Source organism: Vidua macroura, chromosome Z (genome assembly GCF_024509145.1).
Source record: "Vidua macroura isolate BioBank_ID:100142 chromosome Z, ASM2450914v1, whole genome shotgun sequence".
Taxonomy (NCBI): domain Eukaryota; kingdom Metazoa; phylum Chordata; class Aves; order Passeriformes; family Viduidae; genus Vidua; species Vidua macroura.
In genome coordinates, this window is record NC_071611.1 from 50,427,248 (window position 1) to 50,571,426 (window position 144,179).

Sequence of the window (144,179 nt, forward strand, 5' to 3'; positions counted from 1 at the left end):
ATACAGATGTTACTGTTCTGATAGAAGAAAAAAAGATAAGAGATTTCAATCTGTTGTCTGTGAGCCCTGAGTACATACACAATGATTTACAGTCAAACAGACTACCAAATACCTTTTCTAGTAAGGACACATTTTTCAATCCAGCAGTTACTTCCATAAATGATTCTGCACACTGTAACTGGTAGAAAAATATAAACTTTTTCTGGTAGAGTAACATTGCAATACAAGATCAAAATCTAGGAAATTTGTCAACAAAAAAAACCGGTAATATGATTTAAAATACAGTTATCAAATGAAAATGACCTGCAAGTAATTTTCTCAATGGTTATTTTCCTATCATTTTCTGTTTCTTTTTTTCCTCTCCTAAGTGAATAGGTTGGTATTGAGGTCATTTTAATATTTTGAGTAAGTATAGCAGGAAAGTAGGTGTTTGAAGCTAAAAGAGGAAGTAAGACACTTAGCACAACTGTTACCAAACTTTGAGCTCACAGTTTTTTGCCCGTAAGAGGCACTTGCCACTGTGAACATTTTAAACTCAATATATGAGAACAAGCTACATTGAACTGGGAACATGTTCTTGCTCGTTGTATCAAAATTTTACATCTATAAGGGCACAGTTAAAACATACAGCTACTGGGAGTATTCATGTCTGGGCATTACTGAGACAGAAATGATGCTGTGTACTTAGAAGCATGCTGGGTATTTCTTTCCATTTATTTATCCAGCAATTTTTAACCAATTTATGCTTTAGTCTTCAAAACATTTTGCAGTGAAGGAATCCATTTCATGCTGGATTCAGGGACATCATGTTTTGCTGTGTTGAATGTACCACCAGCAGGATTTGAGTTAAGAAGTTACCTGTTTAGGACAGACTATCAAGGCCCCTAAAAGGAGGTATGTAGTGCATCTGTGTAGATGCTTTGTTCATGTAGGGACACAGAGGTAATTAAAATATTTCTTAAGTTGTATATTCTTTAGATCATCCACAGCATTTTAGCTCAGGTTAGAAAGAATAGCTGGCAAAGGTGTAGTTTCTTTTGTAAAAACTTTAATTTAAGCTTGAATTTAAAAGCTTTGGTTTAAACCCTGTCTTTAGCATTGGTGTCTCTTCCATTTTCCTTTCAAATTTTGTTCTTATTTTTTTCCCTCAGTATTTTTTTTTAATTTAGAATTGAGGCAGGTTTTTTTTTTTTTTTTTTTAATGGACCTGTTAATTCAAGGAGGTAGTATATTTTAGTAGCTTTTCTCACATTGCTCTTTTCTGCTTTCACATGTAGCAGAATGATTGCAGTTTTCTTACCTGACTTATTTTTAAAAATTTTAGTATTTTCCACCTCTAGCTGTTTTTCCCATTGGTAACAGAAAAAGGAATGTGTAAGTTCTCTCAGTTCTGACTTCTCAAAACTTCTTTAGTCAAAGACAATTAGAACTATACATGTAATTCTTTCTTTATCGGTCTTTTAACCCAATTTTGCACAACAGTCTGCTACATTACCTTCAATAGACCTAGCATTATTTTGAAGAGTGCTATTAAAAATATTACTGGTTCTTGTAATACCTAACAATATAGTGCATTTCACCCATTTTACGCAGAAGTAAAATAGTTTTGTTCTTTTGTCTTCTTCTGTAACAACTCTTCTAGTAATAAGTCTTTTAAAGCTGGGATAAAAGGAAAGGCTTTACTTCTTTCCAGACAGATTTCTAGGGAAACAGAGATGTTTGCCTACAGCTTTGATTTTATTGATCCAGTGTTTCTCACTTGGGACCAAGCTGCTAGCTAAAAAATAATTTGTTCACTTCTATGATTCACCCATATTTCTTCATTTCCTACCAAGCATTACCCCAGTCATGCTGGATGTAACCACACTTTAAAAATATCTTCTATGCCACTGCATGGTGGGTCTAAGAGAACTTTCTCTAGGAGAATGATAATGCTGAAGTACAGGAATCCTATGAATGCTGGAAAAGTCTACATTACTACTGAACAGGGCCTGCCAAAGCCATGATGTGATAAATTATTATCAGTGTGCTGAGAAATTATTATCAGTATGAGAAAATTACTGTTTTTTTGTAGAATCCAGGAAGTATGAAGAAGTTATGAACATTTCTTCCTATATACCAGTGCCAAGAAGGCACTCCTGGGTTAAGATATTTGATTATCTTGTATTTTAATATATTAAGATACTCAAATTCATAAAAGTTTCTACCTGAAATTCTAGTATAACATTTAAACTGCAAACACTATCAACATAGTGCATGTGTGCCTATGCCTTGACATATATGTGTGTAGAATTCCGTCTGTGCTGCTACAGATAGACTTTTATTGTTCACTGTGAGATTCAGAATACTGCAGACACATTAGACTAGTCAGTCTGCATTAGAATAGTCAGATGTAAAATTTAAAGAAGAAAGAAGAAACAAACTGTTAGGAACAGTTTCCAGGTGTTCCCCAGAGACGCGGGCAGGGCTTTCCTAGTTCCCATGGCAACACTAAAAGAAAACTACTAACTCTAGCTAAGTACCGATATTGAAATGCTAATTAGCTAATTGCTCTGTTTGTTTTCTCTAAACTACCTGGGGACAACCGGCCTCCCACCCCTCCACGCTGCCACTCTGAGACTAACATGCAAATAGAAACCCCTTAGGATCATGGGAGTATTTTTAGGAGGGAAAAAAGAATATAAATCAAAAACTGAACACAGTAGAGTCTAGGCAAATGCCCTAGCTGAGGAAAAGGAAAACACATCCCCTGATTGACTTTTAACTGTCGCCATCACCTAAGAAGGAACAGACTATATTAGGCTCTGAGAAGCAGGGTGATAGAGAGACAGAGAGCCCTGGTGCTGCCACCACGGAAGGAGCGGGGACAGCTGTTGTTCTGGACTTCAGCAACAGGCTCTGCACGCCACGCCTCCTCATCCTGGGGCCACCGGTGTGCCACAAGGAAAGGAGAAAGGATGACTGCTGCTCGGGACTCCAGTGACAGACTCTGCACGTCTCCTTCCTTTCGGCTGCCTGGGAAAGCTACGACCGAGGGGGCGAGCTCTGTGTCGAGCCCCCTGCCCAGCTGATCTTTTTAATAAAGAGCTGAACATTAATAAAGGCATTAGCCCTGTTCATTTCAAAACCTTTTTTTTCCCGAAGAGCTGTGAACTTCAGAAAGAAATTGTCCTTCACTCTCTGTATTTTATTATGTTCGCGTAGGATTTTTCTTGTTTCATCTTTTATGGAGTCTCCCAAGAAAGCTTGGAACTTCACAGCTGTGACATTGATGTATAAATCTCACCCCTTTTGGTGCTATGATTCTTACCATTCTCATGTGTTCTATTTAGATCAACGTGTTCAGGGACTGATAATTTCTATTACTCAGAGATAACTGACTTTTAATGTCTTCAATTCCAACTGTGCTGTGCTGTGGTAAATTAAAGGGAATCCAAACCGAGACAAATATATTTGGTCTATGGATGGTTCAGTGCTAGATTAAGATGAAAATCTATATGTGAATGGTCTTACACAAAAAATTTTCAAGGGTCGGTGTTGTAGGTTGGGTTGATTTAGTTAGGAGTTTTATTAATGTTAGTTAGGTTTCTTCCTTGTACTCCCCTATTGTTCCCCTCACAGTGGTTTGCTCCAAGTTGTTTACCACAAAAGTTCCTGCCACTCAGATCCACGGTTACCTGTCAATCTTCTCACCTCTCCCTGTTTTCTCCTTATTTGGTTCTGTCAGTCAGGGGTTGTCACTCCCTGTTGAGTGTCAATCTTGTAACCACCCCCAGTTTCTTCATGAAAGTTCTGTATCAATCACCCCACCTTAGCTTTCTATTCGTCCCAGGACACTGTACCCACCTCTGTTATGTTACCATTGGTTGTTATAATCTACGTCATTCCTCTATCGTTTGTCCCCATTGGGTGAGCCAGTTTTCCACCCCTGTCCGCCCACCCCTTAGTTAATCTGTTGTTGTTCTTTGTTCTCCGGTTTTTACACTGCATGGCTCTGAGAGCATTTTGTTCCACACATGGGGGAATAAAAGTTCTTAGGGCTCGCAAACAAAGTGTCCTTCTCTTGTCCTTCATCTCCTCTCAGTGTGTGAAGCTGCCAAAGCTGTGTTATCCAAGCTGCAGCGCTCAGCACTACCAGGGAGGCAGACGCCATTACCCTGGAGTGCCCACACACACGTGGTGGCCACCCGGCCTTACACAGGCAGTGCTAGCCAGCGCTTCTTGACTGCTTGAGGTCATGGCAGATAGCCGCCGCAGTCAGGTAGCAGGTTTGGGTCTGATATTCTTGCAGTCTGCCACCGGATAAATAGTGCTGACACATACATAGGATATTATGGGTGAATCTGTGGGTATGTAGTCTTCCAAAGATGTTGAAGAAATTCATAGCATCAGTATTGTGATTCTCTTACAGTATCAGTAAAAGCCCACTGTTAAGGAGAGCTGTTTTACAGAAAATTAGATTACTATCCTAAGGCAGTGCTGGAAATGAGTAGTATTAGGACTTCTGATAAATTTTTGGCGTTGTTGGATCTATTATCCAACATTCTTTCTTGCTGTCATAAGATTACAGTTACATTGCACATTGTAGGATTGGCTGTGTATGTTACTAACTGTTGACATGTCACTGCAGTAATTGACTCAGTTCCTCAGTGCTAGACCTTTAGGATTTATTAATATGTTTACAGATAGACAATATATATTGTTAAATGTAAACACATAGTTTTTGAAAATGTTTGAGAAAATCAGACACTGCTGCAAGTACATTGAATTTTTTGGAAAGTAGGGTTTTCATAATGTTTTCTTGAATGCACCTCAGACATATATAGTTAAGCATGCTGCTTTCAAAATAGAATACAATACATTTGTAGAGGTTGCTGTGACCACTTAACTGTTCTGTATTCTAAATACATTCTAAATTATTTATTTAGAATCCAGCATGTTTATGAATTTATTATTTCGAGTAAGAAATTGATAGATAGTCCATGTAAAAGATGGAAACACCTTGGGCTTTGACTCCTATTATGTCACTTTTTAATATGGCAACATGCTGAGAAATACAAGGCAATAAAGCTTGTTATTTACAAGGCTATGTCAAGCTTCTCCTTTGATAAACACTTTTATGAAGATTGTGGGTATCATTTATTCAGTCAATTATTAAAGCAGTGTCCTCTTTCTGGCAGATGAATCAGCTTCATGTTTTTGGCCATCTGTAGTGCATTCGCTCAATTTGCAGCATCACTTAGAGAGGAATGCTTTTCAACTTAGTGCAAATCAGCAAATCAGACCCATAACAAACATTATATGGAAGGTACAACCAAGAAAATATTTCTCCACAATTAAGATACCTTTAAAAAAAATTAACCTGGTATAAAAGTATTAACTACTTTTAAATATGCAGAGGTGTAAAAACAGTGGTCAAGCCTGCTTCCTGACACTCTCTTGGTTCAAGGTTGGGTAGAATTGTGCCTTTTAATCATGTAATCTATTGAAAGCAAGCAACTAGATTTTTTAAACAAATCCAATTGATAATATGCAATTAGATTTCAACAACTCGTGTTTTTTATTTAATAATGAAAAATCCCCATTCTGAATATTCAATTATATATTCAGAATATTGAACATCTTAAAAACTGACTTAACTGGGATTTTTACCTATCTTTTTATGCTCAGCATCCATTACATAAAAATATTTTAACTTAAACTGACAAGGCATGGCGTGGGCCATTTTTGCTCTTGCTCCACAGTGATTTTGTGGTCAGAGTGAAACTCAGTTTCAAGTGTTTTGGCATCACAGTGCATCCTACATATAATTCTTTTTCTCAGAAAAATGTTCAGAAGCTGATTTGGAGATGATCTATACTTTGATAAACAAAGAGAGACAGAGAAAAATACGTGCAACTTGCCAGAGGTCTGGCAAAACAAAGGGACACATCCAGAATAGATTTCTTCAGACTAAGGGGGAGCTACAAGCCTTGCCGTTTGGAGTTTATGGCTTTCTGCCACTCTGTTATGTTCTGCATAAAAAGATGGTGAAAAACTAATTTGCAATAAGTCCTTTGATGTGTAACTCCTACTGGTGTACTTAAATGAGGGTTAACTGACCTTAAGACTTGAAGAGAAGGTCCAACTTGCATCTGAACTCAGATCCTTAAAACGCTATACAGAAACATTTTAAATATTATTTTTTTCTGAAGAAGTATTTAAGATTTTCCCCATTGGGTTCTCCATTAGTTGCTAAGTTCACTAGGTATTCTATTGTGGTTGTTTTCCTATCAGAAGAGATAATCAGTGTGTTGGTAATATGAATGTGAGTCTCCTTATCTCCTTACGTGAGAAGCCTTATCTTCAGTCACTTATACTTTGTGGTGCTCACTTTTATAAAATCACCATTTTAACTTTTAAAAGTAGTAGTCCTTATGTTTCTTGTGTTGATGACTTATAAAAATGAAAGATTAGTTTGCGTACAGGTATGAGTTCTTCATTGCAAATTCTTCATTGCAAGACATAACTTTGTGCTGGAGATGCTTAAAATTTTTGTTTTGTGTGTTATTTTAACATAATATCAATTTTGGTAGAGGAACGTTGAGAGCTTTTCAAAAGTGAATATTGAAGTCAGCTATTCTAATTGTATTTTTCAGATGACTTAAACTTTCTTGCAAGAAAGAAATGTACTGTGAATTATGAATTGGTGGGAAATCTGTACTGTTAAGATGAGCTATAACTGATGTTTATTTTGAACTACTTCTCTTTTTCCATTAAGAACTCCTGGTGATATCACATGTTGCTATAGTTCCGTATCTATTGTCATCCAAAAGCAAAACATAGTAGAGGTATAGTTTACTTGTAACTTTTCGTTTGGTTTCCAGCTGGGGTTTCAAAACATCACAGAAGATTCAGTTGTGGAAACATAACTTAAGATATCTTGGAAATCCCAGTCTGTATCAAATTGTTTTACATTTTTGTTCTTCTGTACCTGTAGTTAAAGCTTAGCTGTTGCAGAGGACTCGAAGATGAATTTTTTCCCCAAGTTTTCATTGAAAATGCATCTGGTCAGTTCCTTATCTAACTGGAAGTTGATGTCTTGCAACAATTTTCCCTCTTAATATATTTTTGACTCTTAACTAGTGAATTCAGTGTATGTGTATATATCCCAAAGGATTTCACTCACCCCTAACAATGAGAAAATTTGTATTGTTTATTGTTCATTTATGTATATTTCCTCTAATTGTGGGACATGAAGATTCTTTGTGTGCCTTTTCTTATTTTTAGCTACATTATGATGATCATTGTATTGGACATAGTGTGGCTTGTTTAACTCAGTTTGCCCAAGCAATATATGAGAAAGAGAATATATCACTAATTATTCCAACCCTGTGAACACGGACATGAATTTTATGTAACATATTAAGTGTTTAGATAATAATAGGGGAAAATACTGATCTCTAATACAGCCATGATAAATTTAGCATATCTTTTGAATAAATTTGATCAGGTTGATGAGAGAGAGAGAGTAATGCTCCTGGAGACATTTAAATCCTTTTTAAAAGGGAGATCAAAAGTACATTCAGTTTCTTTATGCAACGAAAATGGAGCGGGGAAGAGACTGAATGAGCTTGGTGACCAGATACTGAAGTTTTCTAAGCTGCAACAGGAAACATTGTGATGCTGTGAACAAACTTACTAGTCCATTCCTTCAGAACACAAAATTATTGCATTTACCACTTGAAAGAAAGAATCCAGAATACTTGCATCTTGTCTCCTTTTCTTCTGCTCCCTTGTCTTCTCCTGCACTGTCCATACATACAATGAAGTATTTGCAATATAATTCAACTCATCCTGATTTGTTTCCTGGAATACGTAGCACCTGGTCAAAGGAAAATTCCAATTGTAGCTTCTTAGCATTTGATAATTTGTGACCAGGGAATTGCGTCATTGCCTTGTTTTTTCTCAGATTTTTTCAGATTTTCAAGAAAAGTCATTGCCCCAGTCCGGGGCAGCTCGGGAGCCCGGCTAAGGCGCTGCTTCTCAGCCAGACCAGGGACCGCGTGGCCTGGGCACTGTGGCGTTCAGCGCACCAGTGAGGGCTGGCCGCACTCTGTAGCCAGCGCCAGGACGAGGCAAACAGGTGAAGGAAGGCGCACCTTGTCCTGCGGGTTGGCTGGAGAAGGTTTATTGTTGCTTGGTGCTGCGATGGAGAACAGTGTCTGCCCCAGCATCCACGTGGACAAAATGGCAGCAAACAAAGGGGCACATGGGGTTGTATAGGGGGCAGGCTGACGGGGGTGGAAGACCCCCTCGCCCAATGGGGACAAGCAACGGGGGAGTGATGTAGACCACGGCAACCAATGGGGACACAACAGGGGTGTGTATAGGGTTCTGGGACGAATGGAAATGCAGGGACAGGGTAACAGACACAGAACTCTCAGGAGTGGACGGGGGGGTGCTTACAGGACTGGCATGGTGATGCTCCAATGCTAAGTGACCCGGAGCAGACCACCACGGGGGGAACGTGGGGGTACACAGGGGTATGCAGAACCAGCTGACTAACATATATCAAAACCCCTAATCTGAACCCAAACCCGGGATGCAACAGGGAATGACCTGGGCATGGAGGGCCAGAAGGTTGACCTGCAGAAGGGGTTGAACTGACTGGACACAAGAATGACAGGACAGACTCTGTATAGAAGTGTTTTTTCTTGCAAATGAGGCATGTTGCAGTGTTGTCTTTTAACAATTGGTCATGGACATGAGTGCTCAGAGGCCACCTTTGGACAGCAGAGCTTAGCTGGGGAATGGATCCAATGCCAGGTATACGTAAGGAATTTGCTTCTGCAGATTCTGTGTTAAACTGGAACTCTACTCAGTCATTGCAGTATGGCTTTTCTGTTTAAGTGCAAATGTGTGCTGATTTCCTAGCAGTGGAATTGAAGTTCTATATTTTTCCCTTTTATTTGTGTTTCACCAAATATGGTTTTTTTTTACCTGCGGAAAGTACACAGTGGAATTCAAGGTAGCTACAAGCATACATAAGAAGTTGTAATAAAACATGGAGATGTTAAGAGACAGTCTAAGTATTTGTTTTCAGGGTTTAGCCCATAACAATTTGCAATATTGGATAGGTATTTTTGTTTGCTTTTTCTATTTTCTGATGGTCAGGTTATTAGATAACTGGCAAAGATTTAAGAGCAGGATTTTTTCCTTGTAGCTGTCCTTTTGGAAGCTGTAGTTTCTTATTAGTGGTCACAGGTTCTGAATTTTTCTCAGAGGCAGTATGAGAAGAAAGATTGATAAACTGGTTTAATATACTTTCAGCTAATGATTTTCTAGGGCCAAGAAATAGACAGAATAGATTTTTAAAGGTTTAGGGACAGTGTTTTGTGGGTCTTGAAGTAACAAGTTTTTTTTTTTTTTTTTTTTTTTTTTTTTTTTTGTTTTTTTTTTTTTTTGTTTTTGTTTTGTTTTGTTTTGTTGTTTTTGTTTTCTTTTTTTCTGGATAAAAACCTAATGATGACATTTTCATGTAGTGATGGGTCCAAGCATGCTTTATTTCCAGCTCTTGATTATACAAAATCACTTAATGTGGGAACATGATAAGCAAATTTGATGACATCTTATGGTTCATTATTTTCTATTGCTCACTATTGTCTTCTGTTAATGGTTTTCCTACTGTCTTTGCATTCTGAATGAGGTGACATGGAAAGATAACCAGTGTTTTTGAAGCAATTATGAAGTTTATATTGAAGTTTTTGTGCCTGTTAAAAGGATCTGTTCCGTAGAGAAAGGAATTATCATTCCTACAGTACAAAGAGTTTGGAAATTAGTTATTCATAGTGTTGGTTCAACTTGCAGAAGCTGCATATCTGGAAACAGCATAAAAATATATTGCCAAGAATTTGTAAGAGCAGAAATAGCTTAGTCTGTTCACAGAAAATTCAAATTATTAATGACTTAATATTAAAAGCAAGATCTTATGTGTAATGGCAGAAAAAGCATTACAAAAAATCAGAATTATCTTGAGGAAATAAACATTTAGATGATAAGAAGGTGTGTTCATTGTTTGTAACAATCTAATTTATAGTGATAATTTCACTGCATTTTTTCTGGATCTGTCAGTTCAACATTTTATTGTGGGTTTGAGTATTTATTTGGTTTTTGTTTGTGGGGTTTTGATTTTTGTCGTTTTTTTTGGTTTATTTTTGCTTTTGTGTTTTGTTTTGTTATTTTGTTTGTTTGTTTGGTTTTGCTCTTGTGGAGCTATAATGTATTATTAACTCTATTTTACATTTGGGAAAACTGATCTGAGAAATTGCCTTGTGAATTTGGCTGTTTGTATACATGAAGACTTCTGCACAGCTGTAGACCATGTGATTTCTCATGCAGTAGCAAAGGCATAACCATGGTGAAGCCTGCTAAAGGAAGCAGGGAGCCACAACCCTCTTTTTGTTTCTGTCTTTTTGTTGAGTGATAACAGTACTTTTTGTTGAGTGATAACAGTTTGAAAATGGCCTCTTTAGGGTAAAAATGATTCCCAAGTTTCTCAAGTTGTGGGAATTTCACCTTCAATGGCTGCAGCTCCATCAGCATGACCCTTATTTCAAGAAGTGTTCCATAATGTCATTATGCTTTATTTCTGAAGCTTTTAATTAGGATCTAAGGTAATGATTACCAGAAAATCTTAAAAGACATCATGTTGTCTTTCCATCATAGGAAAAAAACAAAACAAACAAACAAATAAACAAAAAAACCAAAAAAAAACCCAAAAAACCAAACAAATTATGGATAGCTAAAAGGCATAAGAAGAGGGGAGAAGTAATGAAAACAATTGTTATATATGGTATTTCTGTTTTGGAGAACAAGCAATACAATGCAGACAGTTTTTCACTTCTTCATTATTTATTCAACTACAAAGTCACTGCTCCTGTCTAATTTCTGTTGGGCAAAATGCCAGTCTCAGAAAGGCAAGCCCTTAAATTGCATTGGCTCCTTCCTTAATCAGTGTGTTTAGCTATCATGCCTCCAAAACTTGGAAGCAGGTGTACAGTTTAGTAAGTACCCTCCATGTCTTTCATCATTCTTTTTTCTTTTCAATTAGTGAAAGGAAAACTTGAGTCAATGTTGTTGTGAACACTGACCTGCTATTTGTAAAATACAGTAGGGTTAGAAGCAGATATTATGTGCTTGGTAGGTAAAGTGGACATTGCAGTCTCCATACTGACTGATTATGACTGATTAGGCAGTTGCTAAGATAAAATTCAGATAGACTCATGTACCAGTGCAAAATACATGGAAATTGAATAGGATGATGATCTGGCCCATAGACCAGTCTTGAAAGTGAACCAAAATTATTTTAGTGAAGACACAAACAAACAAACAAACAACTTCCTAGTATATAGAAAGAAAATAAATATAACAGATTTTTATTAGCATCTGTTTCATTAAACATGGAATTGCATTTAATAAAGCCATCAATTTTATTTTTTAAATACTACTCTAAGGATTTCTATGTGTCTCACTGTCGTGGTTTTTCTTAAAAAGTTGGTAGTCAAACCAATCAGTGGTCAGGGTTAGATATTGGCATTTGGAGTGACCACTGAAGGCATGGACACGCCTATGAGAACACAAGCAAGAACTCCCAGGGGAACTCTCTCTTTGGTTTTGGTCAGAGTGCAGTGCAGACCTCCCCTGCCTGGCCACAGGCTGGGTGGGGGAGGGTGAGGCATTAGCTTTTGTTCTTCCTGGCTGCACGCAGCTCTTGGGAGCCCGGCTGTGGCGTAGCTTCCATGTGCTGTGGGGGTTTTCTGCTGCGGGTTCTCGGACATGGCTCCGTGTCTCGGGCGTGTGGGCTGGCCAGCCTCTGTTACCATGTGCTAGGGATCCGGTAAAGAGGTAAGGAATTTGTCCATTTACTCCGTGCTTGGCAGGAACTGTTTATTGGTCACGTGGCGCGGTTTGATGGAAAGATGCAGCCACTCCCGGCACTCACATGGGAGAAAATGGCGCCTGGGTGCCGGCGGGGTAGGATTTTATGGAGGGGTGGGGCAAGAGGATCCACAGCCTGCCGTCCAATAGGGGCGGCTGCTGTGGCGGTGACGCCAGCAACAGCGACCAACCAGAGAACCCCGCAGGGGTGGGTACCGAGCCTCGGGCTGAGTGGGATCATGTGGATTGGGGTGGCAGGCACGGGGTTTCCCGGGGCCAGACGGGGGAGGAAATGACACGGGGGATGCGCATTATTACAGAACTTGACTTATTTTAACATAAATTAAAACCCCTAATCTAAACCCGAACTCCAGGGTGCAACAGGAGGGGAAGTCATGCGGCCAGGGTAGGCTGAGGTAGGCCGGAGCCCCAGAGGGAGAAGGGGGTGGGGGATGAAGGGAAGGAAACCAGGGTAGCACTCCCCCCACAGGACCGAAGGATGGAAGAACACTGAGATGTCCCAGGCAGCCGCCCCCCTCCCCCACCCCCCCCCAGAGGAAGAGAGCCTGTAGGCACCTGGAAATCGCTGCAGAGAAGACAGAGGTGCGGGGTGGGGGGAGACAAGTGGGAGTGTGGGAGTTTGGCAGCCTGCTGTGAGATCTCAGCCATCCTGGTCCTGGGAGCCTGAGACTTTTAACCCTTTCCTGGGAAAGGAAAGCTTTGCAAAACACTATTCCTCTTCAATACGGAAGAGAAAGGAGACAGTCTGGGACTGAGATGTCAGAAGAAGATGGGGAAAAGAATTCTAGGTGGGAGGAGATGATGGAGTGGCTTTTGGCTGGACTTTTTTTGTATAGCCATAGACTGAACCAATCTCTCTTGCAACAGAGACTGCATTTTTAGGGGGTTGCAATAGTTGGAGCCAAGAAAGTGCGAAAGTGGCAGTGAACTGCTTCAGCAGCTGCAGGAGCAGGAGTGGAGAATAAGATCTCTGTTCCTGAGACCCTCGGCCCCAGGGGAGGGAAATATGGTGGGGACTGTTGTCCCAAAACAAGAAACTGAACTGTTATTCTTTTGGTTCTTGGCAAAGCATCCTTAAAGGAGCCCTATGGGCAGTCTGTCCATGCACAGTGGTGACAGCACTGTGACATGGAAAGGAGGGTGTCACACTGGCAGATTTTCTCCAGGCGGTTGCCATATGTGACATGGAAACACAGAAGGGTGGTAACTGTGTTTCCTGGGGGGTCTATGACACAGGAGAGGCTCCTCTCTCCCTTGATGGACTGAGTATTGATTAACTGAAGGGTGGGAACCTGATTGAGGGTCTGAGTTGTGTCTCACTGTGGTTTTGTTGGAATTGGCGGGAGGGGAGGAGGAATATTTTGGAAGGTTTTCATCCTAGATTTAGTGTGTGTGTTTTTTATAGTAATAGTAGTATAATAAAGATTTTTTCACTTTGTTATTAAGCTTGAGCCTCCTCTGCTCTGTTCCTGATCACATCTCACAGCGTTTATTTAAGAAGGTGTATTTTCATGGGGGCGCTGGCATTGCAGCAGCGTCAAACTGTGAGACATACATATATTTTGTTTCCTTAACATATTTTTATTTCTTTTGTATTACACCCTCATATCTGTGCCTAATATTTATTTCAATGGTACTAAAGCTTTTCTTGTTTTTAGTTGGTATTTCTGATCAGTTCTTTAATTGCTTCCTAGTGTGCTTTTTGTTCAGCAGTTACTGTATGTACAAAATTACATGGGAAAAAAAATTGGCAATAGTTAAGTCTGAGTATGTTGCTAATAGCAGATCTAACTTAGTAATGTTATAGATGAGTAATGCGATGGTTGACTCCCACAATTAAAAGGCAAATATTATGTATATGTTAAGAGAAATTTTGTAGATGTATAGTTATGTTTCCCCTCCCCCTTGCATTGATATCACGGGCTGGCCTGGGTAGTTGGGGCATTTGGGAGGTTTGGCTCATTACTATGGCAGCACCTGAACTCCAATCAAGATGTAAAAAAGTGATCTCCACCACTGGACAGCGAAGACAGAGTCAATTGTCAAGACTTTGGGAAAGGCTAAAGATTTAAAGGGTGGAACATCCATTGTGTGGATGAGCACATGGTAATAGAATCCTTTGCTCCCAGCACTGTATAATATTCTCTATTCAGTCTTCTGTTGTATTTTTGGATAAAATTTTAATAATCTTTCTAAATTTTTTGAAAGTGAGTATTATTTCTCCCAGTAATGACCTGGAGGGTTTGGGGTTTTTTTTTCTAAACAGTTGCAAGCACAAACAACTTGTGCAGAGCTTCTGATACTCTGATTTTGATTAACAAATATTTTACACGTGTCATTGAATACCAGAAAACTTGTATCAACACTTAACAGCAGAATTGTTTATTTTGAGGCCCATGTGAAAGACACTAACAGATGAGGTATTTAAAAATGAAGAAAGCAAGTGAGCAAAGGCAAGCACAGTGGGACTGGAATTTGAAGGCAAAATCTTATTGAAGAGCCCCAGTTTCAGGTTTAATTCAGACCTACATCAGAATAGATAAAGGTGAATGTGAATATTAAATAACAATCTTCATTGAAATAATTATATCTTTCAATGAAGTATTTGCTAAATTGTGGTTTTGAAGTGGATTGATGTCACTGTCGAGCAGGACGGGAACAGAGAACTCCAGATCAGAAGGCAAAGAAAATGAGCTCTGATTTATTTCAAATATACCGCTCTATATATAGAGGACATCGAGAAGACTAATTTCATTGGTCTTAGAGTAAAAACATGTCACACCATTGGTGTGCAGTGAATGACGCATAGTGGCAGAGCATATCTATAAACAATGTGAATAACAAGATAGATTAGAGAATCATTTACATTCTTTCCTAACTGTTTCCCAGGCTCTTGCCTGGTTAGAAAACCTTTCTCTTTCTCTCTGACTGAGCTGAGAATATCCACAGATTATGACACCCTAGATGGATAAAATAGATTTTACTTTTTCAGTCTGTTTTTTCTGTCTGTTAATAAACAAGGCATAGAAAACACACTTTCTAGAGTAATGTGATTCTCATAAATATTTTAAGATTGTTATAACCTGAGGTAAAAAACACACAGGATTTTTTTTTTTTTGGTTCTTCCCAACTGTTATGTTGATCCAAGCAGACTATTTCAACCTTTCTTCCTATATCTCATTTTATTTAACTATTTTTCCCCCCAGGTGACAAGCACGCCACATGCCAGATATACATCAACATAAATGAGTGGACTAATGGAATAGTGCTCACAAGGGCAGGTGTATTATGTATAGGGACTCTGTACTATAGTTTTGTTTTGTTTTTGTTTTGTTTTGGGTTTTTTTTGCTTTTTTTTTTTTTTTTTTTGGTTTTTGTTTTGTTTTGTTTTGTTTTTTGTTTTTTGGAGTTTTTTTTGTAATGAAAATTGGTTATTTATTTCCATGCTGTTACAATGGAAAGAAAGAAACTGGATCTAAATGTCAGTGTACTGTACTGTGAAGCAATTAACTGAGTTATATGTTCCTTTCATTCAGGATAATTTTCTATTAATTTTACTACCTCATAGACACAGTGCAATATAAACTGGAGCTCATGAGCACATCAGCCTGGAGTAATAGAAAATAAACACCCTCATAATAATAAACAGAAATCTGGATGGAGCAGGTGGATCAAGAGACAATAAAATTGTGAATGTGTAAGAGGGACTGACACTGAAATGTGAATTTATTTATGTACTGCATTCATGTTTTCTCTGTGAAAATTCCTGAATTTTACAGTCCCATGCTCTCAAAACTATTTAGATTTTACTCTAGTTATTGGAAAGTTTTGCTGTTGCCTTTGATTGGGCAGGTAGTAAATTCTCTTTTTATAGTTGTTTTTTCTTTTTGCCTCAGATCTCTCTCCCTCCAGGGAATACAGTTTATGCTCCAGGATAGCTGACTATCTTCTACTGCAGTGTTCTATCCGCCTGCCTAAAGTTAAATTCTGGCCTTGAATAGGATCACTATTCCCATAAAATTACACTGCAGTTAGGTAAGAAGTATAAATAACAGTCATATAATTACCAAATTTAATGAGGCAGGGTGTTTTTTTTGGTGGTTTTTTTGGGTCATTTTTGGGTGGGGTTTTTTTTGTTTTTTTTTTTTTTTTTTTTTTTTTTTTGTGGTTTTTTTTTTGGTATCTATAACTGAAAACAAGCAGGAAGATTTTGAGTCTCCAGTCAAAACAAAACAACTCTCTTGTTCCCTTCATGGCCACTGACAGCATCCTGTACTTGTCATGCTGTGAATTAGGTCTGTAGACTTAGATCAATATTCTCAGTATTTTTAAAGACCTTGAATATTACCAAAAATTCAGTAAAATAAAAAAACTCCTTAACATCAACATAGCATTAAGAAGCAGACATTCACTATTTAGCTGGATGCACAGGGGGATAGCTCCTCCCAAAGATGTGCATCCTGAGTACAGGAAAGTTTCTGTTTATATACTGAATTTTGCATACATATTCTTTGATTGTCCCAGACTAAATATACATATGATAATCATTTCCCCAAAATCATTAACATATTTCCTTTCCCCTTTACAGAAGCATTCTTGTGGTCTGGGGGGGTCTCTCTGGTCATCCCTGGTAGCACACAGAATCACTAGGCTGGAAGAGACCTTGAATATCATTGAGTCCAACCCAGCCTTGATACCTCAAGTAAACCATGGCACTGAGTGCCACATCCAGTCTTTTTTTTAAACACATCCAGGGATGGTAACTCCATCACCTCCCTGGACAAACCATTCCAGGACTTTATCACCCTTTCTGTAAGGGTGATATCACTTTTTCCTAATATCCAGCCTATATTTCCCTTGTCACAGCTTAAGGCTGTGTCCTCTGATTCTGTCAGTTGCTGCCTGGAGAAAGACACCAGTCCCATCTGACTACAACCACCTTCCAGGAAGTTGTACAGAGTAATAAGGTCACCCCTGAGCCTCCTTTTCTCCAGGGTAAACAAGCCCAGCTCCCTCAGCCATTCTTCATAGGGCGCATGTTCCAAGCCCCACACTGTAGGCACATAGTTTGTGTTAATTGGGAGTGGGGCTGCAACTGAGCATCACCCCTAATGGGCTACAGCTGTGCAGGACAGGTGAACAATATTGAAGGAAATGAGAGAGTGTGCTGAGGGGTACTGACCAGTCACAAAAGGGTACACAGGGCACACTGGTGCAATGCATGTAAGATGAAGGGTATAAAAGGTTGTACTGACGAACAGTAAAGGGCAAATGCTTGAAGCCTTCTTTGATGTCAGTTGTACCCCCAACAGTGACACCTCACCAGCCTTGTTGCCCTCCTCTGGACATGCCCAATGTCCTTCCTAAACTGAGGGGCCAGAACTGGACAGAGCACTCAAGGTGTGCTGAGTATGGGGGAAGATAACCTCCCTGCTCCTGCTGGCCACACTATTCCTGATACAGGCCAGGATTGTGGCAATTGGCCTTCTTGGCCACCAGGGCACACTGCTGGCTCATGTTCAGTCAGTTGTCAACCAAAACCCCCAGGTCCCTTTCTGCCTGGGCACTGTCCAGCCACTCTGTCCCCAGACTGTAGAGCTGCAGGGGGTTATTGTGGCCAAAATGCAGGACTCAGCATGTGGACTTAATAAATGTCATCTTGTTAGATTCTGCCAATCCATCCAACTGTTCCAAGTCTCTCTGCAGAGCCCTCCAACCTTCCAAGAGATCGACACACGCTCCCAGCTGAGTGTCCGCAAACTTACTAATGAAAGACTCAATCCCCTCATCCATGTCGTCAATAAAAATATTGAACAGAACTGGCCCCAGCACAGACCCCTGAGGGACAGCATTGGTAAGCAGCCACAGCTGGATGCAGCACTGTTCACCACCACTCTCTGGGCCTGGCTGTCCAGCCAGTTCCTAACCCAGCAAAGAGTGCTCCTGTCCAAGCCGTGGGCTGCCAGCTTTTCCAGGAGTCTGCTGTGGGAGACAGTGTCAAAGGCCTTGCTGAAGTCTAAGCAGACAATATCCACATTCTTTCCTGCATCCACCAGGTAGGTCACCTGGTCATAAAAGGAGATCAGGTTGGTCAAACACGACCTAGCCCTCCTAAACCCAGACTGCTAGGTCTGATACCCTGGCCATCCTGTAAGTGCTGCATGATGACACTCAATATAAACTGTTCCATAACCTGACTGGGTACTGAGTTAAGGCTAACTGGCCTATAGTTACCAGAATCCTCCTTCCTACCCTTTTTGTGAATGGGGGTCATACTGGCCAGCTTCCAGTCATCCGGAACCTCACCAGTGAGCCAGGACTCTTGGTAAATGATGGAGAGCAGCTTCAAAGCTTCATCTGCCAGCTCCCTCATCACCCTGGGATGGATCCCATCTGGGCCCATAGATTTATGAACATCCAGCAGCTCAGCAGTTCTCTGACAGTCTCCTCCTGGATAACAAGGGGACTGTTCTGCTTCCTGGCACTATCTACCAGCCCAGGAGGATAGCTGTCCTGAGGAGAAACCCTCTTCCCACTAAGGACCAAGGCAAAGAAGGCATTAATCACTTCCACCCTGTCCTCATCTGCAGTTACTAATTTCCCTCCCATCCAGCAGAGAAAAGGTTGGTCCTAGCCTTCCTTTTGCCATTAATATATTTGTAAAAACATTTTCTATTATCCTTTACAAAAGTTGCCAAATTAAGTTCGAACTGACCTTTGGCCTCCCTAATTTTTTTCCTACATGCCTCCAGCAATGCCCATAAATACTTTCTGAGAAACCTGACTGTCCTTCCAAAGATGATGCATCCCCTTTTTATTCCTACGTTCTTTCAAAACCTTGTTGCTCATCCAGGCTGGGCCTTTGCCTCGCTGACTCATCTTTTGGCACTCAGGGACAGTCTGTTCCTGTGCCCTCAAAATCTCTGTTTTGAAGTACACCCACCTTTCCTGGACTCCTTTGTTTTTAAGGGCTGCTTCCCAAGGAACTTTTTGAATAAGTCTCCTAAACAGGCCAAAGTCTAATGTAAAAGTCATATTGATTTTCCTCCTGATACCACCAAATATTGAGAACTCTACAATTTCATTATCACTATGCCCCAGGTGGCCTCCAACCACCACATCTCCCACCAGCCCATCTCTATTTACAAACAACAAGTCTAGTCGATTAGTTGTGGACCCCAATGTCCCAGGTGACCAGGCCAAGTTGGCAGGACTGAGTTGAGGCTGATGAACTTTCAGTTCTCCCTCTTACACAATGGGATTTTGGAACTTTCCAGAGGCCAGTAGTTTTGGAGAACAAACATTGTGTTAGTTTACCTGTGCAGGCCATTTATCATCTGATAACATGAAGATGTGTATATTTGATTTGCCTTTTATTTCTAGAAGCACTGAAAGTGATCTAACTACTCTGCAACAAGACAGAAAAGCAAAATTCCCCAAGCAAATGGCATGGTAGCTAGTGGGAAGTGTCTCTCATTCTTGCCTTTTATGCTTACCTTTTATTTATTTGTCTTTATATCACAGAATCCCAGAATCAGCTAGGTTGGAGAAGATCCTTAAGGTCATTGAGTTCAACCTATGACCTAACATCGACTTGTCAGTCAGACCATGGCACTGAGGGCCATGTACAGTCTTTTCTTAAACACCCCTGGGAACAGGGAATCCAGCACCTCCCTGTGCAGTCCATGCCAGTACTCAATCACTCTTTCTGTGAATAAATTCTTCCTAATGTCCAACCTAAACCTCCCATGGTGTAGCTTATGACTGTGGCCTCTTTTCCTGTTACTGGTTGCCTGGGAGAAGAGACCAAACCCCACCTGGCTACACCTTCCTTTTAGGGAGTTGTAGAGAATGAAAAGGGAACTCCCCTGAAACTTCTTTTCTCAGGCTAAACAACTCCATCTCTCTCAGCTGCCCCCCACAGGACTTGTGCTTCAGACCCCTCACCAGCCTTGTTACCCTACTCTGAGTTCGTTCCAGCATCTCAGTGTTATTCCTGAATTGCAGGCCCAGAACTGGACACAGAACTCAAGGTGTGGCCTCATCAGTGGAAAGTACCACAAAGGAAAACCCAAAATTCTGCTGATGGTACCAGTCCTTAAGCCACTTATTGATAATATGGGTTTTCCTGTTCATTTTATCATTTGTCCCTGCACTGAAAGCATTGAGCAGAACACTGTCTGTGCTCTTGTCCTATCAATAATCAACCCAGAGCCTTGAAGCCCATTTTAATTACCCTTCTTATCAACCTGGTCACTGCCAGCCTTGACAACCAGTAGTGGGTAATAATCAGAGGGATGAATTAGTTCAGTGAGTCTCCAGGTAATATTCTACTCAGGCCTCATGGAGGCGGCAGAATTCCCTGGAATGGGTCTGGTTGAAATTGAGGGCCCTCAGCTCCCCTCAGAAGGGAGTCACATACTACAACTACCCTTCCTTTCCTTTTAATACCCAAGGTTGTGATCTGTCTGACAGATGGAGTGCAACTGGGAGACCCTCTAGACAGATTGTCTTCTCTAGTGTCGTCTGCCAGACCCTCTAGATCCAGTGCCTTGTATGTATTTTTTAAGAGCATCTGGACAGGTGATGGGGTCAGGAAGGGATTCCTTAACCTCTCTGAGCAGAGACCTCTTTCCATTGCCCCCCATCTATTAGATTTCCTCCTTCTGCCTTATGGTAAAATGGATGGGGGTCTTCTGACTCCTGCTGAACTTCTCTCAGGGTATGAAGGGTTGTCCTAGGTGACTTTATGATGATTGTCTCCCTACTTGTCTGTTCTGTTTATGCTGGATATAAGTTCTGCACTAAGATTTACTGTTATCTACAGTAAGAGCTAACACACTGCAGGCTGTCTAGAAGTCAGAGGAATTTATATTATTTTTAACATAAACCTTGTCATTTTCAGATGAGGTGAACACACTGCTGGCTTAATTAAATACAGACAATAATATCTGGTAGACAGGGTAGGAGGCAAAGGAGTATAAGGGACAGTGAAAGAAAAATAGACTTTAAGACTGGTTCCGAGAGCTAAGGTGGGGAGAAGAAGTGCAGAGTTTGTTTTTAGAAACAGCACTCACTCTCCCACTTTTTTTTTTTTTTCTCTCAGACTGTGTTGTCTGCAGCACAGACTGTGGGAGAGAGCTCTCCTTTGCTTTTAGTTAGTTTTTTCTTAGGTAGCTGATGCAGAGAAGTTCCCTGGAGTGTTACTTTTATTTTTCTTGGAACTGTTCTAACCTGCTGTGAACTGAAGACCCAGAAAAACACCGGGAGCTCACACCTGTGGCCCACCCAGGCCCAGGATGCAGCATTTCCAGCACAGGAGGAACTGATAACAGACTGAGCGAGTCAAGCTACACCCTATGAAAAGGACTCTCTCTCTGAATTTGCCATCTCTTCAGAATAGCAAGAGGTTTTATTTTTTAATTTTTTTTTTTTGTTTGCTTGTGAATACTTTGCTTGTTAAATAAACAATTTCCTCCCAAATGTGCCCTAAATCAGGACAAGGGTGTTATCTCTGCCAGTCTATTTCTCTTTCACTCTCCTTTATCTCCTTTGTTTCCTACCCTCTCTACCAGATATTATTGTCCATATTTAATTAAACCAGCATTGTGTCCAATTCATCTGAAAATGACAAGGTTTATGTTAAAAATAATATAAATTCCTCTGACTTCTAGACAACCTGCAGAGTGTGAGCTCTTACTGTAGATGATTCAGTACAATACCAGCTATAGTAAGTAACTCAATTCCGTCTAACCTCAAGAAACTACTTTATGTGTGTCCTTAGATGAAAATTGATCCAATTTTGAGGACTCTGGTCTGTGGTGCTGCAGGCTGTCTGTGTTTGTGGAGACAGACAACCCAGCTGGTTTTGTACTATGCTTTTGGTGTTACAACTGTACAAACAGATTCTACAAATGCAACTATGGTGTTGTTAACATTGTACATATCCATCAAATAATAGGTTAAAGATCACAACTAAGTGAAGAAGTCTTCACAAGAGAAATCTGAAAGCCTTAAACCATGTATGGGACCCTTGGAGTAAAAATTCACTCATGACTTCACTCAATTTTCTCAAGAATCAAATATTTTAAGGACATTACAAACACAAGGATGTATCATTTTTAATCATATACCAAGATGTGACCTCTAAAACCTAACTAAGACAGGAAATGTTTCCTTTAATAATTTTAAATTAATTTGGTAAATTGTACTTTCAGAAACACTTATATATCTCACTAAACACAAAATGACTTCTGCAGCTCTGGGATGTGTTACACCACCGGTATTCTGTACATGGCACTCCAAAATGTATTATTTTTAAGCAGAAACAGGGGAATACCTGGTGCTATCTATACCCTAAATCACTAGACATTATTAGAAGGATTTTAGATATTTAAAACATAAGGATTTAAGGATTTATCTATTTATGCATGTGTCTCAAATTTGGGTTAAAATAGATTGTTTCCACTATTGGTTGGTTTTCCCACGGTTATGTAGTTGAAATATTTCCTGTTTATAGAGTTAAGTTGTAAGTTTGTAGCTTCCAAGTAATAAGCCTGAGGCATGCCAATTTGAAAACTTGTATTGTTAGTAATCCCGCCTGACAGCTCCTGGGAGTGAATGTTACAACTTCAATGATATAAGGAATACACCACTAGCTGGGAGAAGCTGGGCTTGTCGAGTTGGGTCAAATCATGTGTGTCATCATGGTGTGTTATCACCCTGTCTGCAAGGCACCTGCAGAAGGATGACAAAGAACACTTTATATTTTTTAAACAGAAAAGGGGGAACTGTGACAGCTATAGTTGGTCCATAGCTGAACAGGTAATTTAGCATAACAGACACCAACTCAACCAGCCTAGCTCATTAGAGAACTGAAGCAACTGAGCCCCAAGCATGTTGAGGGTAGGTTGGTTTCAAACTTAAACAGGAGACCTCAATCAATCCCTTTGAACCAAGAATGCACCTGAATAATTGGCCAGTGAGCTAGGTGGTGTAGGTGTAGAAGAAAGGATTACAAGTGAACTCACCCCTGATAGGTCACAGTTATTCTAATTACCACAGAAGAAGAACAGCCTTGCCCTTAATGGGTCACAGCTGGGACTAATAAAGGTAAGTGTGATAAAAAGGGTGGGTTGGCCCATTAGGGAGAGCCATGAGGTAGAGGACCTAGAGGAAAAATACCTTGAGGAGGTAGAGGAGCCCTGAGGAAGAAGAAATGATCCAGAGAGATGCAAAGAAGAATGAAACAAGGAAGAGAGTTGCTGCTGCAAAAGATCTGCTGTGAGGTCATTCTGGGCCTGATAAAGCTAGAGCCTGCTGTTGGTGCCTGCAATCATAGTTGAGCTAGGTAAATTCCTGCGGTCAGAAGCAGCAATGAAATACTTGCAGTCATATTCCAGCAGGAAATAGCCAGCAGTCAGAGACTGTCAGAGAAGCCAACAGTAGGAGCTTGCTGTAGTCAGAGTCAGAATGGCTAAGCTTTAAAGAAGAATAAACCGAGACCCTTTTCACATTGAGAGTCTTGGCTCATTTCTACCCCCAACAAGAGGTCTGCTGCAATAGGTGGAGCTAAGGCTTCTATCCAATCATATATGTAAGTGTGGGAAATTTGAAGCCTCTATAACAGAAGCTGCCCAAAAATAAACTTAGGCTGTTGCTGCATGATCTTGGTGTGGTTTTGTTGCATCCCTGTTTCCGTCATCAGTGCCAGTTATATTGATACAGTAGAGATCTGCATCTATGATGTATGAAGAAAGGCACTGCTGCTTGAAGAGCCTGACATGACCTGAAAGTCCTGTAGAGAGGGGAGGAAATCATGTCAGTCTTCTTCCCAGTGCCACTTCATGAACTGTCACCAAGATGCCAGAAGCCTGGCTGTGGGAACAGCATACGGATGGCTGAAGATTTTTGTTGCACATCCCCCAGACTGATGCACTTGCCATCTTTTACAAATCTCTGTTAAAAAATTACTATTTGATCAAATTGCCATATCTGACCATTGTTGTTTTCCATAGACTATTGTGATTTGTGCTGTGTATTTTTTGTTGGTTTGGTTTATTTTTTTGAACTATAAAGAGATATCCTATTGTCTGAAATACTCATCTTACACATGATTTTGAATGGAGAGTCTTCAGTTACAATCAGAACCAAATCTCTGAGAAGTCTAAAAGTTTTTACAAGTTTTAGCTTTGATTAAATTTAACTTCACTGAAGATTTTTATCTGCAATTTAAACCTGATAACTGCTATTTTTTATCCTTAAAATTTGCCTTTGAACACAGACTTAAAGTTATCAAAGACATTATTATACTATGGCACTGTTTCTCTGGTCACAGAGATCTTGTGCTAAAACCTTTGCCAAAAGTTTATGGTTGATACTACTGCTGAAGCAATTTTTATCCTTTTCTAAACTTTCTATCACTGTGACCTCTTAAGTCTTGCATTCTTTAGTTAGTAGAGCTGTATTGTAGTTGCATTATATGTGAGAAAGAAATTGTAGTAAATTTAGATGTCTGCTATTTCTGTTTATTATCTTTGCCTTAAAAATGTGGAGAGTTTTCCATCTTCTTGATCTACAGGTTGTCCATGCAGCACCAGCAGTAAGTTGTGCTGGAATCAAACAACATTGTGTGTGTCAGACAGTCTTTGATGTTTTAGAGCTGTCTTCCCTCTGCCTTAAACTGTCACCCGTCTCTCTTAACGCTTATACTGAGAAGCTAATCCTGTTCATTCCTTAATTTGCATGTGGGCATCAGTTGAAGCCAAACCTCAGAGTTGCCTGGGTAGACCCATAATCCTTTCTGTGTCATGATAAATTGCCTCTGGAGAAGTTGATATAGAGAGCAGCAGTCCTACTCTACTGTTTCAGTAAGATGATGACATGACAGTCATTTCTGCAGTTGGACCATCAGGATACCAGTTGCTAATGGCTACTAAGTTTGCATTTTTTTGGTATGGACTAAGTTCATCTGACTCAGAAAGAACAACATAGACAGCTAGTGCTTCCTATGATGTGCACTGAGGAACTGAAGTGAAGGTTGATGGACAACTGAAAATTCAAAAGCAGTTCCATTCATAGTCTTCAAATTAGGAGGGGTTGTTCTTTCTTTTAAAATATTTCTATTTAATATTCTGAGCTATTTCTACTCATTTTTTGCTTTTTACTTGCTTTTTCATTCTAGTCAATTTTTGATTCTATATAGTTTGCAGAGTTAATTAAAAATGGTATTTTCTTTCTCAGGATTGATCTTTTATTTTATGCCCATCAATATTTTTTTTCTTTGAGTAAACAATTCTAGTTACTTTCAGTTTTGTAAATGAAGCCCTAAAGAAGATACTGAATTTTATATTCCTTTTAGACAAAGGAACAGATTAGAAATATAATTCCACGTGGCGTTGGAAAGTGTTACATTTTTGTGTAAAAAAACTTCTGGATGTTTTTGTCCCATTACATCATTTAATGCAGTTGTTTCTGATACTTTGGCATTTGTGATGCAAAGCTTGCGTCTTCTAAGACAATATTGTCATTGTTTAACCCCACCTGACAATTCAGTACTATGCAGCTGCTCACTCCTTACCCCCCACAGTGGAATGGGAAGGAGAATTAGAAAAAAAGTAAAATTGTGAGTTAAGAGGAATTTAGTAATTGAGGTACCGTTAAAAAAACTCCAAACAACCCATTAAACCCCTAAATAATGAAGAGGGAGATAACAAAAAAAGACAGGAATAAAGTCTAAGAAAGACAAGTGGTACAAAATACAATTGATCACCACCTGCTGACCAAGCAACAATCAGTCCCTCCTGGCCAGCTGTCCCTACTTTATATACTGGGCATGATGTCCTATGGTGTGTAATATCCCTTTGGCCAGTTGAGGTCCCATGTCCTGGCTGTGCTCCCTACCAACTTCATATGCATCTGTGTACTGGCAGAGCAGGAGACACCAGACAGTCCTTGATTCAGTGTAAGCACTGCTCAGCCACAGTCAAACCATAAGTGTGTCATCAACATTATTCTCACACTGAATCCAAAACATGGCACCATACCTACTACTAAGAAAAAAGTGAATTCCATCCCTGCCAAAACCAGGACTGGTGCATTTCATCAGCTGTTTCTTTATTAGTGTTTTTTTTTTGTTTGTTTTTGTTTTGTTTTTTTTGGTTTGGTTTGGTTTGGTTTTTTGGGGTTTTTTTGGTTTTTTTTGGTTGTTTTTTAACTCAGGATGGCCTCAAAACATTAAATTTTGAAGGAAATATTTTTCATCTTTAATCAAGGTTGCTAATGGTTTAGAAGATCAGATATGATTTTCTAACTTTGTGGGCTCTTCTGTGAATCAGACAACAGTGAACAAAATTAGATATGGTATGTTAAATATGGACAACATGGATTATTAGAAAAAAAGAAACTTATTAAAATGCGTGGGCATGTGTGCTGTTACATCATAAGATGAATATGTTTTCATCATCCAATCCCATCCACACTGCCAGGTCTTGTTTGTGTCCTTAAAAACATGCTTCATCTTATGAGAAAAACAGACCTTCTCTAATAGCCAACACTGTTTCCCTGAGCTGTTCTCTACAGTTAAATCCATTATTGGTCACTTACTGAGTGACACTGTAATAGGCCATGATCTATGAAGGAAAACCATTCTCATAGTCTTAGTTACTGCTTCAACTCACTTTACAGTTGATGTAGAAAAAATGCTTCTACAAGAGTAATATGACCTACTGTGAACATCAAGTAGGATGAAACATGACTTAAAAGTGCCATTTACTTTCTGCAGGCTACAAGAGTCTTGACACATGGTTGATGTGCAGACTTTTTTTACTCAGATGACCTTTTGAATGAGTAGTCTGAGAGATGCTGGTAGGCAGTGGCTTCCATGAGTGAGAGGTTTATGTTGAGGACTGTCCATCTATCTTATTTACCAAGCAGAGTTTTGAATTTAACTTAATTAATAAGTGATCTTCACCAGCAAGTCCTGACAATGCAAATATATCTCTACCATGAGCAGGAACACCATCATAATTTTGTCAAATTTACCCATGTACATCTTTGCCCTATCCAACTTGAAACAGAACAGATAATTTCTTACATACATATTTTTTGATTTAGGTTGTTATGTGAAGTTGAGGATGGAATTAGAATATTTCGGCATTTATGGGATATAAATGAAAATTTATCTGAGGAATAAGTAAAATTATTTCTAAAGTTGGTAAGAGGAAAAATGCCTCTTTTTTGTGTATATCAATTACATTTTGGCTAAAAGTCAATTCAATAGCAATTATAGGTAAAGTAATGAAGTTACGTTAGGTAAATTCAGAATCTTGTGTGAAACTGTCCCTTACATTATTGTAGCCTTAATATATAAAATTACATTTTACTGTGTATGTTGTTCATTGCATGTAAAGCTTTTTTTAAGTGATTAATGCCTTATACAAATTTGCAAAATAGAGTACTGAATATGGGGAAGACTTAGTTAAAATAATTTTCTTTTTAATGTTTTTTTTTCTCAGAATTTTTAATGATTTTTCTCATTTTTGTTTGTCATTTAGTTATGAACAAAATTAATATTCTGAATTCTGGAAGAGAAACAGTTAGGTAACTCACATTTGTGGTTTTCCAGTTTTTTTTTCCTCATCAGTTTTAAGTCACGGGAATTGGATCATGAATTGCAATGCAATGATATTTTGTGGGGGTCACCAGAGGAAGTAAATTTCAGAGAAAACTTCTTTAAGGTCTATTTAAGGCAATCATTATTTATCTTACTAGTCTGATCCTGAATGTAAGTAAATGAATTATTTCTATGTTTTTCATGGAATTCTGAATTGAAAAATCTTAAAATCATTGGGATTTTTTGTTTGTTTGTTTGTTTGTTTTTTTGTTGTTGTTGTGTTTTTTTTTTTTTTTTTTTTTTTTTTTTTTTTTTTTGTTTTGTTTTTTTGTTTTTTTGTTTTTTTTTTTTGGAGATACCTCTTTTCCAGAGACTTCAAGGATTTAAATTAAATGCAAGGTTTATAGCTATGAAGATGGTCAGAATGAGTCTGGGGATCAGACCCCAATCACATGGATGATCTCTGCTCTGGTCTGTTCCTATCCTTTGCAGCAGTCACAGAATTTTTTACCTCCACAGATGCAGGTCTTGTACTTCAAGACAATGCACTGGTTCAGTTGACTTCTGTAAGGTACAGCTTCAGCTTCAATCATCACTGCTGGCTAGCACTGTGAAGGGTGAGAAAAAAACCTCTTAAAAATACATAAATAGTAAAAGGAGGATCAGAGAGATAATATTTTTACTTCATTAAGTCAGTCAGTTCGCAAATCAGGATGTAGACAAGGTAAAGACATCTAATATTTTCTTCACCTTTGTATTTGACACTCATGATGGGGCCTGGGACCCCAGAAGCCCTGTGCTGGAAGACTGGGGAGGATGACAAACTCACAGCCAATCCAGAACATGCTTGAGACTTGGTGCTTTATTTGGATGTGCACTAGACCCCTGGAGCCCAAAGGGATCATCCCAGACTACTGAAAGAGATGGCAGATGCCACCATGGGGCCTGTTTCCATTATTTTTCAACAGTCTGGTAGTCTGGAGAGATCCCTGTAGATGGTAAATTAACATGTGTTGTCCCAGTTTTCAAGAAGGACAAGAAAGAATCCCCTGTTAATTACAGGCCTATTAGTCCCACTTCACTATCTGATAAAATTATGGAGAAGGTTGCTCTGGAAATTAATGAAAAGTACTTGAGAGACAGCTCTGTCATTGGTCATACCCATGATGAGTTCACAAGCGGAAAATCCTCCTTAAGTATCTTGATTTCCTTTTTTGACAAGGACAGCCATCTAGCTGACCAAAATAAGTTAGTAGATGTGGAGTTTTTGTGAATTTCAGGAGATTTTTGATACTGTCTTTCACAGTAATCTTCTGGACAAAATGTCCAGCAAACAGCTAGACTATAATACATTGGGTGACTACAGCCCTGTCAGTCTATCCTTGGCTCCTGGAAAAATTTTGATCATGCTGGGTACTACTGAGAGAACAATATAAGAATCAGGCACAGTCAACTCACGTTCACTAGCCATAAGTTCTGTTTAACAATTCTGACATCCTTCTACATCAAGGTCACCTGCCACATGGATGAGGATGGTGGTTGTAGTTTTTGTAACTTTTGGTAAGGCTTTTGATGCTACCTCTCAGAGTATCCTTCTGGACAAACTGTCCAACCACAAAATGACAAGGTCTGCCATTAGCTGGATGAATAACTGATTGAAAGAAAGTGTTGGAATGAATGAGACCATCAGTGATTGCTGGCCTGTCATCAGTAGTGTTCTCCAGGGCTTAATCCTAGGACCTGTTATGTTCAATATTTTCATCAATGATCAGGATGCAGGAGCTGAACACCCCAGTGGCAATGATGACACCAGTCTAGACTCTCTTGAGGTATGAGAGGCCTAGCAGAGGGACGGGGATAGATTGGAGCATTGGCAATCATCAGTGGCATGAAATTTAATAAATAAAAATGCCAGATTCTGCACCTGGGATGGGACAACCAATTCTGGTTGTGTGTATATGCTAGAGAATAAGATGATGGAGAGCAGCACCACAGGAAGGAACCTGGGGTCCTGGTCTATGGCAAGTTGAACATGAGTCAGTAGTGCCCTGGCAGCCAGGAGGGCCACCTGTGTCCTGGGGTGCATCAGACACAGAATCACCAGCTGAGCAAGGGAGGGGATTGTCCCTCTCTGCTCTGCCCTGGGGCCTCACCTCGAGTGTTGGGGGCAGTTTTAGGTGCTGCAATTCAAGAAAGATATTGAGCTGTTAGAGAGTGTTCAAAGGAGGGCAGTGAAGATGGTGAAGGGCCTTGATGGTGAATCCATCACTTGGTCTATTCAGCCTGGAGAAGAAGAGACTGAGGGGAGACCTCATTGCAGTCATGATGGGTGCATCAGTGGTGATCTGTGACAGGACCTGAAGGGATGGCATGAAGATGAGTTGGGGAGTTTTAGGCTGAATATCAAAAAGAAGTTTTTCACCCAGGGCTAGGTGGCACTGTAACAGTTTGGACAATGCTCTCAGGCTTATGATGTGATTCTTGGGATATACTGCATAGAAGAAGGAGTTGGAGTTGATAATCCTGATGGGTTCCTTCCCACACAGCATATTCTGTGATTATGTGGTTCTGTACTTAGGACAGAGTAAGTTGGACACAAGTATGATGTGGGAAAGGGGTGGCTGGAGATCAGCCCTGTAGAACAGGATCTTTTGTTGTTGGTCAATGGCAGGCTCATTGTGAGCCAGCAGTGTGTCCAGGCAGCCAAGAGGGCAAAGTGCATCCTGGGGGGCATCATACAGCACCAGATAGTTAAAAGAGGAGATGATTCTGTTGTATTCAGCATTGCTGCCACCTCACTTTCTGAGCTGAGTGCAGTGCTGGGCTCTACTATCTAAGAAGGATGATGTGAATGCAATAAAATGCATCCAAAGGGATGTGACAAAGCTGTGGAAAGGGTTGGAATGTATGCCCTGTGTGCCCTCTTATTCAAAAGTGCCAACTGTGTCCTGAAGTACATCAAATGCCACAAAGCAATGGCACATGAGAAAACTGAATGAAGATGCTTCAGAAGTAGTTCAGATTTGACAGGTAGGAAAGGGTTATTTACTGAAACGGTTCGTCACTGGAGAGAGGTTCCCTGGGAAGTGGTCAGGGCACCAGTGCTGTCAGATTTCAAGGTCCACTAGATGATTATCATAATCTTGTGATTTAGTTTTAGGTAGTCTGGCTGGAGCAGGGATTTGGACTTGATAGTCCTTGTGGGTGGGGTCCTTCAACTTGAGAGGTTCTATGATTGTATAGTTACATGTGATGCTGAACCACCAAAGGGGAGGAATATATTTTCCTTATTTTTATTCAATTCCTAAGTCCAAATTTCCTTTTCAAGAAATGCCAAATGAAGTGTTTCTCGGGGATAGCAGGCAAAGCTGAAGAAAATGCTATTGAAGACAGCATTTGCCTCTTCTTCATGCAAGAAAGATTTACTCCATCAGGAACTCAGCCAGCACAAAATCTTATAAATCACCTGTAGCCTAGTTGAAGAATAGTGATATTGGTTTGCCATGGTTGTTTGCCATTATACTCAGGGCATTATGTTTTTGAAATATTATAATTCAAAAGTCATAGTTATGTTTTTAAACCCAAACTAGAGAAGTTTGCTGATTGTGAAATGATGGAACTTGGAATTCAAAGTACTAGTTTACCAAGAAAGAACTAGCAATAAATTGGACAAAAAAGAAGGCAAGAAAAGGATTTTGTACAGGAGGTATTACCTCACTGCTCTGATTTGGCATTGGACAATGTTGTAAGAGGCCGTCTGAAGCCCCCTCATTCTCCATTCTGCCTTCCGATTGCCACGAGAAAGAATCCCTTCCCCCACTGCATCTCCGGCCTAGAACAGGACACAGTGCAGGTGGAACCACTGAACCGTCATGCTAGCGTTCTGAACAAGGCCTGACAAGAACTTGGCAAGGACTTGGCAAGGACTTGGCAAAGACCTGGACCCAGCACGGGACAGCCTGACGCGCGGCCTGCTTCTAATCTCCGTTCTTAAGCCGAGTGAACTTTTGGGGGTGACTCCCATGGTCCTTCACTGAAGACCCCTCATCTGCCTCATTACCACTGTGACAAATAAAGAATGAGAACCCTCCTCCCAAGGACTGAGACCCCTACTATAGGGAGGAGGGGAAATTGGTGGTCTGACCACTAATGACATGACCTGTTTCCCTTCAGTAATTCAAATGGACTTATTCTTCATTGGATTCGTCTTGCTTTGGTGGTTTCTGTGGACTCACCTGTTCCCTCATGGCGATTACAATGGACTCTCATTGTTACACTTGTTCCCCCCTCTTTCCTCTGTGGACTATAACTGGACCCCTGAGTTGACCAGAACTTCGAAGACTTCCCCAACATGACAGACGGATCCCCATCGTCCAGACCAGTGAGGATCTCGCCTGTGTTGGTAGCTATTCCCATCCCCCTCTTTTCTCTCTCTCTCTATCCTTTTATCTCCTTTCTGATCTCCCACTATTGCATTTACTGTTTTGGCCCCTAATAAAGGTGCATTTGTTGTGATTAACTGATAGTCCCTTGTTGTTTGCTTTTTTGCACTTTTGGGATCGGTGAAAAGCACCACCACGACACCCCGCAACAAGCGGATCGTGACAAATGTGTTCTCAGACATCACCCTTAGTTAAGGGGGGAAAATAGTTTCAAAATGTCCATGACTTAGGGTACTACGAGAGGGGGGAAAATGGGCAGAGAAATATTGTCATACATTACTAATTATACCAGTAAGTGACATTGCATTCAGAAAAATATCAAACCAAGTTAAACATTGAGATTTGATAAACATTTTTATATTCACTTTTTTCTTGCATTTACCAGCTACTGGCAGAGAAAAGCAAACCTCAGACAGTGGTTTTGCTATTCACCTAAACCAAAAACAAATTAAACTGAAGGATGCAGCATGGTTGGATTCATTTGAGTGACAAGCAGCTTTGTTGTAAATATAAAATGATGCAATGAAGATGAACATTCTATTAAAAGAGAGCATTGACTATAGAGAACTACAGCATTTACATGTTGTTTTCTGACTTATATTTTCTGCTGCTTCTAGTTGGCAAAATGCCCTCTGGAGGTCCTGCTGTGAGTCAAGAAGCTCTAGAAGTAGTAGTTTCTAGAGCTTTATAATAGGTTCTATAGTAGCTGGAAATGGGGATAAGCATCATTAGTTTAAATACTTTATTTAATCCAGTACTCTCTGTAATATTTAATTCTTCTTTTATCCAGGTATAGCTCTGGAGAGCGTATAGGAGTTCAAGGTGGAGATTGTCCTCAGTTCTCCATCTGGGAGATGGATGGGGCAGGGGATTGACCCAAAACATCTTTGGGAGAAAAATGGGCTGCAGTTACATGGGGAGAACAAGGTTGGGTTGTGAGGCCATGGAGGAATTGGGTAGCTTGTTTTGAGACAAGCAGATTTCATCCAAGTGAGAGAGGGCATTAAGAAAGTCGAGGGAGGGATGTACCATGGGTTTATTTCTAGGCACACCAAAAGAAAATCTGTTAGAGAGAAACAATTCAGTTCTGTGGAGATGAGGTCAGCTTTTATTTTTGTTTGTTTTTGATTGTTGTGTGGTTTTAGTTTGTTTTGGTTTGGTTTTTTTCTTTGTTTTGTTTGGGGCTTTTTTTTTTGGTTGGGTTTGTTTTGTTATGTGTTTTTTGTTTGGTTTGAGGTTCAGTGTTTATTTGGTTGGCTGGTTTTTAAAATTTTTTTTGTTAACTACCAAAGCTGTGCAGCTTGATGATTTTTATTTTCCTGTTATGAAAACAGATGACATTCTTTTAGGACAGGTGCAGACGAGGGGCTGCGAAAGCTCACGTTCCAGGCAATTGAGAGTAGGGCTGGATACTTCATTACAACCTTACCACACTGCTCTGGTAATAGATGCCTAAATCCAGGACTCTTCCTCTGCAAATCATCTCTGGGTCTCAGCAGCTACAGTTTTGCATATCAAATAAATGGCTTGCTCTTCTCTATGTTGAATTATACCTACCTAAGAACACTATTACCTCCTGTGTTTCTCTTTGCATGGTATGACAAATTTTTCTCTTCAAATATGTAAATTTAGGAAGTTCACATGAAAATCACCAGTGGATACAGTCATCTCCAGTTCTGACTGAGCTCAGGACTGTCATCAGATGTCTGCACTGTGTTTTTTACCCCCCAGCCCACACTCCCACATCAACAATCAGTATGCTGAGCAACAGAAGGCTAAGTTCATCTGCTTCAAGCAGAGCTACTCCAGGGACGGCTTTGACAGTTTTCAAATCAAGCAATCCATCAGTTTAATTTTCTATTTTTCAAGAACCTTCCCTCACATATTGCATTGCTGTGTGAGGAGTTACAGCTAGTTTCTACAAATCATTCAGACGATTTACTTGGGAAAGTAGGGGAAGTTTGACAGCTGTGACAAAATACTTCTGCAGAAAAAAATGCATGGAGGCTCTAGGACATAGCTGAAATCATCCTTTCCAAATGATCAGTGCTTGTCAGCAACTTTAACCTCTTCTCCTAATCCTCTTCTTTTTGCAAGAATTTGAGAAGGAGAAAGCAAAATAAGAAGCCAAAAAGCTGACCTCTACAGTGGCAAAGCTTTATCTTTCTCTCGCCAAGTCAGTGAGTACAGAATGATCTGCATAACATAATGCAACTAAAAACCTCCTATCCAGAAGAATTCTTTCTGAGAATGGATCTGCATGTTTGCTAGACCTAGGTCACGGTCACTTTGGGAATTTTTATCTGAGTCAAATTCTCACTAACAATCTAAACGCTTCCCTGGGGTTATGAAACAAATTTTTAAAGCTAGCAAAACAACTAACCTCATCACAGTTTGATAGATGTGCCAGGTGTCTGATTGCTATAATTTCACATGTAACTCATTAAAGCGCAATTCACCAGAAACTTCTCTTGGGCAAATATTCAAGCAAGTCTCAGTAATCTTGAGAAATATTTATTGGGTAATGGTTTCTGTGCCTTGAAATGCATTTTTGGTAAAAAACAGTCAAAATGCTAACACTTTACTTAGACATAGTAAGAATCTGGTATTTCTCAAAAGAAAAAAAACTTCTTTTGTTTTGGCTTTGATCTTTTTTCCTATGGGTGTCTGAGCAATTTGCAGTTGAGACCATCCTGGAAAACTGGGTAAAAAAAGTCACAATGTAATAGGTTTTCTCCAATTATAATTTTTAAAATATTTCATAAGTTGACTTGTGTTTGAGAAAAATCTAGTGAAATCCTGTCAAGGATTCTGTAGGAATTCTGTAGGAAGCTATATCTCATTAAATACCCTGGGAATTTTCCTATTTTTTTGTCAGCTGCTAACTTGACACTCCTTCTTGGTTTATTGGATGAATGATAGAAACTGTGATCAGGGTGTCCTGTCTCCTTAATAGTGCATGTCCCTGAACATGAAGAGTTTAAAGAATTCATGGTTTTCTGATGGTTTGGGGTCTTTCTCAATATGTGGATGTATTTAATGCAAGGTTTTCTGTAATATTAGTATTAACTAATCCATTTGGTATGTGTATGAGACCTCATGATGGGCTTTGCTGCTGTCTGATGTGCATTCAGGTATTGATGCAAAAATGCTGTGACTAATTTAAATGGCAAGAGTAGAAATACAATCTTATCTAATCTTGGAGTTATATGAATTGCAACTGTAAAACCACAGTTAAAGTTGTCCTGATTTGGAGTTACAGACATCTATTTTGTACAGATTTGTTTTAAGAAGGGCATGTAAAAGGAAGATATTTGAATTGGTATTACACAGAAAAAGACCTTAATTAAACAAGGATAATTCTGCTTTTCACAGGTGTGTTACTGAAATGCTTTTTCATTATTGGAAAATTTGGAAAGCATACATATTTTCAGAAGAAAACAGAAAATAATCCAACACTTCTTCTTTTATGCCTTTTATCTCTTCTTTCAAACCAGGGCACTTCTGCCACAGGAAATCAGGCAATTTTTTGCTTATATATTTTTCTGCAAGATAAGCCCATGCTTACATATAAGTGCAAAAGGTGTTCCTACATATTTTGATGGAAGTACTGAGCACATCTGATATTTGTGTAGTTGATGCCCAAAGTGACAAGAAGGCACTTTCACCAGACAAATATTTTAAAAAATCCCGTTAAGACGTGTGTGTTGATAGCAATGTTCTCTTTGTTGAAGCAATGAGCATTACAAAGGGAGTAGGCTTTAGAAAGATGCAACCAAAGTGTTCAAGATTCATGTTTTCTAACTGAGTACAGAAACATAATTTTCTCAGTATCCTACCCATAGCTGATTGTCTTCTTTCTTCAGAGGAACATTATAACACTGTCTTACTGTTCCAATCTGACTCAGAGAAAACAGAAAATATCACTGAATTTTTTTTCCTGACCTGTCACAAGATCTACCCTGACAGATTCAAAAAAGAAGTCACAGACTAAACTGACTGCCACTGCAGAAGACAAGACTGCAGCTACAGAAGTCCATCAGAATTCTGTATTTTTTTCCCCCCTGCTCTTTTCTCCTACCTGTTTGCAACCACCCTGCTACTTTGCTGGTGATACACGCAGAATGACATGTCCCAGGCACTTCAAAAATCTTACCCAACTGCTTTAGCACCCAGATGAAAGACAATTATGATTCCACTTTTGCTAGCCATCAGAGGTACTTTCAGGGGAGGTCTGATGTGTCAGAAGTACAGGGAAAGGGTAGCTGTGGCCCACAACAAGAGGAGCCTCCCAGTGTGTATGGCCAGCAGGCAGCTCCTGGTTATATTCCCTCTTGCTGAAATAAAAGCCTTCTTACTACAGCTCTAGAAAATTCTACATATTTCATGCCATTCACTGCAACAGAGAAAAATCAGTAGGCTGCCACTGAGAGGTTTAAAGTGTTTTGTGTTCACTAATCTGAACCTTTTCATTACGTTTTTAATTCTGAGGTTGAGAAAGTCTGTCTGAGAAAATATGCTGCAACAATACCACTAATAGAATGAAAAGGGATCCATTTGAAAGAAAGTTGCATATAAAAGCAGTAGGAATATGGAGGCAAGTACATAGGGGCCTTGTTTGCTGAGCTGGTCCATACAGGAGGATGTTGTATTTTTGATGTTCGTCATAAAAGGTGTAATTTGTAAGTGTGAAGAAGCATTTTCTACATATCTCTTTGTGTGTCTTGTGAATGGGAGGCTGGCTTTTACATAGCTAAAAGTTTTACCCAGATTTTTCACCGTGCCTGAGGACTCAAATTCAGGTTTTGTTGTGAAATGTGTTCATAAAAGTTCAAGTACTTCCCTTTGTACTTTTCTTTGGATCAGCCTGTCTCCTCTTCAGGCCCCTTTCTGGGGAGTGTAGTTCAAGCATAGCATATCATGCACTTCCAAGGTGACTAAAAAAGGGGAAACTGCACAGTAATCCTGAAAGAGGCCTAGGCTGGGGATTTCTTTGGGATCCTATTGATATAGTTTAATGTTTCCAGAAGACTACCGATAATCTGGCAAAGAAATGTTAGGAATGATAGTACCTGTTGTCTTGCACACTAAAGACAGTATTGGTGAAGCAAAGCTTCACATTCTGCCTTTGCAGCATGACTCAAAAACCTCAAAATTTCCTCTGGGGAGAGACAGAAAAACAGTGTGATAAGTCCTAGGAAAAATTATGAAAAAGCTATGAATGGAAGAAAAAAGATGCTGAAGTGCAAGGTTCTTTTGTGCTTTTGCTTGGTTTTCTGCAGAGAACAGATAAATGTGTGGAAGGTAACAGGCAAAAACCACTCTGATGAAATGCATATCTGTTTTCTCAAGAGTCTGGAAGCAATAGTTGATTTACAGCATACAAATTGTTACTTACTTGTTTGTCTGAAGCTATAAAGAATTGTAGTCCAGCATCATGGACTATGAACACTTTTATCCACAACTTACTGTAATAACTATGCTCTGATGTGATATGAAAATGTTGGAGTGAGTTAGTTATAAAAAGTTACCTAAAAATAGTACTGTAAAAGCCTGAATTTGTGAATTAGCTTTCATGGCAAACTGGAAATTTTTCTCTCCTTGAAAAGTATGTCATTCCTATATTTTTCTCCCTCACAATTTAACCACCACTCTTCAGACATTAATTTCACTATTATTATAAGGAAGGCACTTGTTTGAAAATCCAACTGTTAGCCATCAGCCTGTAAGTACAAAGGACCGATCTATCCTAGCTATCTATCTAGATAGATAGCTATCTATCTAGATAGATAGCTATCATCTATCTTTAAGCTTAGCAGCTTTTCTGTGCTGTGTCTTTGAATTAGGAGCAGACCATTTCTTAAATGAGTTAGTCTTTTGAAAGACACGTCCTTGTCATTCTGGAAATCATTCTCACAATCTTAGTGAGTCTATTTCTTGGTTTCTTCTAGAAAGAATCAATGACTTGGGCCTGATATCTGGTCAAACATTTTGACTTCATTGTAGGATTAACATTTGGCATTTGGCACCATCACACATCCATTTTTTTTTAATTCTGTCCTTTCTACTCTAAAGGACATGAATATATTTATTGTACTTTTTTCATCCTGCAGCCTTGATTTTCTTAGTTCTCCTGAACCTTCCATGATCTTTAGACCTATTGTAGGCTTTTAACATATCCTTGTTCTGAAACCTGCCTTTCTCCCCTCTTCTCCAGAGTTATAATATTTTTTTTAAGCAACAGGCACTTCTTTATATTTACAGAAAACAGATGATTGGTCTCCTTCTTGCCACTTGAGCCATTTTACTACAATTTCAGTGATACAGCAATTACTGTGCATTATAGGAGTTGATTCTTGTTTCTTTTGTATATTTGTTTGTATATCTTTCCTAGCTGTGTGTATTAAAAATATCAACATAAATGTGAATGTCATATGCAAGAACTTAACTCACTTGAAATTTACAAATATATATTTCCTTTGAAGTTTCTTATAGTCTCTTAACATTAAAATATGAAGTGAAAGCTTAAAAAGAAAACTGAGATTAAGTCACTTCTAAAGTTTGTTACACAAGTAAACATTTCTTTAAAATGTATGCATATTTTAATTTTCCTTTTCTAGCACATTTGTAACTAATACTTCTTCATTCTTTATGATTTCCCAGTGTATGACAGAAATAATCAGTGCTGAACCATGTGTCAACATTTAATTGGAAGAAACATTTATTGTTTCATTTCTAAGAGTTCATAAACCCCAAGACTTATTTTATCAGCTTATGCAGGTTTGCTACATGAATGCATCTTCCAAAATACAAATATGTACATTTATTAAACCTTTATTCAGTTCCAAAGGGAGACTTATGTTGATAACTATTAATCTGAGATATGTGTGCAAATAATAAACAAACTTTTTTGTACTTTATCTTTTGTAGTGTTTCCTATCACCTTTGACACATTGTATTTCTCTAAATTTGTTTTATCCCTGCATTTAGTACTGTAATCACATGAAGAGTTGGCAAAAGTGCAACTAAACAAACTACAGATCTTGTCCTTCCTTAAGGAAAAGTTCTTAAAGTTTAATGGGAACATATTTCAGCTCCCCTTGAAGGCACAGTTGCAAGTATTTAGAAAATAACAAAGGTTTTGTTACTTGCTTTGCTTTGTAGATGACATTTCCTTAGAGGCTGAGAAACAAACATTCTTAACTAAAACGTTATTTTCATTTGTGAAATGTAATTTCCTTTTTATTTCTCTTCCTAACTGTAGTTTAAGTTAACATTTTTAGTTTCCTGGAGCATTTAATAATTCACTACTCTTGAAGAGCAGACAAAAGAAATTGAGTTTTCTCCATAGGTCTTGTCAGATTGACCTGTCCTTTCAAGATGAAACCAAAAGATATGCCTTTACAAGTAAAAGTTGGCTACTGAACTTCAAGAATTGCAGATGCTGTAGCAGTTGCTGTCACATGTGGCTTTCTTAAGTCAGTTGAACATTCTGCAGCCAGTGTGATCTACCTCTCATGCCTTTCATGTCAGTACCACGCCTTCTGTTTGTAAAAGATGCTTCTGCCCCTCAGCAGTTGATTTGAAGGCAATTTTTGGTTTTTGTTTGGAAGTACTAAGTGCACTGGTAAGCTCAGTGCTCTAATACTAATATGGTTGAGTGGTGCACTTTCTCCTCCCATTTTATTCAGTTTTGCATGCAAATGTAATTAAAAAAAAAGTGCTTTTTTGTCAAATTTAAATAATTCTTAGAACTGTGGAAGATAAATGATGACTATCCTTGGTGAAGACTGAATAGTTTCAGTAATCCTCATTAATTTGCATGATGGGACATTTTCTTCAAAAACAACCAAAATGACACATTTAAAACACTTATTTTTAATAGCTCTAGATCCAGATTCATCTTAGGATATATTAAGATGAGTGTTACAAATGTAATATGGAATTTTCTAATACTGGAAAATAAAGAACTGAATAAAACTTAGGTGTCACATCTGGAAATGTTAAGAGTGCTCTGCTGGCTTGCTTTTGAGGTAGGTGAGAAGGAATAAAGTTCTACCTCTGGGGCTCTTCTGCCTCAGGCATAATATGTATTATTCTCTCATATGTGAGGTGTAGACCCAGAAGCATATGTATTTACCTACCCCACCAACCTGTGACATTAGATTAATTAATTATAACCATTTTTACTCACTGATTCTCACAGAATAGCATACTGCAGTTGTTTTTCTGAAATACCAATTACATTTCTAAATGATTGAAGAGCTGTTAAGAACAATTACTCTTAATGTTACGTTTTGCAAATTCTTTATTAAGCCAAGCCTGGACACTAACTTGTAGGTTCACTTTAAAGGAACCTCTGTTTTACACTACAGCTGGAGGGAACATTATTTGATTTACAGTCCACATAGCCCTTTTTCTGCTCCAAGCTTAGTGTATTTTTATGCCTTCAGCTGTGTAATAGGGAAGAAGATTGCTATAAGGCTGAAACCTCAGGTCTGTTTCCATAAGGTCTTAGCAAGTGGCTGAATTTTAGTTTAGATTCTATCTGCCCTCAAGTTTGAAGCACTGAGATGATGATGGATCTTGTGTGTCTGTGAGCATGCCTCAGTGATTATGAAGCTGTCTGTATTTCACTACAGATAAATATAGATAGATTGCTTATTTTTCATTCTGCTCTTTTCAAATGTTCTTTTACATTGTCCTTTTGCTTTGTTAACTAAATACTCTGTAGGAACAAACAGGAACTATTTCCTAACAGTTTGTCCATGGTGCTGAATAGCACTGTGAGTAAAAAAAGTTAATCGCCATATCTAGCTAGATTCTCCTTAAGTAGACCTAGTAATCTCATTAAGACATTCTTCAGATATCTTCTTTAGGAATTAGAGGTGATAAGAATAATTGAATTTAACACTGAAGACTGTTCAAGGAAGTATTTAGTCCTGACATCTGGGTAGCTATTTTGCTCAAGTCTTCCAACTTCCTAATTTTCTCCTTTCAACTTACTACCTGAGTAAATCAAAGATAGAAGCTGTATCAAAACAGATTTAAAAAAAAAAAAAAATTCTAAGATTTGTGTAGTGTGGAAAAGTAGATTGTTCCTTGGACATCCTCTGTCCTTTGTTTATGTCCAAAGCATTGACCTGAGATTTTGGAGAAACTGATATATTAGTCCCAGATCTCTGCTATCACCATACAAATATACTGTGGCCTCTCCTTTCCTCCTCTATGAAACTATAATCCTACTTCAGACTTGGTATTAAAGCATTTTCATCTAATTTGCCCAATTTGATTATCTTCAAGGCATAAACAGTTTCCTACTCTGGTGGTAAAAGCATAGAAATACTCTCATATAACCGAGCTCCCTGGCCCTGCAATAAGAAAAAGGGTACGTATTGTATACTAAGCATCACATTTGACTTTTGCCTGCAGACACAGATATGGAAGGAAGACATAATTCTGACTAATTTTTGCAGTTTATGCAGAGCTGGAAGATCAAAAATTGAGAATAATGGCTCATCTTTAGTTGTTGGGGAGTAAGAATTTAAATGCATTGTAACATTAGCAAGGAGATGTCTAGAGAGGTTTCCAGCACAGCAGAGTGTGGGTGTATCATGCCCGTTGATTTCAAAGACATATGTGTTTGCATCTAGTGAAAATACCACACCATGCCTACCCACATATCTTCTAGCACTTTTGAAAATGTGACACTAAAATGCTCTTAAATATCAGTGAGGTGTCAGGGTACATTGCTGACAGTACCAGCTCTTCCCTAATACCATAGCTAAAGATTTGAGGCAACTCTTAAACATTGTTGTAAAACTTGTTCTCAGTGTAGTGGAGTCCTTGACAACTGGTTAAACAGGACTTTTGCATGATCTGTGGAAACATTTTGAGTACTTCTAAAAAATAGGACAACTATTTAGGAAGGTAATTGACATTCATAAATATATTTCTTCTGTGAGTTCATTCTTTTAAAACTGCTATTATAAAATTTATGACTATAAACAATAAGTCCATTTAAGGTGTACCTCCACATTCTTATGGAACAAGAGTGTTTAGCAATCAAGGTAGTAATTTAGTAATTATTAATTTAGAAAATCTAGTAATTTGGTAATAAAATTCTGCATCAAAATCACACAGAATAATTAAGAAAATTATTTTCGAGCCTGTAGGCAAGAGAAAATTATCCATCAGAATAAAGGATTATGCAAGCTGAAATTCAAGTACAGGAGAAAAGGAAGCATAATCCTTTAAGCAAAGGAAGCAGGAAGCACTGAAGCCGTAACTTTTGCAGTTAAACTATTCTCTTAGAATACCTGTTAATGAATGGATAGTTGTGAAATTTTTGGTTTACCATATGGATACAGAATAAATATAGTACAGGCAGATGGTAATAGTCTTGTAAACTGAAGTTAATTGATTACATGACATTCTGTAAAAAAAGACATTTATAGGCAACCTCTGGTACAATTCAATGAGTATTCTAGCCTGAGTAGATAATCTATAAAGCTAACAGGCATAAACTTTTCCTTTTTAAAAGATTTCATACAATAGCCAAGAATGCATTTTTCTAGTAAAAATTCATCACTGCAGTGCCAGATTCAAGGAGCTTGAGATTTCAAAGCAACTTATCAAAATTCTGTATATGAAGAGGATGATTCTTCACTGATCAGTCTGAACAATTTAAATTTTGGAGTGTGAAAAGCAGTCCTTCTAGTCCTTTTTCTGACTTGACTTTTTGTCAGTTAAGCTTCAGATAGAGTATAGCCCTCCTGTGCTATGCACTGTACCTTTGCAGTGGGACTAACTGTAATAAATACCTAGAATGAATAGCTGAATAGCTTTTCTCCCTAATTCAACATTGCAAGTGAAAATGTATAAAGAAGACAGTGAGATTGTTCTTTTAAAAAATGTAGGTTTTCCCATTAGAAGTTGGTTCTGTGATGCAGCAGAATGGTCTCAGCTGCAGCTATGCAGATTATTCTCTAGTGTGATATTGATAACATAAAAAATCAGACTTTTTAGTTTTTGAATAAAATTTCATAGATTTTGTGTAACTTGGCCTGTTTTTGCTTGGTCTTGAAAAGTCACCAAGGTATCTACACATATTTTTCTAGGAATGCAAAAGAAGAAGAAAGTCTCCTTGTTAATAAAATGGGAGCACCGAAACTTCAGGTGCAGATCCTGTAATTTCCTGAGTGGTTGAGAATGTCTTAGGATCATAGATAGAGGTGTTTAATATAACTTTTCTAGTGTGACTACTGTGCTATAGAGGACATAAATGCATGTCAGGTAGATATTTCAAAGTCTCTAGATTTTGGAAGATTAAAAATAGGTTTGGGAAGAAAAATCTGATCTGCATTCAGGTTTACCAAACTGTTACAATTGTTAGAACAGATTTGTTGTCAATGCTATATAAGACAAATACATTCTGCAGTCATGTCACACCCTTAATGGAGGTTATAGTAGGAGGGGAGGGAAAGAAAGTTCCGGGAAGGGAAGTTCTGGGAAGGGAAGGGAATGTAAAAGTGTATTTGTTTGCAAAACAAGATTCTGGCAGTAGGGGAGAGGGCTACAGAGATGGTTTCTGTGGGAAGCTGCTGGACGCTTCCCCTGTGTCTCACATAGTCAATGCCAGCAGGCTCCAAGATGGGCTCACTGCTGACCAAGACAAAATTCATCAGCAGCGTGGTAGCTACTCTAAGATAACATATTAGAGAAGGAAAAAAAATGCTGCTGAAAAGTAATGATACCCAGAGAAGAGAACAGTGAGAATATGTGGGAAGAACAGCTCTGCAGACACTAAGGCCAGTGAAGAAGGAGGGGGAGGAAGTGTTCCAGGCACCAGTGCTGAGATTCCTCTGGGGCCTGTGGTGCAGACCATGTGAGACAGAATGTGACCCTGCAGTCCATGGAGGTTCATGGTGAAGCAGAGATCCACCTGCAGCCCATAAAGGATCCCAGTGGATGCCTGAAAGAAGGCTTTGACCTCTGGGAAGCTGTTATGGTTTGACACTGGCGCAATGCCAGCGCCCCCATGAAAATACACTTTCCCAAAAAAATGCTGTGCTGTGAGATGTTATCAGGAACAGAGCAGAGCAGGCCCAAGCTTAATAACAAAGGAAAAAAAACTTTATTAAACTACTACTACTATAAAAGACACACACACCAAATCCAGGATGAAGACCCTCTAAAACACCCCTCCTCCTCCCAATTTCCAAAACAACCATTATGAAACATAATGGTTATCCCGGTAATATCTCCGGGATACCGCCTGGAGAAAATCTGCCAGTGTGACACTGTCTTTTCCATGTCACAGTGCTCTCACCACTGTGCATGGACAGACTGCCCACAGGGCTCCTTTTCAAGGATGCTTTGCCAAGGACCAAATTAAAACAACAGTTCAGTTTCTCATTTTCGGACCATAGTCCCCTCCTATTTCCCCCTGGGGCTGAGGGTCCAACAGCTTTTCCTTTTTGGGACAACAGTCCCCCCCCCACCCTATTTTCTTCCTCCCCTGGGGACAAGGGTCCAAGAACAGAGATCTTTTTCTTCTCTTCTTCTTCTCTTCTTCTTTTCTGAAGACAGAGGGCATCACCACACCCTCCTCAGCTTTCCTCTGTTCTTGCCATTCCTGTACTGGTAGTTGCTGAAGCAGGTCTCCTTGGGTCCCTGCATCCCTCTAAAATGCAGTCTCTATTGCAGGAGAATTTGGTTCAGTCTATGGCTAACAAGAAAAGTCCAGCCAAAAGCTACTCCATCATCTCCTCCCACCTAAAAATTTCTTCTTCTAACATCTCAGGTCCCAGACTGTCTCTCTTCCACTATAAATCGAGGAGAAGTAATATTTTACAAAGCCTTCATTTCCCAGGAAAGGGTTAAAAGTTCAGACTCCCTGGATAGCTGAACTCTCTGCCCAGAACTCTCGACTCCCATGCTGGGCGTCATCCCTCTCCTTTCTCCTTCTCCTCTGCCGGCAAATCTCCAGGTGCTGTCAGGCTCTCTGTCTCTTTCCCTCTGAGGGGGGAGGAACAAAGGCATCTCTGTTTCTCTCCACCCTTCCATCTGCAGGAACTGGCTCAGTTCCAGGCTTTCAGCCCCCTTGGCCTACCTCGACCAGGCCGCATGGCTTCCCCTCCCCCACCCAGCCCATGGCTGGGCAGGGGAGAGTCTGCACTCTCTGATGACTGGAACCAAAGAGACAGTTCCCCTGGGAGTTCTTGCTTTTAACCCCCTGTGTTCTCAGAGGTATGTCCATACTTTCAGTGGTCACTCCAGGTACCAATATTTAAACCTGACCACTAATTAGTTTGAGCCAACTTCCTGAAAAAAATTCACTTCCATGTCAAACCACGACAGAAGCCCACACTGGAGTGGATTTATTGGTAGGGCTTGTGACCCAAGGGGGACCCATGCTGCTGCAGCCTGTTCCTGAAGGACTGTACCCATAAAAAGGGACCCACACTGGAGCAGTTAATTAAGAACTGTAACACAAGGGAAGGACTCACACTGGGAAGTTCATGGGAGACTGTAGGGAGCAACCCCACACTGGAGCAGAGAAGGAAGCAACCTCCTTCATGAAGCAGTAGCAGCAAAAATAACTTGTGATGAGCTGACCATAATTCCCCATTCCTATCTCCCTGTCTGCTGGAGGGAGGAGGTAAGGAATCCTGAATAAAGTGAAGACTTCCCCTTCTGGGAAGAAGGAATGAGAATGACAAAGTTGTTTTTAAATTTGTTTTACTTCTCATTATCCTGCTTTGGTTTTGATTGGTAATAAATTAAACTAATTTCACTAAATTGAGTATATTTTGCCTTGGACAGTAACCAGTGAATAGTCTCTTAGTCTTTATCTCAACTCATGAATTTTTTTTGTTATATTTTCTCTCCCTTGTGTAGTTGGGAAGTATTAGCATGGCTTTGGTGGGCATGGGACATCCATCCATCCATCTATCCAGGGTTGAGTCACCAAAAATAGAATATTCAAATTGAATGGGGCCTGCAATAATTTTCCAGTCCAACCATCCAGCCACTTCAGAGTAATACAAAAATTAAAGCATGTTACTAAGAGCATTGTCCAAATATCTCTTGAACACCAACAGACACAGGGCTTCTACCACCTTGCTAGATAGTCTGTTCCAGTGTTGGATCACTCTTTCAGTAAGGTCTGTTCCAAACCATCCCTGGTGCAGCTTTGATCCATGTCTACCTGCCCTATCACTGGATCCCAGGGGAAAGAGCTCAGCACCTCCCTCTCCACTCCCCTTCCTCAGGAATCTGTAGAGAGCAATGAGCTCAGCCTCAGCCTCCTTTTCTATAAATGGGGCCAGTCCAGGATCCTCAGCCACTCCTTACAGGAGTATGCTAGCCAGCCTTTTCATCAGCTTTGTTGGCCTCCTCTGGACACAATCAAGGACCAGCACATCCTTCTCAAATGGAGTGGATCAGCACAGCTCAGGTCACACCAGTGCTGGATACAGCAGGATAATCTCTCTGACTGTGTGGCTGAGCTGTGTTTGATGTCCCCAGGATGAAGTTTGCCCTCTTGGCTGGCTGTGCACACTGCTGGCTCACAGTGAGCCTGCTGCTGACCAGCAACCCCAGATCCTCTCTGCAGGGCTGATCTCCAGCCACTCCTCTCCTAGTTTATACCTCTGTCCAGAGTTACCCCACCCCAATTACAGAATCCCACTCTTGGTCTTGCTAAATTTCATGCCACTGGTGACTGCTCAATGCTCCAATCTATATAGATACCCTTCAAGGTCTCTTGGGAGAGCCAGCACTTCCCAGTTTTTTGTCAACAGCCAGATTGCATGTTCAGCCCCTGCATGCAGATCACTTACGCAAATATGGAACAAACTGCCTCTAGAACAGAACAGTGAAACATCAGTTTATCATCAGCACTGTCTCATGATCTTGTGCACAGATGTGTTTTATTTTCATTTAGATCACTAGAAACACTTAATACAATGCTTACTTTGGCTTTTTGCATTTTCTAGAAGGACAGGTTATCAGATTGCATTAGAATGGCATAGGGAGATGATGCATTACTTCTAAAAGTAACTGTCTCATAGACAAATAAACTGTATTTGAATTAATTTAAAGGTGGGATAAGTTTATATGATCAGTGTGTATTGTCATGTAATTGCAGTACCACTTGCAAACCCCCAGTTGCTCTATTGCAGAAGTGGAGTTTCAATATCATGGACTCAGAAATGTTGCTTCCATCTGCAAGACGAAAAAGGAACACCCCCTCCCAAAAAAACAAGCAAACTAAAAAAAGCAACAGTGTTGTTACCAAGGATCTTTCCTAGTTCTGGAATTACATTAATGAGCAGAAAGTGATTAGAGTATTGGGTTGCTCTGGCCAGAGACTGCAGTGATGAAAAGTGTAAATTAAACACGAGGTAAAGAGAGTTCTAACCATCAATTAGAGTGTCCCCATCTTTTCTTCTTTATAAGTTATTGTTCTCTGTGTGTGTGTCTCATTTGGGAGTTAACTAATCAAACAGAATGTGAACTCTCTTTTGTTCTTCACTGTGCTCAGGACCAGGTTGCCCTGTTACTGTAAGAAACCTTCCCAACAGCTGTCTCTTTGAAGAAACAGATGATACAGAGGATGGCAGCACTGATGTTTTTGAGATTGCTGGGGCTGTTCTCTTGTAGAATACACAGAAGGGACCAGAAATTGTTTCTAACTGATGTTGAATTTTAATATAGTGACTGGACCTGGAATAGTAGGGAAGACAGTCATATGCAGTGCAGGCTGATCACTGCTGTATTTGCTGATGTCTCTGAATAATTTAGATAATCCTGAGACTGTCAAGTAATTTTTGAGAGGTTTCTGAGGTCTCTGCTTCAGTTTAAGAAGAAAATAAGATGCATCCTATATTAGAAAAATACACTAGCAAATAATATAATGGCATTTATATCAATAAGTACTTTTATTTATTATTTATTTACTCTAAAATTAAAAGGTAATATCTGTCTAGAGCTCTTGGAGTAATGACAAGCAATATGATCAATAAATCTTTGCAGGATTGAATTTACTTTTTTCAGCAGAAACACAGCTACCTTCTTCTCCTTTTGTCATGGCAGGAAACATTACACTGCTAAACTTACAGGCAGTTACCTCTACTACAATATTGGAGCTGTAAATAGAAGCTTACATTTTCTCTCCAGTGCTCTAATGCTTTTGAAATTCTGCTGTTTACTTCTTTGTGAAAATGTTTTTGTGGGGATGTTTTTTTATTAGGTATTGGAGACTTTTGTTTCCAAGGTTGTTAATAAACAAACAAGGAATAGAAGATTGAAAATACATTCAAAATATACCACAACAATCACAGTACATGTATGCCACTTCAGGTTTCAGAAATATTTCAACAATGAGAATTGTGCCAAAAAGGGAAAGAATGAAAGTTATATGCATTCATAGGAAATTATAATAATTTTGTATGAATTAAGGCTTAATTGTTTAGTTGAATATCTGCTATTTTCAAACCACTTCAAATTGTTAAATGAGAACAGTCTTTCTCCTCATTAGTCTTGTCTTGCTCTTTCCTCTGACACTGCCTGCCTAGATATCTCAAAACACATGTCAGGGTTGAAAAAGAAGCACAATCTCTGTTCTAAAGATAGTAAAAATGAAGCACAGAGAGATTACAGAGACAGATGTTACACTGTTGGTACAACTCTACTGACTTTGTGGAATAATTCCTAAAATCTGAGGAATTTCAAATGTGCATGCTTAAAGAACTTAAAATTTGGGGTTCCTAGGTTTTGGTTCTGAGTGCTAAAGATCTCTGAATAGATTGTGAACTGTTACATTCGAGAAGTCCTAAGTTTTCGCTGGGTTCAGGTTAAAGATATGCATATTGTCCCATGGAATGGTTGCAATTGCTAAATGTGAAGAGGTACTGGTCACTGTGCTTGCTTAGACCAGCTCTCACTTCTAGGTGACCCAGGAGGAAACTGAGACAGAAAGTGAAAGTGGATGTGTCAGGCTTATTTGTGGAAACTGCCCTCAGGATTTACAACACCTGACTCTCAGCCCGGAACTCTCCCCAAGCAAGCACTGGCCTGTGACTATGTAGATACTTCTGGCCCTTTTTTTGGTCCAAATCTTTCTTATGTGTGAGTCATCATGGGAGCAAGAGGAAAAACTGTGAAAATGCAGGATAGTTTTATTAAAGGATGAGGATTAAAACCTGTTGGGGCCCTGTTGCTCCTGTCCAAGATAGGGAAGAAAGTTGTCATAAAGCATTTTCTTACACAGAGGATGTCCCCATCTGCACAAGGAAACATTTTGAAGTAGATAATATTAATATTAACATTAATATTAACATTAATATTAACATTAATATTAATATTAATATTAACAGTAAAAAAACCACCACCAACAAAAATAAAACAACAACAACAAAAATAATAACAGTAGCAGTAGGGCTTTATTAAAAAAGAAAAAAGCTTTTGTCAGGTGAATTAAACATGTGAGCAGTAAAGATCTCTTGAGCAAAGGCAGGGATAGAAAAAAAAAGCCAAAATATTCAGAAAAGCTTCCTAACATGAAGCAGTGATACCACAGCAACAGGAATTTAAAATTTCTCTATGTGAAGTTGCCCCCTTTTTTACCTCATTCACTTTACAAAGTAGTAAAGACAGGGGCCGTTCTCAGGGCTGATAAGTGTTGATATCAAACTCAAAGAATCTCCTGAAAGGCTTTATAAACCTCTATGATTAACAGCTTTACATCCATACTGAAAAAATAAGAAACAATCCATTTAATGTTTTACTAACTCTTTAGCAATTTGACATCCTCTGAAAGATGCCATAACGTTCATAAAGTAATAATTTTCCCTAGATTAGACATGCATGATAAGGATTTATTAGCTATGCAGCTCAGTAGAAGTAAAGGGACTAGCCAACATTTTTTTGATTTAAAGTCTATGTAAGTACACAGGCTGGTATTTTTATTGAACATTGTATGCCCCTTCTAGACTAGATTTTTTGTGCAATATTTGCCTTAAAATAGGAAAACCTGCATTGAAAATGTTTATACACTAACCGAAAGAGAAACATAACACCACAGAGCTCACAGGAACTGCCCTTGGCAACTGTTTCACATCTTCTTCTGTCTACTGATCAACACTGTCGCTTACAGTTGAGCTTAAGAAAACGAACAACTACAAATAGTATGTCACAGCCTTTCTGCATAATTTTAACTAGGACCAGAAGAACAGTTGTGAAAGATATTAATAGAGAAATCCTCCCTTAGGTTAGCTCCTGAATCTTGAGGTAGGAGGTCTTTAGTGTAATCAACCGAGGGGATCCATGAAGAAAGAAACTATTTTCTTGACTTAATGGAGATACAAAATTTGTCATAAAAAAGGCAAGAGAATTTTACTGATTGCAGTGGACCTATATTTCTCATTAAATTTATAGCTGAAAGGGTAAGAACCCTTTCAGACATAAATTAGAAAACTAAAATTTGTTCAAATTGAGAAGGAAATTATACAGTGTGGCAAGCACATTTCTCTCTCTCTCAGGGTTTTTCATAGAGGTACACAGAGAGAAAGAAAGAGAAAACAATTTCTATTTCTGCTCCTTGTTTTTCCCATGTGGAATGTGCTTGGAGAATTGTTTAGCTGGGGTGATTGCTTGATTGGATTCTGGTGAGGATTGTTTGAGCCTGGTGGCCAATCAGATGTACCTGTGTGTGGACTCTGGCGAACAGGGCCACGAGTGTGGGTAGTTAGGTATGGTAGTTAGAGAAATTAGAATGTTGTTTTTAGTATCTTCCTTTATATAGTATATTAATGTATTATAGCATAGTTATAATAAAGAAATCATTCAGCCTTCTGAAATGGAGTCAGACATCATCATTCTTCCCATTGGGTTCACCTGCATTTTACAACAATACAGTCTGCTAGATTCTAGTTCAGATGCAGCAAGCCAGGTGATAGGGCAATTTTTTTTTCTTACAGTCTAATAATGTAATCTGTTAATTTAGTTGGGAAGTTCCTTACTAATTTCTCTATAGGAACCCCTCTGCTGATGAGCAATGGTGAGTTTCACCCTTTTATTCTTCCCCAAAGGATGAAACTCTGCTGACTGACATTCCCTGGTGAACAAGGCAGTGGTGTCATATGGCATTAATACATGCCATTCCTTCTGAGACATTTCAGGACCTGTGCATGCTCTTTTGACCTATTGCCCCTATTTGCTTCAGGTGGCTTGAAGGCAAGAATCATGGAGACAGCAAGACCATGACCTTGCCTTCTACAAATGAAAGCACATGTTACAGGGTAGTAAGAAATATTTTTCCTTGATTCAACCTGAGTCTGTAAATATGTGTCTTGTCATAGAATGTAGGTGGCAAAAGTGTATGATTTCCTTCCTTCTACTGAAAAACAATGCATAATGAAAGTAGTTTAGAAGACAGAGAGATTGGTGATTTCAGATTCTCTGGTTGTTGCTTAAAATATCATATTGCAGTGGAGATCAGTATAGAAATTTCTTCTTTGGGTACATGGGATAAAAGGAAAGACAAAAAATTAGCATAAAATCCCTTTCTTGCTGAGATTCAGGAACAGTTAACATTCAGAAAATTTCCATTTTGCTGTGGCTAGAAATAAAAGAGTTATTTTGCTGGAGCTGCAGTGCAATCTTCTGTTAGACCATACCTTTTAAATTAAAGGAAACCCTTTATCCTTTTATCTTTTGCTTCTGGATATTACTTGTAATTAACATTGCTATATAGTTTTAGAGACAAATTAGAACATTGTATTAGATGAGGCCACAAGTTTTACCTTAAAAGACTGTTCATTTCCTCTTATAAGCATACCATGGCTAAGATTTTTACATTAGGTATGGCATCAATTTGAAAAACTTGCAGAAAGTTGTAGCAGATGAGGGACCTTTTTTTCCCACAGAGGGCAGTGTTTATCATTTAGTGTGTGCATTGCTATGCAATATACCCTTACCACAGGAAAAGAGCAGAAAAGGACACTGCAAATAAGTCCTACCTTAGGGTTCTTTCTTTTTTTATTAGTACTGCTGGGAGCATAAATGCCTTTTTAATGAAGATTTAAAACAAAAAAGAAATAAATGTTTTCCATATCACAGATTTTGAGACAATGAAAGAGGAATTCCTTCCTACAGTAAAAGTATAACTTGCTGCTGGAAATATACAGAGATGTTTAAACACCCGCCACACCCAAATTATCATACAACATTCTTTCCTTTTACACACAGGTACACAGTGCCACCATTCTCATCAACGAAGAATTTAGTGAACATTACAGTGTTCCTTAATCAAATACATCAGGATATAAGTGCTTAGCTTGCCTTGTTTTATGCTTAAGTTCAGGTGGTTTTGGTCAAAGTAACATAGGTTTAGCCAATTGGGGCATCTTACAAAAAATGAGACTATTAAGTTAGCTGCAGGTGTGGAATTAGGTATTAGGATAACTTGTTGAATTCAAGGAGTGCAAGCAGCCTCATGGGGCTTCAAAGTCTCAAATCTCAAGTTGTGTTTTTAGGCAGTGTTATTACAATCTCAGCAGAAAAAGTCACATGGAGCAAAAGGATCTCCTTATCTTTCCTATCTCCCTTTTTAAACAAAATTGTTTTAAAATTAAATATTAGAGAATGTGTCTCTCAAATATTTGTTGTTGCCTGCTTGAGTGACATAACAAAATTCTTCTTAGCATCAGTAGAGTTACTTGATAACTATGACTACTTATAATGGGTATTCTGGGACTATCTTCTTCTCCTTACATCTTGAGATAATAAAAACCAAAAGAGATGACCTTCTTAGCTTGTCAGAAGTTGAAAAAGCATTGGATTTCAAAGACTTATTTGATACAAAGCTTTTACAATAAATAATCCCTAAAAAATATCATATTTAGTATTTAACGGTCATCAGTGCATTGCTAAATTCAGAAGTCCCATTCATGAAAAAAAGCACATCAAAAAACACTTTGAAAATTGAGAAGACAAAAGAGGAAACTATTCTGGTCAAATATCGGCACAGAAGCTGAAGTCTGCAAAATACACCCAGGCTGGAGCCTAAGGGTACCTATGGCCATAACATAAAACAAAATAGTGTTTGAACAATTAAAAACAAAACAAAACAAAACAAAAAAAACAAGCAAAACCCCAAAATCCCACCAAAACCAGAAAACCACCCCAAAACAAAACAACAGCAACAAAAAAATGCAAGTTGTTAAAATGAGTCCAGTCTAAGAAGCTGCTTCAGCAAACCAAGTTCATGATAATAAGGACCCTTTAGTGTATCCAAAGATCAGTAATAACATCAGCTATAAACAAAGGAAACAAAGGAAACTGTACAAGCTTCCAGCATTTCCACCAATATAATACCACCAATAAACTTTGATATCGACTTCAATTACCCCAATGAAATGGCCAATAAAAATCTTTTAAAAGGTGTTGCCAGTCAAAAACTTTCCAGATATTGCACCATTGAAAACTCCCCATGATAACCATCTGTAAAAGGTAATTCCATAGACAGCAACAGGAAAAAAAGATTAAACCACAACCAAAAAATAACCCAGAACACACCTCCAAAACCAGTTCATTTGTATTAATAGGAAAGTTTCATTTCTTGAAGAATAGAAATAAATAAAATTTGGTTTGGCAAAAAAAAAAAAAAAAAAACAACAACAAAAAAAACCAGCATGTTCATTCTGAGTCAAGAAATAAAAAAACACTGCCCAAATAAATGGAGTAGCTAGGAACAGTTTTTTTAGGAACTTGTAGCCCACCTTGTAAGGACCTAGCCTGTTGGATACAGAGGATAACCCATCTTTAGGAAGGCAGATATTAAACCAGTGAACACAAAACATAAAATGTATTAAAAAAAGATTTTGTTTGCAATAGTAAAACCAAACTGTCACCATAAAATGCATCTCAACATTGTGCACTAATACCTGTCTTAGAGTGTTAGGGGAAGGGTTTTTCTCTCTCCTTGGGGGCCTTAAAGGGCCAATTAGATTTTAATAATCAGTTTGAACCTACATTAGATTACTCCTAAGACACTTTGAGGTTCTTCTTTGTGAAGCCAGAGAAGACGTAGCAGTAATTCTCACCTCATCATCCTGAAACATTTATTCAGGGTATCAGTCCTCATTTCAGCAACTAGTGAACATAATTAAGCAGGTCTGTGCCAGAACAAACTCAAAACAGATCAGAGATTGGGTTTGAAGTGCAGTATGAATAATAGAGCTTTTCTTCTCCGGTGACTCTGAATTGGCACAGGCAGACAGCTGGGAGAACCACAAACCCCTGGCTAAACTTGTTTCTGTTACCTTGTTTCTGTTAACTTGTTTTTGTTACCTTGATAACTGGGGGATCCTGGAAGTAACAGTCAGGAAGGGGCACACAAGCAGAGATGCAGACATGGCTAAACTCGGTCTGTGCTAGAGAATCACCAGTCTGCTTTTCAGACAGGTTTATCAAGGGTTATTTCCAGCTGCAAGGTCACTTGAGCATATTTTCAATCCTCCTACCAGTTTTCTACTTATCCCCACATTATCTTTTTTTTTTTTTTTTTTTTTTTTTTTTTTTTTTTTTGCTTAAGCCATTTGCTGAATTCTATTCCAGCTTTAAGAGAACTTCATCCACTTCCCTAACACATTTTTCTGAAACTCTAAAAATTTTGATCCCATAATATTTCTGAGTACTGATTGTTGGTACAGCTACAAAGAGGAAAAATTCAAATCTATGAATTAAAGTTAGCCTGTGCCTGGCTAGCCCAGATTAATGATGATGCTCAAACATTTGTTCACCTTCTTGATTGCTGAGAGAAATCTTATTCCTTGCTTCAGATGTACTTCCTCCCCATGTACATCCAATTTAATTTCCAGCTGGTAATTTTCACTTTAATTCCTGATTTTTCAAGTTTGTACCAAAGAATTGCTGAAAAACTGAACTGCTCTTTCTCTGTCATCTTCAGTCAGCGAACTTCAGTTTTGGAAATTTAGCTGAGAGTCCCTTAGATGTTTCCTTATGAAGCACAAAGTACATGTTTCTCCGTCCTGTTCCCTGCTAGTGTGTGGCCCACTGCACAGTGCCATTGGATAACTCAGGACCTTGGGAAGTCTCCAGTCTGGCCACTGCCTGGAGAAAGCTCAGCCATGAGGTAAGACCTGGGCTTAGGACTCTATGCTGTGAGGGCTGGAAACCTTACCAGGAAGGAGTCAGCCCTGTTCCCACTGCCCTCATGGGGAAAAACTTCCCTTTATTTCCCATCTGGCTGACTTTGCTCAGCCTCTCCACACAGTTTCTCCCAGCTCCACTGGCATTGCTGGTGGGCAGAGCCTGAGTGCTCCTGTCTCAGTTGTGTTTGGGTCCTTTTGTCCCCTTCCTCACTCTGGCCCATCTGAGAAGGACATCAGGATTACATAGAGTATTACAATCTTGCTGGCAGTGACAAAGCTCTTTAGAACTTGATGGCCTTTACTAAAAGCAGAAGCCTGGATAACTCATTCTATACCTCTAATTTTCTGCATGTTCTAGTAGATAGTGTATGAATGAGAAGTACTCATTTTTTCCCTTAGTTGCCCTTTAATTTGCCTCTCCCCTTTTTCAAAGTATTTCTATGTCATAGTTTTCTGTGATTCTTTCAGCATTTCTCTTTTCTCTACTATTTGATTTTACCTTCTATTTTTTTATTTTACCTCTTTAGTGACAGCAGTTTGCTTTCACAAAATGACAATTAAAAACAATCTCCTTAGAGACTAGAGTAGAATATATTTTGTCATTCCCAGATTTTTCTTTATTCATGTTTGAAAACTACATAATTTAATTTTTAGTGCCACCTCTGAATGCCTGAAATTTTCTTCCAGTCAGAGAGCTGAAACATTTTCCTCATCTGAGATATATTCTTCTGTAAGTTGTATTTGACTGCTAATGAGAAATCAGACACTGTGAAATGATAAAAAATGTGGAAAAGAGAATGGCATACCTTATTAAATCCCTAATTTATTTTCCATTCTAGAGAATTTATCACCTACCTCTTTTATAGGCTTTGAATTGTTAGGGGAATAGTTGTTGAGTTACAGCATAAAATCTGGAGCAGGGATAAGAAGTTCAACACTTAAATCTTGTAAAGAGTCACCAGGAAGACATGAAAAAATACATGAAAATATGTATTTTCTGGGTCATGCAGAATACCTCATGAAACACTGTCTGTGTTTCTGTGCTGCTTTTGGCTGGGGTAGAGTTATTTTTCTTCACAGTGACTACTGTAGGGCTGTGTTTTGGATTTGTGCAGAACACAGGGCTGATAATGTAGAGATGTTTTTGTTATTGCTGATCAGGGCTTACACAGACCCAAGGCCTTTTCTGCTGTTTGTCCTGCCATGGTGGTAGGGATTTTGGGGGTGTATGGGAGCTAATGAGGAGACACAGCTAGGACAAGTGACTCCAGCTGACCAAAGGGATATTCCAGACCATGTGACACCACGCTCAGCACACAAAGTGGGAAACAGAAGAAGGAAGGGGTGCACATTTGGAGTGAGGATGTTTGTCTGCCCAGGTCGCCATTATAGCTGATAGGACCTTGCTCTCGTGGAGATGGCTGAACTCCTGCCTGCCCTTGGGAAACAGTGAATGAATTGCTTGTTTTGTTCTGCCTACACACCTGGCTTTTGCTTTTCCTATGAATTTTGTATCTCAACTCATGAGTTTTTTTACTTTTATCCTTCTGATTGTCTCCCCAGTTCCACTGGTAGGGGACTGAGTGAGCAGCTGCTGGGGCTTGGCTGCTGGCTGGGGTGAAATCCTGACAATTTCATATCAGTTATGAATCTATTCAGAGAAGTGCAGTTTGTATATTTCTTTGCCAGGACTCTAAGCCTCAGAAGCTCTAATTGCAATACCTGTATAGATTTCAAGCTGCAGTTGTAAACCCCTGTTCTCAGAAAAAAATATGGTAAAGTAATGAAGTATTTCTTATGCATAACAGTTCTCACTAATTTAAAAGAAAATTACCTGGTTTGCCACTCTTAAATAAATACACACATAATAAAGTGTTGCATTTATCCTATTTTTTTACAAATTACAATGTTCTTCTAGCTTTGATTTTCTGTAAGATGTCAGACCAAAAGGAAAATATGATAGAATGTTGAGTGACCTAGGGTTTCTAGTATTTCAGATGTTTTGGTTATTTGGGGTAGCAGAGTGAGAGACCCATTACTTTTGAAGGTAACAGCAAAGAAATTGACTAAATTTTGTAGGCCTCTTTATATAGCAACATAAAAGGCAATTTTAATTTTAGGTTTGGAACACAAGTTTCTGGATGTGTCTCTTGAACTTTTAAACTGAATTATCCCTCAAAAACAGGTTACAGCATCTCAATATCAGAATCAAAGATTGGCTTGGGCTGGAAATGGTCTTAAAGATTACTCAGTTCCAGCCCCTGGCCAGGCATGGGCAGGGCCACTTTGCACTAGCTCAGGTTGCTGAGAGCCACAGAGGTCTTGAACAGTTGCAGGGATGGGGCATCCACAACTTCTCTGTGTAACCTATGCCAGTGCCTAACCACTCATGCAGTGAAGAATTTCTTCCTTATAGCAGTCTAAAGGTACTGCTGTGTCAGTTTGAAGCCATTCCTTTTGTCCTATCACTACATACCCTTGTAAAAAAACTCTCTCCAGCTTTCTTATAGCCCACTTTATGTACTGGAAGGTGTAAAAAACAAACAAACAAACAAACCAAAACCCCAAAAAACTTCTTTTCTCCAGACTGAATAGTCTCAATTCTTTTATCTGATCTTCATAGGACAGCCTGTCTTCACAATTCTGTATGTTATTCTTCTGTAATGGGAGTAAATACAAACACTACAAATAACTAAACATGTAATTTATTCTACTTTGCAAGACATGGGTTGCAATTCCTACGTCACAGACATATTTGAAGCACAATTAACTGGTGTTTCTGGACTAATCTGGCCTGTAGCATGGTCTTTACTGTTATTTCAGTCGGGCGCTACAGCAAGCACTATGGGAGGAGAACAGTAGAATTTATACAGGGGAGGGGTTTGCCTTCAGTAATGGAGTGAAACCCTGAGCATCATGCCAGTGGGAGTGGGAAAGAGCTCACTCCATATATAAGCTTTGTAGAGAAAAGAGTGCAAAACTAAAATAAATGATCATGAAAGAGCTACCTGTTAATTGATCTTTTTAAAGAAGGTTAGTAAGTTTGGATTCTGGATTACTAAACTTGCATTACCTGTTTGGGCACTGCTCGGGGAAGCTAGGCACAGCACTTGTGCCTAGCACAGTGTGCTATTTCGTTAACAAATAAAATCTGCACCATCCCTTGATGCAAAAGCATCACAGCATCGTACTGAGATGTTTGCAGAGTAGAGAGTAATAAAAAATATGTTTCAAAGCCTCAGTAGGAACAATGCTATATTTCCTCAGATCATTAATTCCTTATCTGGTGTGTGTATGCCTTCTAACCAGCCTCTTTTGTTTACTTAACTTTCATCAGTTTTAGTTTCTGCGCTGCACTGCACTGCATTCTTGCAGTCTATTCATGCAGATTAAAATTGCTCTGTTTACTGAGTTCCAGGAAAAGCACATATATTTGTTGAGAAAGGGAAAAGAAAATTGCCATATAATTTTTACATTTAGAGCTTGGATTCTGAGAGAAATGTAATGAACACAAACTTCATGCTGCAGTTATCAAGGCAGCTGTATTCTCCTCTTGACAATCACAGTTCTGCAAAAGATTTTCTTCTTTCCTAGTGCTCTCTGTCATAAAAATAGGAAAGTTGTGATTGTCATAATTTACTCAGCATTTATTGCATCATTACAGAGTGTACGTTTCTCAAATAGCTGCCTCACCATGGGCTTCTCAGATGGCCATCAAACAAGCCATCAATTTGCCCATTTTAGTCCGACTTTTATGCTATCAGCATATGCCCACTATGAACTGCAAACTAATTTTGTGTGAATAGCTTAACAGCTGCTCACTAACAGTGACTTAGAGATTCTGATTGTGAACACTTAATCATACAGCTCCTGTATGGACTTCAATGAAACTGCTGCCTGATAAAGCAGTTAAACCTTTCCTCACATGCTAATATTTGTACTTATTAAAAATAACGTCTAGGTTTGGAGATGAGGGAATTTGAATTACATCAAAATAAGCCAAGTACCAAATTTGTGTACTGATTTGCCAATCTTCTGGATTGTATATTAGTACTGTAAATAGTTCTTTTTGTCATATGAAGTGTTAATTATGGATCCTTGGGTATTTAAGCAATAAGAAAGATGCATCTTACCATCCATTTTAAATGATAAAATTTCAAAATATTCTAAGTCTAATACCTATAGTCCTCAACAAAGGGATGGTTTTTATACCTAAACTTTTTTTTAAAATGTTCTCATTCTCTTTGTTCGTGGTAATGAATTAAAGGTTGCAGAATATCACAACTCATAGCCATTCTTAAAAAGGAGAAAGAAAAGGTTGCTGCTTATGTTAAGATATTATTGGTAACTTTTACATAGATTTAATGTTGAGCTGGTATTTTTGAGGTGATTTTAGAGTTACTGTCTTTCAAGACAAACCTCATTAAGTTCTTTAATAATTGTTAGCAAATAATCAGAATTATATAAAGGTTACATTAACAGTTAGTTTATGGTCTCCTGGCTCTTAATTACAACTAGTGAGATTATATCTTATGAGAAGACATAGTCTTGACATGTGAAGAGGCTTGTGTTGCTTCTGCCTTGCACCCTGAGTCAAGGCCCTGCTGACTGTATCACTTTCATTATTGCTGTGGCTAAAGATCAGCTGTCCAGAGAGGCCTCAGGATGTCAGCAATCACATCTATACTCCCACTGAAGGTGAGTATGCAACCACAAGAATTGGAACAAAGAACTGAAATACTCATAAAGACAAAACTATAGGTTTTGAGATTCATTTGAGCTGAGAACCACTAACTTCCAAATAATCTTCTGTTATGCAATTACAACAAGATTAGTTAGTCTTTTAACTTATTTCTGCTTACCCCAATGTTTCATTAATGGACTTTCCCCCTTTTTTTAGTGGGTAGCATGGTGTGATTTAGATACTGATATATAAGTTCTGAGTCTGGCATGACAACTGTCAAGGTCACATCATGGTCATCAGTGTTAGAGAATTTGGAGAAGAGAGACATTAATTTAATTTAAAGTGTGGCAAAGAATATACAGAATTTTACTAATGAATCATTTCTTAAGGTGTATAATGATAAATTGAACTTTTATTGTGATATAAACTTTAATTATTAAAAATCAATACAGAGATCTACAAGCCCAAGAAATGTGTCTTACTTTAGGTAAGAAAACAGAGGGGTGGAAAATGAAAAAAGTATGACAGTTTAACTTCACAGGATAAAAATGGCTTTTTCTAGAGACACTTATATGCTTTTGTATTGTTTGTATTGTATTGTATGGAGGGTAGACATTTTTCCAGTTTGAATGTGAATGACCACTATTGATGAAATGTAACTATGGAAAAACTTGCATGTTCTGATAACATCACATACTGATTTGCAAACAAAGTGTATCTTGACCATTAAACAAATCACTTCTCTCATGCTTTGTACAATGGCTGTGTTTTACTAACAACTGATTTACTGATTTAAGGGCTGATTTTCCATTTATGTATAATTGTTGCTGTAATTATAATGAATTATATCATGCACGAGGAGATATGTACTCAAACATTAACATTTAAATTAGGTTATCAGTATAATAATAAAATGAGGTTTTTTTTTTTAAAGAAAACCCCCACATTCTACCAAAAATCCCAAACACAAACAAATATACTCTGAAACTGATACATTATCTTTTTTCTCTCTCCATTTTCATTCTGTCACCACTTTTTCTCTCATTCTCTGGAATGCAACTGACATGGGTTTTAACATATCCTTCAAAGCCGTCTTGTTACCTTCTACTTTAATGTATAGCCATATGAAAAATCCTTGGTAAGCCATTTTTATGCCTTTAATTTTCCATCCTTTCTTCTACCTTTTGATAGAGTTGAATATTTCATTCAAGAATTGCTCATTTAATCAAATGTTAATATTTGAAAAATTATATATTCCCTGTAATGATGATTCTGTATAGCTGATGTTAAGCTATTTTGGGTCAAATTCTACCACCACTGCAAATCCAAATCATCTCTGTCAAGGTCATAATATGGTGTATTTTATTCTCTTCCTGATCTTCTCTTCCTGACTGGACCTTTTTCATGCTTTTGGAGGTGAGGTGTGCAGTTTACCTGGCCTCATTTGAAGGGTCTGTGTACCAGCCCTGACCACAAATCATGCCTAATAGGGCTTGGATATCTCTTTTGAAATGGAAATCTACTTTCAGGCTTGTGACATCCTTTCTAGAGCAAGTGTGGTGACAATAGACTAACAAAGACTTTCTATTCAGCAGGAAGAAAATCAAAGAGAATTTCTTCCAGCTTTTTGTTTTCTTAATTCTATAGTGGACTAAATCTTGTCCACTTCATTGTCTGAGAAGCTCAAGAAGATAAAACTCATTATTACTTATCTCCATTTTCAGGGCTGGTGCTTCTATCCTCTGCTCCGAGAACATATTTCTAAAGGTCTTTTTGTCCTCTGGACTCTCTCTCCCCCGGTTTCCTTTTTGTAAGTGTGGCACCTATTTGGTTAGGAGAGAGGCTAGACACTGCTTCCACTAACAGTCTGGAACACTTTTCTTTCCTTAAAAGACAAACCAGTAGATACAGGCCAGTGATGATATAGGTGAATGTGCGCTTAACACACAAGAAACCTCTCCTCTTTCCAGACAAGGTAGCAGTATCCTTACATTAGTCCAAGACATTCAGCTCCTTTCAGGACACTGTGCATAAACCTTGTTTAGGTCCATGTCCTGGGAGTAATTTTTGGTTAATTCCCAAGCTCATGCTCTGTTTTGCCTAGAACAGGGGTGGTCTAGTTCTCTGAGCATGCAAAAGGCTCATTGACTCTGTTTTGTCACAGTAAAAGAAAACAGGATTGTGGTAGAAACTACGGGCAGGGTTGGGCAACTGAATAACCTGCTTCCCATTTTATTACAATCTATAAGTGGCTGTGCAGCTGGATATCCTAAAGTAGGCACTAAAGTATTTGCTTAGGACTAGCCTTTCAGGTGAGTGACTATTCAGTTCTGTATGACTTGGCTAAGCATGTCTACCGGAGAAACATTAAACTATATTCAGGTTCGTCCAAGGAAACAATAGGTATCAGATCTGGGACTCCCAATGCTTGTTTCACAAAGCTGGTATTTGTATCTGTCTCTTTTAGCCCATTTTTCAAAATTGCCATGTGGCTGATGAAAAACAGGTGTTGATCCATCTCAGGGGACAGTATGCCTGAAGATATATAGATCACCAAAAAAGCCAATTTAAATTTCTGTGTTACACATATTATTAGAAGGAGAGAAGAAAAGCTGAAATTGCAAACTAGATCTAGTGTTTGCTACTAGATTGCAGATGCATGAGTCATGAATCAGATTAGATAAGCAGATGTCACTGCATTGGCAGAGAAAGCAATACCCCAGAAAGGGAAAAAAAAGCCTCAGTACTCTTTCATATTATACTGAATTTCTAAATGACACTTATAATCTCTTCAAGCTTATCCAGTGCTGCCAGTGAAGGTATAACACATCAAAGCTGCGTAAAACTTTAATTTATTCACCTGTGATATCAAATAAGGAGAGCATTGAAACTTATTGAATCATTAGCAGATGTGTTCTCAGGTAGTGTGATATGTATATATATATAAAAGTGCATGTACTTGCTCAAAATTTCACATTCAGATGCTTGCCCTCAGGGCCAAGCAATTTTAGGGGAATTTAAATAAGCATATATTTATATTTATATTTATATACTTATATTTATATAGTTATATTTATATAGTTATATTTATATTTGTTTATGTTTATTTTTACATTTATGCTTACGTTTATGCTTAACCTTATTAAAAAAGGACATGATATGGTATTATATGATTGATATGATATGATATCCGTATTATGAAGGATATGATACCTTGGATTTTCAAGACAGTTGAGAAATATGTGATTTAATTTCTAAATAAGCTTTAAATGGTCCAAGACAAGGAAGTAATTCACCCAAAACCTAGCACCCTTTTGGTATGCTTAGCAAGTGACCAATCATTAGTACAGTACAGAACCTCCAATACTCCTCAGACTAAAGGGTGTTTTTTGCATTAAAATAGTGACAAGTTTTTATAGATAGGAGATTTAATGAATTCCACGTAAAAGGAAAAATTAAGAGAGGCAGGCAACAATATGTGGATGGTCTTCGTTCTACTTAACTGTATGTTTTCCCTAATATTTGCCTAAGGCATCTCTTCTTTATGTTCTTCAGTTATTTCAGAGGTTTCTGTCTTTTTTTTTTTGTTGTGGTTGAGAAATAAGGCTATATGTGGAATTTTCCCACTGGAAAATTTCTGTTTCTTTTGGTAAGGCAAATATGTTGTTTTCTGCAAACTTTACATTGACATTTGAAGGTAGTATTTAATATTCTATGAAAAACAATTGGCAACAATTCATGCTGCAATATACATGTTTGGTCATTAAATTAATGGACTACTTTCAAGATTCCAGCTGATATCTGGGGTGTTGGACTCAGGATTTTTGTCTGTAGAAAATACTGTTCAGTGTAAATTATAACTGACTGGCATTGTATTATGATGGATAAGACTATACAGCAGGTTGAAAAGGTGAACTCCAGTGATTTCCAGCAGAAGAAATTCAGTGATGGTAATTTAGACCAGTTGGTGATTGGCTTTATAGTTTTAATGTATCTGTTCATATTTCCCATGTTCTCAGCTCAGGGTTTGTTTTATTAAGAGCCAGCTAAAATGGCTGCACACATTCTGCACACATGAGAGATTTTGTTATGTACCTACTATTGCAGAGAGTGGACTGAAAGGTACTAGGAGATGTCACAACGAGACTGGAATGTAGATCAGTACTTTTTACTTCTCTTTCCGTATTTTTACTGGAGTATGAAGACCTTCAGAAGTGAATGTAGGCTACTAGTTCCTTGAACAGCATTATTGATCAAACTATATCAAACAAGACATTGATGTTGTTTAAAAATAGGAAAATCGAGGCACAAAGAAGAGGTGACTGGAGGTCATCGGGGAAACAAAGACCAGAAAGGTATGCAGTTGGAATACAGTTTAATTTTATTTTAAAATTATTTAAAATAAAAATATTTTTTTATTTTAAACTAGACCAGTCCTTTGCTCTTAACCGTACAATCCACCCTTATTCACATGGTACATGAGTTCATTGAGAAAAGGTTTGGAAAAGGTCATTAAACTGAGTTGATAAAGCTTAGGAGGACTTGACATATAAAGTAACATTAAAATTACATTTTGTGGCACTACTTTAAGCTGCTTTTCAGGAATTTGCCACTGACCCAGAAGTTCAAGTATTTCAGCAATTTTTCTACATACTTCCAAGAAATTGCATGAGGCCATTTACCTTTGGTCCTGCCAAGTGTTACCAATCTCTCTTAGCAGGTATTAAAATGGTGTTGAGAGGAAGAGAAGCTGGCAGTGTGGGAGACAGAAATTACACTACCTGTGATAACAAAGCAGATTCTTAAAATTCCAAGAGAATTTCTCTATAGTTGATAATCTGGGTTTCAGAACACACACTTTTTTGTTCTGCCTGTTGATGATGAAGCAAGTTTTGTACCTGGGTAAGATAAACAGGATATTAAGGTACCATGGTTGGTTAGGCTTAGGTTATTGCCCATTTCCTTTGGATAAATAAATAAGAAGAAAGATATCTCTCTTTTGTGTAGGTGAATTTGTTTGTGCTTAAAAATATATATGAATGAAACTACCTTCCTCAAAACCAACTAGTAAAATAAATAGCCTCAAGAACTCCCCAGCTGCTGATGTTGCCAAAGGGAAAAGAAATTATATTCACTTTAGCTGAGCACAGGATTATGCTCTGAATAAATCACCTTTCAAACTATCTTTTTTTTTTTTCTGACATGACTGTCAGGAAAAACAGAGAAAAAATTTATAGAAAAAATTAACTTTATAGAAAAAATTAAGGGTAAATGCACTTACCCTTTGACTTACCCTTTGTGCATTACAGTGATTGAACTTCATTAAGAGAATTGTTTGCCAGCCCTATTTATCTTTCTTTTGACAGCTCTGGCATAAAAATTTAATTTATGTTCCAAATTAAAAAAAAAAATGTCTCTATAAAGACAGAGCAGTACATGCCCACTATGAAAAAAATGATTCTTATATATTGCTGTGCCACTCACAGTGTAACATCTCTGTATGAAAGCTGACTGTTCCTTTATAGCCTGAAGTTTTAACTGTTTCATTGATGGGCTGAAGAACAAAGCCTGGAGAGTTGGAAAAATGCACCAAGTGAAAGAGATGCCTGTCATTGAAAGTTTTTTCTTCAAGCAAGGATCCTTTTTTTGTTTTAACATGATATTTCTCTACATTTGCTAAATTATTTCCGAAGCAGATAGAACAAAGATCTTTTTCTGTCTAAACTTGGGGGTAAATGTATCCTTAATACAGGACAAGGGATGGTAGTGAATGTCATGAGTAGGTCACTCAGCTAGGTGTGTTAGGTACCTGAGTCCCAGAAGCAGTAACTAAATATCCATTTTTAAGGGCTTTTCTTGTACGTAATCACATTGGATTCATGCCATTTTGTCCTAAATAGCAGTGAAATCTCCATTAACATTTTCTATTTATTAATTTTTAAAAATTTATAATATGAAAATTCTGCAGTTCAAATCCTGTATAATCCTGAGTTCTGTTGTGTACAACACTTTATCCATACATACAGTTTTTCTGTCGATTTTCTTTTTAACATTTTAAGTAAAATCATACTTTTCATTCATAATGACTGTTCCTTGTAACATATAGGGATATGAACCTGAGGCACCAGAAGAATGAAAATTCAATAGCCCTGATAATGAGGACACTGTAGAAATGGTTTTACTTCAGAAACCTGGAGATATCCTTTCAGAATGTGAAGAGAGCCTACAAGAAAGGTGGAGGAAGACTATTTACAAGGACATGAAGTGATGGGACAAGAGGAAATGACTTTAAAGTAAAATATTAGATATTAGGAAAAAATGTTTACTGTGAAGGTGGTGAGGCACAGGAACAGGTTGACCAGAGAAGTTGTGGATGCCCCATCCCTGGAAGGCCAGTTTGGATGCAGCTCTGAGAAACCTAGTCAAGTGGAAGGTGGCCCTGCCCATGGTAGGGGAGTTGGAAAGAGATGATCTTTACAGTTCCTTCCAGCACTGGCCATTCTATGATTATGTGATCTTTCCTAGGTTGCAGTGAATTTGATACCTCTAAGGTTTGTGAGTGAATGTGTACTTCTGGACACAGCAAATGGGAAACTCAGCCACATTGTATTATAACCTGGATGTTCTTATTTAGTGAGACACCTCAATGCTAGAAATAAATGCTAAGTCATCTGAGCTGAGTTCTCTGAACATTTTCCTCTGTTGACCTTACTGTACTGCTAAAGAGATGAGGAAAGAGAAAATAAATGTTTTCAAAAATGAGAATCAGTGCAATACATGATTCCAGTTGGTTTCTTAATTGTCCTCAAGTGGCCAAGAGACATTTTCACAACTTGCTATTTTTAGTAATTAAAGAAATCAACAACATATTATTTTCACAAATAGCACCTATTTATAGATTTTATTTCTATTCTTCTTCCTTCATGTGCTGCTTAAGGTTTTTATGTGAGAGTAAACAAACATATTGTCCTATTTGTATAGAAAAAGAGAGGAATCAGAGAGGAATCTTTTGTGCCCAGAAGAGTTAATTACCTGACAGTTTCCCATCAATATATAGCAATCTTCACATGATAATTTTAATGGGTGTAATGCATGCAGGGTAATTCAAAACAAATTTTTGTCTGCTTCAGACAACGAATTTCCTCATCTGGTATAGTACTAGTGTTTATTGTCAATTTAGATTAAGTGAGAAGTCTTATAGTCTGAAAATTCCTAACTTTTTTAAAATTATCTTGTGCATATTTGATATCAACAGTCATCTGGTGGTTTGGGGTACTAGCTCTTTCATACAGGAAACTCATGATGAAGTTAAAACTCTAATAGTTCATCACAGTGAAAGGATTTCCTTTTTCTTCCTTTTTCTTCCTTTTTCTTCCTTTTTCTTCCTTTTTCTTCCTTTTTCTTCCTTTTTCTTCCTTTTTCTTCCTTTTTCTTCCTTTTTCTTCCTTTTTCTTCTGCTGCAGACTCATTATTGCAGAGCTGGGATATCCCTCAAATTTTGAGTTAAATTAGATTGGAACCATTAAAAAAATGAGAATTCATTCCAAGTTGTATGTGTATGTGTCTATGCTTTTATGTCTATGAGATAGGGAGAGGAATTGATGCAATGAAATAAGACTGTAAAAATACTTATTAAAATTCTTTATGTTTCCTTTGACAACCAATACAGCATTAAAACAGTAAGAAGGGAAAGATTCCCACAAGTATTCTTTTCTGAGTAATACACTGAAGACTTGAAGCATGCATATGTTTCTACCCATGTGTGGCTGATAGTAAAAGGGTTTTAAAATCATGGGGATTTGGGGAGTTAGAAGGAAAATTAAGCTTAGTAGGCCCTGGGAAGATACCCTGGGAAAGTATAGGCCTTGTACTTGCTAGAACTGCACCTGTGTAGCTAGTATATGATAAATGGTATAATTGTTAGATGCGATGATTGGATATAATTACTGTTTAATCATAAGAATAATAATGAGAAACTGTGGTCAGGGGCTTGAGAAAGATCACGAGAAACTCATGCTTGAATAAAGTCAATGTATACAATAGAACAATATAAGTTTAGTAATTAATATGTAAGTTATATAACGATAGAATATAAAATACATTCAGCTCGAAAGCCATGTCGGAGTCAGATTTGGGTCTGTACCCCTTAATTCCCAGAGCTCTGCAATAAAAGCACCTGCATATAATCATATCCTGTGATTATGTGTGTTCCTGAACGCTAACATGGCAGTAGGCTCCAGACATATCCAGATGTAGGAAATGTGGTATATTTTCAATACTAATGACACACATGTGAAGATTATGTGCAAAAACTTACAAATCTGCATTAATTCTGAAAGTGTTGAGCAGTTTTGTTTACAACTCTATTGTGTTTAGAATAACCTCTGGCTGATAACCAGAATAACCTTGCTGAAATCCCACTTAGAGTAGAAATTTTCAAGGGTCTAATAATATGGATGATTATATTCTCTCCACTTAGATTAATTTAAGATAAACATCAATCATGTCAGCTCATTCATCTAAGATCTTAACCACACAGTAAAATTAATTTTTTTCTAGGGACATGACTGACTTGATTTTCTCTGTAGGACCAGTTTGTTTCATGACCTTTTTTGTATGAGTCAGCTGTCAGTAGCCTTGGTTGCATTGCTGTTATCACAAAAGGTCCATTCCCCATTAAAAAAAGATATCCTAAATATATTCCTGATCTTATTTAAAAATGTGGTAAAATCATGCTATCTCCACACTAGAGCTGCTCTGCAAGGCAGTTGCAGCACTTTTAAAATGTGTCCTTTACTGTTGGTTTTTGTGCACTTCTTATGTCTCTAAGTTAAACCTATTCCAGAGGGGAATGTGCATTGTCACTGTGTCTGGTTTGTGGTGCTAATAACTTGTCTTCTACAGCTACAACAGTGGCCCAGCCTCTGGCAGGGTTTTCTATTCCTACACTTAGTGCTTATTACATTTGAATAAAAACCTGTTAAGCAATTTCATTGCTCTTTTACTTTGTATAAACAATACTATGTTGAATTAACACTTTGAAGTGTGTGGGAGGTATTCAAATACATACACACATCTGCTGTAAGGATTAATTGTATGGCTTTGTTTAAGTTAAATAATATTTTCAGTCCTCCTATATTTACTGTTTTCTTACATCTTACAAATTTATTTCATGTCTGTTCACTTCTCTTTTCTATATCTATCACATCTTGGATGTCTAAAAATATGCCTAGAAAAATTTATTGAATGAGGAGTTGAATTTCTTTCCCTTTCTTTCCTCTTTTGTCTGTATAGATTAGGAGTTTATTTTGATGAGGTTTTGGTTTTGGCCTCATTTCTTCTTTTCTGTAAGAAGTTACACTGAGTATAGTTTTTTCCCATTTTCTACTTCCTTCTGCTACCCAAATAACATTTAACCTGTAGATCAGCATCAAAACTAACAGAGCAGGAGATGTCTCAAAAATAATGGAGTTTTTATGTATTTTGTGAAAATAGTTACTCAGGAATTTCTGAAAAGCCATGTAAATAACAGCTAGGTGTGGAAAGCTGGGTGCAGCATGGGTTTTCGCTCTCCCCGGCTGCACGCGGCTCTTGGGAGCCTGGCTGTGGCGTAGCTTCCACGTGCTGCCGGGGTTTGCTGCCGCGGGTTCCCGGACACGGCTCCGTGTCTCGGGCGCATGGGCTGGCCAGCCTCTGTTACCGTGCGCTAGGGACCCGGCAAAGAGGTAAGGAATTTGTCCATTTACTCCGTGCTTGGCAGGAACGGTTTATTGGTCACACATGGCGCGGTTCGATGGAAAGACGCGATCGCTCCCGGCACTCGCATGGGAGAAAATGGCGCCTGGCTGCCGGTGGGATAGGGTTTTATGGAGGGGCGGGGTGAGAGGATCCACGGCCTGCCGCCCAATAGGGGCGGCTGCCGCGGCGGTGACGCCAGCAACAGTGACCAACCAGAGAACCCCGCAGGGGCAGGCACCGAGCCACAGGCTGAGCGGGATCGTGTGGCTCGGGGCAGCCAGCACGGGGTTTCCCGGGGCCGGACGGCAGGGTGGTTACAGGAGCGGCAGAGGGGTAAGAGCTGGCAGCGGGCAGCGTGGGGCCAGAAACCGCGGGGGGGAACAACATGGGGGAAACGTGGGATTACAGAACTTGACTTATTTTAACATAAATTAAAAATTCTAATCTAAACCCAAACTCCGGGATGCAACATCTCCCCGCTTAATTAAATATAAAAAGAAAGCAGTGGTGTTGATTCAGTCTCTCAAGCGGTGGCCTCTTCTCCCAGCTTCTTCTGGTGCTGCAACTGCGGTGACTGCTACGCAGGTGGAGAGGGCCTGGAGATGGTGCTGGGGCTGGTTCTTCTTAGGGTGTTTAGGGATAGGGAAACTGGGACAACTTTATTACAAACACAGGAACTGTGGGTATAACTGGGCTGAGGTAGCTGTAAGGGAAGCATTGGTTAGAGAGAGGTAGAATCTCTTCCTTCCTTGCGGCATCTGCGATTGGATGCAACCCCTAGGTTGGTGGGATCACAGGTTGCATCCACTGGCACCGTATCACTCTGACTCACTGACTGTTCTGCTGTGTAGGGTTTAACATGCCTCCTGGGGATCCAGCTGACTCCTGAAGGCGTAGACACGCAGGCGTATCCCCATCCCCAAGTCAAAAGTGGAAATGGACCCTGGATTTCTTTAGAGTCCGGATCCCTCACTAACACTGGAGGCCGCTCCTCTGGCTGGAGCTCCTGATGTTGTTTGAAATGTCTCAGGGCTGGCGGTTCTGGTCTGTCAAAGGAACAGTTTAGGAAATTGATGGTAAACAATGCTTTACAGAGCCTCTCGTGCGGTGACAGCACTCGCACATCCTTTCGCTGCTTTTTGAGGACTTGCTTTAGAGTCTGGTGGGTTCTCCCTATTATGGCCTGACCGGTGGGGGAGTGGGGAATCCCGGTCTTATGCTGAACCCCCCAATCTTGCAGGAAGTTGCGGAACACCTTGGAAGTATAGGCTGGACCATTGTCTGTTTTAATCGTGGTTGGGACCCCTAAGGTGGCAAAGGCCTGGACAAGATGTTTCCTGACGTCTGTGGCCCTTTCCCCTATGTGTGCTGAAGCAAAAACTGCCCCCGAGAAGGTGTCCACAGTTACATGGACATTCTTGAGCTTACCGAACTCAGGGACTTTGGTGACATCCATTTGCCACACCTCACAACTGCGGAGACCTCTGAGATTCACACCTGCTCCCAGTGTTGGTAAAGCTGCCTCCTGACAGTTGGGGCATGAGGCCACAATTTCCCTGGCTTGGTCACGCCGCAGATTAAACTGGCGTACCAGCCCCGGGGCATGCTGATGGAACTGCTGATGGCTCAGCTTGGCCTGCTCGACTATGCTTGGCTGGCCTCCTAGGTGTACAGGGGCTGCCAAGGCGTCTGCTCTGCGGTTTCCCTCGGTAATAAAGCCTGGGAGATCCGTGTGTGATCTCACATGTACCACATAAAAGGGATGCTCATGGTTAGAAACCAGGTGTACTAATTTTGAGAGCAACCCAAAGATGACCTGATTTGGCACCTCTTTTACAACTGCATGTTCAGCTCTAGACACTGCTCCAGCTACGTATGCCGAATCTGTTACCAAATTAAACGGTTGTTCAAACCTCTCAAAAGCTCTCACTACAGCATCCAACTCAGCCACCTGTGGGGAACCTTCTACTACCTTAATATCTGATACCCACACCTGAGTCTCTGGGTCCCTCCAAGTCACCACTGACTTGTGGGACTTCCCTGACCCGTCCGTGAATACTGTTAGTGCTCGGAGGGGTTTTTTGCTCTGTAATTCTTTGGGTAACAATTTAAATTCAGTATTGAACAAATAATGGCCAGGATGTCCGATCTTAATTTGGCCTGAGAAGCTGTCTAGAGCGAACTGTAAGTTCTCATTCTGCCTTAGCAGATGTTCAAAAGCTTCTTTGGTCATCTTCCCCGTGGATGTTTTGATGGGGAGATGGATACATGTAAAGTCACAGCCAGCTAGTACTTGCAGACGAGCCCTGGCCCGTATTATGAGCTGCGCCATCAGCTCCTGTGGCCTGGTGATACTCTTGGACTGCCTATGGCCAAGGAACACCCACTCTATTATTAAGAGGGGGTCCCGTTGACACTTGTCCCACTGAAATATCACACCATACAAATGGGGCAACTCACCCAAGACGATGAATCGGAAAGGCAGCCCAGGTTGGCAACGGTGGGCCTGCCTGCTCGTGATGGCTTTCTGGACCTTCTCGAGTGCTGCTCTGGCCTCTCGGGTCAGGACTCTCGGGGAACCTAAACCCTCATCCCCCTCCCTTTCTGCTAACAAATCAAAGAGGGGGGATAATTCCCCCGTAGTGAGTCCTAGCCATGGCCTGATCCAATTTAATGACCCGCACAGGCGCTGGAGATCATTCAGCGTCTTGGGGTTATCATTTATCTGTATCTGTTGGGGTCTGATCGTCCGGTTGTTAATTTCCAGGCCCAGGTACTTCCAGGGTGGCAGCAACTGTACCTTTTCTTTCTGTAACTCAAATCTGGCCACCAACAAGGCCCTAACAGTGTCCTCCAGTGCTACTTGCAGGATTTCGCTGTCAGGGGCACAAATCAGCACATCATCCATGTAATGATAGAAAATACAGGATGTCCACTTGGCACGCATTGGGGATAGAACCCTAGCGACATACCACTGGCATATAGTAGGGGAACATTTAAAACCCTGTGGTAGTGCCGTCCAGTGGTAGCGCTTCATTGGGGCTTCTCTGTTGATGGAAGGCACAGAGAATGCGAAACGGGGAGCATCATCCGGATGGAGTGGGATTTGGAAGAAACAATCTTTAATGTCAATTACAGCCAAATTGTAATTCTGGGGTAGCATAGATGGAGATGGCATACCCGGTTGGAGGGAGCCCATATCTTGCACTGCCTCATTAATTTTTCTCAAATCGTGGAGGAGTCGCCACTTGTCTCTCCCCGTTTTTTTTATTACAAACACAGGAGAGTTCCAGGGGCTGTTTGTTTCTACAAAGTGTCCTTTTTCTAACTCTTTGTTAACTAATTTGGTGAGCGCCTGCAGCTTTTGCTTACTCAGCGGCCACTGCTCCACCCAGATGGGCTTATCTGTGAGCCATGTTACTTTCTGTGTGGGGCGCTCTTCAGTGGCTGCACCAAAAAATGCTGGGGGACCGGAAATTCCAATTTGGCTCCCCACTGTGACATGGCATCCCTCCCCCATAATGTAAATTTGCAGTCGATCACGAACGGACGCACTGAGGCCAGCAGCCCATTCGGACCCTGAATTTGGACAATGTTTTTGGATTGTCTTGCCGGCTGTGGCCTGCCTAGTCCTAAGACTGGTGTGGCCACGCTTTGCAGCTCCCAGTGTGACGGCCACTTTTGTGGTGGGATGACTGTCACATCTGCCCCTGTGTCTAACATCCCCTGTAGGTGTACAGATCGCCCCTCGCATTTGAGTTTGCACCATATGAGGGGTTTTTCCTCTCCCAACTTCCCAGCATAAAACACAGAGAGCTCCAGGACATTGCACAGAGCACGAGGAATGGGAATTGCTTGTGCAATTACCTGGCCCTTAGGCAGGAAGGGGGGGGGTGGACACAGCGTGCTGCGAGACAGAAGAGCCTCGGATTGAGGGTGGAGATTACTGGAGGGACTTCTATCTCCAGTGGAGTGCTCTTTGTGTCCCCTACAACGAGGTACCTGCAATTTAAGAGATCTTCCTTTTTCCTGGTCTCACAGCGGCAGATGTGCGATAGAAGCTCTGCATCTGCTATGAAAAACTGCCAGTCCTGGGAACGGAAATGAACAGAGTTAGTGAGTCGGAGTCGATAAAGACTCCTGGTTGTCACTAGTTGAGAGGCAGCCACTTACTGATGGTACTAGATGGTGCATTGCGTCTCCTCTTGCAGCACCGCGACTTGCCTCATTTTTGTCTGAACGCGCGGCAAGTGCGCGTTCATGGGTCAGTTTTTTTTGACCGCGGGGTTCCCATTCCCCCTCCCCCCTCCCGCAACTCTGGGTAGCGCAGTCCCTAAAAGTGGGCATTGAGTCTGGAAGTGTCCCTCCTGATGGCAATGGTAACACCGGCGTGTGGATGGAAGTCGCTTCAGTGCTGGGTTCCTCGATGATCTGGCTGAGGGTTGGCGGTGGTAAGGCCGGCATTGACATGATGACTCTTTTGCACATGGCGTTGGCATTCATGTGCACCACTTCTAGGATCATTCCTTCCTGGCGTTCAGGTACTTCTATGCGTCTCTCCATGGCTGCCCGGACCCGATCTACAAAATCTAACATAGGCTCCCCCACGGCTTGCTTGACTGCCGTGTAGGGTATCCCGGGATCCCTGGCGGGCATGCCCAGGAACGCACGCTCTGCTGCATTCCTGGACATGTCCAACACTGCTGTGGGAATTCCCCGAGCTTGCAGTTGCCCCTCACTCCATTCTCCCTCGCCCACAAGATGGTCTAGGGTGATTTGCTCTTCCGCGAAATCCAGGCCATAAGGCCCCTCGTGGATTTCGGGAAGCAGGTCTGCCGCTAGCCTTTTCCACCTCCTCTCCCACAGGTCGTATTCAGAAGGGAGAAGCAGGCAGTTGAATAGACGCTTAAGGTCAGCCGGCACTACAGTTTTAGATGTTAAAGTGGCTTTTAGAATCCCTTTAAAAAAAGGACTCTTTCTGCCAAATTTTTGCAATGTCTTGCAGACCTCTTTGAGTGAATCGTAGGAGAGGGGTGTCCACGCAGGGTTTTCCCCTCCCCTTGTGTAGGGAACTGGAGTGTGGATCGACTGCTCAACTTCATGGACCGGGCTCCGTTGCACCCCCCCTCCTCCCCCCACCCCAGGTCTCCGAGGAGCAGGAGGACGCGGGGGCGGAGCGCGAGGGAGAGGACGGACAGGGCAGGGAGAATCCTCCTCTTCGGAAGGTGGGAAGGAGGCTACTGAGCCCTCCCGGGTGGGAGAGGGCAGGGCTGCTGATGCGGCAGGTAGAACATGCAAGGAGGGAACGCCTACGCTTACCCGAGGAGGGACAGGGGGAGGTGTGGTAACCTGATGCCTTGAGTGGGCAGTTCCCGCGCCCACCGGGAAGCAGGAGGGGGTGTGGTCATAGGGAACAAAGGGAAGAAAGGGATTGTGGGAAGGGGAAGCCTTGCCATGTGGCCGCCCTCCATCTTGGGAAGACAAAGAGATCGACCACGTGGCCTCGGCCTCCTCAGAGGGACAAAGAAAGGGGTTTAAAGAAACAGAACTGCGCGGGGTAGCGCTGAAACTGGGATTTTCAACTGGGAAAAAGGGATTGGAAGGAGGGTTTAGGGTCGTGGCCTCAGCGAATCGACCAATCTCGCTAAGGCGGGGACGCCGGGATGGCTTGGGGGAGCCAGGAGCATGGTCCACGTTTGTGGAGCTGCCCTGCGTCTCAGATCGACGGGGTGCCCCCCCTCGCTCACCTGGGTTAGGGGAAGAAGGGGTAGGAGAGGGGGATGGGGAAACAGATTCAGGGGGAGTAACAGATTTTCTGAATGGTTCTTTCCTTTCCCCAACCGAGTTTCACACGGGGTCTGATTTTACTACATCTGTGATCAACAAATAGAATTTAGGGAAGCAGTCATCTATGGAGGGATCCCTACCGATCCCCTCTGCTAGCCTTTTTCCCACTTGCTCCCAAAATTCTGTTTTGCGCGCGTCCTCGGTAGACAGACGGGGGAAAGCAAAGAACAACCACCGGACAAATTTCTTCACTAATTTTTTTGGGTAGGGGCCCTTCACCAAAAGGATTTCCTTAACTTGGGAATAAAATTCCTTTTGTTGGGCAGATAGCACGGTCCCCATGCTTCTTCCACCCAAACCACCTCACCCCTGGGGCAGTAAAAAAGAAAAAAAAAGAAAAAAAACACAGGCGACTCCAGCGACTGCCGTTCGTGCTGCGCGCCGCACGTCCCAACCTCGGGAACACGGCCAGCCCTCCCCGTATTAGCTGGACACATTTCCACGACTAATACTTACCAGACTGAAGTCTCTGCAAAGAAAAGCTGCCACCAGGGTCCGGGAGTCCCGGGAAGTGTCCTTTCTTCTGCCCTCTTGGCTGCGAAAGTTTGCACTTCCCGTCCCACGCAGGACACACTGTCTGGTCCCTCGTGGGCGACGGAGACTTCACTGACGTACTTTGGAGAGCCCCTGCTCTCGGTTTCCGTCCAGCACGGAGCTGTGGTCCGGCGCGGACCGCTGCCCGCTCTGGCTTGGCGGCGGCGCTCCCCCCTTGGCGGCAGCGCGGCCCCTGGCCGGCGGCGGCGGCTCCCGGCGCTGTTCCTGGAGCTCCGCGGTGAACCTCCGTCCACGCGATCAGCTCAGCGCTGGCCTCTGCCCCACCTTGGGCGCCAATTGCGGCGTGGGTTTTCGCTCTCCCCGGCTGCACGCGGCTCTTGGGAGCCTGGCTGTGGCGTAGCTTCCACGTGCTGCCGGGGTTTGCTGCCGCGGGTTCCTGGACATGGCTCCGTGTCTTGGGCGCGTGGGCTGGCCAGCCTCTGTTACTGTGCGCTAGGGACCTGGCAAAGAGGTAAGGAATTTGTCCATTTACTCCGTGCTTGGCAGGAACGGTTTATTGGTCACACATGGCGCGGTTCGATGGAAAGACGCGATCGCTCCCGGCACTCGCATGGGAGAAAATGGCGCCTGGCTGCCGGCGGGATAGGGTTTTATGGAGGGGCGGGGTGAGAGGATCCACGGCCTGTTGCCCAATAGGGGCGGCTGCCGCGGCGGTGACGCCAGCAACAGTGACCAACCAGAGAACCCCGCAGGGGCGGGCACCGAGCCTTGGGCTGAGCGGGATCGTGTGGCTTGGGGTGGCCAGCACGGGGTTTCCCGGGGCCGGACGGCAGGGTGGTTACAGGAGCGGCAGAGGGGTAAGAGCCGGCAGCGGGCAGCGTGGGGCCAGAAACCGCGGGGGGGAACAACACGGGGGAAATGCGGGATTACAGAACTTGACTTATTTTAACATAAATTAAAAATTCTAATCTAAACCCAAACTCCGGGATGCAACAGCTGGGAACAGCTGCAGTAGGGACTCAAGTCTTGTTGAACCCTGGAGGATGTGTCCTTTTGAATGTTTCAAGTTAAGATAAAAAAAAAAAAAAGAGTAGAATTCTGTTGCTTTAACCATCTATTTACAAAATGTACAATGCATTTGTGGAAAAGGACATGATTTATCCATGGTTGCAATAGAGGGCTGTGGTTAACTTTCAAGATGCTGAGTTTTGCCTTGTACCTAGTTTATGGCTGTCCTCCAGTTGGATAAATATAAACTGGAATGTCAACATTTGCTTTCATGCTGTGGCCTTTTTTCAGGTCTCACGGTCTTGTGTCACTGAGGGCCTAGGCCTAGTACTTTGGTTTGCATTCTATGAAAAATCCTGCTAGAGGAAAAAGGGCAAGAAAAATATTTTTGCAGCAGTTTATCTTTCTGAGAAGCATTTTAGGTTATTTAGAACTTTCCTTCAAGGTGAGCAGCCATTTGAGTTACTGTAGAATGATTAGGGGTTCAGGGATATTGAATTAATACAATTCAAATAAGAAGGGACGCCAAGGCATGGCTTTCCCCCAGTGCATTGGTATCCCTGCTGATTGAGTCTGGATTGTACTCAGAGTCATAGGAAGCCATATAATATGTACTGAATTGTAAGGAGCCCATTAGGATCATCCAAGTCCAACTCCTGGCCCTACACAGGACACCCCAAGAGTCATACCATGTGCCTGAGAACATTGTACAAACCCTTCTTGAACTCTGTCAGGCTGGTGCTGTGACCACTTCCCTGGGGAGCTTCTTCCGGTGCCCAATCACACACAGGGGCAAGAACTTTTTCCATATATCCAACCTAACTCATATATCCTCTCAACTCAGCTTGATGCTATTTCTTCAAGTCCTGTCATTGGTCAGCAGAGAGAGGAGATCAGTGCCTGCCTCTCCTCTTCCCCTCACAAGGAAGTTGTAACTGCAGTCAGGTCTCCCTGCAGTCTCCTCTTTTCCAGGCTGAACAGACCAAGTGACCTCAGCTGCTCTTCATAAGTCTGAGGAGTAGTCTGGTTCATTCAGTTACATTAATTGTTAAGATTAAGTCACTAATTGTTAAGATTTATGGGTCATGAGGAGACAGTATTTGTTGGGAGAGCACACATACTGTGTAAGGATTAGGAAGTCCATACAAATTAATTCAGAGACTATATATCAATGTGACTTACAAGTCACTTTCTTGTGGACTCAGCATTACTAGTGATTGAATAGTGGTTATTACATGATTTAGGGATGTGAGAGATAAATCCATTCAAATTAGGTGAATTGCCTAATTCTGTATGCTTGAAGAAATATCCTCTGCTTGTAGTAACAATGCCATTTAGATAACTTTAAAACCTGGTTTTAAGAAAAAAAAATATTTTACTTTATCATCTAAAATCTTCAAGCTGGTACAAGTGCATGTTTTTAAACTTACCAGCAAATTTTATCCTGGGCTGCATCAAAAGGCAGAAAGGAACAGAATGGGGAAAAGGACAAAACCAGGCTGGCTAGAGAGGGATGGTGGGCCAAAGCTTGAGGAAGCAAACATTACTGGGATCACTCAATCTGCTCCATGAGGTGTCAGCTACAATGAGTGATGCACAATACAATTGTTCTCCATTCACTGGCCAATGCTCAGCTGGTCTCTAAGGAGCAATCCACAGTTCCTGCCAATTTCCCCCAGTCTATATACATGGCCTAATGTGGAATCTCTCTTTGGCCTTTTCAGGTCAGCTGCTCCCCATCTTCTTGTGCCTACTTGTTGGCAGGGCATGGAACACTAAACAGTCCTTTATTTAGAGTAAGCACTGCTTGTCAACAACTAAAATATTGGTGTGTTATCAACATTCTCATACTGAATCCAAAACACAGGACTGTACCTGTTACTAGGAAGAAAATTAACTCTATCCTAACCAAAACTAGGACAAGTGGAAAGTAAAACAAGATTTTATTTTCCCAGTAAGGATAAGATTTTACTCTGTGGCATCAATTTCTAGATTGTCTTAATATATTGTCATTTTTATATTGTGAAAATAAAACCAGTGGATGCATTATGAGAGATTTGATCTGTCAAGAGTTTGTGGAAGAAGTGTTTAGAGAGTTCATGCTCCTAACAGGCACGGTTAAAGGTGGTCATGACTGTATATGTAGTAACATTAATTTCCCAAGTTTTCTATCCCATTTTTGGCACCTGGAAAGAAAGTATAAAATGGTCCTGCCCCTTCTTTTCAGTATTTTAATTTCATACAACAGTGCTTCTTTCCCCTGCCATCTGGAAATCTTTGTTTAATATGTTCATTTGTTCAGTGTCAAGCCTTGTCAGGATGGGGATCTCAGTCTCTTACAGTGGTAACAGCTAGGACTACCTATCATCATGCATTTATTCAGCTTTATTAATATGCTATGAGATTTTTGGGGGTTTTCCCCCGTTTAAATTCATCTGAGACTTATTTACTGGCATAGGTCAAAAATGCTGTTTCTAAAATAGCAAAGGCAGGTCCAGAAAACCAAAAAGACCTCCCAAGCTCCATCAAAACCCAGCCAAAACTAAAATAAACCTTTAATTTTTTTTTTTATTTGGGCAGTGCATGTAAGCCCCATTTTCTCATAAAACATTTATGTTTGACATTTTTCAAGGACTGCATTATATTTCTGTACTCACTGCCTTGTGTTTCAGAATACAAGAAGGAGACAGAATTTGTACATCATTTTTGGAGCTTGAAAAAAATGTCTATGGGTGAAAATATATCCAGGTGATACCACGGAAGTGCTAGAAGCAGCAGTTTCAGGGGACCTTGTGGGAGGTGCCCCTGGGGAAAACCACCCAGGAATGCCATGGGAAACCACACAGGTGTAATCCTAGGATTCCAGTCTTCCCCATGCAGTTGAAAGTCTGTCTATCATATGTTGTGCCCTCCTCAGTTTATGTCAATCACTAGTTGTTCTATCCCCTGGTTCTAGAAAGGTCCTTGTTGCCAGTTCCCTCATTGGTTCCCTGTGGCAAACCACTCCTTCCCTTTGCCCTCATGGGTTCTGTGTTTATCACTCCATCCCTGCTCCTCCCCTGAACCTTTCCCTCATTGGTCTGTTTGCACCCCAGCTCATCCTACCCTTTCCCTGTTATATACACTGGTCCCTCCCCTGATAGGGGCTCTCAGAGTTTGCTTTCCCCTCAAGTGGTTGTCTCCCTGCTCTTCTCCCACCTCCCTCATCCTTTGTCTTGACCTCAATAAACCCTTGTGGACTGCAGCAGCCTGTGTCCTCCTGTCTCTTGGTGGGGATCCAATTATGCTATCTTGGCACCTGTTGACTGGCCACTTGTGGGCTTCCCTGTGGAACCAGGTCCAGGACAGCCAACAGGACCTGGGTCAGGAGAAAATATTATGTTAACCTTTTGTATCTCTTCTGTAGCTGCTGAAACTCTTTAGGCATGTTACAAAAGAGGAGGGACTTGTTTGCTCTAATCTAATCAAGGACAAAAGACGCAGTAGGTGTGTACTTTCAGAGTTCAGATTATAAAGTTGTTTCTCATACCATAGTTAAATTCAGAGTGAGGTTTTCCTAATGGTTTTCTTGAGTTTCCTATCAAACAACAGACATTTGGCCTACAGATACGACTTTTCCAGGAAAATTAAGGAAATCACTCCTTAGCTGTGTTTGCTTCACAGATGGAGGAGCTGCACCACCCTGCAGCTGTAGGATGAGTTCAGATGCAGTGCTAGGAGCTCAGCAGTGAATTTGCAGACTGTTTTCTTCTGGGAAAGAAAATACTCTTGCCTCTCACAGGTGGAAGCATCTTCAGCAGATGTGAAGAGGTCAGAACACAATATCACAACCACTGCCACAGTCAGAAAACACTTTCAGGTGCATCTGTTGCATGCCGGGTTGGTTCAGTTAGGGATTTTAATAAATGTTAGTTAGTTAGTTAGTTAGTTAGTTAGTTAGTTAGTTAGTGGGTTCTATGTACCCCCATTTTCCCCTCACAATGGTTCGCTCCGGGTTGTCTGCCATAGGAGCCTTCCCATGTCAGTCTCGTAGCCACCCCCTGTTCATTCCTGAAGGTTCTGCGACAATCACCCCATCCTTGTATTCCTATTCGTCCCGGAACCCTGTACCCACCCCTGTTGTGTTCCCATAGGCTGCCGTGGTCCACCTCACTCCCCTGTTGCCTGTCCCCATTGGACAAGGGGGGCTTCCGCCCCTCTTTGCCCACCCCCTATAAAACCCCATGCCTCCTTTGTCCTGGTGCCATTTTGGCAACGAGCACACTAGGAGACGGCTACCCCAGCCATTGCGGTGGCCACGCAGGAAATAAACGTTCTCCAGCCATGCAGGCAAGCTGTACCTCCCTCGTCCCTTTGTCTCCTGTCAGGGTCCGGCTATGAAAAGTGGCAAACCCACGTGGAGGCTCAGCCTTAGAGCTCCGCACACGCGGCAGCCCCAGTCTCACCAAAGGGCAGCGCTAGCCAGGCTTACAAGCTGCCCAAGACCAGAGAGAAGAACGAAAGCCACATACATCCATGTACTCTTAAGGACCAAATATTAAATGATAGAAGTGGGTCTTGAACTGCACATCATAATTGGGATTACAGGACAGAGAAATGTAAATTAAATCCTTTGCTGTGACATCTGAATAGGTGTCCTATCCTATCCTTTGCGGTGACATCTGAATCATCTCATATGATTTAATGTTATTTCCAGTGAGATATTGCTGTACCAACGAGGAGTTAAACTGTGCTTGAATGATCAAAGCATGTTCACAGAAATGCTGATATTTTAATTTAGAAAATGGAAAAAAAATCAAGAAATTACTTTTTTCTTTTTTTTTTTAAAGTACCTATCCAAGAAAATCTCTTGGTATCTTTTTCCTTTGAGGAAGAATGAGGTTACTATTGGATTCACAATACTCATTTTGACATAAAAAGAGGAGCAAAAGAAGAATATTATTTCAATAAATGTCTTTCAAAACATCAGCCAAAATTTTCCTAAATTCTGTTACACTACTATAAAAGAAATAAGGATAAAGAAGAAAGCAGTAAATTTCAGTGACTTATGTAATGTTGCCTTTTTCCCAACCTGGAAATGAAACTCTAGATCATTTTAGTAAGGAGGTAATATAAGAATGGATCTTTATTTGAAGGCCTTCAGGGACAGTTATGGAAAGATGTCCAGAAAAGCCCACCCTCCCAAGGATGAGTGCATTTTTATAGATTTTTAGGAAATTTAGCATAATTGATAAAAAGCAAGACAAGTGGTGATGTAATTCCCACCCTCCCCCCCCCCCCCCCCCCCGTCCCAAGGTCAAACCTTTCTCTGGAGTCCCCCCCACACTGCACTAGCTGGGCTTTGTCAATGAAATGTGTCCCAAAGAGTTGTTGTAGGCCTTGATTCCCACGAGGAACCAACATAGCAGAGGGGCCATGTGGTGGTGTGTGGCTACGCAGAAGGAGCAGACAAGCTTTGTGAATCGGAAGTTGGAGTTCCATTTCAGGAATTTGAAGTTGGAGTTTCGATTCTGTATTTTTACGTGTATTCACCCATCCCCCTGAAGCTATTCCCATTGGATTTCACCTGCAATATATTCAGTTTAGACTCTGTTTCTATTGGATTTACCTTATCTCTTGTATTCCCTATAAAACCTGTAACCCAACTCCCGCGTGCCGTCACTTGTACGTGCGGCATTTGAGCAAATACAACCTACTTCGGACGACACACAAGTGTCCAATCTCTTGAGTCTCTTTTATCTCGGTCATGGTAGCGCTCTCAAAATAGCTCTGTCTGTATCAAACGAACCCCAGAGTTGGTTGTTGCTGTCTCCAACTGCTCCCGGAAGCACCTGGCCAGCGCCCCGGGAAAAAGGAGCTGGGTGGAAACAAAGAAGTCAGAGAGAAAGTAACAAGTGGCGCCACAATGTGTGGCCCTGATACGGCAGCTGTTTTTAAAGCGCAACAGATAGTGCTCTGCTCGGAGCTTCTCCAGACGCTGTTTTCCACCGCCGTCACCGCCGAAGACACAGCTGCCGATGCCGCCACCATTGAGCCGTCGGCGCCACAGTCAAACTGGAGGGGAGAAGTTCCCGGACCACGCCGGTCCTGGGGGTTCACGTCTCTCACGCCCGGTGCAGCAGCACTATCGTTGCTGAGAAACTGTTCCGGTTTCTTTCTGGTCCCGTTTTCAGCGGGGAGAAGACACAGCTTCCGCACACCCTGGAAGACGGCTTCAGACCGGGAACTGCTGCTGTTTTTTGTTTGTTGTTTTCTAAGAGTCGGCGGTTTGGTAAGTTCCAATTCTACCGCGGGAAGGGTGTGGCTAGGGAAATCTTACTTGGTGGAGGCACCCCCGTTCCCATGGAGGGAAAGGGCACGTGGTGCGCAGTGTGCAGGGTGCTGCCGTCGGTTTTTAGACCTTTTCGATTTTTTTTTTCCTTTGTTTTTTTTCCGGCAGCAGGCAGGTGAGGCTTGCTTGTGGGCAGAATGGGTGGGAAATTGTCCACACAACAGAAAGAGATTTATAACCAAGTAAAAGGAACTCTGAGAGAGTCAGGAGAAAGTTTTTCTAAGAGTTTTGTGAAAAAATTTACCAAGTGGATCATTTTAATTTTTCCAAACGTCTCAGCTCAGGATGTGAGGAAAAAGGGTTTTTGGAAGCGGGTTGGCACAGTTTTAACAGAAGGCACCAAGAAGGGGGATCCTTCAGTGAAGGAAGGCTTCATGAGGATCTTTTTGTTAGTTTATGACATTGTTAAAGAGGGCATGGACAGTCGGGAAATGTGGGAAACTGAAAAGAGCCCATCTGCTTTATTTCCCCCATCTCCCTGACCCCCACGGTCTGAAAATGCTGATTACTCTGCTGAAACCTCTGTTTCTAACCCCTTTCCTGATCCCTTTCACAGTTCTGGCTGTTTCCAAAAATGCTGTACTCCTTCTAACCCCATCCTTCAACCCCCACGGGATGAACTGCCACAAGATGGCGGCAGCCGCGTGGTGGGGGGCTTTGTCCCATCTCAAGATGCCCAGAGCAGCATGGCGGGGACTCCTCCTTCCCAGAATTCCTTTGTACCCCCCCCCCATGCTAGTCCCTGACCCGCCTTCCCTTTGTCCCAACCCCTCCTCCTCCTCTTCTCTTGTGGCAGACGAAACCCCTCCCAGGTGCTATTGCAGGCCTCCACCCACAGCACCGCCCCTCCAGGTGGTTCCTTCAGCTCCACCCCTCGAGGTTGCATCACCCGATCCCGCCCCGCTCCACACGGCATCACCAACCTCAGCCACTCTCACACCAGCCTCCACCCCCCGAGCAACTGAACCCTGCCCCCCTCCCCCTGTTTGCCATGCCCCGGCCTCTGGTTCCCATGGCAATGAGAAGGGCGGGGAAGCCAAGGCCGGGAATCAGATAGCAGGCAGAAATTCAAATTCCTTGTTCCTAGCCCCGGTGTTATACAATGCAAGAGGATAAAACCCCAGATGGGAATCCCTTTCATATGAATGCATAAAGGAACTCTGCAAAACAAAACGTGAATTTGGGCAAAAAAGCGAATTTTTTAGGAGCATGTTAAAAGCAATTTTCAGTTCTAACACCTTAGTTCCTGCTTATTTAAAGTGCTTGTTCTGTTGCTTGCTCCCTCCATCAGAATACAAAATGTGGGAAAGAACTCGGAAAAGGTTTGCAGGAGACCTTCTTCCAGGAATTTTGCAGAGTGCCAATTATGCCAAAGATATAGAGGATGACAAGATCACCCTCGAACATCTTGTGGGTGAAGGGCATTGGAACCAAGCCCAAAAACAAGCAGCAGGGATTTCCAAACCCATGTTAGACCTCACAAAAGACTCATCAGAGCGGGCATTTCTTAGTATGCCCTCAAAGGAACCTATAATACCTTATATTGCTCTCAAGCAATCTGTTTCAGAACCATTCATGGATTTTGTTGATGGAGTGAGAGACACGGTCGAGAAAAAGGTGGAAGGGCAAGAAGCAAGAGATGAAATCACGTTAGAAATTGTTACCACAAATGCAAATGAAGCCTGCCGGCGAGTCATCATGGCAGTTCCGGCATGCCCTCCTCCAACGCTGGATCAGCTCGTTGAGGAGTGCACAAGAAAAGCCACACTGATGGCAGAGGACTTGGTGAAAAGACCTCAGGAAAAAGTGGCTGCTCTGACATCAGTAACCCCAGAAACTCCAGCATCGAGATCTCCTCCTCCCAAACGCAGGTGTTATTACTGCAATGAGGAAGGCCATTTCATCAGCCAGTGCCCCTTTCGGGGGGCAACGCCTCCTCAGCGGGGAGGGAGGCAAGGGGAGAGTTTTCCAACCAGCAAAAAAACTAATTGGGGAGCGCGGATCCACCCCGTGTGATGATATAAATGGAGTGGGTCAAGGGGTTGTTGGAGACCCCACAGATGACGCAGTTGTGTCAAACAGGAAACGCCGCAAGGGAGGAAGAGAACCCTAATTCCTGTTTTTCCTTTATACTGGCAGAATTTTATATAGTTGGTTTACCCTGTTGTATGATTTCATTTTTCTTTCAGACTAGCAGGATGTCAATTTCCACGTTCCTGCTCCTCGTTTGGTTCCAGAAAATGACCTTCTACCTGTCCACAGGGGATGCATGGATCGTCCCTCAGCCACGGAAAAATGTGTGGGTCACCCTTGCCCAAGCCTTGAAACAAGAACACCTGTGTTTAGCTACTGCCTCAGCAGGAAATCCGATGTCCACGTGCTTGGTAGGGATTCCGAGTAGGGGGCAAGAATTTCCAAAGTCCTTGATCCATTTGCAAAAAGAGTTAAATGAAAACAATCCACCGAATATTTGGGCAGAGTTCTACAAGCACAAGGGAGTTGTAGAATGTGTTAAAATACCTGTTCATAATCCCCTGCTCCTGTGGCAAAGGTTTGTTCTAGACCTGCCCGCTGCTGATGGGGAGCCCCAGGAATTAGAACTACTGGGCTCCACAAAAGCTGAATTTTGCATTCAATTCAGTTTTTCACCAGTTAAAGAAATAAACCTATATGAGCAGGTCAGACAATACAAGATAGAATTCAGAGCGGGCCAATGGTGCACAGCTGTTGCTGTTTTAGAGATCCCTAGCACCATGGGTTTCTATCCCCGCCAGCTGGAAAAGGGAATGTTTTTCATCTGTGGGGATAGAGCATATCCAGGAATCCCTTCTCGTCTTGTTGGAGGTCCATGCACTCTGGGGCGTCTTTCCCTTGCTTCCCTCAACATGACACAAATTCCAATTGGGCAAGCAAAAAGTGAAACAAAAATTACTAAATGGAGTGCAAATCAATTTGATTAACATTTTGACGCCAAAATTTACCATTGGGCAAAATCAAAAAGGGTTGCTGTCTCTGTGTTCCTACCATGGGTAGCAGCAGCCAAAGCATTGAGTGAATTAGGCAATTTGGCATGCTGGGTGACGAAGCAGGCAAGTTTAACATCGGCAGCCTTGAGTGACCTCCTTGCAGACGAGGAAAGTACCAGAAGGGCTACCATGCAAAATCGGGCTGCTATCAATTTCCTGCTGTTGACACATGGGCATGGATGCAAAGAATTTGAGGGATTGTGTTGCTTTAATTTGTCATCAAAAGGCCAAAGTGTTCAATCATCCATCCGGGAAATGAGAAACCTCATTGGGAGCGTGAAACAGGAGAATGAGAACTGGTTTAAAGGGCATGTTTAAAGGCTGGGATGTTTCTGGGTGGGTGTTGTCCCTTTTTAAAGACATTTGTTATGTTGTACTTGTAATTTTTTTAGTTTTGCTAAAATTTTTTTAGTTTGGGATTCTTAAGCAAATCATTTCTAGCATTGCTTCCTCCAAGTTTGCAGCCTCTGCACCTGGAGTTGCTGCTGCCACCACAGGAGGAGAATGGTGGGAGAATGGCAAACAGGATGACACTGCAGTTTAATTACCGCAGTCTCTCCTTCCCCCAAAACTCCATTCATTTTATTAAACAAAAGAGAGGGAGATGTGGTGGTGTGTGGCTACGCAGAAGGAGCAGACAAGCTTTGTGAATTGGAAGTTGGAGTTCCATTTCAGGAATTTGAAGTTGGAGTTTCGATTCTGTATTTTTATGTGTATTCACCCATCCCCCTGAAGCTATTCCCATTGGATTTCACCTGCAATATATTCAGTTTAGACTCTGTTTCTATTGGATTTACCTTATCTCTATTGTATTCCCTATAAAACCTGTAACCCAACCCCAGCGTGCCGTCACTTGTACGTGCGGCGTTTGAGCAAATACAACCTACTTCGGATGACACACAAGTGTCCAATCTCTTGAGTCTCTTTATCTCGGTCATGGTAGCGCTCTCAAAACAGCTCTGTCTGTATCAAACGAACCCCAGAGTTGGTTGTTGCTGTCTCCGACTGCTCCTGGAAGTGCCTGGCCAGTGCCCTGGGAAAAAGGAGCTGGGTGGAAACAAAGAAGTCGGAGAGAAAGCAACAGGGCCCTGCACCTCCCAGGGCTTGGAGCTCTGGGGGTTCATTAGTCTTTCTGCCTAGGGAAGGGCTATGGAAAAGTACTGGGAAAACTAGCCACCAGTACAGTAGGCTACAGAGCTACAAATATACGTGTGGAGAATAAAGAGAATATATTAAAGTAAAAAGGCAAAAACCAAATGGCATTCGTAATAGACAAATTGTTTCATCAAACTCTGTTATAACTTTGCAATTTCCATATTGTGAAGGAGTAGCTCATGGAAGAGATGAGAAAGGATAGAAGCCGAATAGGCAAGATAAGTCAGGGATCAGAGAGCTGGACTGCTGCTCTTAAAGAAGGTTCTTATGAGAAGAATTACTCCCTTGTGGGAATCCTTAGAATCAGAGCATTTTGGGAAAGCTGCAAAAGGCAGGCCTTAGCGAGGGCAGAACTGTGATGAGAGCTAAAAAGTAGCCATAAGATTTGTCAGCATGTGATAAATGGATGTGATTCATGCTAACAAAATTGAAATTATATTAATATTTTGGGAAAATAATTTGAAAAGTATATGTGATTAGTGTTATGAAGCAGATAGGTTTTTTGTAGATGATACATGTGAGAAACAGGATGCAGGAAATTGGACGTGGCCTTGGGATGGACAAAGAAGGAAGACTCCCAAACCAAAACTGGCATCAAAACAAAGTTAAGACAAGTCCCAGAGCAGGACCAACCTTGAGAAGAATCATATTGGGATAATTCCAGACAGGGAGTCTAAAATAATGGTATTATCTATGAAATAAATACAATTTAATTGGAGCATAATGCTTACTTACATAACACAAAGCTTAATGCGCACACGCTACCTGCCAGGTTATCTGGAGAACAACCTGTCCAGAGGACAAGACTGTTGGCCTTCCTCCAAAAAGACCACTGAAGAGCCAAAAGACCCCTTAGCAACAGTGGGAGCATGCGCTGTACAGTAGAGTGATGTGGATTTCAAGAATCGAAAATAGGAGGAGATTTATGGGAAAATATTGATGAATATGTATTAGCATACAGTATATAAATTGTGTGTGGATCCTTTTGCCTTTTGTACGTGAGGCAGGGTGGGAAACCCTCCCTGTACCCTGGTTGATTGGTTTTGCTTATCTGAACCACTGCCAAAAAGCTCTTTGTAACCACGTCATTATATTTGATTGTATTATTATTTTATACTTTAGTTATAATTGCTGCTAAATTTTAATCTTGTAATTTATGAAATTGGACATATGGACCTCATTTATAACAAGCAGAAAAATTATATAAGAAGTAGAAAGTAAGGACAATAGAACAATGGTCTGTGTATTAATGCTTGGCTAGAATAACTCCCTGAGTTACAGAAAAGTATATCTAGTGAGATATTAGGAAGTTCCAAGCTTAATAATGGAGCTCTGTGCATTGTATCTTAAGGCCTACAAGCAGGTATTGTATTCAAAATAAGCAAGCATTATTTTAACCAAAGCTATCTGTGCTTATAGTGGTTGGATAGAACTACTGTCAATATGCTTTTGCTTTGTGTGATTGGTCAAAAAACTTTAAAAGTAAGTTGTAACATTAAGTTCTTGGTCAACTGCTGGAGATGTGAGCTGCTGGCATCTTCCCATTGTCATAACCATGTAATGGGACTGATGCTGGAAAAGAAACAGCTTGAGATGTGTTCCTCAGCAGTCCCATCCCTTTTGTCATTTGTACATTGTCCTCTGGCTGGGGATACTCCTGGAAATTTTATGAGGACCTCCAGATTTTTTCTTCCGTAGTGGCTGTTGTGAAAAGTTTGCTTCTGTTTTGCAGGTCAGAGTCTGTCTTGACAGATGTTCCCTCTCTGTGCCTTTTGCTAGGTCTGAAGGTCCTCCACTGTGCACCAGGCAATGATGTTCTGAATCTAAATCTGCCAAAACATCTTGCTGATCACTATCAATTAAATAGTTAAAGCAGTTGTAACATAAGAGCTTTTGTTAGAAATGTTATTGTGACTGACACAAAATACTTACATTTGGGATTTCCCAGTGAAATGTTTAGGTTTTTTTGTGTTTACCTAACAGATGAGGTCTATGCTCTTACTAGTCCTCCATGAGAAAAAGTTCCTCAAAGACAGCAGACAACTGGAGGGAATTATGTGAGTATCTAAGTTACTGCAACTATAAATTGGAGAGCAAAATCTAGATGGTTGGAAAGTGTCCTCAAAGTCTTAAACACTCTGCATCCTGAAAAAAGAGGGGAAAAAAAAAGTGAACTATGTCAGTTGTACATTTACAAGTATTTACACCTATTGACTCCTGCTCTTCTGCTCTTCTGTCCAACATTTCCTGGTGGGCCTGGCACTTAAACTGAACAGTTTTGTGAATAAACAGATGGCCTCATCCTCATGTGTCTCCAGCCTAATTGTGAGGCAAAAATATTGTGGTATTCTTGGGTAGATATTGTTAATGTATTTGTATTTTTTGAGTAGAAATGCAAATTATTTGCTACTTTATGCAAGTTGTTAATAAGGAGGAAAATAGTACACAGATAAAATAATTTATTCAATGAAAAAATAAATTTATATGAGCAAAAAACCCCTTGTCACTGGATTTATAAAAATGGTTAACCGCTGTAGAAGAGACTGCTGGTCAAAGAGAACCCTTTAGTATAAGGTCAGAGCTGTAAGCTTGCCTTTGAAGAGTCTGTACGGTAGGTATTCTTCCTCAAGAGACTGCAGTGCCAAGGAGACTCAGTAAATCAGATTCAAAGAACTTTTAGTTCTGAACTCTGAATAACTTGACCTTATGTCTTACGGAACTTAGTGGTGACTTACTAAAGCAGACTTGAAATAGCAAACAGCTGTACAAAGCATTTTTGACAATTGTCCTTCTGCAAAAGCCAATTCATCAGAAATTTCTGTATGGATTTTGTTTTGTGTTTTGGTTGTTTGTTTGTTTTGTACTGGGGAATTAAACTTTATTTCATTGTAAGAGTGAGCTGATAGGGAAGAGACCAGATGTAACTTTAAACATCCAGTGCCCATCAATTCACTTTTACAGTGGATGTTGTCAAAATGACTTCTTCAGAAGCTCCTTGGTGCTGAACTCCTCTGAAAATCTCATCCTGAGAGAGCATTTTTCCTGTCAGGACTGGAAACAAAACTTCTTGTTAACATATGTACTTTAAGTATTCAGTCTAACACTCACTCACTTTTCAGAAACTTCACTTTGCATCTGACTTTCCTGTAACCTCATTCACCATTCTTCAGTGCATGTTTGACATAATTCATAATTCATTGTGACAATTCTCTTAATTCTAATGCAGAATACTTCTTTAAAATGTACTTTTATGTGATGGTTATCGAGTTTGGGAATCATCATTAATTTACTGTAACTTAATTCATTAAGATGAATGATATATGCTTTTTTTTTTTTTGTAAATGACAGTGAAATATGTAGTCTTTTCCCAGGCATTAATATTTCTCTGGTGTCAGTATATCTTTTGATACCTATCACATTTATATTCCTATTTATTTTCCCTGGAAATCAATCGTACTGAATATGCTTGCTTTTAGTTCAGTACTCATTTGACTGGGTTGCACTAGAATCTCTTTCTTCAGATTTTTAAAGCTCTTTCAGAATCAAATTGTATTTGGAAATTATATATTCAGAGACACAAATAAATTTCATTGGATTCTGACAGACAGAGACAAATATAAATGTACAATAAAGAGCTGCAATGTTCATATTGAAAAATATTTCCAAGATTACAAATGGCATTATAATCAGTTTCTTTTCTATATCATGACCTTCATGTTGCAAGAAAGGTTTGTAATGTTTCCCTCATCCTACCCAAAACCAAGGAGTCTTGACTGTAGCTCTCTCATTTTACTTCTCAGCCCACACTATCATGTTTTATGCACTGGACTGGAGATAGTATTTTTCAGTCCAATTACTTGTACAGCAGCAGCAGTACAGTGAGATACTCAAGAGCTTGACATGAAGTAGATGAGCAATTCAATTTTCTGCCTTCATTTTACCCTGACTCTTCTTTTGTCTAGCAAAGACTTTCTCACAGTCTGTTTCTGTTGTGTTAACAGTAGCCACAGTAACTACTTTTCATTAATAACAGCATTAATTTGAGACCAGTATGTCAGCAAGGCTGAGTTTCCACTGCCAATCAACACCTGAGATAATAAAAATGTTGGCAAGGGAAATATGAGCAGAAGACATTCGTAGACAGGAAACTTTGTTTCACATTTACTTAGAAGGAAATTCAGCCTGCAATAATAATAGGATATTGCTGACCGAGGACTTCATCACTACAGGTAAAAGTCAGTGAAGGCACTCCTCATTTGAAGATTGTACCTATCCTAGGAGGGGAAAGGGAAGCAAAAGACTGAAAGGTTGAAATGAGAAAGTGGGGTAGGGAGAAAGACAATCTAGCGTCTCTTGCAATGGAGGAAGGAAGGGCAGACATTGTGGCTTTCTGCAGGAAAGGATATAAGGACTTTCCCTCTTCTCTAGCCTTAAATGACACTAAATATGTGCTCATAACTTTCAGGGATATGAGCTCTTGACTTGGAATCAGCTCAAGTGTGTAAATTTGCGCACACAAAATTAGGTTTAGTGAAGAGTAGTATTTTCAGAATATTGACTGGCAGATGACCCAACCAGAGTGGGTTCAGTTGTAATTTTATAGTACCTTCAAGTCCATCTAATTCTGGTACCTGCATGACTGTCACACTTTTCTTTCCATCTTCACTCTGCTCTGCTGCTTCCCAGTGTTTAGAAAGCCAAGGGCACTAGGCAGTATGAAATTGGAAGAACACTAATGCAGCCCAGCTCCATGATCCAGACTCCCTCTCTAATGGTAGTGCAGTGGCAGCAAGGACAGAAGGGGAGCACCATGTTTTTAATGACTCTGGAGGGACTGCCTAACGCAGCTGTGAAACTACATCCTCAGTGACTTATATTGACTTTATTCAAAGTCCCTGCTTCTGAGCAGGATTTACACAGTGATCATAAGATACTACCAGCTTCTAAATCTACATTGGCCACCACTAGTAAAATTACTCTGCAAAGTAGAGAGCAGAGGAGAATATGGCTTTTTGCTTCCAGATTCACTATCTGCATTTTTTTTGCTTTCATTTTCCCCTCTTCCTGCATAGCTGTACTCAGAGAAAGCTGAAGGATCCTGAACTGGATAAGGACATGACTTGCATCTTGCAAGAAAAATAGCGTGTGATTGCACCTGGTATGAAATACCATAAATAAATTTAAGCAGAGATGGCATCAGTTGTACAGAGAGTTTGAATTCATTTAATTTAAAGATGAATCAGCATTTCTAGAATGAAGGTTTAATAATCTTTTCCTGACAAATATGGCATATTCTTATGTTCTGTGAGATACAGTGCAGTTCTCAGAGTAGCTGCTTTTGCATTTCTCTGGAAAGGCTACTTGCAGCTGTTCTTTGGAATGTCCAAAGCAATTGCTTTGGAGCAATGATGTGGAGCATGGTGCCGAATTAAGCTGTATTACAAAAATCCTCTCCTGGTGAACTGTGTCTCAGACAGCAAATGAAACAGGGTGAAGGCTTTTCCTATGGACCATACCTGATCTGCAATCAGCTTTCTCTCCAGATCAATATAGTTTCATGCAAAGTTGTCACTGGGCCTATTGTCTGGCCTGTACTAAATGTGTGCTTGGGACCTGTTTCATCCACAACTGAAACATCTTCAGGGCCATACAATTGTTCCCACTGCACTGTAGAACTGTCCACGGACTGGAACAGTATTAACCAAAGAGCACAGCATGGAAGTCCAGCTGATACATGATTTTCTCAGTAGCAATACCTTCAAATTGTAATGAGCTGTAAACATCAGGAGTCATCTGGAACTGCTAGTTTATATCTTGGCTGAAAAATGAACCCTTCAATATTTTGCACTAAGCTGAATCATTCAGTCAATAAGAGTGCCACCTATTGAATCATCAATGCTATTTCTACAGGAACTTTTTTTCTCCCTTATTGCACTGACCACGATTTTCTCAGCTTTGGAAGTTTCATATGCAGAGTATGCAGACTGAAAATCAAGATTCAGAACTACAAATTTGTATACCAAATTTCATTCTGTCAAAGTAGCTTATCAATAATTCAATTGTTCATTAGTTTTGTGCTAAGACGTTAATAGAGTTAACTGAGTTAATAAATGCATAATTTATCAGTCTATAAACTAAATAGTTTAAAATGCAATATTCAGACTTACTGTGGTAACATCTTATAAAATATTCTATCTATGATAGCTTAAAAACGTGCTGCCTGCATTTGCTCTGGAGCAGCTGGAATGCAGAGTTGCTGTAAAGCAGCAGAGAGGAGTAACTACCACACCTAGGGTCTATAGACAAAAGGGGGAAGACTGTTGAAGTCAGGTTGTAAGATGCTGGTTGGAAGGGTGTGTTTGCAAAATGCAGATAGAGTACTATATCCCAACCTTGCTGTTGCACTACACTATTTTCAATTTAATCTTTTTCCCCCATTTTATTTTTTTAGAAAGGAATCACAGTTACATTGCAGAGCTATGAATTCCTTTTAATCTGAGGGAGGCACTAGCCAAAATCCAAAATAACCATAAATTCATCTGCAATATGTACCTCCTGCTAAGCAGTTCTGCGCCTCATTGCACCATGTCTACAGAGGAAATGAATGAGATGTATGAATTGCACCTATGTTTTACACTAAGATAATTAAATTACGTGTCACCTGCCAGGGATAAATAATTCTGAAATGTGAGTGGTCATTGATTCCAAAGTCTGAGGTAAGAGTTTAAGCATATGTTTTTTTCTTTTAAACAAGCACAATCCTGAAGTTTAAAGGTAACTTTGAATCTGAATGTTCCTTAGACTTAAAATTGCTTCGTCATATATTCTGTAACTTCTTTATTTTCATATTTATTTCAGATTGTGATCCTAGTTACTAAAACCAAAATATGGGGTAAAAAAGAATTTCATAATCTTAAAAAGTTACATTCAAATTTAGTTTAAAAATGCAGGCTGACATTTTAAAGTGGTAGGAACAAATATTCTATACACCTCAATTTTTTTGTGGTTTAGTCCTAGTGAAATTTCCTGCAGCCTTCTTTTTCTATCTCTCTTTCTTCCTCATTTTTTTCTTTTTATATTTCTGAATTAAGCTTTCATCTAGCTTTCAAGTAAACAAATCAGGTGGGTATTTTGGGGTTTGACAATACTAACTAGAAGCCGCTGTTTAATGCAGAAAAATGAACCTGCTTTGTCTCTTTTCTGCTAATTTAAGTTCTTGTTAGTTCAACTGGGGAAGCATTATATGAGACAAATCCACAGCATAAACACATTTGCTATAGTTATTTGCTATGACTTGCAATAGTGTCAGCTGTTAATGGGTTTTGTAGTCAGTAAGGAGCATTATAGGGGAAGTTTACAATGAAACTATCTGGTTCAGATATCTACCTCTTTCAGTCACAAATACACATTTATTCATTAAATAATAAAACACCTAACCTAGTTAGTTTTGTTCAATTTTTGCAAAGTTGGGTGACAAGGAATCAGCCACAGGGAGTCTAGGGAGACTAGACTTAAACCACAGCTATGCCATCGGTGATTACAGGAAACAATCTGGAAATCTCAGCAGAACTTGCCTGTGTTTGCCATCAGTAAGCATGTCTCGCACAAGCCCCTCAATCTCTTAGATTAAAATCACATTTTAAGTTGTGCATCATTCTAAGGCAAAAAGACTCTGCAGAACCACCTTAAAAATAATGAGAATAACCACAAGTGCCTATTCCACCCAATCTTTTACTTCGCTCCTAGGCAGTTGTTTTCATCCCTATTACTACTCAGGGCCAGTGAAGACAGAACCCAGAGCAGCTGCATCTTTGGAAGAGCCTCCCTATTTCTGCATAATGAAAGGGAGCACAGATTATTTATTTGTAGTGAAAGACAGTTCAAAAATTTAGCCATCAAAGAAAGCTAGCATCACCTAGATACAGTTTAATTATTTTCTTTATGTTCGGATAGAAAAACTACACTCCATTTTTCAGTTATGTCTAAGAACAGAGTTTGGAAATGATCAGTTAGGCAAACATGAAACCTCCTCTATGTATGGAACCACAAGGAAGAAACAGGCCATACAAGCTATAAAGAATTAGGTTGGTTTTCTGCTCTTCTGACCTACTCTGTGTAAAGTAACTGTAGGTTTTTCTATTTGTTTTATTTGACAATGTTACAACAAGGGAATATATCTAGGCAAGATAGTGTTTCAGGCAAGATAAGCTATCTGACAACCATAGAAAGCCAATATCTGCTGTCCTTGAACAGATGAATCTGTTATAAAAGTAAAGGAATATATAGAAATAGCAGGATGTGTATCCCATTTCTTCAATAAAAGGAAGAAATTTGGTGCATGTTTAAAGTCCTAGTTCTGGGCATTTATATTAACTGATGCATCTGTTCAAAGCTACAGCTTGTACTGAAGTCACCATAACCTGAGGGAGAGCATAAGCTTCCTTTTTTCTTGTCCTCCACAAACAACTCATATTGTCATTGCTAGAAAAGGTTCCTGGTTAAGTGTGGCATACAGCTGGTTTGTTATAGATATTTCTGAGAGGAGTTTGACAGCTGCAGGTTCTTTCGGTACCCCTTGTAAAGTGGTAATTTTACCACAGACACTGGATTTAGTGCTGGCTTTGTACAAATATGGGGAGAAATGTTTTGTAGAATTTTCAGAACCTTTTCTTTTATTCAGCTATAATTTTAGAAGCATGAGCTCATGGTGTTTTAAACCACTTTAAACCAAAGAGGGCTTGATATTTAGCACTATGCTATTTTGTCAAACTATAGAGACATGGAGACAGATATATTGATCTTATAATTAAAAAAAAATCCTTCTGCCTATCAAAAATTCTTCTGCCATACAAGAATCATTTGCCTTTCTAGCACCTTGTAGCCACCTGGAGTGGAAATCAGGCTTTTCACTGGCACTTTCTGATGTATCATGCAGGTAATAAAATTAGCTAGTAAAACAACAGCTTTTAGCATCTTAATTGCTGTCATTGGTAGTGGTGCTCAAGGATATAAGCCAATAGTAATTATGTAGGGAGGGAAAAAGTGATGCTCAGAGCAAACTGAACATAGAATCATAGACATACAGGATGATTGGGGTTGGAAGGGACCTTTAATGGGCATTTAGTCCAATCCCCTGTCATAAGCAGGGACATCTTCAAGTAGATCAGGTTGCTCAGAGCTGCAGCCAACCTGATCTTGAATCTTTCCAGGGATCAGGCATCTACCACTTCTATGGACAGTCTATTGCAGGATTTCACAAATGTGACCATAAATATTTTCTGATATCTAATCTGAATCTAGACTCATTCAGTTTAAAACTATTACCCATTGTCCTGTTGTTGCACACCCTGTTAAAAAGGCTGCCAACTTAATTTTTCTTAAAAGCCTCCTTTAGGTACTGGAAGATTGCAGTAAGGTCTCTTTGGAGCCTTCTTGTCTCCAGGCTGGAAAATCCCAACTCTCTCAGCCCTTTGTCATAGGAGAGGTGCTCCAGACATCTTATCACTTTTGTAGCTCTCCTCTGAATGCACTCCAATAGGTCCATGTCCTTCCTGTGCTGGGACCCCAGAGCTGGATGCAGGGTTCCAGCTGGGCTCTCACCAGAGCAGAGCAGAGGGGCAGAATCTCCTCCCTCTCCTGCTGCCCACACTGCTTTGGATGCAGCCCAGGACATGTTTGTCTTTCTGGTCTGGGAGTGCCCATGGCTGGGTCATGTCCAGCCTCTCACCCACCAGCACCCCCCAGTCCTGCTCACAGGGCTGCTCTTGATCTGTTCATCCCCAGCCTGTGTTGATACTGAGGTTTCGCCTGATTTAGGTACAGCACCTTGAACTTGGGCTTATTAAATCTCATAAGGTTCCATAAGTGCACTTCTGGAACTTGTTTAAGTCCCTCAGGACAGTAGCATGCCCTTCAGTCATCTTACTGAATACTAAATTACTGTGAAGGAACACTTTATCATGCTGTTTAGACCCTGTTTATCTCCACTAAAATTTTTATTTTAAACACCAACAAAGAAACAAAAAAAACCACAAAAAAAAACCCAACAACAACAACAGCAACAAAAAAAAAACACAAAAAAGAAAAAAAAAAAAACACCCAAAAAACAAAAAGGCAAACCAAACCAGACTGAATCAAAAAAAACCCGCCAAAAGAAAAAAAAAAAACCAACAAAAAAACCCCAAAAAAAACCCAAAAAACCACAACCAACCAATCAACCAACCAACCAACCACCCACCCAACCAAAAATCTCTATAATGAAGTAACAGAGTAAAAAGTAAACTTCATTTTGATTCCCTCTGTATGTTTACCTTCATGTTTCATCTAGAGTATAGAAAAAGATTTCATGTTTTTGCTGTTCCTGATGTAAAATATTTTCTAGACAATGATTAGTGAGACTGGTTTTTCATTGCTGTTTATGGTGAACCAAAGTTTGCGTTTTACAGCGGAAATTCTGGAGCACTTTTTCTATGTAGAAAATTCTATGTATTTTCTGTAAAATGTAACTTGTGCACAGGAAAAACTTTTAAATCCAAATTTGGGAAGGAATATATCAAGCTGATCCTTAATCTAATGTTTTCTTAAGTTTTCCCTGGCTTCTTTGATATGAATTATTTCAAATGCAATGAGATCAGAATCATACATCAATTCAACTTCTCTGGTCACAAGCACCATGCTCTCATTTGACAATGAATATTCAGATATTTTGGGCTGTACTTTAGTCAGTATTTATATATTTTGAGCTGTCCACATGAGATCATTTGAAGATTTTCATATCACATTTTTCAGAAATCTGACATTTGGCATTTGTGTAAAGTTCTCCATTAACCTCAGTGACACCTTGCCCTTATACATGGAACACTGTAGATCTGTGTGCCATATTAGGAATTGGTTTGCCACTAGTAGATTTTCCTTTTCAAGAGAATTGTATTAAACTGACTTTCATTTTGTCAATTTATGTCATGTAAAGTACATATATTGATAAGCATTTTCTATTACATAGTTTTCATCCATTTAAAATCCCACTTTCCCCTACAATTTCAATAAGAGGTCTCAAAAAATACTCCTGAATTTGGACAGTCTGTTTCCTATTTCTGGGTCAGTCATGCTATACTGACGTTAAATATAACAGTCCCTGAGTCAGGATCTTTAATAAAACAACAAAATAACTGAAAATGCTATCATGGGCAGCAGGCATGTTGACTTGGATACTTAATTTATTTTTTTTTTTTATCTATGTAAGGTAGAAGCAGGTACATAAGTAATATATTTCATTCAAAATAAATTAGAGTAATACAATTATAATTGCCTTCATTTTAGCCATAAAAATGGGCAAGGATAACCATATGGAGCCTGAGTATGAAGTAGAAGAGAAGTGACTCAGTTACTGAAAAGTGTATAATATAGAGAACATAGAGATTTTTCCAGACTCATCAAAGAGTCAGTACCCTTCAGAAAGTCTCTCAAGGATGCCTAGACTGTAATACATCTGCTGTCTTAGGATCCTGTGCTACATCTAATATTCCATGTGACCTTGTGTTGTTTTTGGAGCCTGTAATAGCAAAATATTTCATTTACAATAGCAGCTTATAACATATGCTAAGAAGTTCTTGACTTTCATCTATCTTCTTCTTCAGATTGCTTCAAATGCAGAGAAGCATTTGAAGGAGCACCTTTAGTTGAACTTTTAGAGAATGAAATCATTAAGAGTCATATAGCCACAAGTTTTAACCTAGTTTGGAATTTTGACCTTTATTTATTCAATTGGTAGGATTTCTCATATTGATCATGCTTGTCCACAAAAACTGCTCTTGACTCTAACCTGGAGAAAAATCATGCAAACTCTTTTTACTGCCACTTTCTAAATAGACATAAAGTCTAAGCAAATTATTCCAGTCCGGAACCTTGCTTAGGGTATGTATGCCAAGACCTTCTAAGTCTTCATTCAGTCTTGGTTTGGCGTTTTGAGTCAAATCCTGTTCATCACCCAGGACAGCACCAAGACTGGCACCACAATGCATCAGAATAGGAAACATCTCCACTGGCACTTCAAGCTTCCAGGATTTCCCCAAGATCAAAAAATTTTGGAGATGCCACTGAAACTAGATATTGCACAAAGAATGCAAAGCATCATGTAGAAATCTTGATAACACAACTACCTCCTCAAAATTCAGAGGACTCTGTTTAGAACCAGTCCAGCAAACCCTCTGATTTACTTTTGCTATTGTTAAGACAAAATCATAAATGTTGACTTGGTGATATTAATGATGGTGAAAAGAGCTGCCTATAGTCTAGCTAAACTGTGATGTGTGCTGTTCATGCAATATCATTAGCCAAGTTCAGTGAATACCACAGCTCTTCACACAAAAAACTCTTGTACTAACAGTTATATTTTCAATAAAATAATTTATTTCATCAGTAAACACAGAGGTAGCAGCTATCCAGAATAAAGCAGTACAAACTTAAATCATAATGCTAATTTCTAATACTAACTCACTTATTAAGCTTATAAAAGATAGAAAGTAGAGAAGTAATACTAGAGCCAACATAACACTCAGGGAATTTTTATATCCTTTTGTTTCCATCAAAATGTATTACAATTAGATATTCTAATGTATAGAAATAGCTCTTTCTGGAAAGAAGAATCACACCAAGTTAATAAATTTTTAATAAAGACAGATTTACATGGCATCAATTTCAAAGCACTTAAACCAAAGAGTCTTAGCAGAAAAAGCTTATTTTGGTGTAATACAACACTGTGGTCAGAAACTAGGTCAGCATTGCTCACCTAAGGCTCTTTTTTCCATCAGTGCTCTAGATACCTGATTTTGTTGATGCTTGAATGGATGCAAACCAAAACAATCTCATTAAAACTTGTGAAAATCAGTAGTAAGAAAATAAAACAGGGAATCAGGTCCTTCTAGAAGTCTGTCTACTGCTCTCTCATTGCCAAATTCCTTTTTACTTTCACTATGACTCCTAATAAATGTCTTAGTCTTTTCCTCTTGATTCCTAAATTCCTCTTTCTAAATGCCAAGAGGTCTCAGATGATTCCAGGAAATAACATAATTATCACTATTTTGTCTTCAAGTCATATTTAAGGACAGATAAAAAAAGACCTTCTAGGTGGTTTTGGGTTTTTTTGTTGTTTGTTTTTAATGATTACAAGATGGTCTTATCCTACACACACAACTGCAATAATCATAGGCTTCGAACCTTCAAGAACAGGTTTTCATAGCTTTCATCTCCCAAGTCTCTCTACCATTTTCTTCAGAAAATGAACAGTGCTACTTTGCATCAAAAATCTAAGACAAAAATCATGTTCTAGCCAACACCAGACTTGTATGGGAGGATTTAAATTAAAATCTCAGAATAAAAACAGCAATACCAAAATCATATGTTGATGGTGTTGTACCTGATGTACCCTCTAAGAATACTATAGAACTAGAATGCTCTATATTTGTTCAAATATCTATATATCTCTCTTTGCAAACTCATGGAATATAATTTTAACTGTCTTTGGGCCAAACAAAAAACCTAAGTGTCAAAAACAAGCATGCACTGAGCTTAGTGCCTTGTGCTAAATCCATAGCATTTCTAACTCCCTGCAACAACTCCTCTATAATCACTTTTCTGAACAAGCTTGTCTGATTTGTAACCTCCCTGGGCTCTTGTTAGGGCCTAATACCTGTCTTAATAGTATAATCCTTCTTCACAAGTCAGCTGCTTTGTTCAAGGCTCCTTGCAGCAAATAAAGAGTTTCTTGGGTCTTGTGAGTTTTTCAGTATTCAGCTGGCACTGCGTCTTTGTTTGGAAAGGGAGCGTAACAGCCATGAGGTGTCTGTTCTGCAGAGGGAACAGTTGCTCATGGATTCTAGCTCAACAGCTGTAAACGTTTTGTGTCATAGTCCCCATCTGCGTATTTCAGAGGTCACATCATTAAATGATGTCCCATAAAGGCTGAGCTGTAGTCATGGGAACTTAATCAGATAGCATTTCCTGTTGCTAACCTTCAAAGCCATACTTTCAATTTGTCTTTCCATTTGGAAAAACATCAGCTTGCACTGCCTATATCACAACATTAAACATTTAATATCAGATATGTTGTTTTCATTCCTCACAAATATGTCTGTAGCAGCAATTTGAGGCACTCAAGGAATTTTAGCAGACCCATAGACCTATTTTAACAAATTGCATATTTTCTTTTATCAGTCTTCATATATACCGTTACTATTTATTGATTTTTAATGATTTTTAATATTTTATTTATTTATTTATTTATTTATTTATTTATTTATTTATTTATTTTTGGTAACAGGAATGACTTCAGGGAAAACATCTTGAATTGATAACAGAATTTTTACAACATAAGAATGTATAGATTTGATAAATCAGCCTCAGTTGTTCATATGCACAATCTGTACTTGTAATGCCACAGAGAAAATAGATATGCTGCAACAGTTTTTCCAGCAACTGTGGAAGCACAAAAGAAATGTAAATCTTCTCAAATATATTCTAATTAAGTAATTTTTAATTATTCTGACTTATTTCCCAGAACAATAATAAAGCTAAGTTCAAGTAATTTTTTTAAACTTTGCTGTTTTCTTTACTAAATTTTCAAGGCACTCCCCCAGTTTTACTGATACATTGTGTTCACTAATTTAGCTCCTACTCTTAAACTTTAGAAGATGAGCTTTGTTTAAAATATAGGGGAAGAAGGGAAGAACATCCCTCTCTCCTGCTCCAAAAGGGGAACCATTTAAAGGAGTCATTCCAAGGACAAGCATCACATCCAGCTTTTCCCAGCACAGCATGCAGAGAAGGTATGATAGGCAGCATGAGCAAGCAGCTGGATGACATGTGCACCATGCCAGTCCTCTTTTTCCTGTCCAGTAAGCCAACTGCTTACAGCAATATGACCACAGAATATTGGGTTTGACTCTTTTTGTGGTTAGGAGGATGTAATGTCCTGCTTAGGAGAAGGTCAGGCAGATTTCATTGGGATAATGAACTGTCACTCAGACAAAGGAAACTATTAAGAACATAGTTATCTTTCCAAACTTTAGGTTACTCTCTGGTACTTAAACCATTCATTCTTCATTTTAAGTCAGGCTATAATAAACTTTTAAAGAAATGCATTGATCTGGTTTTTTTTTTTTTTTTTGGAAGAGGCTTTGTAAAATTTTACAGTAACTATCTAACCATTTAAAATCCTGATCTGTTTTTTCAGGGCTGAAAGCATAGCTGCTTCCTCCAGCCCTTCAGAGGTTGTTGGTGCCAGTGTAGTCATACCAGAGAGTGCTGTCATGCCTAATGATTGTAATTCATGTTCCACGCAATCTACATCAAAGAGTAGCAATCAAGCACAGTTAGGTCATGCTCACCCACTGACTGCTCCTTCACAGGTTACTCCTCCTGCTCATTGCTTGATATTGCCTGAAAACAGAGCAAAACAAAATTATGACATTTGCTCCCAGGTCATGTATCTGTATAGGGATGAATCAGTATAAGAACAGAGCTCTGCAGGGAATCTTGCTTAGTTCGTACCAGGTACCACCTAGATACTTAATTTTGCAAAAAAATGTAATACCTTACTCATTGGGACCTGGCTTTAACCTCATTTAAGAAAAAGAGGAAGTTAGCACCTACAAATAAAAATAATGAAGCAAAAATATGGATCAGTGCCTACAGGTCATTTGTTGTTGCTGGTTAACTGAAGCACCAGTCTTTTGTTGCAGAAAAGCAACTTTCCTGCAGAAAATTTTCTCTTGGTGCAAGAGAAGTCTTTGAATACAGCAGGAAAAAACAGGAGGAAATGTGGAATATAAATGTGGAACAAAGCCTTTTGTTTATGTAATTTCAAGAATACCCTTCTTTCTCAGTCACTTTCAATATACATTTTCTTTAGGTTTGATTTCTTTTCTCAGTCCTAAAACTTTCTTTCTTTTAAAATAAATTAATTTGGACTACTAGATTATAAATGCAATATGTTGCAATAAACACTCCCCATCTTATTTTTTTGTTTCCTCCTTTTCCTCTTGACTCTTTTTCCTCATCTTTTTGTCCTTAATTTCATGAAAAGGGATAATAAATATTTGATGCAAGTAATACAAGCTTTTTTTACTTAGACTGAATGATTTTTTTTCCCAAGTATAAATTTGTATTCTCTGTGATTCTTCGTGATACTTAATTCTCTGGGATTCTTTGTGATATTTGATTCTCTGCATACCTATAGGCTACACAGTTAAAAGTCAGTTTAGGATTTTCTGTTATTTCTGCTCAGTTTATGAGAACTGCATAATGGTTACAGTCATCTAGTGGTCAGAAAAAATGCACCAGAATGTGCTTGGAGGTGGTAGTCCACATTAGCCCTTCCTGTGTCTGCACATACTTGTTTGCAAATGTTCAATTCCCATAAACACCCCACACACATGCCCGAGACAATGTTTTCTGTTGAATTACTGTTGTATCCCTGATATCTGAGAGCTTTTACATAACATTTTTGCACTGTAGACACAATGTAGAAATGTTGGGACAACAAGAAAGAGGCACTTGCATTTATTTATTTGATGTGTCATTTTCAAAATCCGAGGAAAACTTCAGGTAATCCTCATTTAGCAGAGTTGTCAGGAAGATTGTCCACAGCCCTACAGCACAAAGAAATAAGTAACAGTTATCTGCTCCAGGTATATTTTATAATTCTAGATTTACATTATTATTATTATTATTATTATTATTATTATTATTATTATTATTGTCATTATTATAACTGTGAGGCATTCTAGTCCACATGAGTAATTGAAGCATGCAATTTCTACTTTTGATTGGTAAAACTGGTAAAACTCTAAACATGTGGAATTAATGAAGCATTCTCTCTCTTTCTTCTTTCCCTTTATGATATTTTGTCAGTGAGGGCCAGGTGCAGAATTATAGATGGTTCTGAGCATTTTTGGTGCCAGTTCTACTCATGGTGTGCTTGGCCTTCCATAATAAAAGGCTTGAAGAAGTTAATGAGCTTGAAGAAGATTAGAAACTAAATAGAGGTTAACAATTTGAAGTAAAAGGTAATGTATCCCAATGTTATTCAACCCCTGATATGTGTGTACATGTGGCTTTTATTGCGGTTTTGTTTTGTTTGTGGGTTTTGTTTGTTTTGTTTAAAAGGACCCACAAAATAACATTGGAAACAATGTTATGGGGTATTTCCATTTTCTAACTGCAGACACAGATGACACACAGAAGTAAAGATAAACATTTAGATTCTCTCCATTGGCCGTGTCTTCTGCAGCTATGGTGCAAGTAGAGGGCAGGATGGAGAAGGCAGCATTAAAGCTTTTAAAATTATTCTGCATTCAGACATGGATTTCAGAAAGATTTAAGAAAATTGTTACCAATTACCAAAAAATTCCCCAAAACAACAAAAAAAAAAGCCCCCAAACAAATCCAGAGGTCTCACAAAACTCTTAAAACCTGTGGTTATGGGGGATCCAACTCTCCAAAAAGTTGTTGTTCTGGAGTGGCAATGGGTGAAATTCTTTGAATTTTCTATGTGATTTTTTAGCCCAAATTTCAAATATGGAAATGATGCAGGTGTTTAGAAACCACTGAATTTTAATGTCATGTAGGCTTTTAACTGCTTAAGTCACCTAAAGATATTGAGCTCTTAAGTATTTTACAGCTTCTCTGCAATTGAGTTGATTTATATGTTTGGAAGCAGTGTTTAAACTATACTTTTGAAAATGACTTTTTGACTTCAGAATTCCATGTCAGTATCTATGTACTATTCAGACTGATATTTCGTTTTTCATTGACATACACTGGACTATTGGTTTATTCTTTCATTTTACTCCTCAATCAGATTCTCTAGAGAAACAAGTAAAAATAAGGAAAAATGCCTGCTAAAAATGAGGATATACTCCTCATGTATGGGGAGAATTACATCTGGGGAGTACCAATGACTGCTGAAACTGAAATTTCAATACATATTAAAACCAGCATTCATTATCTAGAAGTCATCAATACAGGTAAATGGAGGTTGGGCAGCCTATCGTGTACATATCAGAAGAGTAAATAACTTGGTCTTCTATTGATTGTCACCCTGGTGCAAAACAATTTTTCTGTTCACTTTTTGCAGAATTGTCTGGCAGTAAGTCTGTGATGGGTGATTTTAAACTTAATATTTAGAAAAATAATTAAGAGTAAAGAAATGGCTAAAATGGTGTAATTCTTTCAAGAGAGAAAGCTAGAGTTCAAACGGTTTTCTTTATTTAAATATTGAGTCATTCAATAAATAAAAAAAATAAATATTCTTGAGCTATCACATCTAGTTTAGGATTTTGCTACCTGTAAAATCATTGAAAGCTGCTATTAACTGTTGCTAAGGAGAAAATGTGTTTGCTATCTATGAATAAGTACCTGAGTGGAATAAATGTAGAACTACTTTAGTTCTTTAGCTGTCTTTCTGTTCTTGATAGCCAGAAATTTGGGCTATTATAACAATTTACATTCTGTAACTATCATCACTTGTAATAGATTCATGTCCTTTGCCAATGATACATTCTCTCCCAGAAAAACCTGTTCCTTGTGCTAGATTTCAGTGGCAGTGGTCTGGCAGTCTTGTGACACTATCTTACAGCAGTGTTTGCTTCAACTGACATCTGCCACTTCCACCTTGTTCAGGCTGCTGTTCCAGGAAAACTTGCAGTTGCGATGCCTGGAGTGTGAACTCCCAGGCAAAGCACATACATGTCCAGGCCTATGCACTGCAAAGGGGTGGAAGAAGGACAGTTTAAGCCAGTTTCATCTGCTTGTATGCCAGGTCACTTTGTCCAGCCATCATCCTGCAGCAGCCACACAAAATACCACAGTGCCAAGTGTTGTGTGTACAGCCACTTCTGACCTCCAAAGGTGCACACAAGGTGCATTCTGCAATCTAAACACTTGCATGTGTTCTTGCCTCATTCAACATTTTTGAACTTAGCTTAATTACCCTGCAAACTGCATTGTAGTGAGTGGTTAGGTATGTGTGGTGTATCTGTTGGGTCAGGTTAAAATTGCCAGTTGTGGCTCAGTTCTGCTGGCTTCACCTCTTAATTCATACACAAGGGTAGAACTCCAGCTTTGGAATGGACGAAGGTGAAAGACAACCATTATGTATTTCTAAATTGGTGTGAAATTTCATGTGCAGAGATAGAAAAATAACTTGTTTGGGACATTTCTGGAAATCATACCCAAAAGCTGCTCCTCAAACCTTCCAGAAATTCACAGAACTGAAAAGAAACCCTTTACCCAATCAGCAAAGCAGCTGCAATGCAACCTTCCACTTTGAGAATTTAAAGTACAATTAAAACAATTAGAGAATAATACTTCAGCCTCAAGCACCATGACACAGTGAGTTACCAATACATTAAAATTATGACCAATGCTCAAATTAACTGTCCTTATCCAAAATGAATTGAGAATAAATATGAACTAAAAAACCCCTGCCCTTAGCTTCCTGGTGGTCACAGAATTTTATCTATCTTTCAAAATCTTTTCCCAGAAATGGCTTTTCAGCATCTTCAGAAGAACAAAATGAAGTTACATCATTGGTTTCTAAAAGAATATAGTAGATAGAAGCCATATAATTCTGTGAAAGATGTGTTAACAAAAGTATTTTTGTTCAAGCCTTTTAAAAACATATTGTTTTAATTGTAATGCTATATATAGTTTTTTTCTCTTTTAAGTTCAGTATCTTGTGTCTGTTTATTTGTTCATGTGAGTCTTCCACAGTGAGTTTGTGGCTGATAACAGCTAGTGTTTGTCTGACAAGTGTGGAAGGGTCATCTTGTTTGTATGTACAGAAAGTCTGGAATTAAAGTGGTCATGGTGCCCTGTCACACACACACAGTGTTTCCCTCTGAATCATGGAATGTAGTACTTGGGGTTGAATTTTTTTTCTTCAGTAACTAAAGTGGACTAAATGGTATACAGAACGTGTTTTAACCACAGGAAGTATGCTGCCAGATAATTCAAAAAGTCATTAAAAGTGGTTTATATTCCTGCTGACCCTTCATTAGGATAGAAAAAATAAAGAATTCTTAATGGGTCTTTTCTTAAGCGGAAAGAAATTTACTTCTCATCATCTAAGAAACTGGGAAGCATGGATCAGAAACTTGGATCATGACTAGTCTGCAGCCGAACACGTTGGCTAATGGAAAATGAAAAAATACCAGCAATGAGATTTTTTTAAAATACTTTGCATAGATTTGATTTAAAAAAATAAAGAAAAAAAAAGATGCCACCTGTAGCCTACTAGAACTGCAGATATTGTCAAAGTCTGAAAGCCCTTCCTGCTTGTGTAACTACTGCCCTGGTGTGCACTGCAGTCCACAACCTCATCTCTCTTGCCAAGACTGTGAGCAAATGGGCAAGTACAGTGACTACGGAGTATTCAGCTAAAGAGAAGAAGTTTCAGTAGTTTTAAAATTAGAAACAATTATTCTGGGGAACAGAGAGGACTAAGAAAGAGGAAAAATAAGGACCAGCAGAAAAGTGAAAGCTTGAAACTAGACCTATAATGCATTTCACATCAATGGTTATCTGGGAAAATAAGTAGAAACCTGGGAAACTAAAAGGGTACTGGGGAAATTTTGTAAGGTTTTCAATTTCAATAGATCAAAACATTAAAGTAGCAGCTTACATCAAACTAAAAAGCATTTTGTTCCAGTTCTGAATTATTTAATCTCCTTCAGACTTACTGTTCTAATAAAGACAGCTTTTAAAAGGGGGGTGCTAAATACAAAGTCAGAAGGGTTTGTTTCTCAAAATATTTCATTTTACCATTTGTTTAATGAATCATTTAATTTTGAAAATGTCAAAACATTTTACTTGCATGTTTTCTGAGTAAAAATGTTTTGATATTTTGAAATCTCCTCCTCATTTCTGACAAAAGCATTAGTAGAGTTAAATGCTAAATGAGATTTTAAAATCTAATTCCCTCCCATTCTGCTCCCAGAACCCATTTTGCAAAAAGAAAAATAATCCCAGATCTTTCTGAGCAAAAAATAAACTGCTCATTTGTCATACAACAGTGATGAAACAGCAGCTTCTGACAAACAGGAATGAGAAAACCAGGTTTGTCCTGTAACATCACTGGACTTGTGATAGTTCAGTAGGGCTGCAGGCAAATGTGGCTGCCAAAGGTGTGACCAAGAAAGAAATGGTGATGCTGGGTAACTCTGGTGCCCACAACATTGCACAGCTCTGTGTGCTTCTCCACAAGCACCAAACCTGTGGGAAATGCAAAAATGTAAAATCAGAGTGCAAAACCCCTCTGAGCTGGTGTTCAAAACAAGCTCCTCCTAAGTATCTCATTTGCATATGTCCTGGTTCAGGGCAAATTTGGGAGAGAACCCCCAAAGGGGTTCCTCTAGAAGGCAGAATCAATTGGCCCCTCCCCTCAACAGGTTCAGGAAAAAATACTTCCTTTGAGTAAAGTGGAAAACACTGTTTATTAAACAAGAAAACCTAAACAATATTATACAATGAAACTTCTTGCTGCTCCAAAAGAGAGACAAACTCAGAAAAATTCCCCCCCACCCAGGCTGCAGCTCGGCTCACTCAGTCTCTTATCAGTCCCTCCAGCACTGGAAATGCCGCAGCCCAGGCCCAGCCCAGTGGGCCACAGGTGTGAGCTGCCAGTGCTCTTCTGGGTGTTCAGTCCAGAGCAGGTTTGAGCAGGTCCAAAGAAAAGGAAAAAAAACCCACAGTCCAGGGAACTTCTTTGCCTCAGCTAGCTAAACTAACTAAAAAGCAAAGGAGAGCTCTGTCTCACTGTCTGTCTGTCTGCAGACAACATGGTCCAGGAGAAGGAATGTGGAGGAGTGAGTGCCGTTTCTGAAAACAAACTCAGCGCTTCTTCTCCCTCCCTTCACTCCTGGAACAAGTCTTAAAGGTGCAAAACTTATTATTCAGCATAAACAGAACAGATGACTGGGGATAAAAGCATCATACAGTCAACCTAGGACAAAAGACATCTAAGAGTCTTACTTGAAGCAATTGGTGCTTAAAATGTTTGTGTTGTTTTCTCTTGCAACTATTTTTGCTTTTCTATTTTTATAACCATATTTGGATCTGTGGGCACTTCGAAGTTCCCACTGTGCTTTAACAATCTATTTTCATTGATTGTGTCCTTCTGGCGCTCATTGTGTCCTACATCATCTTGTCTCTTCAAACAAAAGTCTTATGTTTTCCTTTTGAGCTATCTTTTTATATTTGTCTACGGAATTTGGAGGGGGAAGATGCAGAAGTCTAATTCTTAAAGGACCTCTGGATGGCCTATTGATCAGTAATGCTAAGTTGTCCTTTCTCCAACTTGCTCACTGTTAGTTCCAAATAAAATCTCTCTACAGTTCCTGTAGTGTTGGTTCCATACTCCTTCTGATGTACTTGAGTTGCTGGCATATAGCAGCAGCAGCAGTAATTAATAATAATAATAATAATAATAATAATAATAATAATAATAATAATAATAATAATAATAATAATAATAGTTATAATTAATAATAATTTTATTATTATTTAGAAAATTAGAAAAATAAGAAACAAAAGCCTATAAAGGTTCACTGTTCAATTAATTTTTTTTTAGAAATAAACTATTAACTAGGGTAAGAACTGCCAGGTAAGCTCCTCCATGTTCCCTTTTACTTATGAGAATGAAAATATTGTGATCAACAGATACTCTAAGAAAGGCATGGTCATGGTTCATAACTCCTGAAAAAGAGCCAGTAAATGGACCTTCATCCTTCAAGGTGCAGGAAATAGGTAGGACACAGCTCTTGCCCTACTGCTCGTGTCACATGTCCAACATATAGTGCCCGTTTCTTGCCACCCTGAGACACCACATTTATTGCACAAGGAGACAAATGGGTGACAAAGATGAGCCTGACTCTGTGAACATCAGTCTGTCTGCCCTGCTGAAGCACTCTGCACAACAGTCTTCTCAGTTAACACAGAATTAATTTGTAATAATTATTTCAACATTTTATAAATTATATTGAGTGAGATAATATATGGCAACTGCACGGATTACAGAACGCTTTGATGTCTTTATAAAAAAATGTCATGTCATGGCAATTACACTAAAGCAAAACAAATTATTGCAAGGTGGCTCAAATTGTATTTCTCTCTAGTAAATGAATCATAACACTTTAACACCCTCAGATAATCTGCAATTCAATAAAGAAAAATAGAACCCAAATGACAAACACAGAGAAGTTAGAGTGCTAAGAGCAAAAAGATACGAGAAGAAGATGGGGAAGAGAAAGAAACAATAGACCAAGAGATAAATACTGTGCAGAGTTTAAGCAAAAAAGGATCAAAGCAGCTGTACACTTTTCTTTTTACTACTTTTTTGATTCATTGCCTAAAAATAATTTGTTATACAGCTGAATGACAATTAGTATTTACAAAAAAGTGAAACTACTACTATTTTTTACATTAAATATTACGATAGACCTAAAAGTGTAGTTTAATGTCTGCAAATTAAACTTCAGTTCTCATCATGTTCTATTTTGCTCAACTTGAGCTTTCTGAGTTCTGAAAGTTGGCTTAAAATTATTTAGGATTTCATAAGATTGTTACCCTCTGTAACTCATTAATGACTTAGCATAGTCTCAGTAGTCTATACTGTAGCATAGTCTCAGTAGTCTATACTGTAAACAGGAGGAAAAAAAAGGTCTCTAGGAGTGGAATATAAACAGAATTAAATACAGTGGTAGAAATTTAGAATATGGAGATATTATAGTGTTTGGTATGACCCTGATCAGTGATTAGTGAGCTCAGTGCTGCTGTTTGCTCAGCATGGAAAGAGCAGAGAAGGTGGCAGTGCATTGGCCTCCACTGTTACCTTCACCCCTCAGGGCACATAAGGAACATAAAGACTATTTTGCATGTGGCATAATGCAAAGACATAGACACTGTATTTCTTTGTCAAGTACTTTGCGGAATCTTTCAAATATGTTCTTCAACCATTTCATAGTTGATGATTCTTATTCAAGTGAAAGAAACTTCTGTGAGACTTGTAAATTCACTAGTATTAGACCATTCCTAGGTCCATTAGAAAATCAGTCTGAGAAGTAACAATTTTCTATCAACTCCTGTTTTGAATTGCAAATAATTTCCATTGTAGGATTTTTATTGGTTGTGTGTAGTGGCAGAATAATCACAGCATTTGCCATCTTCCTATACTCTTATGGATCAGAAGGAAAAGTAAAGATGCTGATTCTTAGGCTAATGCATAACCACAGTAACAGATGTACAACAAACAAGTGATTGAAACAAGAGTTGATGTACAAGAGAGAGAGATGAGACTGCTGGATTGGTTTTGTCTGTGGGACAAATATGATTCCATAGGGAGACATCATCTGTTTTCATTTAAAATTTGGAATCCTGTCTGCCTTCTTCCCCTATCTCTTACATTAAACTCTGCATAATTACTATAATAATGTTTCAACAAATGCACTATAGTGCAAGCCTCTTCATAGTGAAGAAGAAAATCTTTAGATGAAGGAATGAACAGTCAAAAATTGTATTATGATATTAACTTAGTCTTGCTTTTTAATTTGTTGTTATGGCAACAAGATATCCGAAAGTGTTATATACAAGACATTGTACCAGAATAAAGCAGTACTTTTATCTAGGATTTTACAAGTATCACACAGAGCATAAGATATTGACTCCATGCATCCGTTCCTTAATTGTAGAGCAAAAAATAACACTGTAAAACCCTGTGCATAGTTATTTCTAAAAAATCAAAAAAAGCAAACAACAGCACAAGGAAAAAAACTGTTCCACAGGATCTTCCATAAAGATCCCATCCTGGGATCTTTAAAAAAAAAAAAAAAAAAAAAAAAACCCAAAACAACAACAACAACAAAAACTAGAGACAAATAGTTTTATCATATGAATGTAGACTTTTGATGTAAGTCCAGAAATCTTACTACCAGTGACCTATAGGAATATTCTATGTCAAGGACAAAATCCCACAAACTCCTTATGATGTTCTAAACCTAAAGAGGATTAATTTTTTAACCTCCTGAAGTGGCAAATATAATGTCTTTTTTTTTCACCACAGAAACATTCTGAAGCAACTGGAAAAAAAAAAATCAGAAATACATCAAAACCTCTGAGTATCATGATGCTTTCCTGAAAAATAGATGATAATTAAAGAAACATTTCTCAGCTGGCATTATCAAGATGGAACACTTAAATTTTTAAGAAATCAGAGAGTTTTATTTCTTTCCTCAAACTCAATCAAAGCTTGAGATGACCACAGCAACATGAATTATTCCAGGGTCATTTATAATACATAAACAGTGATATGGCAAAATCTGTTCTGGAGGCAAATTTATGGCAAACCAAAATAACAGTTTAGAGAGAGAGAAACAGCAATATTGTCCTCCAGTATCAGAAAAAACCCATCCAATTAACAGTGTGACCTGATTTATAAATAAAATTATTAAAAAAACCAACCCCTATGGCAACTGGCAGAAAATAGACACTGAAAGCTTCAACTGCAGCCTTCTGATAACATGGAGTACAAGTGAATGGAAATTCAAGCAACATTATACTTCATGCATGAAAAAAGTGCCTGAAAACAGGAATACACATGGAAGGTAATTTTATTTCTTAATACTAGCTGATTATGAAGTGATTAGTGCTTTTATTATATTTCTTTTGACTGATGCACACAAAAGCTTCACAAGCTTTTTATAATATTTTATGAGAAATACTTTCCACTTTGAAGTGAAACACAGAAGACCTGTGTTTTTAAAGAAAGTGCAAGAAAGGAAGTCTGGTGAAGGTTGATGGTCAGTTTACAATTTTGGGTATCTTACTTTTTCCCTGAGAAAAGCTCAGGTTTTAGCTTCCATGTGTAATGAAAAGCTCCTTTGTCTGATGAACTCTTACTCGTAGACAGGGACTTGTAAGAAAACCAAAACCTGAAAACTAAGCCATGACTTGTCTTCATGGATGAAATCTATATTTACATCCACTGCACTTTTCCTCAGTTGTAGACCAGAAAAGGCAGCCTGCCTCTGGAAATTAATTACCCACAGGGCTCTATAACTTTTAAAATGTAACCAAGGAGAGAAAAAATTAAAAAGTAAGGTTTACATGCTAACTATGGCAATTATTATTCTGAAAAAGATGTTAGGCTTATCTGCAGTGGAAAATAAATGTCTCAGTATGGAAGGGGTGGCACATGAGGTATTCACACAGAAAAATCTGCATCATAAGTGTTAATAATTGGTGCTGTCAGAGCTAATTGGCATTGTGCTGCCCAATAACAACAAAGCCATCTGGGTTCGAATAAAATGCAGGGCACCATTAGAACAAACAGAAAGGTCATTTAGTCAATGGTTTGACCGTAAGGATTATTCTTCTCTTAATGTGGATTTTTTTTTTTTGGTCTTTGCTTGTGGAAGGAGGTGTGGAGAGCTGCTACTGTGGGTGCTGTGGTGCGCACTGAAATGGCTGACAACTTCTTACATTCATGGTATTTGATGCAGAGCTTAGACGGTGAAGGAAGTGGACATCTAAATGTCTGTTTGATGCTGATGAATTATATAATGTCACTGGTACCTGCCTGATTGGAATTTAATGGAGAGCTTCGAGTTAAGCAATGAAGTCAATAACACTGATGTCCATATTTAGGATCCAGCATGATTTTAGGAATAGAGCTGCTTCCTGAACTGGTGCGAATGGAATGCATTTTTAGAACCCTGTAAGATAATTAGGCACTCAATGTCTCCTCTAGGTTGCTTATATTGTGTTACAAGATGGCAGTATAAGTGAGCCAGTCCTCATATCTTACACTTAACAGAACACATTTCCTGAATCACCTAGTTTTTTTCTTTTCTTTTTCCTATAATCAAAAGGTATGTTTGCCTTTGCACTATCTATTAACTACAAGAGTTGCCAGAACGAAGAGAGAATGTAAATTAGGTTGTGAATACTGAAGTTCACTTTCCTTTTCATTGTTTCTGTTATTTTAAAGAGTCAATTCATTTTCTATTTATTTTTTTGTGAAATACTGAGCTGGGAGACCTTTGAAAATGTCTATAACACTGAAGTTTTCTTAATTCCTGTGATCTTTAGAGGCAGCTTTGAAAAATTTGAAAGATTTTTTTGTCCGTCTTATAAAATGAGAGGGAAGATGGGTCCCAGGAAAGACAACATGGAGCTCCCAGTGTTCAGGCAATTTTTCACCAGGAATTCTATTAAGTTATGCAGAAGAATAAATTTGTTGTACAAATAATTGTACAACAAATAAATTTGTTGTACAAATATTTTAGAATTTAAATTAAGCAGATGTGGATCATGACAGAACTTGGCTTTGTGTTATCTTTCAAAATGCATACTCATTCGTAATGGATTCTCATGAGGATGCTATAGAACGATAGAGTAGTTTGAATTGGAAGGGATTTTTAAATTCCATCATCCCCTGTAGTGATCACAAATGTCTTCTACTAGATCAGGTTGTTTAGAGTCCTAGCCAACCTGATCTTGAATATTTCCAGGGATGGGGTACCTACCACCCCTCTGGACAATTTGTTTCAGGGTGCTCATCCTAAAAAAATAGTCTTCCTTATATCTAGTATAAATCTACCCTCTTTTCATGTAAAACTAATTTCCTTTTCTTACCATAACAGGACCTGTTAAAAAAGTTTGTCCTAGTCCTTCTTGTAAACTCCCTTTAAATACTGAGAGGTCTCAGTATGGTCTCTTTGGAGGCCTCTCTTCTCAGGCCTTCATCATAGGACAAGTGAGAGGAGATGTGAGGATACCTCACTGCGGCGTGGGTTTTCGCTCTCCCCGGCTGCACGCGGCTCTTGGGAGCCTGGCTGTGGCGTAGCTTCCACGTGCTGCCGGGGTTTGCTGCCGCGGGTTCCCGGACACGGCTCCGTGTCTCGGGTGCGTGGGCTGGCCAACCGCTGTTACCGTGCGCTAGGGACCCGGCAAAGAGGAAGGAATTTGTCCATTTACTCCGTGCTTGGCAGGAACGGTTTATTGGTCACGTGGCGCGGTTCGATGGAAAGGCGCTACCGCTCCCGGCACTCGCATGGGAGAAAATGGCGTCTGACTGCCGGCGGGATAGGGCTTTATAGAGGGGCGGGGCGAGAGGATCCACGGCCTGCCGCCCAATAGGGGCGGTTGCCGTGGCAGTGACGCCAGCAACCGCGACCAACCAGAGAACCCCGCAGGGGCGGGCACCGAGCCGCGGGCTGAGCGGGATCGTGTGGCCAGCACGGGGTTTCCCGGGGCCGGACGGCAGGGTGGTCACAGGAGCGGCACAGGGGTAAGAGCCGGCAGCAGGCAACATGGGGCCAGAAACCGCGGGGGGGGAACAACGCGGGGGAAACGCGGGATTACAGGACTTATTTTAACATAAATTAAAAACCCTAATCTAAACCCAAACTCCGGGATGCAACATCTCCCCGCTTAATAAAATATAAAAAGAAAGCAGTGGTGTTGATGCAGTCTCTCAAGCGGTGGCCTCTTCTCCCAGTTTCTTCTGCTGCTGCAACTGCGGTGACTGCTACGCAGGTGGAGAGGGCCTGGAGATGATGCTGGTGCTGGTTCTTCTTAGGGTGTTTAGGGATAGGGAAACTGGGACAACTTTATTACAAACATGGGGATATGGGACACACACAGACTGGGGCTTTGGGGAAAAACATTTTTTTTTTTTTTTTTTTTTTTTTTTAAGGAGATTGTAGGGTCCTTTTTCTTTCGCGTCGCCTGCGGTTTGATGCAACCCCCCGATTGAAGGGGTCATCTGCCACACTCAAAGGCACCCTGATGTTCTGAACTACCACCTGCACAGTTACTTGATCAATCACAGCTCCCCTTAAGGTGCTGTGGCCTGCCTTACTTTTATCTTCACGCGAGGCAGGCGCGCGTTGTTTCTTCAGTTTTTTGGAGGAATGGGATCTCCCTCTCCCCCTCTCCCCCCCTCCGATTGTCCCTGGGGGTGCCCTGCCCAGAAACGGACATTGAACCACAAAATGTCCTCTTTGATTGCAGTGGAAGCACTGGCGTCTTGCTGGAGGCTGCTTCGGACCAGCGTTCTTTGGAGGCACGGCATCCAAGGCAGCAGTGTTCATGGATGCCGCTTCCAGGACAGACTTGTCCTGAACCTCCAATCCCTCTACATGCCTCTCATCTGTCGGCTCGACCCATTCCACGGAATCTGGAAAATGCTCATAAACCCACATCCCCCTGCTTCCCTCCCTCCCGGGTCTCCGGGAACCCTGGGACTGCAGAGGCAGGGGCTCCGATTCCACCCCCTCTCCTTTTCCCTCCCGCCCAGACGTCTGGGGCCCATGGGCACTTGGAGGTAGGGGTTCCCGTCCCCGCCCCTCTCCTCTTCCCTCCCGCCCGGCTCTCCGGGGCCCATGGGAAGATGGGGATAGGGGTTCCCGCTCCTCCCTCCCCCCTCTTCCCTCCCGCCCGGATCTCCGGGACCCATGGGAAGATGGGGACAGGGTACGGGCAATAGGACGGGGGCTGCCTCCCTCAGGCAGCGGGGTGGAGATGGCAGAGCTCTCCCAGGTGGAGGAGGGCAGATTCGATGACTCAGCAGGGACGACATGCAAAGGACTGGAGGGAACACTCACTCGAGGGGGAACAATGGGTGAGGGAGTAACCTGACCTCCCGAGGGGGCGGCGCCCACGCCCACAGGGAGGCAGGTGGGGGTTGGGTCAAAGGCGGGGACACCAGGAACAAAGAACAGAAAGGGGTTGTGGGAAGAAGAGACCCTGCCATGTGGCCGCCCTCCATCTTGGGAAGACAAAGGGATCGACCACGTGGCCTCGGCCTCCTCAGAGGAGCAAAGAAAGGGGTTTAAAGAAACAGAACTGCACGGGGGTAGCGCCGAAACTGGGATTTTCAACTGGGAACAAGGGATTGGAAAAGGGGTTTAGGGTCGTGGCCTCAGCGAATCGACCAATCTCGCTAAGGCGGGGACGCCGGGGTGGCTGGGGGGAGCCAGGCGCACGGTCCACATTTGTGGAGCTGCCCTGCGTCTCAGACTGACGGGGTGCCCCCCCTCGCCCACCCGGGTTAGGGGAAGAAGGGGTAGGAGAAGGGGATGGGGAAACAGATTCAGAGGGAGTAACAGATTTTCCGGATGGTTCTTTCCTTTCCCCAACCGAGTTTCGCGCGGGGTCTGATTTTACTACATCTGTGATCAACAAATGGAATTTAGGGAAGCAGTCATCTATAGAGGGATCCCTACTGATCCCCTCTGCTAGCCTTTTTCCCACTTGCTCCCAAAATTCTGGTTTGCGCGCGTCCTCGGTAGACAGACGGGGGAAAGCAAAGAACAACCACCGGACAAATTTCTTAACTAAATTTTTGGGGTAGGGGCCCTTCACCAAAAGGATTTCTTTAACTTGGGAATAAAATTCCTTTTGTTGGGCAGATAGCACGGTCCCCATGCTTCTTCCACCCAAACCACCTCACCCCTGGGGCAGTAAAAAAGAGAAAAAAAAAAGCAAAAAAACGCAGGCGACTCCAGCGGCTGCCGTTCGTGCTGCGCGCTGCACGTCCCAACCTCGGGAACACGGCCAGCCCTCCCCGTATTAGCTGGACACGTTTCCACGACTAATACTTACCAGACTGAAGTCTCTGCAAAGAAAAGCTGCTACCAGGGTCCGGGAGTCCCGGGAAGTGTTCTTTCTTCTGCCCTCCTGGCTGCGAAAGTTTGCACTTCCTGTCCCACGCGGGACACACTGTCTGGTCCCTCGTGGGCGACGGAGACTTCACTGACGTACTTTGGAGAGCCCCTGCTCTCGGTTTCCGTCCGGCACGGAGCTGTGGTCTGGCGCGGATCGCTGCCCGCTCTGGCTTGGCGGCGGCGCTCCCCCCTTGGCGGCAGCGCGGCCCCTGGCCGGCGGCGGCGGCTCCCGGCGCTGTTCCTGGAGCTCCGCGGTGAACCTCCGTCCACGCGATCAGCTCAGCGCTGGCCTCGGCCCCACGTTGGGCGCCAATTGCGGCGTGGGTTTTCGCTCTCCCCGGCTGCACGCGGCTCTTGGGAGCCCGGCTGTGGCGTAGCTTCCATGTGCTGCCGGGGTTTGCTGCCGCGGGTTCCCGGACACGGCTCCGTGTCTCGGGTGCGTGGGCTGGCCAACCACTGTTACCGTGCGCTAGGGACCCGGCAAAGAGGAAGGAATTTGTCCATTTACTCCGTGCTTGGCAGGAACGGTTTATTGGTCACGTGGCGCGGTTCGATGGAAAGGCGCTACCGCTCCCGGCACTCGCATGGGAGAAAATGGCGTCTGACTGCCGGCGGGATAGGGCTTTATAGAGGGGCGGGGCGAGAGGATCCACGGCCTGCCGCCCAATAGGGGCGGTTGCCGTGGCAGTGACGCCAGCAACCACGACCAACCAGAGAACCCCGCAGGGGCGGGCACCGAGCCGCGGGCTGAGCGGGATCGTGTGGCCAGCACGGGGTTTCCCGGGGCCGGACGGCAGGGTGGTCACAGGAGCGGCACAGGGGTAAGAGCCGGCAGCAGGCAACATGGGGCCAGAAACCGCGGGGGGGAACAACGCGGGGGAAACGCGGGATTACAGGACTTATTTTAACATAAATTAAAAACCCTAATCTAAACCCAAACTCCGGGATGCAACACCTCACATCACTTTTGTAGCTCTCCTCTGAACTCACTCCAGCAGTTCCATGTCCTTCCTGTGCTGGGACCGCAGAGCTGGATGCAGGGTTCCAGCTGGGCTCTCACCAGAGCAGAGCAGAGCAGAGCAGAGCAGAGCAGAGGGGCAGAATCCCCTCCCTCCCCTGCTGCCCACGCTGCTTTGGATGCAGCCCAGGACACGTTTGTCTTTCTGGGCTGGGAGTGCTCATGGCTGGGACATGTCCAGTCTCTCACCCACCAGCCTGTGTTAATAACTCCCCTCAATATGTGAAAAACACCATAGTGTAGTGGTTGTTGAATACCTCTTCTCCAACCCATCTAAACTGATACTTCATACACCTTCCACAATATTGGTGTCTAGACAGTAAGTCATGAGCAGCCACTGAGAAAAGACCTTTAAAACTACATGAAAGGAGGCTGTTTGGAGGTGGAATTGTTTTCTGCTCCCAAATAACAAGAGTTAGCATAAGAGGACACAGCCTCAAGTTGCACCAGGAAAATTTAAGCTTAGGTTTAGGATATTAGAAAAAACTTCATCACTTGTAAGGGTTTCTAAATATTGTAACAGCCTGACTCTAGAGGAGTCCCTGGAGTTATTTAAGACCTATAAATACGGCTCTTAGAGACACGGCTCAGTGGGTAGCTTGGCTGAGCAGTAAACTACTAAATTTATGGTTAGACTCAATGATCTTAAGGATCTTTTTCAATCTGAAGTATTCTATGATTTATTCTCTGATATTGTGCCTCACTACTCAGATCTGTGTGGTGTTTGATTAAGGCAGACAGCTAATCCTTGTGCTTTGCTTTCTTGAATGGCTGCCATTAGATACATCCTCTAGGAAAACTCACAGATTCAGCTCCTGACAGAGGTACTCTTATTTTTGTTTGAGTTCCTTTTCTGGACTCTTAGATATTGTGGAGAACAGCTACAGAAGACAGCTAATCAAATTTGAATAAAAAGGAAGAAGAATTTGGGACTTGGTTTTCTTTCAACTGTTTATCCATTGCTCAGTTATTTTGATAACCCCTGAGTTTGCTATTCATAGTCTGTTGACTAATAACAAAATATCACCAATTTTGGAAGCCTTTACTCTGCTTATTTCAATTTGGGAACAGTATCAACACATAAATGACATGTCAATATAATGAGCCAGAAATTAATCTTCAAAAGATTAAGAACAGGCACAATTTAATTCTTGTTTTGCCTTTTATTTTTTTTTCTCCTTGCATCTACTTCACAGAGGTATGACATAATCAATCCAGATATAAGCTGAGACGCTCATAAAATTACATACAAGCAAATAAGCAACGAGTATAGTTTTTTATTAATTTTACAATTTATTCTACTCAAAGAAATGAATTCCTTAGTTTGTTCACTTCTACTTAGTACATAAACTTCAAATGAATAGTTCTTGCCTAGTGAATTCTTGCATGCAACAATACTGAATATATATGTCTGTAACAATACAATCTAACTTTTAGTTATCTTTTTGCTAAAATAATTTGGAAACGAACTCATGAATCTTGTTGATTTAGACACCAGCTATTATCAGGTGCAACTGGCTATGTAATTTGAAATGCAGCTAAAGTGTTGTATTTTATTTTTGATTTTTCCCCATTTTCACCACCCAGAAGAACTGTCATCAGCACTAGATAGAAAATCTCTCATTTTGGTGACAATAAGGAGATCCATATTGCCTTGATGAAAGCAGACAGAGCATGTTTGCACTGAATATTAACCAGACAGCATCTGTGAAAAAGCTGTGGCAGGTGATACTTGATAAGAGTAAGCTAAGCCTAAAAATCATACCAGTCCCGGAGTGCAAGCTCAGCATAAGCTCTCATTTCAGGAATCCTTTTATGTTATGTTACACAGAACATGGATGCAGGGTGATCCACGCAGCCTCATATATTTAGCCTGATTGCTGTAATAGTGAGGACACTTTCTGTGTCACAGAAATTGTAATTTTTTAAAGACAGAACAGTTAAAGAAAGGTGGTAAATTTGCTCTTGGATACAGGGCAACACAATGTTACACAAACAATGTAAATCTATTTTGGTACCCTTTGTTGAAAAAACTGATCCTTTTGAGGATCTTCAGTCAAGGCCTCTGTCAATGCTGTGTGTGAAATAATCAAATAAACCATAAAATATTTAGATTTTCCCTAATTGTTTAGAGAGCTGGCCAATTGGAGAAGGGAACCAGCAGTTTTGGTGAGGGATTACTGTTCTTGCAAGAGGAAAATGACAAACACTGCTCCTCAAGATTCATTCTAGGAGGAGGTGGTCTTACCCAATGTTTTGAGACTGCAGAGAACAAAATCCTGGGGGAACAAGATCATCAATGTATAACATCTTCTTTAAACATAGTGCTTAACCGATAATCTCATTTAGAAAGAACCTCTCATTTTAGAATCTCAGAGCACTTTATATAGGTTAGCACCAGCACACCTTTTATGAATCCATTTCATACATTTTTGCAAAGTAGAACTGGAGAGGGTCAGTAAGTTACCTCAAGTGACTGAGAGAACAGATGAGAAAAAGCAGAAATAGGAACTAGAAATTTCTATCCTTACATTCTGATGTGAGGCCCAGGTAATAGCAGGCAGGGTTTGTATTCAGTATTACAATTACAGTTTTTTCAAAAGGATTCTGTAGTTTTAACCAGGTGAATTTTTTCATGATGAATGTTCAGTTTCTTAGGAAAATGGGATTTTCCATTTTAAAAGCCATGCAGATCAGCAGTGGAAATGTTTTCATGAAATAATTTTTATTTTGACTGGAATATGTTAAAAGGGAATGGCAGATTGGCTACTGCATGTCCTTATTTCCTTGTAAGACAGGTTTTTTTAATGATCTGACTCTCACTGCGAGATATGAAGCAACCTCAGAAATCAGGCATGATCTGCTTCTAACTTCTTCTGGAAGGGACACAGTTGTGTAAGACAGATGACATAATCTAATTTCTGAGAACTGTCATTAATGCAATACCATAAACACTGTTATGTATCTATGGATTGAAACTCTTTCTTAGTAGTAAAACTTAAAAATAAAAACTAAAATATAAATAAATATTTTATTTTAATAAACATTGTTTTTAGGAAATAGAATTGCTTTTCTTTTCTTCTTTCCATCGATAAATATCAGCTGTGTTTTTCTGAAATGATCATGTTACATGTTCCCACACTTCATATAATGAATTTTTACATGAACTGTAGATTTTTTTAAATCCTATATATTTCAGTTTAGGCTTCTGCTATAATCACTCTTGGTGTACTCTTTTCAGACATTATGTATTTTAATCTTCACTCATGCATCATTACAGAAGTCAGATTTATTTTATTCCATAATCACTCACATTTCAATTTATTCACCAAGATTTCATTACATCTTGTCTTTTTTATGCATTTCTGATGTATGCATATCATCTCACAGAGAATCTCACAGAGAAATACATTTAAAGGCTGCTACTCTAACATCAGTGAACTCACTTCTCCAGAATTTGACATCTTGACTAAGAATTCTGTCAGGTGTCACTGACTTCCAGATAGTTACAGAATTGATATTGATTTCAAAGCGCTGCTGACTTTAGGTTCTGACACCATCCGTCCTTATTAAAAAAAAATATTCCTAGTTGTTTTTTCTGATGTTTATCACAGCATGCTCTGTCTAAGGGAGTCTGATTATGAAATGGATTCAGATTGCTTGACGTAAATGGAACTTCCTGATTAACTGCTAAATTGTATCAGATATGGGTCACGGGGTTCTCTGCATCAAAGACCACCCCTTCGTTTTGCTGGCATGACCTTACCTGTTTTTAAAAGTCTATTTTTACCTAGAACAGTAGTGCAGAATGCACATCTATTGGGAATCTCTTGCAAACAGTCTTGGATAAAACAGGTCCACCTAACAGTATCTCATTTATAGGGCACATGCACACTGGTTGCCTCATTATTAAATATTCCCTGATTCTCTATTCAGGCAGTTATGAATTATAAAGATTACCTTGACTAGAACTTGAGTGTGAAACTGGTTGGGATCAGCAGTGTTACTTAGCACACCCACAGGGGTATAAAAAAGTATAAAAGCAACTTAAAGCTAGGGGAAAAAAAACCAAAAAACAAAAAAACAAACCAGTCCATACTGTTGAAACTATAATTTCAAATGCTATTGATGTGCAAGTTCTATTTTGTGCACACTGACTTGCATTTTCAAGGAGACCACCATAGTGAAGGTGTTGTAGTGAATGCCCAGTGATTGCTAACTGCCTGTTCAGGAGTGAAGAAGAAGACAAAGTTTTGAAGGGACAGAGACCACAGTGGGACAAAACCCCTATCTATATTGTTTTTTGACTAACTAGAAACAGGAGGCATGCAACATCTTGCAGGGCATATGTCATGTCATTGCCAAGGACTGTGACACTTTTGCTGCCATAGTGGCTTTAGATAATACATGTGGAGAGAGAAAAAGGGACTTGAGAGAATGAAAGGTTATCTAGTTCATTCTCTTTTCTCAAAAGCAGACACAACCACACCTAAATCACATATCCTGTGTTGTGACAGATTTTTAAGGTTTTTTTGGGAAAAATACAGAGATAATATTTTTAGTGATGACTTACTTTTTATGTAGTATGGGTGTGTGTTTTGTTAAAAAGTCACCTGCTCTGGAATGATATTAAGGTAAGGACAAGAAAGGTTTTCCTGAAACCTTTTGAAACATAACTGGGAGTGTAACAGCCCTTGATTTGCTTATCCTTTTGTCCTGGGGCGACAGGATCTCCTAATTTGTCTCAAAGCCAGAACACCTGTTTAAAAACTCCTGACTGCAATTGGCTGCAGGGGACTGAGGAGAACTCTGCGCCTTCCTATCACTGTGTTCATATATTCCATTCATTTCAAATGATGTAAAAACTTTATCATGGACTTTTGGAATTGAACATAAATGTGGTTCAAATGGCATTATATGAAACATATATGTGGTAGATAGGGACAGGCGAACGGAAGATCTCGGGATGTGACGGAAAGCTAGACCCTTCCCCCCTTCTTCCTGCTATAGTTAATCAATTACCCCTAAAGCATGCAGCCCCTCCTAACTCAGTAGTTTTCCACTCCTTACTAACCCCAACCAGACCCACCATCCCCTTCTGACGTAGTGAAGCCCCCTTGACTATTTAACCCCATGAGATAAGATAATAAACGCCATTTGACCATCCACCACATTGGTGTCTGTGCATGTCTGTGGCCCGAGTGACCTGGGGGAGGCCGGGTTGCCGTGCTGTGTCTTGAACCAGGTCGCCAGCCTTCTCATCAGAAGGCGACATATGGTGCCGAAACCCTAAGGTAGCGGGAATCTCCTGGACGAGAGACAGCGGCCAGAACAGCCAAGCTGATTCTAGGCGGGGGAGACGTCCCCGGACCAGCGAGCCACATGGAGGCCATCGTGAAGGTCGTAAGTTCGATTTATAAGCAGTGGGGAATTAAGTGTAAGCTCAAGGATTTTTACCTCGCTATTGCGAGACTCCTCGAGCTCGGGACGATTGAACGTCCCGTGGATATATTACACCCGGAGGTGTGGGGGAGATGTACGGCCGCATTAGCCGAGGAAACAAAGACCTCAGGCAGCGGAAAAAGCCTCAAGGCTTGGGGAAAAGTCAAGCGGGCTCTGCGCAAGGTGTTAGAGGAACAAGAAACATGGAGCGCGGCGAGCGCATGTTTATTAGCTACACCCAAACTGGGGGTAGGAGTGGCAACGCAAACCGCCCCCGATAGCGAGGTACCTGGGAGCGGGGACCCAGGGGGATCGGGCGCGTTCCCCCCCCTCCCCGAGCCCGAGCCCAACCCCCCCTGCGGGGCTTCCCGAAAAACTCGCGGACCCCCCGTCCGTTCCTTCACCGCGAATCGGCGACTCGGCGCCGGGGGCGCGGCAGCGCGCGCAGTCCGTTTGGGAGGAACTGGCTAGGGAAGCCAGAGACGCGGAGAGACGAGCGGCGGCGGCGCCACCGCCGCCGCCGCCGCCCTACCCCGCCGAACATGGCGCCAGCGACCGAGAAGATGGGCGGGGCGTGCATGCTCCCTGCGGGAAGACCCCGAATACCTGGATTCTCGCTAGTGCGCAGCCGCGAGGAAAGGAGGAGGAGGGGGGCGGTGGAGAGCGCATGCCCACTCAGGAGCCATGCTCAAAGCCACTACCATTTAAGGGAGAGACCTCCCCCTGCGGGCGGCAGGGCAAGCCCAGGGGGTGGGAAAGGCACCACCCCGAAGGGAGGGGGAGGGACGGGGCCGGAGCTGCACGAAAAAGCACCGGGACCCGGAAACGCGCTGGCACTCGACTTCTGGCTCTGAGTCGAGCTCCACCAGTTCCGACAGCTCGGGAGAGCTGACGGACGCTAATGGGGACTCAGAAACGGAAAAAGCGGAGCTAACGCGGTTTGAAACAAAACCAAATAAAGCCTTAAGCCACATCGAAAGGCAATCACAATGCGAACCAGCCCAGTTTACCGACTGGGCTAGAATAAAGATAGCTTGTGCAAAATGGGCTCCTTCAGGGGCAGTAAAAGCCTTCCCGGTGAGGATCACCGGACCCGAGGGAAACCAACAACGAGTATATAATCCGGTAAACCCCAAAGACGTACAGGCAATTGTCAAAGCAATCTCAGAGAAAGGGATCAACTCGGCTATGGTCTCCACCCTCGTGGACGGCCTCTTTGGTAATGATGACTTGCTCCCCTTTGATATCAAACAGATAAGTCGCATGATACTCGGTGGTGCAGGAATGATCGTGTTTAAACAGGAATGGGAGGACAATTGTACGAGGGCTCTAACCCAGGCTTCTGGGGTGGGGCAGCCACTGCATGGTTCGAGCCTATCCAGGCTGCTGGGGAAGCATGACAAGATGGTTACACCTCAGCAACAAGCCGCACTGATGCGGGCTGAGGAAGTCAGGGCCACCACTCGAGCTGCTAGGGAGGCTATTCGGGCTGCCTCTCTGGTTGTGGCCAAGCCGTCACCGTGGTCCACTATAAGACAGGCAGAGAGCGAAAGCTTCATGCAGTTCGTAGACCGCCTGCAGGCAGCAGTAGACTCCTCTACCCTGCCCGCAGAGGCAAAGGGTCCCGTGGTGGCAGACTGCTTGCGCCAGCAATGTAACTCCGTCACCAAAGACATCCTGCACTCCCTGCCAACCGGAGCCAGCCTAGCCGATATGATCAGGCACGTCGTAAGAGAAGAACACCTAACACCCATCCAGGCAGCCGTTCACACCCTAACCAGTGCCATGGCGTGCTTCAAGTGCGGTCAGGCAGGCCACATCGCCGTGAGCTGTCCCCAGCCGGCACCGCAGTCCGCGGCTGTGCCCCCATCTCAGGCACGCCCGAGAGGGCCCTGCTGGAGCTATGGGAAAAAGGGGCATTTCGCTAAGGACTGCAGGTCCCGGCCTCAGGGAAACGGGAAAGGGAGGGGGCGCACTGGCCGCACTCAGCCTCCTCCCGCTGCGAATGCGAAGCGGCTCATTTATGTCAACCCCCAGTGGGGAGGGGGGCCCTCATACCCCATGCCCCCACAGGAGGCAGCCAGCTTCGCACCCCCACCAGCGACACAATCGCAGAGCTTTGCAGCGCCACCAGCGGCACCGTCGTGTCCACCGCTGCCACAAGCCACGCTTGTGCCACAGGGCCAGCAGGGGACGCCCCAGAGCGGGACCCCTGGGTGGCCTTGGCCATGAAAATAGGGAAGGAACCCCTGAAGATGTGGGGGACATGCCGCCTTTATGGCAGTCAGGATCCCCACATCATAGGGCTTCAGTTCTGAGCGGACACGGGATCCGACTGCACAGTTTTCCCCCAAGCGCTTTGGCCTCAGCATTGGCAATGCAAAGAGGTCCCCCCAGTGAACGGAGTGGGAGGGCCATCCCGGGCGTGGAAAAGCACCCAGTTGGTGGCCATAACACTCCACACGAAAAAGGGGCCGGAACGGACAGTGGCAATCTACCCCTACATTCTACAAAGCTCTCCACCCCTGATAGGAAGGGACGTCCTCGCTATGTTAGGAGCCAGAATTACAAATTTATCCTGAGGGCCACTGCCGTACACCCACCGCTGCCAATCAGACTGACCTGGAAATCGCCAGACCCCATATGGGTCGAGCAGTGGCCCCTGTCAAAGCCTCGAATGGCAGCCTTGCTGGAACTGGTCAGCCGCGAGCTGCAGAAGGGTCACATAGAACCCTCCACCAGCCCGTGGAACACCCCTGTATTTGTAATCCCCAAAAGGTCCGGAGAGGGTCATCGCCTCATCCACGACCTGAGGGAAGTGAACAGGGCAATCCAACCCATGGGTCCGGTTCAGACACTGCTGCCCACGAACTCAGCCATCCCCAAAGGGCAGCCATGCGCAGTGCTGGACATCAAGGACTGCTTCTTTTCAATACCCCTGCACGCTGAGGACAAGGAACGGTTCGCCTTTTCCATCGTGTTCCCGAACGGCGAGCGACCTAACCTCCGCTTCCAATGGAAGGTGCTGCCGCAAGGTCTCGTGGATAGCCCGACCATATGCCAAATCACCGTGGACAGAGCACTGGCGCCAGTCCGACAGTCCTACCCCGCTGTGACCATCATTCAATACATGGACGACATCCTCGTTGCTGCACCATCAACGAGCCAGGTGGATCACCTGGTGACCGCGATCACGGAAACTCTCCAGGCCAATGGCTTTGAGATCGCGAACACGAATATCAAGAGAGGACCCTGCGTGACCTTCCTGGGAGTGGGGATCATGGACTCCTACGTGACGCCTCCCAAGGTGAAGGTCCGCCGAGACATCAAGACGCTCCATGACGTGCAGCGCCTTGTGGGTTCTCTGCAGTGGCTCCGCAACGTCATCCTGGTTCCACCCGAGGTCATGGAACCCCTATATGACCTCCTGAAAGGAAAGCACCCCTGGGACCCCAAGGAGCTGACGCCACAAGCAGCAAGCTCCCTCGACTTCATCGAGCACCAGATGTCTACTGGCACGCTTGCCAGGTGGGACCCAGATGTGCCACTCGATCTGTATGTCCACTTCACACAAAAGGGAGGAGTGGGAGCACTAGCCCAAGGACCTTCCGAAAAGTCCCGGCCGATCCAATGGGTGGTCCTCGGAAGACCAACTCGAGCGTTTTCCCCGGGAGTTGAATGCATCGCCAACCTCATCATGAAAGGCAGGAGACTCGCTCTGAGACACCTGGGAACCGAGCCGACAAGAATCCACCTCCCCTTTCGCAAGCGGCCAACCATGGAGTCGACCTCAATATCGGAGCACCTGGCCCTTGCTCTCACCGGCTTCGGAGGAGAAATCTCCTACGCCACCAGGCCACCTTGGACTCAGCTGCTGACCATCGTCGATATAAACGTGCCGCCAAAGGTCATGGACCGACCGCAGCCGGGACCGACGGTCTTCACAGACGCTTCCTCCACGACTTCTACTGCAGCGGCAGTGTGGCAGGAAGGAGAGCGATGGCGTTGCGTCAAAACAGGTGATCCCACACTGTCAGTGCAACAACTGGAAGCAGCAGCAGTGGCCTTGGCGTGCGGACTCTTCCAAGACGAACACCTCAACATCGTAACAGACTCTATATTCGTGGCAAAGCTTTGCCTGGCCATGTCAGGATCAGGCGTGTCGACGTCAGCAGCGGCCTCAATGCTGGAGGAGGCACTCTCCTCGCGACGGGGCACCGTGTCTGTCATCCACGTCAACAGCCACAACCCAGTCAAGGGCTTCTTCCAGACCGGCAACGACAAGGCGGATGCCGCAGCAAAGGGAGTGTGGACGCTGCAGGAAGCTCGGCAGCTGCACGAGTCGCTCCACATCGGAGCCAAAGCACTGGCGAGGAGATGCGGGATCTCGACCGTGGACGCAAAACATGTAGTGGCCACTTGCCCTCACTGCCAGAAGTCGCCCCTATGGACCAGTGGGGTCAACCCAAGAGGTCTCAAGGCCTCGGAAATCTGGCAGTCGGACTTCACCTTATGTCAACTGCTAAAGCCCCGAGCATGGATTGCAGTGACAGTGGACACTTACAGCGGAGCGATCGTAGCCACACAACACCCCAAAGCTAACTCTAAGGCCACAATGCAGCACTGGCTGACAGCTATGGCATGGCTTGGTATCCCCAAGCAAATCAAAACTGACAACGGTTCCAATTTCATTTCCAAACCAGTGCAAGAATTCGCCTCGAAATGGGGCATCACCTTAGTACAAGGTATCCCGTATAACAGTACCGGGCAAGCCATAGTTGAGCGAGCAAACCAGACCCTGAAAGCTAAGCTAGAAGTATTGGCAAAGGCAGAGGGCTTTACCAATTCCGTTCCCCCAGGAGACCAAGCGCGTATACTGGCAACAGCTTTGCTAGCGCTGAATCAGTTCCCTAGAGGAGATGAGGCAGACAGTGCGGTTCGAAAGCACTGGGCCACTCGAGCCCTAGAGGAGGGCCCACAGGTTGTAATCAAAAATGAACTGGGCGAATGGGAACGGGGCTGGAGACTGGTACTCATGGGACGGGGGTATGCGGCGGTTAAAAAAGAGGGCAAGATCAAGTGGTGCCCACTTAAATCGATCAAGCCAGACCTTCAGAATGAGACTAACGAGAATTGCGAGTTTCTCTTTACAGGACATGCTCGTGGGTCGTCCCCGTAACACGTACATCCCGGTTCCAGAGAAAAGCGACGAACCACCAAAACGCCAGACAGCACCCAAGAATCCTACACCGGGTCCTGTACCACTCAGACGAGGAGGTGTACCACATCTTCGAGGAGCCTGGCCGACTCCACAAAAGAGAAATAATAACGGGAGTGACTGTCACAATGCTGCTCGGCCTGGGAGCAGCTGGCACAGCCACAGGTGTCTCGGCCCTCGCGACCCAACACCAAGGGCTTGCTCAGCTGCAAATGACCATCGATGAGGACCTGCAGAGGATCGAGAAATCCATCTCCTTTCTAGAGAAATCAGTTTCCTCGCTTTCGGAAGTGGTCTTACAGAACAGGCGGGGACTGGACCTCTTGTTCATGCAGCAAGGAGGTCTGTGTGCCACCTTGAAGGAGGAATGCTGCTTCTATGCGGACCACACAGGAGTCGTTAAAGACTCCATGGCAGAACTCCGAGATAGACTGGCTCAAAGAAAGAGAGACAGGGAAACCCAACAGAGCTGGTTCGAGTCCTGGTTCAACCAATCACCATGGCTCACCACTCTAATTTCCACCCTAGTAGGTCCGCTAGCGATACTGCTTTTAACCTTCACATTCGGACCTTGCCTGCTAAACAGGCTGGTCTCATTTGTTCAAGCTCGCCTAGAACGGACCAACATCCTGTTCATAGGCCGGCAACAAATGCTGTGAACCAAAAACCGAGGACGCTGCCAGTCGCAGAGGTTCTCCAAACTTCCCTTGCGAAGATTACTCAGGTTTACCAAAAAACCCTTTTCCCTTATCACATTACAACTTTATACCTCACCTTAGTGCCTATGTTTATAACTACCTCATTCATTAGTAAAAAAGGGGGGGGGAGATGTGGTAGATAGGGACAGGCGAATGGAAGATCTCGTGATGTGACGGAAAGCTAGACCCTTCCCCCCTTCTTCCTGTTATAGTTAATCAATTACCCCTAAAGCATGCAGCCCCTCCTAACTCAGTAGTTTTCCACTCCTTACTAACCCCAACCAGACCCACCATCCCCTTTTGACGTAGTGAAGCCCCCTTGACTATTTAACCCCATGAGATAAGATAATAAACGCCATTTGACCATCCACCACATTGGTGTCTGTGCATGTCTGTGGCCCGAGTGACCTGGGGGAGGCCGGGTTGCCGTGCTGTGTCTTGAACCAGGTCGCCAGCCTTCTCATCAGAAGGCGACACATATATAAGAAACAGATTCACACACTGTCCAAGTCTACAAATGCACCATATTTGGGTCTTCACAACTGGTACTCAATGCCTGCACTAGTAGCAAAAAGTCAGCTCTCAAAACCCAGGGCTGCTGCTCTTTCCCAGCCTCATGTGAAGGCAGTGCCATGACTGTGGTCCTCTCCTAGCACTGCCTTCTCACAGAACCAAACAAGAAGGGGCTATATTTCTTTAAAACTCTGTAGTTACTCTGCTGATGTATCCTCAGAGAGCATTTTGCATGTTATTTCTGGAGAATTTAGAAATAATGGAAACTATAATGAAGTTGTGAGCCTAAGCGAGCTCTCCAAGAAAACTGAGATAAACACAGAAAATATATTCCTAGCCAAATAGACATGATTTTATTGGAGGACAGTAAGAAACAGGACACAGAACAGGTACACTGGCTTTCATAACTCACGCATTCAGTGTGACCAGAGTAATTCTGCACAATTCATACCACTTGGCACAGGACTGAACAACTGTATAAGTTTCAGAATAATTAACTTGATCAGTACAGCTTTTCAATGCTCTTTTTCATTCTTTCATAGAAAGTCACTCTCTAACCCCAAGTACCTTCTCCAGGATTTTATGTGCCTTTTCAATTACATAAAATAGAGAAAATATCTCTTAGTAGGCAAAATATTGCCATTATAGATTTGACAAATATGAGCTGTTTCGATCAGTATCAAGATTAATTCTAAACAGATTATCTTTGCGTATTTCTCCCATTTCTCAGGGTATTTCATAACTTTTGGATAGCCTGGCTTTATTTGTCTTGCCTTAATTCATTTTTCCCCATGGCATAGTTGCGAACTATTTTTGAAGGTGTTTAGCAATTACTCTTCCCCATGTTTTCAGCTAATTAAATTTGCAGCATGTTACACTGATTGACAGGACCAGAAAATCAACCCCAAGGATTTGCTGACAAAAAAGGCCAGAGTGGTGGGTGTAATTTTGCAGTCTTTCTTCCTCTTTTAGTAGTGAAGGAATTTTCACCACTGTACTAATTATATTATCATCCTGATACAAACTTCAATAGGGCATTTTTAGTCCTACTGCCTGGAATTTAGAGGATTCATCTTTTTTAATAATACAAGAGTGATAGAAAATCAGATGAGAGATTGTACATGATTTTGTCTCCCACGTTGCACAAAGTGACCGAAACTGCCAATCCACAAAGAACTTACGGTTTCTGGTGGGATTTCAGGCTAAATTGGAATTTTTTTTTCCCTTGCACTTCCACATAGATTAATAAGGCCCTTGCTGTTCATGATGTGCTGCTTTGGTCATGATTAGCACCATTACCCACTCTCAGAAAACTCTGTTATGTTTATGAGATTATGGGATGAATCAGAATACAAGATGGGGGTCTGGACAGTAAGAGACATGAAGAGTACCCACATCTGCCAACCTCGGTCTCCTTGTGCAGTCAGTGACTATTGAAGTAGTTTTACCTTAGGTGCTGGTACTTAATTTTCTAGGTGAAAAAATTTACTGTGCTCACAAGTTATCCTGATGTATCTTTTCCCAGATAACAGCAGCAAGTATATTTGCAATTCTGTGCACAAGTTTTTATACTTTTATAAAATGCAAGAAAACTTTGAAATTCTGTGGGGAAGAAGGAGCTACACAATTTATTATCTGGTTTTACTGGTCTCTGCTCCTCAGGATCATGCCACAGCTTCCCCACTATTCTTTTTTTTTTGCTGGTCCTGACTGCGCACTTGGCATGCGCACGAGCCAACTTGAGTCATTTCAGTGATCTTAATTACTCACAAACCTACTCACACAGACTTTCCCTGCTCTCCTTAGCCTGTCTGGTCCTGTGGTAGGGCATGTAAGAATCTTTTCACTCATCTGTACCTAAGAGAAAAAAAAATAAAACCTTTATCCTGCAATATCAGTCTTGTCAAAATTATCCACTCACCGGCTGCACTTCAGTTGGAGAGCTTTGGTGAGTGGGACTCAGTCCCAGTGCTCCTGGCACCTCTTACTTACTCACTCGCAGTGCCTTTTCTAAACAGCGACAATGCTGAGAAAAAAAGACCACTGCTTTCAGATCTGAACTGGCTTCCAATAATCTCCTGAGTGAATGAACAACTCAACTTGTCAAGACATGAACCCTTTGGTAAGCAACACCTGGAAGATGACATTTCCTCACCCTGTCATTGGTAAGAATGCTTTGATCACGGTTTCTGTAAATGGCCTTCCAAGCTGTAGGTGAGTCACCTCAGGTATCTCCTAGAGCTTGTGCTCATTCACTTTCCAGACAGACTGCAGGTCCTCTGTGTTTAAATGTTCTTAAAAGATATTATTTATTATTAATGGTGTAAAAGCTATGTTACTGACTCTGCACTGCTTGGGTTATTTTATAAACAATTTATTTTGGTGGCACCAAAACAGGCAATTCACATCCATTCAGCCTATTTAAATGTGATTATAAGACATATCTGCACAGTTATGTATCTGCATCTTTGCTCTCACAGAATTCAGTAATAAAGTTTTCACTAATCATAGTAAAAAATTTGAACGAATTACAGGGACATTATAGACTATTGAATACAAATAGTGCTAGATTCTATTCCAGTATAGTTTGCTATATTTTTAAAATGGATTCAAGGAAGTTCCTTGTTCTGAATAGCAAAAGAGAAAAAAAATTATTTTGCGGTGTTTTAGCTCTGCATCCTTTTGCATTATTGTAGGTCTGTTAAGTGTTGCTTTGATGTTTGATATGTGCAGGTTTTTATCACAATCTGGATACTTCTGTCATTTAAAGTTACTATGATCCCACGGTGTTACAGAAAATAATTTCATTATAAGAGTTTTTAATGAAACATAACAAAGCAAACAGAATTTCAAAAAGTCAGAGAGGATTGCATTACAACAACAGAACTGTATTTCAATAAATACGAAAACCAACAACTGCTGTTCTCTTTAACATTTTGAAAATTTCATTTTATTTATGTCTGAGCACAAAATTACTTTTATGTTACTTCAGAAGTAATTTTCAGCTTAAACGTGTCTGTGTTTTGTGGCATAATTTATGACTATGTTCACAGATATGATTGTTTTTATTAAGATAATTTTTCAATTTCCTTTTTTTAATGAAAAAAGGAAAGGTACTAAGTGATTACAGAAAGATTTATTTCTCCTTAAATCTTTTTCTCTTAACATAAACATTTACTCCATAATATAAATAGACTCATAATATAGACTCATGAAATAAACCCAATACTTCTATAAAAGAACCTAAAATGACAAAATAATCATATAGTTTGGGCTTTATGGAATCAAAATATTCAAGAACTTAACATATATTGAAAATCAAGTTTGCCTCATCATCCTCATACATGATACTGAAAGATATTTGCTTGTTTTCCTCCTACCGCATTGCAAATCAAGAAGGTAATGGTGAGGAAAAGAAATTATAGAGCAGATGAAAAAGACTTCCTCTCAGAGGTCTGAGAATCACTTTAAGAGGAGATTCACACCACAGACAGGAATCACCAAAATCCAGTGGTGGGTGAATACAGGGGAAGGAGATGCTTACACAGTTTACTGCTACTGTAGGAAGTACAATTAAATGCACAAAACCCTTTGTCTGGAGTTCTAGCAGCAATCTAGCTCCACTGAGAAGCATAACAATGCCATTGCACTGCATATGCAGAGATCCTTTACTACTCCTGGGCATGTACAAAAATCTTTAATGTTTTTTATATTTACTATATCACGAGCCTACCCTCTTAGCCCCCGAATCACCAGGACAGCCCAGATATACGGGGCCTTGAGGGAAGGCATGTCAGGAGATGGGCACAGGTACAAAAAAGGCTCCAATTCCCGATGTGGTTCTCCAAGCTGGTTTAATCCATGAGATGGAGGGGAAAAGAGACCAAACAGGAAGGGTCATGGCCTTATCTAGGCTCTGGACAGGGAGGGCTTTCTGGCTCTCCGCCAACACCAGGGGAGAAGGAAGGAAGGGACCCTGTTTATCTGATTCCAGTCACGGGGCCCCTGAAAGGGAGGAAAGTATAGCCCGACCGCACTGTAACAACTATATTTATATAGTAAATATATATATATAGATAGATATCCATATATATGTATGTATGTATACATGCATATATATATAGATATATAAAATAGATACATGTAAGCATATACATGCTATGCTGCAGTTCTCACGAGGTTATCTTGAGACCATGGTATGATACTTCACTCTTTTGCAAATTGATTGCAGCATGGTTATAACAGAGTGGCTGCTTCTTTCAAACTGGAGCCCTTTCAATTTTTTTTCAGCATGTGCTTTCTCTGATACCAAGACAATAAAAGTCTCTGAATTTTACTGTCTGACTCCTTCATTTTTCAGTGAGACCGGTCTTTACTTTAACTCCTTCATATTAATATACCAACAAGAAATGCAAGTATCCAAAACATTTAAGTGAAGTTACTGTTTTATAAACCTAGTGGTAAATGAACATAAGAATGTTTTCAGTCTCCTCCCAAGGATCTCAGTTTAAATCACCATGAAGATAGTACCAATGAGTAACACATGGGAGCTCCAAAAGAACATTGTTTTTCAAAGCATTTAACTTATTTAAGCATTTAACTCTCAGGCTTTCAGACCTTCTTTTCCTAAAGTTCCTTTGCCCTCACCACACCACACAACAACCATCTGCCAACATACCCTAACATCTTCTGGCAGAGTCCATGTACATCTCTGAAAAATTTCATGGAATAGTAGTTCTGGAGATTTTGTTCCTCTTAGTCCATTATGTAAGACATTGAGAATGCATCTCTCTGAACTGAATATTATCCTCACCGAGGCATTTAGGTCACAATTTGCCTTTTGATACATGCAAGATTGCACTTGTTCCCAATAATAGCAATGTGGGCTACTATCAGAAGGTAAAAGGTACGTTAAAGTATTTTAAGTAATAAAAGATAATTGCTAGTGTCCATACAGTTTTATGTTCAGTATGTGAAAAGAAAGATGAGGCTGTGAAAGAAGAAATACACTAGCACAGATCCTACTGTTACTGTTTAGCATGTGGATTTCATCCTGTGTGAACATGGGAATTCTAAATTGTAGGACTTGGCAGGGCAATTATTGTCACAAATTGCTGTCACATTTCTTTATTGGGTTTTATGTTTAACTTCTGTTGTATGCAAGGTTATGTTTCACTGAGTTTGGGGCCTCAGCCTGCATTATAAAATATAACCAATTCACCCACTTACATGCATGAAAGTAGAAGACTGCTAAAAACTGGCACAGGCTTCATATTCCTTTACTGTGAAAGAAAGAAAATCCCAAATCTCTCATTTTCTTACAGTGTTGCATCCCGGGTTTGGGTTCAGATTAGGGGTTCTGATTAGTCAGACTGGCTGGTTAGTCAACCAGTTCTGTGTATGCCTGTGCACCCCCCCTGTTTCCCCCCCCACAGTGGTCTGCTCCAGGTCACTTACCATTGGAGCATCACCATGCCGGTCCTGTAACCATCCCCCTGTCCACTCCAGAGAGTTCGGTGTCTGTTACCCCGTTCCCGCAACCCCGTTCGCCCCGGAGCCCCGTGTCCACGCCCATCGCGTCCCCATTGATTACCCCAGTCCACATCACTCCCCCATAGCCTGCCCCCATTGGGCAAGGGGGGCTTCCACCTCCCTTGGCCTGCCCCCTATAAAACCCCATGCCTTCCTTTGTTCGGAGCCATTTTGTCCACATGGACGCTGGGGATGGCCACGGTTCTCCGTTGCAGCTCCCCGCGGCAAATAAAAGCTCTCCAGCTAGCCACGTGGGCAAAGTGGACAATTCCTTCCCTCTTTGTCTCGCCGCAGCTGCTGGAGTTCAATAGTCAGAATTACAGATGATCTTTCACTGATCCTTTGCATACCATCTCTGTTTCAGGTGTATTAGTCACCTCTTCCTTATGGTTTTAAATTCAGAAGTATGTTCAGTGACTGCTGTCGCCTCCACTCAGAGTCCGCCCGAATGACCCGGCTAGAGGGGCATGACTAGCAGCAGCAGGCACTCCCTTGGGATCCCTTGGGTTTTCCAGGAGTGCCTCTGGAGGAGCAACGGACAGCTTTCCATTGAAGAAGAGGCTGACTCTTGTTGGGGGTAAAAATCCAGAAGTTTATTGGGAGCTCTCACGAGCCCAACTACTCCCACGAACACCAACCAGCAAGAGCCCTGAGAGGGCCTCGGCAACAGTTTATAAATGGGGGAGTGGAAAGAGGAGGGGAAAGCTCAACATCCAATGGGATACACTTGGGGAGTGGCTCTTGATATGAGGGGCAGGGATTACAGCATATCAGGGGAGGTTAGGGGAGGGACCCCTGGCCCCTACCCAATCACTCGACGCCCTTGATGGAAGCTTCCAGACTGCTGGGATGGGACGTCGAGCGATGGACAAGACACCAGGGAGGGGACACAGGAATGACTCATCGGTTATGCTGAGTCAGGGGGTAGGCTCAGGGAGGATTGACATGGGTGAAACCATAGGGCTAAGGAGAGGGTACAGGAACAAACCATTCATTAAACAAAGGACTAACATAGGGATAACCAAACGCAATACAAGTGACTGGGTCAATCTATCTTGACACAAGCCCATTGATTGAAGATACTGTGATTAACACTTCTGCAAAATAAATACACAGTGCTCAAAAAAGTAATTTGGGCTTAGAATACTTAGAGGTTTTTTAAATTTTCAGCATATTTCAGGGAGACAAACACAGACAGAGAGTTGAAGATAGGCAGACACTGCTCAAACACTTTTTTTTTTTCTGACAGCTGAACAAAAATGTCACTGGATGTGTTAGATGGCTTTTCTGAACTAAATTTGCACTGTTATATGCAGAGCAGAAGGAAATACTTCAAAATTATTAAACTGGAATATTTTTACACACAGGAAGGTCTGAAAACAAAACTACTTGCTTTTCTGTATTTAAATGTTGCTTTTTCTGTATTTAAATGTTCTTCCACACTGACCATTAAGTTCCCTTTATTGAGTACTTTTAAAAACAGTTGTAGTATACCTTTGTTTCCACAAGCGTATATTGATGTAATGTTTTATTTCTGTATTCAAGTTGTGACAGCCCTTGCCTTTTGATCCAGTTAACTGAGTCATACTGTTACAAAACTCCAAGGAGAGGAAAATGTCAGCCCCATAAACTTAGAAATAACAGGATTGCACTCTTTTTCTTTGAAGAACATACTTCTCTTTCAACTGTATTACTTACTTAATATTTTATCGGTTCAAAATGAAAGGAAAAAAAAAGATTTTGAATTCCACTGGGTGATATATTTAGGAAGCGCTACATACATATAGCTTATAGCAGTTTTCCAGATATATGTGCCCTGTGCGTAAGAACTGAACAGACGAATATTCTTCATTTTACTTATCCTAACCATATGGTCTCTTTATATAGAATAAGAGGAAGAAACTAAAACTTTTGCTCATGTATCATTTAGGCAAAACTGGGGAGGGTTACTGAGTATCAGCTGGTATACAGAGGACCTTAAACAGGAGTGTCTAAGAATTATGTGACAATCCTCTGCCTGGAAGTGAGGATGGTGGCCTGGGGAATGCAAGTTTCTTTCAAGACCTTTAATCACATCAAGTGCTCAAAATCATAACCATTCCATTCTACTTACTCCTGAGAGCAGCAACACAGACTATCCCAAGGGATATGCAATTCCAAAACCAGACTACACATACAAGCAAGGATGTTTGGAAGATTTGGTAGTTTTCCTTTGTTTAAAGTTCTACCTAATCACATGCAGAAATTTACAGTTGGACAGAGGCAGCATTTTGCAAGAAAGTACCTCAAAATGGGGTTGTTCTGTGCAAATTCATAATTAAATGCCTGCATGTGAAGCAGAAATTTGATATCATGGCACATTTTGAGAAAAGGGGAACAGAAAGAAACCCAAACAAAGGCATTAATGAATTTGGAGCAGAAGTTGAAAAAAAGCAAAGAATAGAAACAAGCTACAAGAAAGGTGCAGAGCAGTAGAAATTCGGGGTGTATAGTGAAATCCAGTCAATGGCAGATATTCACTTTAATAATCATAAAGGTGTTTTGGAACACTCACCCTGACAAGTGCATCCCTCTCACCTGAATTGAAACTAACAGAAGCAGCCTCATTGCTAATCTGATGTACTAAAGCCTGATTCATGCTTTGGTGATCTTTGCAATTTCTCCTGACAATAATTTTCCTTTTATTTTTTTAATCCCTTTGCTATTAGATGTTTCATAATTGAAAGGATAATTTTCTTTTTAAAATGTGTGGGTTTGTATAGAATCATTACCAAGTAGTTTTAGAAACAAGCAGAACAAGGATTTCCCTGAAAGCTCTTGCACCTTTTCTATCCCTTCAGAACTCAAATTTTTTTTGTTTTATAATTTTGTATTGGTTTGGCACAGTGCGATTTCTGTATTTTTAATGTGCACAAAAAAAAAAAAGATGTGATTTGTAGTTGGTTTGTTTTTCCTAAAGACAGCTTTTGAAGGATTTCTCCTGATATGAAGCCATAACGTAAAAGTGGCAAAAAATTGAACACTACAGACAAGAGCTCTCTGGGATAAAAATAAATGTTTGGAAGAGAGAAATAACATTTGAAAAGAGTGAGGAACTAAAATAATAGTTTCCTAGTGCCATTTGAGTTGACTTGACATGTTATGTCTTGAGCTTTTCAAGTAGGAAACCTATGCATTCAAGTACAGAAAGGGTGACAAAATGCAGTTGGTGGACTCAGTTGTATCTTAGGACTGAAACATAATTTCAAAACTAGCACACCAGCATTTAAAAATCAGGAGTATCCTCAGCCATTTAAATAATGCACATGTCTTAAGGGACATGTCATATGGCTGTCCCAAAGATCTCTACAAAGCCTGAAATCCAGTGTTTTCCTTCACATGCCTTTCTGGACTGAAAAGTTAAAGTAACAACTGCTTAATAAAATTATTCTGGGAAGAGCACAATATAATTGATGCTTACTTAATGCAGGTTTAATGCAGAATTAACCCTTTTACTAGCTTTTCTTCTCTTAGATCTGTGGTAGGTTACAGTACACCCAACAATGAAGGAGAAAAGGCTTAAACAACAAAAGTTCTTTTAAGATTTTCACGATGTCACCTTGCATGGACTACATTAACTCTTTCCCTAGCGCTCAGCTGGCTTCTGCATCTATTCTCATTAACAGCTGTCATAGCTGTGTGCCATAGTTTTGCAGCTGCTCTTTAAAGAAGAAAGATAGCTTTGTTTTATTTCCAGATCTAGACTATATTGTTATTTCTCTTTTGTAGTAGTTTGCCTTTGCTATAGCTGTTCATATGAGGTATTTAAAACTGCAAAATGTTATAAACAGAGATGCTTTTTAAGGTAAGAGGTTCTGGACTCTACAGATGAAAATATAAACATAAAAATATCAAATTTAATTATGGATTTCTGCTCCTTTTCATGTTTTCGAGTCTCATACAGTCACCAGACAAGAGCAGACGCTCCTGATTAGACAAGATTTGAATCACGGATCCTGTGGACTACATGTGATATGCTCTGTAACCTATGACCTTATAAAATATTTATATGGTAAGTATAGGGAGATATGTGTTCACTTAGGAACTAAAAATGGAAATAAAATTCCAATTTGCTATTCCCAGGTACTTTGTGCACTAAAAGTTATTTTAAGTCATTATTTTGCATGGTGTGTGAGTAAACAACTAAAAGGCATTTACAGTTGAAAAGAAGAGATAGCTAGTCATCTAAAAGTAGGTGTAGTCAATGTTTGAGCTGGCCCAGGATGGTTAGCTCTTCATCATGGCACCAGCAGCTCTACTCTATGAAAAAAAAAAGAAAAGTTCATACTTTTCCCCACAAGGCCATAAATTCCTGAGTCAGTATTTTTATACTGAGTCAGTCTGTGTCTTCTTGCAGATAATTTTCGATATAACTTGATACAAATGCAGTTCTCATTTATGTATTTTAGTGAATGAAAACTTCCTAAAGCTAGAGACGTACAAATGTAGACTATAACAAATAAGTTTAAATACAGCCATGCTGCATGTAGGTGTACAAGCATAAGTAACTCCACTTGGAGGTCTGATCATCCAACCAAAAGCATAGTTATCATTAAAGCAAATTACAAGCTTTTGAAACATAAATGACACATTTGTCTTCAGAGTACATTTCCTTCATTTATTTTGACTATCTTTTTCCTTGAGCTCTTTTTGCTGTTGAAAAGATTAAAAAAATGGAGGAAATTATTTCTGCCATGTAGTAATCCAACATCAATGGAATTTGGTCAACTCTGGCTGATAAATTTAGCAACAATAACTTGGTCATATACCACAGAGGTTTCTATTTGTCTGTCCTAATTGAAATGTAGCAACTGCCTTACTGTTTAATATTCTGTAGGATATTCTTATAGACTGCCGGTACTGGGCCTTGTAGTCTGGAGCAGAGATGACTGAGAGGGGATCTCATTAATGCCTACAAATGTCTTAAAGGCAGGTACCAAGATGGTGGTGCCACATTCCTTTCAGTGATGCGCAGAGACAGAATGAGGAAAAATGGCTATAAACTAAAACAGAAGAAGATCCACATCAACATGAGGAAGAATTTCTTTACACCGAAGGTGGCAGAGCACTGGGACAGGCTGCTCAGGGAAGTTGTGGAGTCTCACTGTCTGGAGACATTCCAAACTCACCTGGAATTGAGTAACTCCTGTGTAACCTGCTCTAGGTGACCCTGCCTTGGTGGGGGTGGGGGTGGGGGGGGGGGGGGGTTGGATGGGATGATCTCCAGAGATTTCTCCCAACCCTAACAATCCTGTGATTCACACATATCCATGCAATATGCACAATGTACTGTAGTACAAACTAGTTAACTTCATCAGAGCTGATTTCATATTTGTTTTCTCATTTTTAATCTCAAAATATTAAAATGCAGCAATAGCTCTTGTATTCATTTAAAATGTAAAAGAAATTAAAGCACCAGTTAGCCTAAATAATAGGAAAAAAGCCATAAAACTTATAATTTGGTTATTTCAATATAGAAGCTACATAAAATGTTCTTGAGAGGAACGAGCTAATTTTCCTTTCATAGTTAACTCTACCACTGAAAACAAAGTACATGGTTAATAACCCAGCTTTCAGTTCCCATGTAACTGCAAACTCCCCTTTACTTCAGAGAATATTTAGCTTTTTTGAAACTAGTCCAGAAGTCATGGAAACCACTGACATCAGTAAGTTCTGACTCTTTCATTCTGTTTTGTCCTGTTTTCTGGTCTCAGTTCTGCAACTGTTGTTGTGTGGATGATTCAAGCTATCTGCTTGTGTGATGCGTCAATGAACACAGTGGGTCACAGAAGTGCATTACTTTATTTTAAATATGTATTTTAACAGAGTATTTTCAAAGGATGACTGTAATACCAGGAGTATCATCCTGCTTGATAACTAAGTGAAATCACATACAACAGGATTATATGGTTGATTTTGGAGGGAAATGTACCACAGGGCTTTTTTCTTATTTTAGTGCTACATATAAACATGAGAGAATCAGCAGGTAGAGACTGGATGAAGATTTGATATTCAGGATGCTTAAAATTAGTAGCGTGCTGGCAACATTTTTAAATAACTAGCATGTGATATGGCAGGTGTGATTTAGGTTCAGAATACATTATTTCCCAAGACATCCACTGCAACAACAACAATAGTTTTCATAGATTGTTGGGGTTTTTTTACAATTTTATAATAGAAATAAAAAAACTATGTAGAAAATCCCCTGTAATTTAGAGTGGTAATTCATTAAAAATATTAGTAATAGGAAAAAGGCCAAATGTGATTTGAATTTGGAGATCAGATAATCAGACTGTGTTTATATTTAGGTCTGTGCTTAATTTTAAAACATAGTAAATAAATAATTTATAGTAAAAATAAAAATAATTAAAAAAAAAGAGAATTCATACGCCAGTTAGATTGAAAACTTTATGATACAACAGGAGAAGAGTGTAAAAGTGGAGAGGGAAGATATTAGGAGGAAGTTTGTTTTTTTTTTTTTTACTGTGAGGGTTGTGAAACACTGAAACAAGCTGCCCAGAGAAGCTGCAGATGCCCCAAATCTGGCAGTGTTCAAAGACAGGTTGGATTACGCCTTGGGCAACCTGCTAGTGAGAGGTATCCCTGCCCATGGCAGGGAGGTTTGGACCAGATGGTCTTTAAGGTCCCTTCTAATCTCTTAACTTTCTATGATTTTGTGATGCTATATGACTGCCTAGTTTGTAAAAAAGATGCTTGTACATCTAATTAGTTCTAATATAAACTGTCTTAAATTACTTTAGATTACAGAAACTATTCTTATAAAGACAATAATCTGTCATTTGTCATTTAAGCATATCATTTAGCATAATAGTGCCTGTCAAAGACAAAGGCACAGACTTGCTCATTTATTAGAGCATTGTGTCCTCTGTCATGTTTTGCACAACTTCTTTTTTTTTCATTGTATATTCTTGCAGTTTTGTTTTCTTTGTCATTTTGTCTGAGAGCTGGATTTAATTCCCACTGACAAAAATGTAAGGACATTTACTGACTTCTGAAGGAATTGACTAGGATCCCATTCTGTTTCCTCTACTATCTTACTCTTTTGACCACCTAAGCCACAGGTCAATGCCCCAAATCTGCATTCTCAAATAACCTTCTTTTTCTTTATTTATTTTTTCTTTTGTCTTATAATTCCATTTTTTAATGTGAAAACTAAACTAAATAGCTTAACTGCTTATCTATTACGGTCTAAAAATCATGTTTTTATTTACTCCACTCACCATTACTCCACTCATGGTTCTTTTCAAAGGAAATAATCACAAGATTTAAAATATTTTATATGTACAAATCCTTCTTGACCCCATTGGCTTAAAAAATGCCTTCTGTGAATGTATTTTACTTTTCATTCTGATACTGCAATTTAAATTTTTCTTAGATTTTAGTTTACTTTTCCTTTCTTTGTTTTACTTTCCCAAACTGTATTTTGTCCCTTCCTTTTGAAATAATCAAAATAATATCATATCACATCATTAATATAATTAATATAATATAATATCCTTTTATATTATTTACAT